The sequence below is a fragment of the Leucopleurus acutus genome, assembly GCF_964270905.1.
Source record: "Leucopleurus acutus genome assembly, chromosome: 5".
Lineage (NCBI taxonomy): Eukaryota > Metazoa > Chordata > Mammalia > Artiodactyla > Delphinidae > Leucopleurus > Leucopleurus acutus.
The window spans coordinates 49,268,252-49,412,430 of NC_139147.1; the positions used below are offsets into that span (position 1 = coordinate 49,268,252).

Consider the following 144,179-nt stretch of genomic DNA (forward strand, 5'->3'; position numbering starts at 1 on the left):
TGATTTGAATATTGTAATGACTGCTCAGTCTGGTAATGTCGACATATATTGTATTCTTTTAGCATATAGGTTCACTGCGTAATAAACATAATGCTTTGCCATCTAATTTGTTAACAAAATAATCTGCAGTTCACAGTATCTTAAAGATGGAATATTTTGGGCTTCCCTGGTGGCACAGTGGTTGAGAGTCTGCCTGCCGATGCAGGGGACACGGGTTCGTGCCCCGGTCCGGGAGCCCCGGTCCGGGAGGATCCCCCATGCCGCGGAGCGGCTGGGCCCGTGAGCCATGGCCGCTGAGCCTGAGCGTCCGGAGCCTGTGCTCGGCAGCGGGAGAGGCCACAGCAGTGAGAGGCCCGCGTACCGCAAAAAAAAGTGTTACTGTGATTTGTAGTGTGTAGCAGCACTAATAAGAGCTAAGAATGCTACATATGGTCTCAGTCATGAGGACTCCGTTATTGTAGTGTAAAAGCAGCTGTAGACAATAGGTAAATAAATATGACTGTATTCCAATGAAATTTTATTTATGGACACTGAAATATGAATTTCATATAATTTTGTGTCATAAAATGTTACTATTATTTTTTCCCCAGTCACTTAAAATGTAAAAACCATATTAGCTGTAGGCTGTACAAAATTAGGCACCAGGCTGGATTCAGCCCATAGTCTGTAGTTTGCCAACCTTTGCTAGAGAATATCTATGTAAAGTAGACGTTTGAGTTGATTATTTCATTTGAGTTTATTATTTCATGGAAGGAAATTTATATTTTATTTTTTAAAAATGTTATTGGAGTATAGTTGATTTATAATGTTGTATTAGTTTCAGGTGTACAACAAAGTGAATCACTTGTACATATACATATATCCATTCTTTTTTAGATTCTTTTCCCATATAGGTCATTACAGAATAGAGTTCCCTGTGCTATACAGTAGGTCATTATTGGTTATCTATTTTATATATAGTAGTGAAACAGGAGGGAAGGGGGTAGGGCACAACGTTTAAAACAATGATACAGCCATAGGACATGACAAAGACTGGTTAGAACCAACTGAGTCCAAGATGGCAGAAGATTTGACTTCCAGTAGACCTTGAGCCTCATTATATGCTCATTGTAATACATTAGCATGCTAAATGACACACCCACCGGCACCATGACAGTTCTGAGGCCAACCATAAGAGGTCAAAAAGTGGGCGGTGGCCCAATTCCTGGAAATTCCCACCCCTTCCCCGAAATAATTGGAATAATCCTCCCACTCATTAGCCTATGAAATTACCCAACCCATAAAAACTAACCACAGCATATTTCGAGGCTCATTCGCCTTCTGAGATGGTCCACACTTTGTCTGTGGAGTGTGTTTCTTTCTAAATAAATCCATTTCTTACCTATCACTTCATCTCTGAATTCTTTTGTGCTGAGGCAAGAAGAGTAGTGTGTATATGTCGATCCCAAGGGAATTTGTATTTTAGCTTAAAGAGATTATTAATATTCTTTCTGTATTATAGACTTTGTGTTGTAGTTAAATGTGAAAATCTTAGTGATTTCAAAGTTTTGAAAGTACAATTTCAGAAGAGAAAAAGTTAACACATATACTTGAATTCCTCAGTGTAGTAATATACTTTATATATTTCTGTTCGATAATATCCTGTCTTAACTGGAAAGGAAGAAAAGGTAAATTTCTTAAAAGTGCATGAGATAACCAAAAATAGGTCACAGGGAAATTTACAAACATATTACCTGAAAATAGCAGTCTCAAATCTATGTGCAGTATACATCCATTTTTGTTAAAAAAAAAATACGGGAGGCAGGGAATCTAGATATAGTCCCATAGATAAAAATAGATTAAAAGGAAACACAACATGTTAACAGTGACTATCTCTGCGTAGGGGAATTATGGAAGATCGTTATTTTTACTTTTTTGCTTGCCTGTATTTTCTAAGATTTTTACAGTAACATGTTTTTAAAGTTGGCGCATGCTACATTATTTTAAAATAGAAAATATATCCTGAAGGACAAAGAGAACATCTAAAGATATATTTAGACTCCTTTAGAGATTATTATTATTTTAAAATTTTATTTTATTTTTGGCTGAGTTGGGTCTTTGTTGCTGCGTTCAGGCTTTCTCTAGCTGCGGAGAGCGGGGGCTACTCTGTTGCCATGCGAGGGCTTATTGCGGTGGCTTTTCTTGTTGCGGAGCATGGGCTCTAGGCACTTGGGCTTCAGTAGATGCAGCACGTGGGCTCAATAGTTGCGGCACATGGGACCTAGAGCATGTGGGCCTCAGTAGTTGCTCTGAAGCATGTGGGATCTTCCCGGACCAGAGATCGAACCTGTGTCCCCTGCATTGGCAGGTGGATTCTTAACCACTGCATCACCAGGGCAGTCCCTGGAGATTATTTTTTGCAAATTAAATTAGGTTTGAAAACTTGTGTAACATTCTGTGTACAAGCAACTGTGTAGGAAAGCTATTCTGATAATTACTGTAGCTAGATCACTTATATCAGCTACACTGGTGTATGCCATATATGAGAGACACATAATTCACTGATACTCTGAATTTTCTTTCTCTTCAGAGAAATTTTTTTCAGAACTAAATTTTTCATACCTCTATCTGATGTCAATGGATCCCCAAATGAGGTGGACCATCACATATAATTACAAAATGAAGGCTTTAGTATTTAAAAGCTACTTGGAAGTTGGTTACCTCTCTGCCTCCTGTATTAGCCAGGGTTCTCCAGGGAAACAGAACCAATAGTATAGATAGATAGATAGATAGATAGATAGATAGATAGATAGATAGATAGATAGATATAGATATAGATATAGATATATAGATAGATATAGATAGATATAGATATAGATAGATATATAGATGAAGAGATTTATTTTAAGGAACTGGCTGACATGATTGTGAAGGCTGGGGTTTCCAAAATCTGCAGGGTGGACTGGCAGGTTGGAAACTCAGCAAGGAGCCAGTGTTGTGGTTCAAGTCCAAAGACTGCCTGAGAATTCCACGCTGTTCCAGGGAGGTCAGTCTATTGTTATATCTAGATCCTCAGCTGATTGGATGAGGCTGACCCACATTATAGAGGGCAATCTGCTTTACTCAAAGTCTACCAATTTAAATGTAAATCTTATCCGAAACACCCTCACAGAAGGCATTCAAAATAATGTTTGATGATATATCTGGGCACTGTGGCCCAGCCAAGTTGACACATGAAATTAACCATTATACCACTTTTTTCTCTTTTTTTTTTGGCTGCATTGGGTCTTAGTTGCAACACGTGGGATCTTCATTGAGGTGTGCGGGATCTTTCATTTTGGTGCGCGGGCTTCTCCAGTTGTGGTGCACGGGCTTCTCTGTAGCTGTGGTGTGTGGGTTTTCTCTCTAGTTGTGGTGTGCAGGCTCCAGGGCATGTGGGCTCTGTAGTTTGCAGCACGCGGGCTCTCTCGTTGAGGTGCATGAGCTCAGTAGTTGTGGCGTACGGGCATAGTTGCCCTGCGGCATATGGAATCTTAGTTCCCCGACCAGGGATCAAACCCAAGTCCCCTGCATTGGAAGGCAGATTCTTTACCACTGGACCACCAGAGAAGTCCCTACACCACTTATTTTTAAAAAATGAATCATGTTGGGGGGGTGGGGTAGAGAGTAAAACTACCACTCTTATAAAAATGAACTTTTTGAGCTTTTAAGCACTCATAGTGTTCCAAATATAAATTAAAATTACAATTTTTTATTTAAACATTCACTTAATTTTGAATTGGAAATATGATGAATCACTTATATAGGTTTCACTGCCTTTTAGAAGCACTTCAAAAGAGATGATGAAATAAAGCTGTCAAGGATTCCTTTATTATTCTTTTTTTAAAAAAATATTTATTTATTTGGTTGCACCGGGTCTTAGTTGTGGCTCCAGGGCTCCTTAGTTGCAGCACGTGGGCTCCTTAGTTGTGACGTGCGAACTCTTAGTTGCGGCATGCATGTGGGATCTAGTTCCCTGACCAGGGGTCGAACACCGGCCCCCCTGCACTCTTCACTACGCCACCAGGGAAGTCCCTCCTTTATTATTCTTTTAAACAAAAGTCATCTTCTTTCCAGTTAGTTAGGCAAAGTCACCTGAAAAGTATTTCACAGTGCCTTTATTCTCTTTTTTTTTTAATATCTTTATTGGAGTATAATTGCTTTACAATGGTGTGTTAGTTTTTGCTTTATAACAAAGTGAATCAGCTATACATATTCATATATCCCCATATCTCTTCCCTCTTGCATCTCCCTCCCTTCCACCCTCACTATCCCACCCCTCTAGGTGGTCACAAAGCACCGAGCTGATCTCCCTGTGCTATGTGGCTGCTTCCCACTAGCTATCAGTTTTACATTTGGTAGTGCATATATGTCCATGCCACTCTCTCAATTTGTCCCAGCTTACCCTTCCCCCTCCCCGTGTCCTCAAGTCCATTCTCTAGTAGGTCTACGTCTTTATTCCTGTCCTGCCCCTAGGTTCTTCGTCACCATTTTTTTTTTTTTTTAGATTCCATATATATGTGTTAGCATATGGTATTTGTTTTTCTCTTTGACTTACTTCACTCTGTATGACAGACTCTAGGTCCATCCACCTCACTGCAAATAACTCAATTTCGTTTCTTTTTATGGCTGAGTGATATTCCATTGTATATATGTGACAGTGGCTTTATTCTTGAAATTTGTTTTTACTTTCTCCTCTTCTTTTTCTCAGATATTAGCTGATATGTCATATGGGGGAAAATAAAATAAAATATTTAGTATCTCATCTTGAGATGGCTAACTCTTCTAAATTATTTTGGCCCTGACATTTCATGCTACTTGGGATCAATTCTGTAAGACTGTTCTGTTGGCCTTCCTGAAATCTCACTACTTTGGAGAATGGTGGGCTGGCAGTTTACATCCAGAGGGGTGGTGGAGACAATCATTCACTGGTTCCCCCAAACTTTCTTATTTTCCTCTCCCAGAGAGAGCTTCCTGTTTGTTCAGCACTAATCTCTAGACAGAAGCCCAGCTAGAACCTCCTTATAATAATAAAGCAGGGGCTTCCCTGGTGGTGCAGTGGTTAAGAATCTGCCTGCCAATGCAGGGGACAGGGGTTTGAGCCCTGCTCCGGGAAGATCCCACATGCAGCAGAGCAACTAAGCCCCTGTGCCACAACTACTGAGCCTGCGCTCTAGAGCCCACAAACCACAACTACTGAAGCCGGCGCGCCTAGAGCCCATGCTCCGCAAAAAGAGAAGCCACCACAATGAGAAGCCTGTGCCCCTCAATGAAGAGTAGCACCCTCTCGCTGCAACTAGAGAAAGCCCACGTGCAGCAACAAAGACCCAATGCAGCCAGAAATAAAAATAAAATAAAATAAAAAATAATAAGGCAGAGTAGTTAGCCCCTCCATCCAAATATTATTGTAGAATTTTATTACTGAAATTCTTTCACTGTGGTTCTGAACTTCTTTTTGATTTACAGACCACTTCGATAATTTGAAAGAGCTGCATCTCCTCTGCTAGATGAGTGCACAGACAAAACACTTGAAACTATGTGTATAACCTTGTGCACTGTTTGGTTTTTATTATTGTGTGTGTAACACCTATTAAATAATGATAACTAATAATGAGGAAAGTTAATGCTCATTTGGAGCTTCTAGATAACCCGTGATGAAATAAAATTCATATTTTATGGCATGACAAGAAATTTTAAACATAAAATTTTCACTGCCCGTTTGGGCCTCCTTTAGTGTGTATTGTGCATCTGCATTAACCAGACCTCCTTAGGAGATAACCTTCCTTCTTAATCTCACACAAGGTCACAACTCCTTAGAAGATAACCTTCTCTCTTAATCTTGTAAGGGGCCACGATGGCCCCCTGTGAGTACAAAGTACTCGCTTTGTACTGTAGATATGGACTGTGTAAACTGTCAATAATACCTAATTTGTCTCAAAAACTTATATAACTTTAGGGGAAACACTGGTTGACACCACCCACCCTGACCAGGCACCACAGTAACCATTTGAATGAGTTATCTTAAACAGGATGACCTGGTAAAGAACATGGAATTAACGAGCCACCACCAACTGGAAGAATTTGGGAAAGGTCAAAAGGAGACACAAGTCCACGTGTCCTACCGACCTCCCAGAATCCTCCTCGCTGGAATCCATCTTGGCTGAGTGATGCGTGCACCACCAGGAAGGACCCTGAGTCAGAATGATTGGCCAGAGACAACCTGGAAACTAATTCTATCACCATAAAACCCGAGATTAGGAGCCACATGGCAGAGTAGTTCTCCTGGGTTCCCTTACCCTCCTGCTCTCCACCTGGGTGCCCCTTCCCAATAAAGTCTCCTGCTTTGTCAACATGTGTGTCTCCTCGGACAATTCATTTCCAAGTGTTAGACAAGAGCCCTCTCTCAGGCCCAGGAAGAGGTCCCCCTTCCTGCAACATAACCATGCTTTGACCTCTAATGGACAGAAGAGTCCTCAGAGCTTTTTGGGTTACAATCATCAGGTTGACTGGAATAAAATTTTCCACTTCTTTCTTAGATCGACTGTTGATTAAGTTTTTCATTGACACCCATGAACTGTTTTTTCACAGTTGGTAGTCTCTCCTTCAATGTCACAGGTCATAGATAAGAGAGCAGGACCATAAACGTCTACCAATGAATACTAACCAGAGAAGAAAACTTTTGATTTTGTACACCTAAACCTTCATATAAATCACAAAAAAATCATGTAAAATACTTTTATTGTAAAAATAAGGCACATTTTCAAAATCTTTAGTGTCAAAATTCTTTAGATTAATAACTTCTTAGTTTTAAAACTTTAAAACTTCAAAGTTATTATTATATTTACTTCTTTCAAACATAAGATGTCATCCTAATTAGAAAAACTCCTTTATTTTGTCAAGATAAATTGCGCTATCCAAAATGTTGTTCCAGTTTTCTGTCTACCTAGTCACTTAACTTCATGTTACCTAAACTTGTACATAATACTCTCCTGAAACTGCTGTTTGTTAAAGGTTACCATCCCCTATTACAACAGTCTCCTTCCTGCCACTATTCTGCTTTTCAATTCATCCTTGTTTCATGAGCAGTTTAACCTTTCTAAAACACAAGTATCATTTTGTCATTCCCTCAATCAAAAGCGCCAAGTGAAAACTAGTGGAATGAATGGTGGGAAGTAGGGTGAGGCCAGATTATGGTTGCCCTGGAAAGTTGAATTTCAAGAGGGAAGTTTTTGAGGAGGGGATTAATATGATAAAAGGTGTTGTTTTACTTAGATCATGCCAGTAGCAGTGAGCAGATGAATTAGAGATGGGAAAGATGAGTCAGGGGGATCAGCTGTTGCAGAGATCAAGTACACTGTGCTGATAGGAGGGAAAGTCTTTCTTGTGGGGCCTAAGCCTGCCAAAAAATGCTACCTTGTTGAGAAGTTCATGGTGTTGGTTAGTAGACTGATTGGAAATTGATCAGAGTGTGCAGTGCAGGGTTTAACATATGCACAAAATGAAGCAATTTAGTTAAAGTGTAGCAATTTGATTTTAGATGCAAAAGCCGTATCTGAAGCACAAAAGTTTCCATGGTATGATTTTAAAGGGTTGCTGGCTTACTTGGGCATGTGCCCAGGATCTGTGGCCACTCTCTTTAAGAGCTATGACTATACTCAGTTAACCCCATGAAGAGAATCCTTTGGCCCTTTCCTCAGGATCCCAGGTCAGACAAACCAGACAAAACTCTGGTTCTGCTATTGATGTAAACTTGCAGGTAGCTCTGCTCCTCAGGTACCTTCTGGGCATCCAGTACCCCCCCTCCCAAGTCATTGCCCTGCAAAACTGGAGAGAACTGTAAACCCTTTCTCTCTCCCTGAGCTGGAGACTCGCCTCAGTCCTCACCAGGTGTTCCAGGGAACAAAGGTTAGTAGGAGACAGAATTCAGGCTTGCTATGTTCTTACACCTATATAGTAAGACTGTACTTTCTAGGTAAGGGGTCTCTTGGTTAGAAGAAAAAAATTCCTAGTCTTAATTCCCTGTTCAGAGTTAAGAAATTTGTCTTCAGACTAAAACAGTGGGAAACAGAGTTAAAAAAAAAAAAGAATTAAAGCAGGTGTAGTCAGAGAGATAGGAGGAGGACTCAGGAAGGAAGGAATGCTCACAGAATCAATTGCCTGGAAACCTAGAAGCGTGAGTTATGGGGATTTTGTTCAAACAAATTATCAGAGATTTTGGACACTGCTGTTTCAGAAAGAGGGGAATTCAGAATAAGAGGGAATGAAGGAGTGGGCAGTAGAAATTGGAAGCTCCCTCTCTACATTGTGTGGTGCTATCAGGTTAGTTTCATTACTACCTGCCTCCACCTGCAGCCTGTACTGTCTTTTCGTCTTCTATATACTCCTGAACTGTTTAGAGTCTACCCATCTTTTAAGCCTTAGCTCCGTTTCACTTCCTCCTTTAAGTCTTCTCTGAAGATTATAGTTTCTATTTCTTTCTCCATTTCCTGAAAGCTTATTGAGTTCATTGCTACAATCACACTAGTTAGAATGTAATAGTTGTGTCAAAAGTGTAAGCTTTTTGATATAGCTATATCCTCTCCAGCAAGGCAGTGTAATTTTTGAGTTTGGACACTGTATTGTAAACTTCTTTTGTATACTCTCTGGAAAAATTCTGGGCTTATACCTATTAAATATACTCCCAGGTCTAAAGTTCTGTTAACTATTCAAGAACAACCACTTAAAAATACTGTATAAAAGCTTCTATCTCAACATGCTTAAGCTAAATTTTCAAATAAAATGTATCTATTTTGACTAACTCACAAAATCGCCTATAGATGAGTTGAACACTCTCACTTATTCAGAATTGTCAAAAGAAGGGACAGCCCCCATTGCTAGAAGTCTCTAGCAATGAGTCCTCAAATTCGGTCTGTATTGAGTAGTGACTTTATAATCACCCCGATGGTAAAAGTGTCAAATTTCGAAAACACCTAGAAAAGAGAGTGAAATGATCATTTAACAATAGCCTGCTTCCCTGCCAAACAAGGAGAGTTGACCCGGTTTCCAAACTCACTTTGGCTCAGATTCTAACCCGGGTTTCGCATCGTTAGTTGTAGGCAGCCAATTGGGCCGTTTGGGTACCGTGCATCCTGGGATCTGTAGTCTCTGGCTTCTTCCTCCCGACTACGAGTTCCACCTAGCAGTCGGAGGACGGTTGCTTGGTATTATTAGCAAGCGGGAAGTATGGCGGTGGCGCGCGTCGACGCGGCTCTGCCTGTTGGAGAAGGTAAGGCGATCCCCACCCCTGGGTCCCCATGTTTACTCCATAGAACTGAATTATTGTTACCTGGTGGAGAGAAAAAGACTGGGTTTAGGGGTTCAGTTCTGGACCAGTTCTTCTGATGTGGGGTTGTGGGCATCGCGGAGGCGCGCTGCCCTCTGGGAGTTGAAGTCCCCTGGGCGCTGCCTGGCTCTCCGGCGTCGCAGCGAAGGCCAAGCGGGGGACTACAAGCCCCAAGAGACCTTCGCGCTGCCCCCGCGCTCCGGAGGATGCCTGGGCGGTGGGTTTCTGGCCGCCGCGGTAATCTTTCTTGGATGTTTACTTTGAGTTCTGGGTGCCCAAGTGAAAACTGCAGAATCTCCCCCTTTCCCGTGGATTCCTAGAAAGTTCAAGAAAACCCTGTCTCAAACACAGCTCTCTAGATTGACGTTGGGGGCTTCCCTGGTGGCGCAGTAGTTGAGAGTCCGCCTACCGATGCAGGGGACACGGGTTAGTGCCCCGGTCGGGGAAGATCCCACATGCCGCGGAGCGGTTAGGCCCGTGAGCCATGGCCGCTGAGCCTGCGCGTCTGGAGCCTGTGCTCCGCAACGGGAGAGGCCACAACAGTAAGAGGCCCGCTGACCGCAAAAAAAATAAAATAAAAAATCTAGATATAGATATAGATAGATAGAGATTGACGTTGGACCCTTTCTTGGAAGTGTCCGGTGGCCGTGATAAAATCTGGGGGTTATCCAGAGCCCACAGTTCTCCATGCCTTTTTCTGCAGACCGGGTCCTGAGGTATAGCTTGGTCTCTGCCCAGCGGAACGCGCGGCGTGGGTGCTTTTGTAGGTGCCGTGTGAGCGGAGCTCCTTTGTTTTGGTTACAGTTCGGAGGCTCTGGGTCAGGGTCAGGGCTGAAGGTGAATGCTCGTCTCCACCGCTTAGGTCTGGGGCTCATTAGAAGGGAGAGTCTAAGAGGTCTCTCGATCCCTTTGAATTGTGTGCAAAGGCTATGCATTTTCCTGGGACGGTATATATCTTTCACCAAATTCTCAGAATCGAATGACCCCCTCTCCCCGCCCCAAATGCTAGAAGCCATTAGACAATGGAAAAACGTTGGTTGAAACCCTTCAGGAGAGCAATTTCGCATAATTATTTCCCGCAGTAATCTTAATCTGGGTAGAAATATGAAATTGGCAGTTTCTCTGGCCCGCCCCCTGCACAATCTATTTGTGATAGATATCACAAATCTATCTGTAGCTCTTAAACTCCACCTCCCCAGCCCACCATGGCAATGTACTGATAATAATAGTTAACATTTATACAAGCACTTTTTATATGAGCAAGACTATGTTCTGAGTGCCTTTTTTAAAAAAATTATCTGATTTTCTTTGTAGAACAACATTATAAGGCAGGTATTATTATCATTCCCATCTTACAGAGTAGAAAAGTGAGCCCAAAAGAGATCAATAACTTGCCCAAGATACCACAGTGATTAGCTTAGTGGAGCCAGGATTTGAACGTCTGTTAAACATACCAAATTACTTTATTGAATTCTGTGTGCCAGGAATGGGACTAAGTGCTGTTCATATGGTTTCTCTTTTCATCCCCACATCAATTTAATGAATTAGGTATATTATTTCCATTTTGTAGATAAATTAACTATCCTTTGATTTTCAAAATAGTTTGGGCACTTTATGATATACTGATATTGTAAGCACATTGGTCTCTATCAAAAGATTAGTTACATTTAAAAAATACTGTCATTACTTAGGCACAAAATATTGAAGTAATAGTTTATATTTAAATGTGAAGAATTCCAAAGTATTATATCAAAGAAACTTGAGTAGATGGACTTCCGTAGTGGCACAGTGGTTAAGAACCTGCCTACCAATGCAGGGGACTTGGGTTTGAGCCCTGGGCCAGGGAGATGCCACATGCCATGGAGCAACTAAGCCCTATGCGCCACAACTACTGAGCCTGCACTCTAGAGCCTGCAAGCTACAACTACAGAGCCTGCGAATCACAACTACTGAAGCCCGGGCGCCCTAGAGCCTGTGCTCTGCAACAAGAGAAGCCACCGCAATGAGAAGCCTGCGCACCGCAACTAGAGAAAGCCCACGTGCAGCAACGAAGACCAACACAGCAAAAATAAATAAATAAATTAATTAATTAATTTAAAAAAAGAAAGAAAAGAAACTTGAGTAGAATATCACAAATCTAGGTATAATTTGATATTTCTAAAGGAAAATGAATAATTTCAATCAGTAGTCACTTAGAAATTGATTGCTTTAGTTTTTAAAGCTTGATGTTTATTATGCTCTAGTGTTTTCTAACTCTAAATGTATAAGATTTTATGAGTATAATTTTATCCCTATGCTCAGCTGTTGTAGTTGTGTTTTCTAACAGTTTCCCTTCTCTTTTCAAGGATCAGTGGTCAATTGGTCAGGACAGGGGCTACAGAAATTAAGTCCAAACTTACCCTATGAAGTTGATATTCATACTTTGATTCTGGATAAAAATCAGATTATTAAATTGGAAAATCTTGAGAAATGCAAACGTTTAATACAGGTAGGTATTGCTATGTGGGGGAAATAGTTATATAAGACCCGTTTATTATTATACAAAATAAAAGAGTAAGATAACAAAAAGTAACTCTGCAAGCCTAGAAAGCAGTAAATGTTGCCTTAAATTTTTAAAACTTTTAATAACAAATAAATTTATTTAATAAATGAATAAAATAATTTAAGAAAAAATTAAAAAAATTAATTTTTACATGATGATTATTAAGTGATGCTTTTTAAATTTCTACTGAAGATGAACACATTTTTGCTGCCTTTAGAGTAGACTAGAAAAAAGAGCACTTGTTAAAAAAGAAAACATTTTATGTTGGCAAAATATTGTGTTGTTAAGATAACCTTTTATTTCATGGTGGGGGTAAAGAGTTGATTAGTTCATTCCTTCAACAAATGTTTATTGGGCCCTTATGTGTCTGGTACTGTTCTAGATTTTGATGGAGATAGTGAAAGGACTCTGTTATTGTGGAGTTTACATTCTCAAGTAGTTGCTGTGTTAAAGATGTTTTCTTTTAGTAGTTGGAGGAGGTCTGATTGCTCAGCTTTATCTGTATTTTCCACTGCTTAAGAATGACAACAACAACTAATAGTTGCACTGCAGAATTTTTCGACAATATATGTGAAAAGTACAAATTGGGTTTGTATATTTGGGAATGTTGGGCCATATAAATAAATCTTTTTAACCACCCTAATGTGAAAGTAATATTTATATTTTACTCCTAAGAATAATGGTATGTTTTCTTTCCACAGTTGTCAGTGGCTAACAATCGGCTGGTGCGGATGATGGGTGTGGCCAAACTGACCCAACTCCGGGTATTAAATTTGCCTCATAATAGCATTGGCTATGTGGAAGGCCTAAAGGAACTAGTACATTTGGAATGGCTGAATTTGGCAGGAAATAATCTCAAGGTGAATTGTTTCTTTCTTTCTTTCTTTTTTTTTTTTAAGTAATTAGGTTTTTTTTTTTTACTTCACAAAAGTATTTGCTGTGAAAAAGAAATTTAAGCAGTATAGAAAAAAATAGAATAAAAAGTGAAAGTATCCACTCCCATTCCCCAGAGATAATTTCAGTTAACATAAACTGAAAAAAAAAATCTCATTTTGAAAATTCATGCTGAATTAAGTTTTATGTACATGTTTAATGGTACAGTGGAGAATATAATGTTTTAAAAGTCAGGAGATCTGGCTTCTAGTCCTGCTTCCACCACTTAGTAGCTCTATAATTTGGGGTAAGTTAATAAATATTTCTGTGTCTTATTTTTTGATATGCTAGGTAAGGGAACTGGATTAAATGATGATAACTGACTTCTATTGAGTATGTAATGTATGCTAAGTACTATTCTAACCACCTTAACAATTTTAACTTATTCAATCTCATGACAGCCAATAAGGTAGGTACAGTCTTTATGCTTATTATATAGATGAGGAAACTGAAGTACAGAGAAGTTGAGTAACTTGCCCAAGGTCACACAGTCAGGAAGTTGCAGAGCTAGGATTTGAATCCAGGCAGTTTGGCTCCATTGTTAAATTGTAAAGTCTGTGTTATACCAACTGTCACATGTCATCACTAAAAGTTTCTTTAAGCTATAAATATCTGACTCTACTCTTAGAGAGATAATGAAGGTAGAAACTAGCCATATAGCAGTATGCCAGATTCTGTTGGCACTGCCTCTTTTTTCTCTTGCTAAGCCCTGCTCCTCTGCTTCTGATAATGGGCAGAGGAGGCAAGAGGCTCAGCTACAGGAAATAGGGAAGAATTTCATTTTTTGATTTCATGTGCGTGAAATAATGTGATCCTTTTCTTGTAATAGGCCATGGAACAAATCAATAGCTGCACAGCTCTTCAACACCTCGATTTATCAGACAATAACATACCCCAGATAGGTGATCTATCTAAATTGGCATCACTGAAGGTAAATGTGTTTTCTATGTCATTTCTGAAATTTTATACTAAAATACCAAGAGAAAATAACCTAATTGATCTAAAATCAGCCTGCTGTTATGAAGAACAGATAGTGTTCATTATGATAAAAATTCTATTAGAGTACCAGAAATTAAGTATGGAACTTTTTATTGTTAATTTCTATAATTGATTTACTTTAACTAAAACTGGTTGTTGTAGTTAAGGTTAATTCTTATTTACCATCCAACAAACATGATGAAATTCCCTTCATGCCCAATCAGCCAACGTTAGCAGCTTCAGTTATATAGTACATAACATGTTGGTGGGCTTGAGAGTAAACATTCCTGAACTTTACTTTGTTTTTTGACACTCAAGATTGCTATTTTTTTAGTAATAGATATTACTAAATTATCAAAATTAACTTCACTTTAATTTAAAAAATCTGTGGCCTGTAGCACTTTTTATAGAGGGGAATGTAATCAAATAAGTCAGGGGTCCCCAAACCCTGGGCCATTAGGAATGGGCTGCATAGCAGGAGGTGAGCGGCAGGCGAGTGAGCAAAGCTTCATCTGTATTTACAGCTGCTCCCGATCGTTTGCATTACCACCTGAGCTCCGCCTCCTGACAGATCAGCAGTGGCATGAGATCCTCATAGGAGCGCGAACCCTACTGTGAACTGCTCAGGCGAGGGGTCTAGGTTGCACGCTCCTTGTGAGAATCTAATGCCTGATGATCTGAGGTGGAGCTGAGGCAGTGATGCTAGCACTGGGGAACAGCTGCAAATACAGATTATCATTAGCAGAGAGGTTTGACTGCACAGAGACCATAATAAATCAATTGCTTGTGGACTCATATCAAAACCCTATCAGTGAATGGCAAGTGAAAACAAGCTCAGGGCTCCTGATTCTGCATTATGGTGAGTTGTATAATTATTTCATTATATAATGCAACATAATAATAACAGAAATAAAGTGTGTAATAAATGTAATGCGCTTGAATCATCCCCAAACCATCCCCCCACACCCCCACCCCGCCCCTGCCCCGGTCTGTGGAAAAATTGTCTTCCACAAAACAGGTCCCTGGTGCCAAAAGGTTGGGGACTGCTGAAATAAGTAACAGTTGGCACCACAGCTTCAACATGTGTAGGCTTTTTCCATATTTTTCCTCCATTGGATATTATTAGCATCAGATGAATTCATTAACCTTAGAAACAGTATTATTAGCTCAAATTTCACTATATTGTTAGCAGAAATCATTTTTAGCAACAATTATTCTAAGCAATTTGATGTAGCCAGATACTAAGAGAATTCAAATGAACTAAAAATGATTGAACTTTTTTTTTTCTGGAATGGAGGCATGATTACCTTATCAGAATCCTGGGTGTTGGGACTTCCCTGGTGGCGCAGTGGTTAAGAATCTACCTGCCAGTGTAGGGGACATGGGTTTGATCCCTGGTCCAGGAAGATCCCACATGCCTCGGAGCAACTAAACCCTGTGCCACAACTACTGAGCCTGCGCTCTAGAGCCCGAGAGCCACAACTACTGAAGCCCGCGTGCCTGGAGCCCGTGCTCTGCAACAAGAGAAGCCACCGTCATGAGAAGCCTGTGCACCGCAACGAAAAGTAGCCTCCGCTCGCTGCAACTAGAGAAAGCCCACATGCAGCAATGAAGACCCAACGCAGCCAAAAAAAAAAAAAAAAAATCCTGGGTGTTGGGAGTGTTCGCTTTATTCTTCATTTTTGCTGACTTAATTTGAGTCAGCACCATCTCTAAGCACATTCAGCCTTCCTCAAGCTTTAAGTTACCAAGAGAATATAATTGCAAATTATGGTTTGTGGGTTATCTCTCTCTCTTGGAAAATTTGCTTTATACCTGATTGTTTTAATGAATGTTTTCTTTCACTTTTCTCACCCTCTGTTTTGATGTTTTAAAGGAAATGAACAAGTATGTTGGAAATTACTCAAGTTTTAATAACTTAAATCTCACAACATGCCTACACTAAGCATATGTTCTTGGACAAGTCTTTAAACTTTCTTGAGCTTAGAATGTGGATGTGAAAAAGGAGAGTTGGACCAGAAGACCACGTAGGACCCTTCCAGCATTAGCAGTCTTTGATTTGTGTGTGATGAGAAGTATAATAAAACAGATCACTTTATGTTTGTACACACCATTTTGGTTTTATCAAAATAGACCAATTTATTTGTAATCTTTTCATTTGTAATGCATTTTCTTTTTACTTTCAAGACCCTACTTTTACATGGAAATATCATCACCTCTCTTAGAATGGCACCTGCTTATCTACCCAGATGTCTTGCTATACTTTCTTTGGCAGAAAATGAAATCCGGGACTTAAATGAGGTAAAATTTGAGGGTATCTTATGGGATCTGGGAAGCTGGAAAGTCAGGAGAGATGCAGGAAAGGGTTGTGAGCTCACTTTAGACTGTGAGCATCTTGGAAGAAACTGCTGTCAGGATGAAACACTTGGCTCTAGAAGACCATTATTTTTCTTTCTACTTTTACTTAATGTCAGTGGGTTATTAAGGCTTAATTTCATTTGCAGTGCTGTACTTATCACTCCATTGGGAAGTAATTGTTGGTGGAGGGACATGTACATTAACAGGGTTAATAAGGCACACTCTGCACCTTTTTCTGGCTGCTGTTATATTTTCAAAATAGGGTTCTCTTTGCTAGGAAACAGTGCTTTCTAAGGGACTTTGTGCAGCAAGGACAGATGGCCATATTGTTGGAATTTTGGAAGTCAGTGGATAATATAAGAGTGTTACTTGTCACTTTTCAAAACGAGGGAAATTGTTACATTCTCAAACTGCCAAAGATGTGTAATCAGTGGAAGCCCTGCGCTTGACACTGAGTAGTCCGTTTCATTCAACAAAGCTGTCCTTTGTTCCAGATCTCTTTTCTGGCATCCTTAACTGAATTGGAACAGTTGTCGATCATGAACAATCCTTGTGTGATGGCAACACCTTCCATTCCAGGGTTCGACTATCGGCCATACATCGTCAGCTGGTGCTTAAACCTCAGAGTCCTAGATGGATATGTGATTTCGCAGAAGGAAAGGTGAACGTGACCTCTTTAACATCACATTTATCATGGAAGTTAACCGAAAAGCCCATTTCTAGCTTACTACAGATTAATAAACTGAATATTTCTTGAAATATGCATTTAGAAATTAAGATCATTTGTACCATCGTATAGCAGACTCTGTGCTGTTCATTTAGGATTTTTTATCCTTTCTAAAAAAAGATAAGAAATAAATATCAACCTTAGAGGTTGGGGCTAGTGAGTTTAACTTCTTGCCCAACATACAACAAATTGATTTCTAAAAATCCTTTTGTTAATCGATTGTTTGGGGCTTGGAGCATTTCTACATAGAAACCGTGTTATAGATGCTGTGTAGGATTTCATATCAATCCCACAAAAGCTTCTATCCATCATATTGTAAAGGCAGTATTAATAATACCTTAGTACCCAACTACTCTTTATAACAGTGACCTTGGGAAAATGCGTGCAGAGTTCCAATTTGGAACTGGTAGCAGACATGCTGATTGGTCCTCACCTTCTACCTGTGAAACAGCAGAAGTGGGAACTCCCCCTTCTCTAGATCTTTGATGATTTTTGCAGCTTGGAGCTGGGACCCCTGCATGATGGGGTCTTCTGGACGCTGGCACATGATCAGTAGAATCAGAGCTTCAGGGGAGGTAAGGAACTAGGTTGTGGACAAGAAGGGGTGGATTTAGAGAGGATAGTGAGAATCAGGATGACTTAATTCTCTTCACTCTGCCTCATTTCTCTTCTTCCTTTCACTGCATACACACCTGCATTCATGGACTCAACACATACATTCTTCCTCGCTGTTTTTGTCCTGTTCTACAGATTGAAAGTCGCTTGAGGGGTTTCCCGATGGGAGAAGGAATGGTAGATTACTGACAGGGTTTTCCTTTTCTTTCTCCCTCTCTTGCATCTAGTTGCTGTATAGGGTGTGGGGCAGTGAGGAATGGCAACCAGGAGCTACATAGTGGTGGTGCTGGTGTTGTAGGGTGCAGGACATATGTCAGCTCTGGTTTGCCTACAAAAAAGTGTGGCTTTTCCTTTTTCCTGCAGTGAGTGTTGCTGTGTATTCAGACACCTTATTTTATTTCAAACTGTGGGTAATTCTAAAGCTAGAATATGGGTTTACTTGGATTATCTTCTCTGGATCTTCCTTTAATAGAAAGAAAGACGTTATCAGATTTCTCTGTGGGAGTAGGACTGGCAACATTTTCATATGTGGCAGCAGCATGGTGAGATGGGCAGAGGTAAGGGTTTGGTATAAAGAGAGACCTGGGAAGAGAATGAGACCTGGTCAGGAGAGACAAGAGAAAGCTTCACATCTTTCCCTGCCGCCCATTAACAGTGTGGCCTGGACAAGTTCCATAACTTCTCTGAGCCTTAGTTTTCTCATCTGTAAAATGTGGCTAAAACTACCTAGCTTTCAAGGATGCTATGAGAACTAAAGATAATGGATATAACATAATACTGGTCAGACAGTAGATGCTTAATAAGTGATAATTGTCATTATTACTTAAGGATAGGGACTGGGGATTGAAGAGTTTTGTAGAAACTAAAGCTAGTGTTAAAAAGCAGAAGATATCTGTTGAATAGATGAATAATAATGCAAAGGCTATGTTTCTATACTGTGGAAATGGTTTTAATCCAAGTGACTTTAAGGTGAATTTGTATTTTTTTGGAACTTTCTCTATAATGTTTTGTAGTTGTTTAATTTCAGATTCTTCAGGAGGTAGGGAAGAGTGGACTTTTACTTGGGTAGCCTCTCTCTCTCTGTGGGGTTATTCTACACTAAAGTATGGGAGGAAGGAAGAGGTGGGAGTGTAGCATAATAGCAACCCTTTCTCAGACAGATTCTTCCCCCCCCACATTAAAAAAATTGCACAGTATCATATAATTCAGAAATAGTTCAAACGTACTATTTAAAAATACCCATATAATCATCACTAAAAATAAGACTAGAACAAAACCAGCACTCCAGAGATCTCCTTTGCCCCACTCTCATCATAACTCCCCTCCCCACTAGAGATAACCACTATGTTGATATTTTTGATAATTCAGAAAGATTATTTTTTTCCTCATTTATTATGGAGGCTTCAAATCAACCAGCTCCCACCAGAGTAGCTAAAATTAAAAGGACGGACAATACTAAGTATTGATGAGTATGTAGAACAATTGGAACTCTCATACACTGTTCTAGGAGTGTAAATGGTGCAGCCATTTTGAAAAACTGGCAGTATTTACTGAAGTTGGACTTATAAATACACTATGACCCAGCAGTTTGGTTTCTGGTATATACCCTAGAGAAATAGGTGCTTATGTCTACCAAAAAACATGTATATAAGCATGTTCGTAGCAGCCTTATTCGTAATAGCTCTAAACATTTGGGAGCTATGTGAGACATTTGGGAAACAACCCAAATGTCAGTGCATAGAAGAGTGGGTAAATAGAGTTCTATTCAAACCAAAGAACCTAGGTTGTTGAGAAAAATGCTGCTGCAGTTGATGTCTGAGACAACTGTGTAGTCTGTAAACAGTGCTCCCATGTTTTAAAACAACTCTGGAAGTATTTTGTCTTGGAGGGAGGAATTATTCTAAGGGAGAGCTATTGACTGAAAAATCAGTGGGTAGCCTGAGCAGTGTTCCAACATTTTCCTGGTCAGCCTTGGAATTGCCCTGAAGGATAGGCAGGAAGGAATTTCTAGTTTTTGTATCTACCCAGCCTGTTGTTTGCTAAGAACAACCAAGTTAAATTTTTTCTCCATGATGAAAAGTGTCCCAAGTTCCCTGATGACCTTGGGTAGCCAGATCTTAAGTGTGTGTGTCACCCAAAAAAGTAACTTGAGCAGTCACCCACCTCTGTGGTGCTTTGGCTGAGGGCTTTCTCAGAGAGAAGCACACCTGGGGAAGGACCTTTGTGTAACACCTCAGTATTTGGAGTTCTTTCTGAATTTGTTTTCAATCTCTGTTTTACTGTTTATAGGACCTAGTACCAAGCTACACCTCTGTTGCTTACAGATCAGAACTTACGGAGCAGAATTTTGGAGACGTTTCTTTTTTTGAAAGGATGTTTAAAATATATACAGAAGTAGAGTAACATAATGAACACCTAAATACCCACCATGTGGCTTCAACAGTTATCAACATTTTGCCAATCTTGTTTCATCTATCCCGCACTTTTTTTTTGGTTAGGATATTTTAAAAGCAAATACCAGATATCATTTCATCCATTATTCCTTTTTTTTTTTTAATTAGGTGAAAGAGCAGTTTTAAATTCTCTCAGTAGTTGCTATCCCTGTTATATAATGTAGACTGTTCCTTTAATTTCAAGAGAAAAGTCATATTCTAGTGATTTGAAATTAATATGTTAGAGCTGAATTAATTTTAATTTTGTCTTTGAATGGGCAGAGAGATTTTTTTTACCTAAGAAAATATCGTATGGATTAATAAACTTGTGTAATGGTGTGTTTATTGATGAATGTGAAGCAAAGGCAGAAAAACAGATCTTACAGTAGTTGATAATCCACAGTTCGTGGTTCACCTCACACACTTAAACTGTGGAATACCTGAGCCTCCTTCTGTATCCTTTTACTTTTGCTTTTCTTTCCTCCCAAACTACAAACCGTCTATAACCTGGAAGCGTCGCTTGCTAGCTATTATTAAAGTTGGGGATTGTCCTCTATTATGGACCTTTTTTAGGGACAGCCCTTCAACAAGCCATTTGCTTGGCAGGAGAACTTATGGAAACTGAGAGCAGAGTTCATGAAGATCCTGAATGAGCTTTATTTAATCCACAGGAATGTGTCTATGGAAGAAATACTTCTAATTATTTTTATTAAGTGTATTAAAATTTTTATTGTTACGTGACTTCAGTTAATCAGCTTGGCATACCTTATATCTCATTGTTAGAAAACAGTTTCACCTTTCTTGTGACACTGGCACATCATAGAAAACCAAACTCATTTTACTGCACCAAGACTCTTCTGCACTATTTAACCAGCTGTCAAAAGAACCAGTTTCTTTTCAGTCTATAATACATCTTGGGTGGCTTAACAGTTTTGGACTGTACAGTTTTTTGCATAATGTGGATACCTTAACGTGAAGGTTGAAGAAAAGGGTTGTGGATTGGAAGTGATTTTCAAACTATTTGCAATGCTGAGTTAAATGATGTACAGAGAAACAAAGTATGCCAAAATGATGCAACTTTAACTTCAAGTTGATGGGCAGATTTAAGAATGATAAAATTGAGGCAAAAGCATGTTAATTAAAAAATTCAGGGCTTCCCTGGTGGTGCAGTGGTTGAGAGTCCGCCTGCCGATGCAGGGGACACGGGTTCGTGCCCCGGTCCGGGAAGATCCCACGTGCCACGGATTGGCTGGGCCTGTGAGCCATGGCCGCTGGGCCTGTGCGTCTGGAGCCTGTGCTCCGCAACGGGAGAGGCCACAACAGTGAGAGGCCCACGTACTGCAAAAAAAAAAAAAAAAAAAAGAAATTCAAACATATTACAAAAGTAAACAGTAGTGTAATGACCTCCCCTGAATCTGTCACCCAACTTCAGCAGTTTTCAATTCATGGCCAACTTTGTTCATCTCTACCTTCACCTACGCCCCCTTTTCCTGTATGATTTTGAAACAAGTCTCAGATTATATGTAATTTCATCTCTAAAAGATAAGGACTCTTAAAGAAATAACTATAATACTGTTATCACTTATCAAAAAATTTAACAATAATTCCATAATAACACCAGATATTAGTTAAGTGCTTACATTTCCAGTAGTCCTCATAAATGCAGTTTTGTAATGGATTTTTGGAAACAGGATCGAAATAAGGCCATACATTGTAATTGGTTGATATATTAAAAAAATTTCTTTCCTGCTCTCTTTTTCAGTGTTTTAAAAATGTATTATCATTGCATGCTCCATGGGTTGGCTGTGCTGATTGGGTAGTTTTCACTTGGGATCTTGTAGTGAGATCACATGGGGCAGGAGTCGTTTGAAGGCTTGACTTGGCTGGAGGTCCAAGATGATGCTTTCAAATCTCTCCATGGGTTCCTCCTCTTCTTATTTTCTTTGCTTTCTTTTCTCTTTTTTTGGTTGTTGAAGAAATCAGATTATTTGTCCTATAGAGTTTCCCACTGTGCTTATTTTGCCAATTGCTATGTCTCTGTGTCCTTTGACATACTCCTCTCCTTCTGTATTTCCTGTAAATTGGTAGTTGAATGTGGAGGTTTGATCAGATTTTTGTTGGGAGAAGGACTACTTTGTGGGTTCTATTGAGAGGCACATGGTGTCTGGTTGTCTCTTGTGTTAGGAGTAGCTATTAATGATCAGTGCCTAAATCCATTAATTCATTGAGAGTTGCAAAATGGTGAAATTTTAATTCTATCATTAATTTTTTTATTAGCTGGAATACTTCTATGAAGTAACTGTTTGGTCATTGGTATAGTTTGTATAGGAAAGGTAGAACTAATAATATTTAATTTGTCTCCTTTAATTACCAGTTTTTAAAAATAATGAGTTGGTAGGTCACTGGCATCCTTCAGCTGTGACCAATTAGCTTTAAAAAAACTATCATGAACTAATGGATTAAAACACAATTTATGTATTTAGGTACTTCAGTTTGATAGTGAATGAAGGGACTATTCATTGCTTCTTTGAAAATAATTTTAAAATATTTGGAAAATATTTATTTTAAATAAATTTAAAATATTAGTAAAAATCCTTGGAAGTGCTCCTAAGCAAGAAAAAAGGTTTAAAACATTGTAATAGTAAGGAGAGTGAATCAGAAGGATAGATTTTCTTTTTAACTTGAGTGAATTTTATTTATGAAAAATATCCAATGATGCTATAAAGGTAAATTAAGAAGGAAGACTCATTATTGCTTAAAAATGTATCTTGTCTACCCTAGTGCCATCCCTTCTTCTTTATGTCCCTCAATTCCAGTTTGAAAGCTGAATGGCTGTATAGTCAAGGCAAGGGGAGAGCATATCGGCCTGGCCAGCACATCCAGCTTGTCCAGTATCTGGCTACAGTCTGTCCTCTCACTTCTACGCTGGGTCTTCAGACTGCAGAGGATGCCAAACTAGAGAAGATTCTGAGCAAGCAGAGGTGAGCCCATTTATCTGTAGCGGTAGATGAATTCACAAGTGAAAATACCTCTGACTCTTTCCTGCAGGGTTAGTAGGACTGAGGTGAGTGTTACGGCCCACATTTCTGGGCACTTGGGCCACTGGTCACTGTAGCAGTCCTGTAGGGGAACCGAACCTTGCAGTGCAGTCCAGTTTGCTCCCCAGCAACTGCATTGCTAATCATTTCTTCAGTGGGGAGAGCCAAGCAGCATGGGAGAGTGGGATTTTTAAAAACTGCATTTGTCCCTTAATGTGGGTGTTTCATATGGGTTTTAAAATACTAACATTAAGAAGTATAGCTTGGGGCTTCCCTGGTGGCACAGTGGTTGAGAGTCTGCCTGCTGATGCAGGGGACACGGGTTCGTGCCCCAGTCTGGGAGGATCCCACATGCCGCGGAGCGGCTGGACCCGTGAGCCATGGCCGCTGAGCCTGCGCGTCCGGAGCCTGTGCTCTGCAGCAGGAGAGGCCACAACAGTGAGAGGCCCACGTACCGCAAAATAAATAAATAAATAAAATAAAATAAAATAAAAGAAGTATAGCTTGGAGTCTTCCCTGGTGGCGCAGTGGTTAAGAATCCGCCTGCCAGTGCAGGGGATGTGGGTTCGATCCCTGGTCCGAGAAGATCCCACATGCCACAGAGCAACTAAGCCTGTGCGCCGCAGCAAGAGAAGCCACCACAATGAGAAGCCTGCGCACCGCAACGAGGAGTAGCCCCCGCTCGCTGCAACTAGAGAAAGCCCGCAAACGGCAGCAAAGACCCAACTCAGCCAAACATAAATAAAAATTAAAAAAAAAAAAAGAAAAGTATAGTTTGGGAATTGCCTGGTGGTCCAGTGGTTAAGACTCCACACTTTCACTGGGGAGGGCCCAGGTTCAGTCCCTGGTTGGGGAGCTAATATCCCACAAGCCGTGCAGTGCAGCCAAAAAAAAAAGTATAGCTAGAAGCATTTAGTAGTCATTTCTTTTATCAGAGATCCTGCCTTTGAAGGTTTGTGCGTGTATATGCATATGATGGTGTCTGACTATGTGATTTAAAAATAAGTTTCTTAACCTTTTCTATCCAGTGCTTTTAAATGAAACTTTGTAATTTGGGGGTTATTAAAGGTATATACATTCTGCTTTTTTTTAAAAAATTATTTTATTGAAGTAGAGTTGATTTACAATGTTGTGTCAATCTCTGCTGTATAGCACAGTGACTCAGTTATACACATATAGACATTCTTTTTTTATATTCTTTTCCATTATGGTTTATCCCAGGAGATTGGATGTAGTTCCCTGTGCTGTACAGTAGGACCTTGTTGTTTATCCATTCTAAATGTAATAGTTTGCATCTACCAACCCAGAACTCCCAGTCCATCTCTCTCCCTCCCCTCCTTCCTCTTGGCAACCACAAGTCTTTTCTCTATGTCTGTGAGTCTGTTTCTGTTTTGTAGATAGGTTCTTTTGTGCCATATTTTAGATTCCGCATACAAGCGATATCATATGTATTTGTCTTTCTCTTTCTGACATACTTCAGTATGATAATCTCTAGTTGCATCCATGTTGCTGCAAATGTCATTATTTCATTCTTTTTTATGGGTGAGTAGTATTCCATTGTGTATATGTACCCCATCTTCTTTATCCATTCATCTGTCAGTGGACATTCAGGTTGTTTCCATGTTTTGGCTATTGTAAATAGTGCTGCTATAAACAAGGAGTCCATGTGTCTTTTTGAATTATAGTTTTGTCTGGGTATATGCTCAGGAGCGGGATTGCTGGATCATATGGTAATTCTATTTTCAGTTTTCTGAGGAACTTCCATACTGTTTTCCATAGTGGCTGCACCAATTTACATTCCCACCAACAGTGTAGGAGGGTTCCCTTTTCTCCATACCCTCTCCAGCATTTGTATTTGTAGACTTCTAAAAAAAATTTAAAATATTTTAAAATTTAATTTTATTATTATTTAAAATTTTATTATTTGGCTGCATTGGGTCTTAGTTGCGGCACGCGATATCTTCGTTGTGGTGTGTGGGCTTCTCTAGTTGCAGTGCTTGGGCTTCTCTCTAGTTGTGGCACGCAGGCTGTAGAGCGCGAGGGCCCAGTAGTTGTGGCACATGGGCTTAGTTGCCCCGTGGCATGTGGGACCTTAGTTCCCCGACCAGGGATTGAACCCCTGTCCCCTGCATTGGATAGGATTCAATGGATTCTTAACCATGGACCACCAGGGAAGTCCTTGTTATTTGTAGACTTTTGATGATGGCCATTCTGACCCACGTGAGGTGGTACCTCATTGTAGGTTTGATTTGCATTTCTCCAATAATTAGTGATGTTGAGCATCTTTTCATGTGCCTACTGTCCATCTGTATGTCTTCTTTGGAGAAATGTCTGTTAAGGTCTTCTGCCCATTTTTCAATTGGGTTGGTTTTTTTGTTGTTGAGTTGTATGAACTGTTTGTATATTTTGGAGATTAGGCCCTTGTCAGCCGCATCGTTTGCAAATATTTTCTCCCAGTCTGTAGGTTGTCTTTTCTTTTGTTGTTGCTGTTTTTTTTTTTTTTTTTAATGGTTTCCTTTGCTGTGCAAAAGCTTGTAGGTTTGATTAGGTCCCTCTTTTTTTTTAATGGCTTTTAAAAATAATTAATTAATTAATTTTCAAATTTTTGGCTGTATTGGGTCTTTGTTGCTGTGAGCAGGCTTTCTCTAGTTGTGGTGAGCAGGGGCTACTCTTCGTTGCCGTACATGTGCTTCACATTGTTGTGATTTCTCTTGTTGCGGAGCACGAGCTCTAGGCGCAAAGTCTTCAGTAATTGTGGCACGTGGGCTCAGTAGTTGTGGCTTGCGGTCTCTAGAGCTCAGGTTCAGTAGTTGTGGTGCATGGGCTTAGTTGCTCCACGGCATGTGGGATCTTCCTGGGCCAGGGCTCGAACCCATGTCCCTTGCATTGGCAGGCAGATTCTTAACCACTGTGCCACCAGGGAAGCCCCCCATTTTTTAATTTTTGTTTTTATTTCTATTGCCTTGGGAGACTGACCTAAGAAAATATTGGTATGGTTTATGTCAGAGAATGTTTTGCCTATGCTTTCTTCTAGGAGTTTTATGGTGTCTTGTCTTATGTTTAAGTCTTTAAGCCATTTTGAGTTTATTTTTGTGCGTGGTGTGAGGGCGTGTTGTGTTTTTGTTTTTGTTTGTTTTTGTTTTTTGGCTGCACTGAGCAGCTTGTGGGATTTTAGTTTCCCGACCAGGGATCGAACCTGGGTGTTCGGCAGTGAGAGCATGGAGGGACCACTGGACCACCACTGGACCACCACCCTCCCCTGTGAGGGTGTGTTCTAACTTCATTGATTTACATGCAGCTGTCCAACTTTCCCAGCACCACTTGCTGAAGAGACTGTCTTTTTCCCATTTTATATTCTTGCCTTTCAAAGGTATATACTTTGAAAGCTTGTAAACGTCTACCTTTTTGACAGTGTTACCCTTCAAAGGGAGCAGAAAAAGCTTTCTTTTTTTGGTTTGCGTTAAATCACATCAGATGTTACTGATTTTTAGGTTTCACCAGAGGCAGTTGATGAACCAGAGCCAAAATGAAGAGTCGTCTTCTCTTGCTCCTGTTGAAACAAGGGCATCCCTTGTACCGGAGCAGTCCAGCCCCATTCAAGATTGCCAGGTAGTCCAGGAAAGTGGTAAGAAGTTAACTGATCTCTGATCCTTTTTCTCCAAGTTGTTTGATCTGTTTGGTATCATAAAACAAAAAAAGTACATGTTTTCATAATTTTGTACTTGTTAGCTTAAGTGAACATTTGGATCTTATATTTTATATATATGTATATACACAGATAGACATATATAACTACTATATGTCTAATTTTTGAAAACGTTCAGAGAACTGCTACCTTTTGAAGTGACCTGGTACTTTGATTATTCTTATGACCATTGCAAGAATTCATTTTCTTAAAAATATTTGGTTTGGTGTTTTAGGCATATTGGAGGAAATTACTGAAATCATTTCATTGCACTTTACTATATTTCAGGGATTAGAGTTCATTAAAAGGATCCAACTGAAAAAATACTTCTTTAAACATTTAATGTTTTAAATGATGTTCTGTTGATTCTCTTAGAACCCGTCATCCAGGTCAATTCTTGGGTTGGGATGAGCAGTAATGATGACCATTTATATGCTGTTAAGAATAACTTTCCAGCGTCTGTACACACTACAAGATATTCTCGAAATGACCTGCACCTGGAAGACATCCAGACAGATGAAGACAAGTTAAACTGTAGTCTTCTCTCTTCAGAGTCTACTTTTATGCCAGTTGCATCAGGACTCTCTCCAGTATCACCTACAGTTGAGCTGAGGCTGCAAGACATTAACTTGGGCCTAGAAAATGATGGTGCTGCAGATGAATCTGTGAAATGTCTGGAAAACAACGGCTTTGATAAGGAAGGGGAAAAGGCTTTTTGGGCTGCAAATGAGAATTCTGTTGAGATGACAAAAAGTGCTATCAGTACAGAGGTAAATGAGAAAGATGGGCTATTACCTTGTCGTGAGCCAACAGTAAACAATGCCATCATGAAGGATGACACCCACAGTCTTACATCTTTTCCTGAGTCAGTTGGACACAATGTCTTCCATACGCAGCCAGACAGTGAAGAAACCATGTCTCAAACAGCTTCAGAGAAACTTCCTTGCAGGGTTTTAACCCACAGATCTCTTACTTTGGGACAAAATAAAGTTGCCCTTCAGAAATTGAATGAAGCAGCCACCAAGCTTCAGGCCTATTGGCGGGGCTTTTATGCCAGAAACTACAACCCACAAGCTAAAGATGTACGCTATGAAATCCGGCTGCGCCGGATGCAGGAGCACATTGTCTGCCTAACTGATGAAATAAGGAGGTGGGTGAAAAGTCCCTTTTTAGGACTTTTACAGTTTGGATGCTGTTTGGTTGGTTTGGGGGTGTCAGATTCTTAGCATTGATTCAGAACACTGAATCACTGCTTTTGTGGCCAGGACACTTTCCATACCATGTTGCCACTCTTGGTTTGTCTCCTACAATATACTGAAAGCATCTTGAGTGCAGGGACTGCCATATGCATCTTCATCTGTGGTACAGCAATTGGAGCATAGATGCAGCATAGCAGTAAATTTTGAATGAATGCATGCCTTATGGACATCTATATACCTAAACACAGAAGGTACAGAGAATATAGAAAAACTGAATTTTAAGTATAAAAATGAGCAGATGAGAAAGTCTACATAGAACGCAGTAGGTGACGTAAGAATTAAAGAAAATAGCAGGGACTTAAAAGGGGCTAAAATTTGGGGGCTATGGTAGCACTTATTTGTTCATTCCATGGCTCACATGTTTTCATGACTGTCAACTCAGGAAAATTAGGATTTCATAGATTTATTCTGAGTATTAGTATTGTAACCAGCAGTATTTATTAATATTATCAGGTGGGAGAGGAGGAAGCAATAAGAGAGACTGGGGAGGGATAGCTAGAGTGGTAGGAGAACTGGGAGAGTGTGTGTCCCAGCTCCAGCAGGGAAGTGTTTCAGGAGAGAAGAGAGGCGCTGTAAGAGGACAGAGAACTGTGTGTTAGATTTAGCAGCTGGAGGTTATTGGTGACTGTGTTGAGGGTCCCCAAGACTATCCTCAGGTTTGATGATATGCAAAAAGGACTCACAGGACTCAAGAAAGCTATTCTTTTTTTTTTTTTTTTTTTTTTGCGGTACGCGGGCCTCTCACTGTTGTGGCTTCTCCCATCGTGGAGCACAGGCTCCGGACGCGCAGGCTCAGCGGCCATGGCTCACGGGCCCAGCTGCTCCATGGCGTGTGGGATCTTCCCGGACCGGGACACGAACCTGTGACCCCTGCATCGGCAGGCGGACTCCCAACCACTGCGCCACCAGGGAAGCCCAAGAAAGCTATTCTTTATGTTCAGGATTATGGTTTATTAGAGTGAAAGGATATAGATTACAATCAGCAAAGGAAAAAGACACACCGGGCAGAGTTCAGGAGAGACCAAGTACAAGCTTCTAGTTGTCTTCTTCCAGTGCAGTTGTACACATGGGGCTCGATTCTCCTGGCAACGATGTGTGACAACACATCTGAAGTATGTGAACCTCAAGGGAGGCTCACTCGAGTCTTGGCATCCAGGGTTTTTATTGGGGGTCAGTCACCTAGGCGTTGAGTGCCCCTGTGACTGACCTTAACTACTCAGACCTCAGCCCCCACCCAAGGTCAAACTGATGCATTGTGGCCCAGGGTCTCAGGTGAACAAAACAGGTATTCACCAGAAAATACACTGTTAGCATAAACCAAGGTCCCAGATGTACAAAGATACTCTTATCAGGCAGGATATTCCAAGGGCTTGAGGGTTATCTCTCAGGAGCTGGTCAAGGCTAGTCCTGTCTTTAGAATGTGCAGGGTTCAAACACCCCAGTCCTGTTAAGTTAACCTCTTCCTGCCCAATGAGCTTCTTCAGAGCAGCTTCAGTGGGTAGTGGGATGAAGGCTGTTTGGAAAGGATTGAGTAGTGAATGAGAGGTGAAGAGTGAGGGTAGCCAACTTTTGGGAAGTGTTGATGTGAGGAAGAGAAGAGAGTAGGTGGTTGACAGAGGAGAATCTGGACTTAGGAAGATTCTTTTTTAAAGATGGGAGATATAGAGCAGGTTTATGTGTTGATGGAAATGATTCTATAAGGAAGGAAGAACTGATGGTGCAGAGCAAAGAAAGAAGAAGTGCAGGATGGAAGTTCTTGAGAAGGTGAGAGAAGAAGAGGTCCAGTGCACAAGTAGAGGGAGTAGCCTGAAGTAGGAACAGGAGCAGGTAAGGTGGTAGGTTTGATGGTGGGATAGGGAAGTCCTGTCTGATGGTTGTTTCTCCTTTTCCAATAATATACAAGATGCGGTCAGCACTTGGAAGTGAGGAGAGGGGTGAGGATGTGGGAGGTTTAAGAGAGGTATGAGGTGTGGGTTCATCTTAAAAGTGAACTTATAAGCGGAATGGAGGAGGATAACTGGACAGGGTGAGGAAAAACTTAAAGTGCAAAACAATAGGTCAGACTGTATGATTTTCATCAACAACTCTCAGCTGTTCCATTCTGATTTTGGACATGGTTCAGCCAGGAGTGGGTTCTTTTCCAGGTGAACATGGTAGGGGAGAGAGGGAAGGGCAAGGGAGCTGACGACATTTGGGAGGGGAATGATTATAATGATGGATCTCAGAATTTAAAGGAGGTAGAAGGAAAGACAAGAGAAAGGGGTCATTTGTTTGGTGGTCATAGATGAAGATTGGTCGTCCAGGTTGTTGCAGATTATGGCAAGAACAAGTGAACTGGGAGGATTGGACGTAGTGGTTTGTGTTGGTGCTTGAAATCATTTTCGAAAATGGTGTAGTCAAAATGCTTGGGTCTAATACACTGCCAAATGTAGAATAGATAGCTAGTGGGAAGCAGCTGCATAGCACAAGGAGATCAGCTCGGTGCTTTGTGTCCACCTAGAGGGGTGGGTTAGGGAGGGTGGGAGGGAGGCGCAAGAGGGAGGAGATATGGGGATATATGTATATGTGTAGCTGATTCACTTTGTTATACAGCAGAAGCTAATACAACATTGTAAAGCAATTATGCTCCAATAAATATGTTAAAAAAAAATGCTTGCGTCTAGAGTGGGACTGAGGATGAGTGATCGGGGTGGATTATTGTTAGATAGAGCATCCATGTGAATGTCAAGAGCTCCAGAAATGACAAGGGGAACAGGGCAGAGAAAAAGACTAGTGCTGAGCCTTCAGTGAGTGGGGGTCGATAATGGGATGTCAGTACTTGAAAAAGAGTTTTGGGAAATTTAGCAGGATGGCTGGAGTTCTTGAAGGAGGAAGGTTAAGACTCTTTTGTAAACAGCAGTGAGAAGCAACGTTCTGACCCTGATGTATGAGTGAAAAAAGTAGCTGCCACTTGAGAGAGCTACAGAGGTTGAGTGTATATGGGGGTTTGCTGATTATAATTCAGGAATCCCACATGGCACAGTAGGAGGGCTTTGGGGGGGCTAGAGAAAGTAGATCAGAGGTTCAGAACAGAATGGGATGACAGTTTAAGAGATAATGGACAGCTAAGAGAACCTTAGGTTTCTGATTAGTTTAAGTACAGAGAGGGGGGCAGTGAGCGCAGAGTGAAAACTTTAATGAATGAGGGGAAGGTCTGTTGACAGCAAAGAGTATGTCAGGAGGCAAACAGGGATGTGAAATTTGATGTGATTAGTCCTACTGGTCTCTTATAAGAGGGTGTTTCAAGCTGTGGTCCTGATCCTTTCTGCAGCTCCTGCCCCTTTGGTGTGTTTGGCTGGGAAATTGAGGCCAGATAAAGAGCCATTTAATATTTTATTTTTCATTACTGGCAGTCCTTTGTAGAACCAGTATAATCTGAATTTCAATCACATCTTATTTGGCTTCTATGTTGAGTCATAGCTTAAAACTAAAGTTTCACTTAGATATTCTAAAAGTGGAAAGGACTGTTATTAGAATATTAATCTCTTTACAACGTATATGTTTATTCGTCATAACAAGAAGTACAATTCAAAGCACCCTTTCTTGTATCAGTAATGGATTTTGAATTATTTTAGATTACGAAAAGAAAGAGATGAAGAACGTATTAAAAAATTTGTACAAGAAGAGGCTGTCAGATTCCTTTGGAACCAGGTAAGCTCCCTCCTGCTGAATTACCTACTGTGTGAACAAAGAAAAATTCTAGATTTCCTGAGATAATCATAGAGTAGTTACAGGTAAAAAGTAAGCACCCTTTCTCAAGGTTAAGGATGTGGTTTGTGTTCCTTGCCACTAACTCTGAACTAGGGCAGTGAATTTTGTTACATTTTATTTAGTCTGAAGAAAAATATTTTCATAATTTTGACCAGAGAGATAAAGAACTATAACACTGAAGGAAAGTACTAAATTGAGGGATATTGTTATAATTTTCTAGTAGAAATAAAAAGCCCAATTTGAAGTTTCATATAACTATCTTGTTTTATCTTTTGAGACTATTTGAATGAAAAGTGATTGAAATAGTGTGTGATGGCTATAATATGCATGTCCTAAAAGGTACACATGACTTCCAGGGAGAGAGTTTGAATCCTGTAGTAGCACACTTTAGGGACAGTTCCCTAAAACATTGGTTTTACTATTATTGTATCCCAACAAATACTTCTTGATAATAATCCCTTGGAAGTATTTTTATAAACAAATCTGTTATAATAGGATTTTACCTATATTATATTTGAAAATACGTAGTAAAAGGTCTGGAAGGCTACATATTAACCTGCTATCAGTGATTACCTTGGAGGATGGTCAAAGGGAAACTAAAAAATTCTTATATTGCTTTCTTGTTGCAGATTTTACAGTAAAATTCTGAGATTTTAATTATACTTTAAAAGTGTAAAGCATATTATCAAGAACTTGGTGTATTTTTAGGTATTTTAGAGTTGTATATACTATATTGTTAGTTTTTAAAAACTCTTAATCCCAAATGGGTATCTAAAATGAGACTTTTATATTAGTGAATCTACTCATATTAATAGGCTCTAGTCTGTCTTATTTGATAGACTTAAGTGTATCTTATCGAGTACCTTATTTACCCCTTAGTCAGCTATACATGTGCTATTGTGCTTCTGATTATTTTTCCAGTAGTAGGAAGAGAATTGCTTTGGCCCATCCCTGCTCTGCTGGTAAGGACCTTTTATTACCAAGGACGTGAACCACTTGTGCCAGCCAGGTCTAGGCTGGGGGTGCTATGGAAAGGATAAGGGGAGTCAGGTCGTTTCTAACTCCAGTTATGCCATCTGCCATTTACCAACTTCATGAGTGTTGGGGAAGAAAGCTCAAAGGACAGTTGTAAAACAGGCATGATTTATATTTTGTAGTAAAACTATATCCTTTGGTTTATAGGTAAGGTCTCTGCAAGCTTGGCAGCAGACGGTGGACCAGCATCTAAGTTCCTGCCGTCCTGGTGTTCCTCCCATATCAAGTACTCTGGTGCCATCTAACCCTCCATTATTCACCCAAAGTCAGGAGCCCTCTTCTGATCAAAACTCTGATTGGTTCATTGCTCCTGATGAAGCTCCTCAAGAGAAATCCTTACCAGAATTCCCAGACTCTGGTTTTCATTCCTCCTTAACAGAACAAGTTCACTGTTTACAGGATCCTTTGGATTTTGAAAAAAGTTCCACAGAAGGTAGTGAAAGTTCCATAATGGGGAATTCCATTGACACAGTCAAATATGGCAAAGAGTCAGATATAGGGGATGTTAGTGAAGAGCATGGTGAATGGAGTAAGGAAAGCTCAAACAATGAGCAGGATAATAGTCTGCTTGAACAGTATCTAACTTCAGTTCAACAGCTAGATGATGCTGATGAGAGGACACATTTTGATGAAGGGACGGGAGATAGTAAGCTTCACATAGCTCGTTCCCCTGAAAAGTTAGATGTCTTGTCTGACAGTGCTTCTGTAGATGACACTCATGGCATATCTCCTACTTTGCAAGATGAAATCAATCAGACACCAGAGAATTGTGAATTAAATGCAGAAGTTCAAGGGCAGCAGTCAGAATGTAATTCTACATTTCAGGTATTGCACGTTGGTATTATTGTGTAGCATGTCTTGTTGTTTGGGAAGCAGAAGTCCACTTAATTTAAGAATATTTTCAGTTGGCTTTTTTTGGGAAAGAAGAATATTTCTCCCAATTTTGTTACTATTTATATGGAATTTATATTCTTGTCTCACATTTTCCACATCTTAGGTACTAAGCTGAATCTTCATTTTGACTTAGTTAGCTTTTTACTTAAGCTGTAATGTATCAAACAATATTCATATTGAAAGCCACATGCACTTTATTAACAACTAAATTGAATCAACAGTGTTCCTGTGTTTTTATGTATTCATTTCCTTTCAAAAATAAACTAGACCCAATAAAGATGTTAAAAAATAAACTAGAATACCTTAAAGAAGATAGAAAATTTTACCTTAAAGATATAATTAAGAGAATTTTAATTCTTCTGTATGTGAGGAAATTAATTATGTAGTGAGGAATGCAGTTGGTTACAGTGAACATAAATGACAAATGTAAGGATTGTGAACTACTGAAATTTGCCATCCTCCTTGGAGTAAGAACATGTGTTTTTAAGCCTTTTTCCTCCCTTATGAGTCAAGGGAAGCCTTCTTGTAAGAGAATAGGGAGAAGAGGTAAGATTATATGATTTTTCAGTGGGAATGATTAGATTGTCTCACGGAAAACTTTAGTTAATGCCATGTATCAGTTTTAACATATGAAGCAAAGTGTTCCATCCAGAATTAAAGTCAAGCTTATTTAAAGAGGCAACACAAGACTATTTCTCTTAGGTATAGGCTCCATTCGCTTGGAATAATGTCACAGCAAACATTTATTATCTTTTCATTTAGTGATTTTTTTTTACCCCATAGATAAGCACTTATGTGCCAATATATTGCCAGAAATTAATGTTCGTTTTCTTTGTTCCTGCTTTGTATTTGCTTATGTTTTTCAGCAGAGACCCATGATCATTTACTTCACTCTTGATCTCTGCCTCATAGAAAAGAACATTTAAAATAATACCAATGGTAGAATATGAAAGACATTTTTTTAAGGACTATTCTCTATCTAAATCTCCGAAAAAGTGCCACATTCAGAAGACAGTTTAATGGTGGTAAAGAAAAAATAAACCTCATTTATTTCTTTACTTATTAAAAGAATATATGTCTGTAACTCCAGGAAGAAATGATAATATTGTGTTTGAATGTTATAGATAGATGCATTCGCAAATCAAGGATAATTTTTGGAAGCTTGATGTTTTAATCTTTGAGAATGTTCTGATATCATTGAACAACACATATCTGACTTCCCCCCAATCTATGGATGTACAGTGATTTAAAACTATGGCAATACTTAACTGTTCTCTAAATTTAGGTGCTAAATATGTATTCATTATTCAGTTACAGTCACTAGGTCCCCTTCTTTGAAGTTATATAAAATAAAAGCTGGTCCTTCCAAGAATAAAGTCAGGGATCACATGTTATACTTTGTTGATGGTTAGAAACATTTCTCCAGTATGGGTAAGATGCATTTTTCTCGGTTTATAAATATGTAGCACTCAGGTTGAGAAGACTTGGATTTCATTCTCAGAAATCCAGAATCTCTTGCAAAGGAAATATTTTCTGTCTCATAAACAAAATAGCAGTCTTACATTCAAAGGATTTTCCCTAGCAAAGCATGTATAACATTGAATGCATGTTAAATAAAAGTAGAATTTTAAACTTTTTGAATAATGCTAATTACCTTTTATGAATGATTTTGAATTTTCTTCTTAAATCTACCCTATTTTTCTATTTTACAGTTAAGTGCCTCATTTGCTCCCCATACTTAGACAAAGGAAAACCAACTTGCACTGCACTAGTACCAAAGTGCTGCTTCATGGTACATTAATTTCTCATAAAAGCTTCTGAAATGTCGTGGTTCAGTATTACCTAAGTAGGTTTCTCCTGACATCTCCTCCCTCCTCTCTTTTTTTGAGAAATGGCAAAACACAACTGAATTCATTTGAACATCAGCATTTTTCAGCAAGATTTTCTTTTTTACCTTTGTGTTGTTTTTCTAGCCCATAAATGGTATTCAGCATACTTTTATTTTGAAATTGACAGAATATGATAATGACTAATACTCTGCTGTATTTAACTTCACTGGTTTTGAAGTGCAAGAATATTAAGTAGCCCCCCAACCTTAACTGTACAGATTATCTTGAATGTAAATAGGATGAAAATAATGTAAACTATACCCCCAACCTAGACCTGGCTGGCACACTGTAATTAAAATAATTTATTTAACTAAGATATTTGGTCTTAACTCTGGGCTATTCATTGGTCTGGCTGAAGAGGGAATGGGCCTAGTAAGGTCTGAGAAGTTGAGCTTTAACACAGTCTTTGTGTTTTTCTAATAGGAGAGGTTTAGTTCAGCTGTGCTATTTTAGTTCAGTTCTCTTGATTTTTGGACATTCAATATATCAATTAAATATTCCTTCAGAAGCACAGAATCATACCATGTGAGAATTGTAAGGAACCTTAGGGATTGTCTATTCTAATCTCTTTGTTTTAAAGATGAAACTAAAGCACAGAGAACTTAGATGACTTTTCTGAGGTTATAGCTAGTTTATAGAAAAAAAAACTGTGGAAACTTAAACGTTATTGTATTCCAAAATTTTATTATATACTTTCAATTATTCTTTACATTTAGTAAGTCAGTAAGAAAGTCTCTACATATTTTTCATTCTCTTTGAAAGACAAAAAATACTTCTAAGAGAGCTAGAACTCTACCACTCAAGGCAGAGTTGCTTGTAGAAAACAACGGATTCATTCAGAACCCTAAGTGAATTTTCTCCAAGAAATGTGATTTGATTAAAATGGTTCTTAAAGAGTAACGCAGTAGAAGCTAACATTTTGAAAGAATAACTGCATCTTGGAGTCTATTTTTTGATGACAAGAAGTATAACAGATTGCTGAGATATATAAAATTTTCTAGTGAAAAGCTAGTTTGATTATATTTCATCTTCAGTTTTACAGAATAACAGATTTAAAGTTTTAACTCTCCTGGTGTGCAGAAAGCTTCAATCATGACAGTTGATATATAAACAATACAGTTTGGTTTTTATAAATTCAATTATAAAAGGCCTTAAAATATGCATGTTTTTAGGAAAATATTTAGCCACACAGTTATTAATATGTATGCAGAATACTTTATTCTTGAATAATGTGGGTGTCATTCTTGAGTGTGGATTTTTCTTTTATTTTGTTTTAGATTATTTTAAATATACAAACACCATAATAGTGTATTTTTCTGTTATCTACTTAAGACAGGTCTAGTTCCACTTTTTTTTTTTTTTTTTTGTGGTACGCGGGCCTCTCACTGTTGTGGCCTCTCCCGTTGCAGAGCACAGGCTCTGGACGCGCAGGCTCAGCGGCCATGGCTCACGGGCCCAGTCGCTCCGGGGCATGCGGGATCTTCCCAAACCGGCGCACGAACCCGTGTCCCCTGCATCGGCAGGCGGACTCTCAACCACTGCGCCACTAGGGAAGCCCTAGTTCCACTTTTAATAAGTATTTTCAGAAACAACATGGACTGAAGATATCATACTATCTCCCTTGGTCGTTTTTTGGGCATCAATTCTTAGAGTTGGATTTATAACAATAACATAAAATATAAAAAAAATTTTTTTCTGGACAATTAAGACATAAAAAGGGAAAATATAAAATAAGTCTGATCAATTTCCCACTTGTAAATGAAAAGTAATTGTTTAATAATATATTTTTATTTTGCCACATACCTTATTGAGGAATATTTATTATAATATTTTAACTTAAATATATGACCCCCTCATTTATGAAATAAAGCAGAAAAGGTCTGTAAGGAATATTCTAAACATTTTTAGTGATACTGTTTTCATTGATCAAACCTATTGTGCCATATTAAATTTAAAAGTCAAGTAAACAGAGTAGTTCTCACAGCCTTGGAGAGAAACAGATAATTAACTGTCTTTTAAAAATAAAGTGCTTTTAATTTGTGTATGAGTATAAATCATACTATAATTTAATTCCTTAGTTCATTTTAGTGGATAGCAGGAATCACTCTATAGTGGCTTTGTTCATTTTCTAATTAAATTTCTTTGAATGTTTTGTAATAATTTTAATGTTGACAGTATGAGTTTAAAAATAATTTGATTTTTCACTATTTTTAGATTTCTCTTTAATTTTATTGTAGAAATAGTAGATGATTTAAAGTGGTTGTGGATTGTTTTATGAAGGCTTAATTTATATTATACTTATTTAATTTGTGTTTGAGTCTCTAATTCTAAATAAAAAGTTTGTACATTTGTTTGAGTGATTCATCTGTTTATTATAGTGATTAGTAGTAATGGTTATTATTCATTGTGCTTGTAATTATTGGGTAATTAAATAAAATTCAGAACATATTGCAGATAGAATTTTTTTTTTTTTTTTTTTGGCTGTACTGCGTGGCATGCGGGATCTTAGTTCCCTGACCAGGGATTGAACCCATGCCCCTTGCATTGGAAGCGTGGAGTCATAACCACTGGACAGCTAGATACAAATTCTAAGGAAGGTCCAGAGTATTGTTATATAAGTGAATTTACCGTAAAACAATCCTAGCCGTATGAAAGGAATGCTAATTTAGTTTGGTATAAATTTCATTATTTCCAGGATACTTACTGGAATTCTCTGGGTAGAGAAGAGCAGATATCCCTCAAAGAGCATAGGTGACACTGCCAGTTGCTGTTGAAACAGTGGGTGCTGAAAGTGTTAGGGAGGGAGGGAGTAAATATAGCAGAAGCCTTCTCATTTGACACAGTTAGGACTGTAGTTGGTTGGTGTTATGGACTGAATTGTATCCCCCTGCCCCAAATTCATATGTTGAAGCCCTAACCCCCCAAGTGATTGCATTTGGAGGTAAGGACTTTAAAGAGGTAATTAAGGTTAAATGAGGTCATAAGGATGGGGCCGTAATCCAATAGGACTGGTATCCCTGTAAGAAGAGGAAGAGGCACAAGAAATTGTCTGGGCATCATGCCCAGAAGAAAAGGCATTGGAGGATACAGCAAGAAGGCAGCCATCTGCAAGCCAGGAAGAGAGGTCTCATCAGACACCAAACCTGCTGGCACCTTGATCTTGGACTCCAGCCTCCAGAAATACGAGAAAACAAATTTATGTTGTTTAAGTCACTCAATCAGTGGAATTTTATTATGGCATCCTAAGCACAATAATACAGTTGTTTAGTTAAAAATTGATTAGAGCAGGAAATAAAAGATGATATATATACCTTAAAATTAAAAAAAATTCTTTATTGAAATATAATTGACATAAAATGAACTGCATATATTTAAAGTGGACACTGATACATTTGACACATGCCCATAACACCATCACAACAGTCAAGAAAATGAACATATTTATCACCCCTGAAAGATAAATCATTTCATAACCCTTCCTTCTGCTTTGGTTTCTTTTACTCATTATAATTATTTAGCGATTCACCTGATAGTTTATTCTTTTTTATTGAGTCGTATTCCATTGTATGTATTTGCTATGATTTGTTTTTGAGTTTTTTTCCAACTTTATTAAAATTTTTCTTCTAGTTTTATTGAGAAATACTTGACATACAACATTGTGTAAGTTTAAGGTGTACAATGTTTATCACAATAAGGTTAGCTAACATATCCATTATCTCACAGTTACAATTTTGTGTGTGTGTCTATGTGTTGAGAACTTCTAAGATCTATTCTCTTAGCAATTGTCAAAGAGTTTTATGGTATCATGTCTTATGTTTAAATCTCATTTTGAGTTAATTTTTGTGAGTGGCATAAGATAGGGGTCTGGTTTCATTCTTTGGCATATGGATATCCAGTTTTCCCAACATCATTTATTGAAGAGACTATCCTTTCCCTATTGAGTATTCTTGGCTATTGTCAAATATTAGTTGACTGTATATGCAAAGGTTTATTTCTGGGCTTTCAATTCTGTTCCATTGGTCTATGTGTCTGTTTTTATGCCAGTGCCATACTGTTTTGATTACTATCGCTTTGTAATCAGGAAGTGTGATGCCTCCTACTTTGTTCTTTTTTCTCAGTTTTGGCTTTTTGGGTTCTTTTGTCGTTCCATATGACTTTTAGGATTGTTTTTTCTACTTCTGTAAAATGATGCCATTGGAATCTCGTTAGGGATTGCAGTCTATAGATGGCTCTGGGTAATTTAGATGTTTAACAATATTAACCTTCTAATCTATGAACACAGGATATCTTTCCATTTATTTGTGTCTTCCTCAAGTTCTTTCATCAATGTCTTACAGTTTCTTTTTTTTTAAATTTTTTAAATTTCTGGCTGCATTGGGTCTTTGTTGCTGCTCATGGGCTTTCTCTAGTTGCGGCGAGTGGAAGCTACTCTTCGTTGTGGTGCATAGGCTTCTCGTTATGGTGGCTTCTCTTGTTGTGGAGCACAGGCTCTAGGCACACAGGCTTCAGTAGTTGTGGCATGTGGGCTTAGTAGTTGTGGATCACAGGCTCTAGAGTGCAGGCTCAGTAGTTGTGGCACACAGGCTTAGTTGCTCCACGGCATGTGGGATCTTCCCAGACCAGGGCTTGAACCTGTGTCCCCTGCATTGGCAGGCAGATTCTTAACCACTTTGCCACCAGGGAAGTCCTTACAGTTTCCAGTGTAAAGAAGTTCACCTCCTTGGTTAAATTTATTGCAAAGTGTATGTATGTGTGTAGTTGATTCACTTTGCTTTACAGCAAAAACTAACACACCATCGTATTTTTTTTTTTTTTTTTTTTGCGGTATGCAGGCCTCTCACTGTTGTGGCCTCTCCCGTTGCAGAGCACAGGCTCCGGCCATGGCTCACGGGCCCAGCTGCTCCGTGGCATGCGGGATCCTCCTGGACCGGGGCACGAACCCGTGTCCCCTGCATCGGCAGGCAGACTCCCAACCACTGCGCCACCAGGGGAGCCCCATTGTATTGTTTTTGATGCTATTGTGGTGGGATTGTTTTTTTCTTTTTCAGAGAGTTTGTTATTAGTGTATAGAAATGCAGCTGATTTTTGTATATTGATTTTGTATCCTGCAACTTTTCACTTGTATTCATTGATTAGTTCTAATGGCTTTTTGGTAGCATCTTTAGGGGGTTTTTTTGTATAGGATAATGTCATCTGCAAACAGACTGTTTTACTTTTTCCTGATTTGGATACTTTTTTTTTCCTTTTTCTTGCATGATTGCATTGGCTAGGACTTCAGTATTATGTTGAATAGGAGTGGTGAGAGTGGGCACCCTTATTCCTGATGTTAGAGGAAAAGCTTTGAGCTTTTCACTATTGAGTATGATGTTGGATGTGGGCTTGTCATACGTAGCATTTATTATGTTGAGGTATGTTCCTTTTTTTAAAAATAAATTTATTAATTTATTTAATTTTTGGCTGCATTGGGTCTTCCTTGCTGCACGTGGGCTTTCTTCAGTTGCGGTGAGCATGGGCTAATCTTCATTGCAGTGCGTGGGCTTCTCATCATGGTGGCTTCTCTTGTTGTGGAGCACAGGCTCTAGGCATGCAGCCTTCAGTAGTTACAGCACGTGGGCTCAGTAGTTGTGGCTCACAGGCTCTAGAGAGCAGGCTCAGCAGTTGTGGTGCACGGGCTTAGTTGCTCTGTGGCATGTGGGATCTTCCAGGACCAGAGCTCAAGCCCGAGTCCCTTGCATTGGCAGGCAGATTCTTAACCACTGCCCCACCAGGGAAGTCCTGAGGTATATTCCTTTTATACTCAGTTGGTTGAGAGTTTTTTGTCATGAATAGATGTTGATTTTGTCAACTGCTTTTTCTGCTTAAATGATCATCTGATTTTTGTCTATCATTCTATTAATGTGATGTATCACATTTATATTTTAAATTATATATTATATATGTTTATATATAATATATATTTGTATATATTTATATATAATTATTATGTATATCATATGTAATATATAATTATTATATACAGTTGACACTTGAACAACACAGGAGTTAGAGGTGCCAACCCCCCTGCAAAGGCAAAAATCCTGGTATAACTTTACAGTCAGCCCTTTGTATCCACAGTTCCACCTCGGAGGGTTCAACTAACTGAGGATTGCGTAATACTGCAGTATGTATTTATTGTAAAAATCCTGTGTATAAGTGGACGGACGTATGCAGTCTAAACGCGTGTTGTTCAAGGGTCAACTGTATATATAAATGTGAAGTATCATATTTGTATTTTATTCTATTCTATTCTATTTTTATGTTTTTGGCCGCGGTGTGCAGCATGCAGGATCTTAGTTCCCCGACCAGTGGTCAAACCCATGCCCCCTGCAGCGGAAGTGCAGAGTCTTAACCACTGGACCACCAGGGAAATCTCTTATATTTGTATTTTAAATTATATAGTATATGTAAATTATATATTTGCATATATCATGTAATTATATATTATACATTATATAATACATATAATTATTTAATAATATATAATTATAATAATGTCAGGTATATATACATACATATTATATATTTGTATGTTATATAATTATATTTATGTAATATTTATATAATATATAAATAAATATCTATTATATATAAGTTATATATATTTGTGTTTGTTGAAAGATCATCCTTGCATGGTGTATGATCCTCTTATTGTACTTTTGAATTAGTTTGCTGGTATTTTGTTGAGGAAATTTTTACCTATATTCATTAGGGATATTGGCCTGTAGTTTTCTTTGCTTGTATTCTTATCTGGATGTGGTATCAGCACAAAGCTGGCTTCATAAAGTGAGCTTAGGAGTGTCTTCTCTTCTTCAACTTTTTGGAAGAGTTTGAGAAGGATTGGAATTAATTATTTAAATGTTTGATAGAATTCACCAGTGAAACCATCTGGTCCTAGACTTTTCTTTGTTGGGAGGTTTTTGATTACTGATTCAATCTCCTTACTCATTTTTGGTCTTCTCAGATGTCTTCTTAATTCACTCCTGCTAGATTTTATGTTTCTAGGAATTTCTCCATTTCTTCTAGGTTGTCTAATTTGTTGGTGTATAATTGTTCATTTTAGTCTCTATGATCCTTTGTATTTGTGTGGTATCAGTTGTAATAAGTTTTGGTATTTTGCCTTTTCATTTTCATTTGTCTCAAGATATTTTTTAATGTACCTTTTCAGGAGTGTGTTGTTTAATTTCTATATATTTGTGAATTTTCCAGCTTTACTCCTGTGCTTGATTTCTAGTTTCATTTCACTGTGGTTGGAAAAAATACTTGATATAATTTCTATCTTATTTAATTTGTTGAGAATTGTTTTGTGACCTAACGTACTATCTATCCTAGAAAATGTTCCATGTGCACTTGAGAAGAACGTGTGTTCTGTCACTGTTGGATGGAATGTTCTCTATGTCTGTTAGATCTATTTGGTCTATAGTGTTGTTCAAATCTGCTGTTTCCTTATTGATTCTTTCCATGGATGATTTATCCATTGTTCAGAGTAGAGTATTAAAATTTCCAACTATTATTGTACTATTCTTTATTTCTCTTTTTAGTTCTGTTTGTATTTGCTTTATATATTTAGGTACCACGAAGTTAGATGCATAAATATTAATTACAGTTATGTCTCGGTGATGAATTGACCCTTTTATCATCATATAATGAACTTCTTTGTCTCTTTTGACCATTTTTATCTTAAAGTCTATTTTGTCTTAAGTATAGCTACTTGTGCTTTCTTTTGGTTACCATTTGCTTGAAATATCTTTTTCCATTCCTTCACACTGTGTGTGTCCTCAAAACTAAAGTGAGTCTCTTGTAGGCAGCATGTCATTGAATCTTGTTTTTTAATCCATTCAGCCATTCTTGGTCTTTTTTTTTTTTTGGCTGCACCTCGTGGCATGTGGAACTTCCCCGACCAGAGATTGAACCTGTGCCCCCTGCAGTGGAAGCATGGAGTCTTAACCACTGGACCACCAGGGAAGCCCCATTCTCTGTCTTTTGATTAGAGAATTAAACCATTTATATTTAAAGTAATTATTGATAGGTAAGGACTTATTATTGCCATTTTATTAATTGTTTTCTAACTGTTTTGTAGATTCTTTTTTCCTTGCTTCGTCTTTCTATCTTCCTTTGTGATTTGATGACTTTTTTTGTGGTGGTGTGCTTTAACTCCTTTATTGTAATCTTTTTTGTGTTTACTACAGTTTTTCTTTTGTGTGTGATTACTATGAAGCTTACATAAAGTGTCATATTTTTAACATTCTGTTGTAAGCTGATAACCATTTTGATAGCATATAGAAACTTTATACTTTTAGTATACTTTTAGGTAACCTCACATTTAGGTTATTGTTGATACATTTTTAACATTGTATATCCAATAAGAAATTTTGGTAGTTACGGTTTTTGTATTTTTTTTTTGTTACAAGGCATTTAATTTCTGGCACATTGTAAGAATTGACATTTAAAAATGAAATTATTACAACATTTTTCTAAATGTCTCATGAGAAATCAAATGCTATAATTTTATAACTACCATAATCCATTTAAAATACATTAATACACTCTTTCATAAGAATTAGAAAATTTCCATTGTTCCTTTTTTATTAACTCATATTTCTATTCCACTATACTCCCAAAGATATTTATCCTAGAATAATATATTTTGTGTTTGAAAATATTTTGTTGATCATCATATCATGCTTATCTGTAACAATATATGCATATAAGTTTAAATTTTAATTTTTAATTTTCTCTAACCATGAGAATTTAAATATTCTGAATTTTTTTCTGGATTAAGTTACCATTATCATTTTTAGTAATGCATTCTTTTTCATTTATTTATTTTTAAAATTTACTTAATTTTTTATTGATGTATAGTTGATATACAATATTATATAAGTTGCAGGTGTACAATATAGTGATTCACAATTTTTAAAGGTTATATTTCATTTATAGTTATTATAAAATATTTGCTATATTCCCCATGTTGTACAGTATCCTGTGGCTTATTTTATACCTAATAGTTTGTACCTCTTAATCCCCTACCCCTATATTGCCCCTCCCAACTTCCCTCTCCCCACTGGGAGCCACTAGTTTGTTCTCTGTGAATCTGCTTCTTTTTTGTTATATTCACTTAGTTTGTTATATTTTTTAGATTCCATATATAAGCGATATCATACAGTATATATCTTTCTTTGTCTGACTTATTTCACTTAACATAATGCCCTCCAAGTCCATCCATGTTGCTGTAAATGGCAAAATTTCATTTTTTATGGCTAAGTATTCCAGCGTGTGTGTGTGTGTGTGTGTGTGTGTGTATGTATGTATATATAAACTTCTTCTTTATCCATTTATCTGTTGATGGACACTTAGGTTGCTTCTATATCTTTGCAATTGTAAATAATGCTGCTATGAACATTGGGGTGCATGTATCTTTTTGAATTAGTGTTTTTGTTTTTTTCAGATATATACCCAGGAGTGGAATTGCTGGGTCATATGGTTGTTCTATTTTTAGTTTTTTGAGAAACCTCCGTACTGTTTTCCACAGTGGCTGCACCAATTTACATTCTCACCAACAGTGTAGGAGGGTTCCCTTTTCTCCATATCCTCACCAACATTTGTTGTTTGTGTTCTTTTTGATGATACCCATTCTGACAGCTGAGAGGTGATAATCTCATTGTGGTTTTATTTCTCTGATGATTAGTGACCTTGAGCATCTTTTTATATGCCTGTTGGCCATCTGCATCTCCTCTTTGGAAAAATGTCTATTCAGTTCTTCTGCCCATGTTTTAATTGGTTTATTTGTTTGTTTTTTGATGTTGAGTTGGATATTAATCCCTTATTGGTCATATCATTTGCAAATATTTTCTCCCATTCAGTGGATTGTCTTTTTGTTTTGTCATTATGGTCATTTTTAATACATTTCCTTTTTCACTTTTTTTTTTTTGGCTGCACCACTCAACTTGTGGGATCTTATTTCCCTGACCAGGGATTGAACCCAGGCCATGGCAGTGAATGTGCTGAGTCCTAAACACTGGACCACCAGGGAATTCCCTCCTTTTTAACTTTTAAACTACAGTTGTAAGTAAATTACACAGCAACATTGAAATATTAGAGAATCTTATTTTGACTATAGCATTACCAGTGAGTTTTACACATTCATGTTTTTATGATGTCAGCATCCTTTTGTTTCTGCTTGAAGAATACCCTTTACTATTTCTGGTAAGGCAGGTCTCGTGGGGATGAACTCACACACCTTTTGTTTGTCTGGAAAAATTTTTTTCCCAGTTTTATTGAAATATAATTGACATATAACACTGTATAAGTTTAAGGTATACAGCATAAGAATTTGACTTAACATTTATCGTGAAATGATTGTCACAATAAGTTTGGTGAACATCCATATAGATACAAACTTAAAGAAAAAAATTTTTTCCTGTGATAAGAACTCAAGATTTACTCCGTTAACCACTTTCGTACATAACATACAGCAGTGTTCACATTACCTCCCTGGTACTTATTTATTTTATAACTAGACCATCTTTATCCAACACCCCCTCCCCTGACCTCCCACCTCTGGTAACTGCAAATCTGATGTCCTTTTCCACGAGTTTGTTTTTAAAATATAACTAGATTCTATTCTGTTCCATTATTTATTTGTTTATATCAGTACTACACTATATTGATTACTATAGCTTTACACTAAGTCTTGAAACCAGGTTATTTATTTATTTATTGCCATCAGAATAAAGCTCTTTATTCATCTTCCTTGTTTCAAAGAGTCATGGTAGTTCTTACAGTACAGACATCATTTCTGGCACATGGTAGCACAGAGCCAAGGCACGCTCAAACACGCTGAGCCCCAGCATCTTCCTGGAGGCGGTCAGTTACAGAAAATCCAAATAGGGACAGAGGGGAAATGCCAGTGAAATGAGAACCCTAGGTCAAGACTCGGCTTTAGACTTGGGCTGTGATCCTGGGACATCCAGGCAGGACCAAGCTCAAGCCAGAGAGCAGCTCATTCCCAGGAAGTACTGTGACTGGCCTGGATACAGGCCCCCACAGAGAAGACTCATTTAGGAGTATTCAGCAGGCTGAGAGTGCAAGCCACAGAGGGACACAACTTGCTTCTCCCTTGGGGAAACTTGCTCTGGCCTCTCAGCTCCAGAAGGCCAAGGGCCTTTGACTCCTTTGTTCATTCAGCATAACTTTACTGCTGTCTACTCTGTGCCAGGCCCTGTGCCGGGTGCAGTGGACAAAGAGAGGAATCGGACACAGTCCTTACTTGCAGGGAATTCAGAATATAATAGAAAAATATATTTATAAATAAGTTGTCGTGATTCAAGGTAAAAAGGATGCAGAAAGGAGTCAGACAAACTTGGCCCTCAAGGAGTTCACAGCCTAGCAGAGGCCTAGGCTAGGTCAGAACATGGACAATAACACAGGGCAGCCTGTGATAAGGACCAAAGAGAGGCTCAGGCCATGTGCTCTGGCGGCACAGGGAAGGATGACACAACAGCCACTGGATGACGCAGTGGGGAAAATTCACAGTTTATCAGAGAAGACTGAGCAGCCTAATCTGGCCAAAGTGGAAGTAATGAATCCTACTGCCTTGGGGAGGGGATTGTGCAGCCTCAGGCTGACCTTTGTGTATCCCTTGGGCTACCCAACAGGCAGGGTGCAAGGTCTGTTATCTATGGATGCAGCTGCATGATATCCTGTGGATATCTGAGGCGAGACTGGTGACCAGGGGGAACAGGTCCAGATAACAAGGGCCCATGGTAAAAGTTAGGAGCCTAGGAATGAGTGAACCAGGAGGGCCTTGGGGGTCAGAGGACCGCAGCCTACACAGATCCCACATGTCATGGAGCAACTAAGCCCGTGCGCCACAACTACTGAGCCTGTGCACCACAACTACTGAAGCTCATGAGCCCTAGAGCCCGTGCACTGCAACTACTGAGCCCACACGCTGCAACTGCTGAAGCCCACGTGTCTAGAGCCTGTGCTCTGCAACAAGAGAAGCCACCACAATGAGAAGCCCATGCACTGCAGCAAAGAGTAGCCCCCGCTCACTATAACTAGAGAAAGCCCACATGCAGCAACGAAGAACCAGCACAGCCAAAGAAAAAAAAGAAAACAGAGGGGATTGAAAGCAAGTCAGCAGAATAACACGGCTTTCTGTGTACTTTCTCTTTTGTCTTTGAAGGAAAAGAAAATCTTTTTGCACCTCAAAAAAGATTCTTCTAGGGGCTTCCCTGGTGGTCCAGCGGTTAAGACTCCACACTTCAACTGCAGGGGGCACAGGTTCGATCTCTGGTTGGGGAACCAAGATCCTGCATGCCACATGGTACGGCCAAAAAAAAGATTCTTCCAAATTTAGATAATTTAACATACAGAGCTAAGAGAAGAGTCCTTTTAAAATGCTGTAAATTGAAGCTGACTCCCAATTTGGTGATTAGGTGGATATTGGTAATTGTTTTAGATATATCTGAATCAGCAAGAGTAATCGTTTCCAAACTTTTTGCTAATCAAAATATTGGGAGTACATATTGCATGATTCCATTTATATGACATTCTGGAAAAAGGCAACACTATAGGGAGAGAAAACAGGATTAGTGGTAGCCGGGCGTTGAGGGCAGGTGAGGCTGCTTGTGGGAATTTTTAGGTGATGAAACTATTCTATACAGTACTGTGGCTGTGGATACATGATTCTAGATATTTGTCAAAACCTATGCAACAGTGCACAAAGACTGAAGTTTTACTATATGCAAATTTTACCCCCCCATCTTAACTAGGATATCAGGGGATCTCAAGATGGAATGAGGACTATGACAAATGATTTTTTTTTTTTTTTTTTTTTTTTGCGGTACACGGTCCTCTCACTGTTGTGGCCTCTCCCGTTGCGGAGCACAGGCTCCGGACGCGCAGGCTCAGCGGCCATGGCTCACGGGCCCAGCCGCTCCGCGGCATGTAGGATCTTCCCGGACCGGGGCACGAACCCGTGTCCTCTGCATCGGCAGGCAGACTCTCAACCACTGCGCCACCAGGGAAGCCCCAAATGACTATGTTTTACAGATGTATGACATAAACTCACTGAAGGGGATAGGAAAAAGGGAGATGACCTAAGTAACTTTGGAAAATTGTTTTGACTGTATACTGTAAGTGTCAGTCCGTTTGGGCTGCTATAACAGAATACCATAGACTGGGTGGCTTATAAACAACAGAAATTTATTTTTCACAGTTCTGAAGGCTGGAAATCCAAGAACAAGGCATTCAGTGTCTGGTGAGGGCCAGCTTCCTGTTTCATAGATGGCCATTTTCTCACTGTGTCATCATATGGTGGAAGGGGTGAAGGAACCCTCTGGGGAGAGTGGAGCAAAGGAATACGCATTAAGTCTGAAACAGGGAAAAATATTCCCAAACAAGGCAACAAGCTCAGCACAAGCCACAAGCTTTTATCTCTTGGTCAGGAAGTGTTCCAAGCCAAAGCCTCGTGCCTGAAAGACTGCCTTTCCCAACAAGAGGCAATTAAGGTTAAATGAGATCATAAGGCTGTGGCCCTAACCTGATGAGAATGGTGTCTTTATAAGAGGAGGCAGAGACACCAGAGAGTTCTCATTCTCTCTGCCATGTAAGGACACATTGAGAAGGCTTATCTACAAGCCAGGAAGGGAACTCTCACCAGGAACGGAATCAGCTGGCATCTTGAACTGGGGCTTCCAGCCTCCAGAACTGTGAGAAAATAAATTTCTGTTGTTTAAGCCACTCAGCCCATGGCACCCTGAGCAGACTAATACAGGCACCAAATACCTCTTCTAGTCTCCACCCTTGGCAGCATCCTCTCACTGTCTGTGGTGTTTTGGAATAAGGTGGTTGGTATCCAATGTGACAGCAGTCACTTATTTTGAACAATGGCTTGATGGTTCTTCTGGCCCAAATTTCAGTCACTTGTTCAAAAAGAGGAAGCAAAGGAACTGAATCAGGAGCTGACATGGACTCAGGAGTGCTTATGCAGCAAGCTTCTGCCATCAGAGATGGAGCCAGACTTGCTGGTGAATACCCCTCAAGTTAGCTGCATCATAAGCAAGCTTAATTTGCTTTTGTTTATCTAAACTTAGGATCCATTCTTTGTTTTACTTAGAGAAATAAAATTTAGTAACATTAGCATCTAAACCATTTCTGCAGACAGGTCAGAAATGACCAGTTCCTTTGGTTTCATAACAAAATATACAAACCTATGTTCTCATTTTTTTCTCCCAGCTCAAAGTTAGGTTATCATAAATGCAACATTTAGAAATTCCTTATGCTATGTCATAACCTGAGATAGGGAATTCAAGAGGAAGAGATTTGGGACACTCTTTTAGGTACTTTTCATTTGTCTTCTCACTTATTCCTAAGTGCAGGTGGTGTTGCCCCTAATTTACAGTTGAGGAAATGAACTCAGAGAAGTTAAGTACTTTGTTTGGGATGGCACTGCTAATAAGAGACAAAGCTGTGAATTAGACTGAGTCAGGCTAGGATCCAAAGTGCATGTTTTTTTTGTACAGTAGTACTCTCCACTGGGAGTGTGGTGGCTTTGCAGTCAGAGATCTTTTAAGAATCTAGTAGTGATGGACAGGCATCTCTGGTCCCTGCCACTCTTGTTTGTGTCTGTAATAACTGTAAAATATAAGATCACTAACATGCCTTAGGGTTCTGAGTGCCTGTGTGAATGGGGGTTAATAAGGCTCACCAATGGTCCAAAATCATGACTAGGAGCCAGCATGTCCTATTTAAGTATTAGCCACTTGCCAGACAGCCAAACTGTGAAAGACAGGTGGCAGGGAGTCCACCTACTGGAAGATGGGACTTAGAGCAGAAGCCTATTATATGGGGCTGTTGATCATTAGGCACAGAGGCAATGGAAACCACCTTTTATGAGTCCAAAAGGCTGATCCTCGAGAAAGAAGAATGAAATGATTACTCCAGAAGAGACTGCCCCATGTAGAACCTCCTTTTATTCCAGTCATATGGGTCACCCATGCATGCAGGTCTGACATGAAAACTTCTGAATGAGCACATAGAGTCCATTGTGGTCAGTAAATGTCAAATATTTTGACCTTGGAATAGTCTTGGGCAGTCTACTTTTGGGGTTTTTTTGTTGTTTGTTTGTTTGTCTTTTTGGCTGTGTTGGGTCTTCGTTGCTGTGAGCAGGCTTTCTCTAGTTGCAGCGAGCGGGGGCTACTCTTCGTTGTGGTGTCGGGTTTCTTGCTGTGGTGCCTTCTCTTGTTGTGGACCATGGGCGCTAGGGCCAGGGCTTCAGTAGTTGCAGCACACCTGCTCAGCAGTTGGCAAGGGAAGGCCCTAGAGCGCATGGGTGGGGCAGTCTACTTTTAGAGGCTGCGTTTTGCTGGGATAAACTGGGGTTAACCCCACTGTGTTCCCAGCCCTGAGGAACACGGAGCACCCCTGCCATCTCTTCCGGTTTCCTGAGCAAGTGCTTCTGTCTTCGAAGGACTCTCAGTTCCTGAATTTCACATAGTTGCTACAGATGCTTTACTGCTTAGAAGAAAGTCCAAAATAGGATTACCTAGAATTCGGGTGTGTGTGGGGCGAGTATTCAGGTCTTTTTGCTGGAAGACCCATGTCACGTACAGGGCGAGTAAAAGCAAAAGGGTTGTTTTAAGGGCTAACAGAATACGTCCACTAATTTCAAGCAAGGAAAGATTCAAGGACCCAATGGCTCTCTGCTGGAGCTTGGCAAATCTTTTTTTTTTTTTAATTAATTAATTTTGGCTGCCTGGGGTCTTCATTGCGGTGCGCAGGCTTCTCATTGCAGTGGCTTCTCTTTGTTGTGGAGCATGGGCTCTAGGCACGCAGGCTTCAGTAGTTGCAGCACGCGGGCTCAGTAGTTGTGGCTCACAGGCTCTAGAGCGCAGGCTCAATAGTTGTGGTGCACGGGCTTAGCTGCTCTGTGGCATGTGGGATCTTCCCGGACCAGGGCTGGAACCGTTGTCCCCTGCATTGGCAGGTGGATTCTTAACCACTGCGCCACCAGTGAAGCCCCAGCTTGGCAAATCTTATTTCTCTGGTGCAGGGAACAAAACATTGCGCCACTGAGCGGAAAGACGGCCCAAGTAGGGGCATCTGGGGTTTGGTCACTTAGGCAGAGAAGACAAAAGCTTCGAAATGGATGCTCCCTGGGGAAACCCTGATGTCTGAGGGCGACAGGAGCTGGGGTCCTGATAGGGAACAGAGCTCAGACCACAGGGCGACAGCAGCAGGACACCCTCGCGCGTGAGCCCAGTGGTGCGGAGCTCGACAGGCGCCAACTCTGCGTCCTTGCTCCGGGGGACGCTTGCGCTCCAAGCCCGCGGCTGTCAGTCAGCGCCCTCGGTCCGCCCCTCCCAGAGCTTAACCAATCGCAGCCGGAAGTCGGGGGTGAGGCGACACAGCTGGTCCCGGAAGCCGGGGCCAGGCGGCCTGGTGCAGCTGCGGCGGGTGGTCGGGTACCCGGCAGCCGGAGAGCGCACGTCGGGAGGCCAGAGCGGAGGTGAGTGCCAGCCTGCGGCTTGTGCTGCAGGGCCGGGCCGGGCCGAACCTCTGCCGCCCGAGCGAACCATTGCCTGGCTCCTCCCGGGCGCCTCTCGGCTGCTTAAGCCCCTTCCTCCGCGCTTTGGCTCCCGAGCTCCCGGCCCGGTGCAGAGGAGCTGCAGCCCCGGGGTCATGGCTGGGGCATCTGAACCTGGAACGGGAGGCTCCGGCCCAAGGCGGGGCAGAGTTAAATCCACCGGCTGCCGCAGCCTTGGTCCGGAGTAGCCCGAGCTGTAGCCGGTCCCTGGGCGGGGCTGGGCGCGAGCATCTCCATCCTCAGCTTTCTCGACTTGCTGCAACACCCGCAGGAGCAGCCGCAGCGCGTTGGAGCCCAGACTTCCGGGCCGCTAAAGACCCCTTCCCCTAACACCTTTTCTTAGCGAGTGCGGGGCACTTGGAGACGCCTCCCTCCTCTGCCCGCATCTCCAGTCTCATCGCTGCTCCGAGACCCATCGCTGCTCCCAGACCCTTGGCTGGCGGTCCTCTAATGCGTTGGACTATTCTGGTTTTACTGAGCTGTCGTTTTGGGACATCAGATTGAGGTCACTTGGGTAAAGTGTGATTCTGCAAGGTGTGATGTGGAGACTCTGCCTGGCCTGTCGCTCACCTCCACTTGATCAAAGACCACTAGTGTGGTGGTAAGAGGGATTCACAGGATTTATACAAAATTTGTAATTGTCTGTAAAATTTTCCTTGCTTTCATTATTTATTCTAAAGGAGGATTGTTGCCACGTTTTCTAAAGAATAAAGGATCACGCTGCTCTGATGGATCTCTCCCCTTCTCACTGTGGTTAATTATCATTTGGAACATCAGCATGCTCTTGAAGCTGGCGGCACTCCCAGACCCTGGTAACTGTCTCAGTCCACGCAGTAGAACAGCACACTGTTCCTCCATAGTGTTTGGGCTCCGCTTTCCTTTGACTGTGTTTAACATCTTCTGTGTCTTTCATCCTCACAATTTCTCTGGGCCTGATACAGTGCAGTTATTTGTTATTGAGAAAGGAAACGAAGGGATAGATCCCTGAAGTAGGGTTGGCTATCCCCATTGACCCAGAATCAGATTGTCCTGGAGGGACAATGTAAGTTACAATTCAAGCATCATTTCTGAAAGGCCATCCCTGAGCAATTTGTACAAATAAGACCCTCTGGCCACTCTATACCATTGGTTCTCCTACCTGGCAGTGTATTATAATTATCTGCAGACCTTAAATAAAAACTGTTTCTCGGGCCCTACTCCTATGGATTCTGACCCAGTTGGTTGAGTGGAATGCAGGCATTGGTATTTTTATAAGCTTCTGGGATGATAATTAATGGGCATGCAAGGTTAAAGACCACCGCCTATCAACATGCCCTATTTTTTTCTTATAGCACTTATTGCTTTGTGACTTATTTAACTGATTTGTTTACTTCTCTACCCTACTGCCCCCGGGTATTATGAAAGCATTGGGGTGCTGCTTTGAAAGAAGAGAAGGCCTAGGTGAGTCAGCATTTTGGGCATGTGAGATGGGGGTACATGAAAGAGAAATGGAATGGAATATGGGGAAACAAGTCCTGTAGACTTCTGTCCCTGTGTAGACTCCTGTCCCTGCTTCATTTTTATCCAAGGATTGATCTTATTTGGTTGACCCATCATCATCATGGTCTTGGATGAGTCTCCAGTTCTTTCTCTAGACGTTCCCCTGTTAAGTTTCAAGGTTTTACTCAGCACCCTATGAAATACAGCTGATCTTTGGAAAGTTCGAGATATGAACATTTAAGTCGGGATACATTCCATGTAAATCTGTGCTTTTGTCTTTTATGTGTGGGGTCCTTGTATTCTGAATTAAAATTCCAGATACTTGCTCTGACAAGTACATCTATGTGGCTGGCAGGTCAGAGTATTTAGGATGGGGACTGTTCCAGAAACTGGGTGTGTGGTTGCTCAGTAATGTATTGTTTTTGTGTAGTGGTTGTCTAAGATCGTTAGCCCCCCCAGAGGGTGGGGTTGCTGCCTAATTTTTATTTATTTATTTTTGGCTGCGTTGGGTCTGTGTTGCTGCGCGTGGGCTTTCTCTAGTTGTGGCAAGCAGGCTTCAGTAGTTTAGCACGCGGGCTCTAGAGCGCAGGCTCAGTAATTGTGGCACACGGGCTTAATTGCTCCGTGGCATGTGGGATCTTCCCGGACCAGGGCTGGAACCCGTGTCCCCTGCATTGGCAGGCGGATTCTTAACCACTGCGCCACCTGGGAAGCCCCTAATTTTCTTTTTAGTACTGAACTCAAGTATTTCATTTATGTTACTGACAATTGTAATTCTAAGTGATATAAGCAATCACTTTGTAATTCTCTTGTGAGATGGGGGTAGGAGGTCAGGTACCTAATGGCAGTATAGGGTTGTTGCCACAGGCCATAAAGAATTTAGATTGGCTGGTAAATAGTCTTAATCAAAATTTGGCAAAACAGACCCAGCAGACCATGGATTTTACTTTTTGCTTGTCATTTGAACATAAATATGAAGCATGAATAAGTGGTGCTCTAACATTTCAGAAAGATTTGAAAACAAGACTGCTCAAGTTGAGATTCCTCATGGAGTGATCACAACTTTTAGATGTGTCCAGATACTTCTTGTTTTCTCTAGTGGTAGGATGGGTCATTGAACTACATGATTATTCTAGTCTATAAGAAAATAAGGACCTACTGTATAGCACAGGGAACTCTACTCAATACTCTGTAATGGCCTATATGGGAAAAGAATCTAAAAAGGAGTGGATATGTATATGTATAATTGATTCACTTTGCTGTACCCCTGAAATCAGCACAGCATTGTAAATCAACTATACTCCAATAAAAATTAAAAAAAAAAGAAAAATAACATATGGAGCTTTTATCTGTGGTTTATATTTTTTCCAGTTATGTTGCTATTTATAAGGTTTTGACCTTTAGCTCAGATCTGAGAATGATTTGCCCTATGTAAGTTCATGAATGTAAATAGCCACTTATTGTTGGTTTTTTTTTTTTATTACTAGGAAAGGAAATGTTCCTATCCTTATTCCGCCCACTACTTTGTACTGAAATCTATGTACATCTCTTTGCTATAAAATTGTGTTCTTGATTTCAAATATATTTTCCTTTGCTTCATTTTCAGTATCTTTAACCTGTATTTCATGTGCTTATCTCTGTTGCAGCAGGAAGAATGGTATAAAAATGAAAAACTTCAACATGTGCTTCGAATGTGACAAGAAAAGAATAAGGGCTCTCACAATTGCTTGAGTTCAGATTTTACACTGGAAGGAAAGTTAGATGTAAACCCTAATTTCTTAGTTCTAATAAGTATCTCTTCTTGGGAACTGGAAATTTCCAAAAAAAAAAAAAGGTAAATTAAATTCAATTATATTTTTTTATTTTTTGGTTGATCTAGGAAACTTTTTTTTAGAGTCATTCCTATCTAGCACCATTGTTCTTACTCAATTCTAAGGCAATTTGAGATACCAAATGATATTTTCCTGCTTTCTTTGCAAATAGATTTCTTGCTATAATGCCTAGGTTTTATATTTGTAGGAAAAACACAGAAATCTGTTACAGATTTCTTTTTTCACTTTGGAATCTTTCATTTTAAATTTGTTTTCTCATATCTGATTTAATGCCTTGTTTCTCCTTATAAGCTCATCTTTAATTATTACTTTTAGAAACCAGCTTTTTTCTTTATATTTGTGAGTTTTATTTCCTGGTGAAGATGAAGGAGAAAAACAAAAACCACCCAGAGGTGACAACCATCAACATTTTAGTATGTGTCTTTTCAAAGAGAGATCTGTCTAGTACACCTCAGGCTGTATCTACTTAGGTGTACAGATGGATCTCTCAATCTCAGTGTTCCACCTACTTGTAGCAGGAAGTCAGATCTTTTCCTGGCATTACCTTCCATAATGATTTTTATAAGAAGTCCCTGGCTGTGAGGGGCTTCTTGCATGTTTGCATTGCTGCCTATAAGGCCTTTCGTTCCTTTAGCTCTGAAGTCTGCTGCCCTTGTGCCGTCCTTCTGTGCCACTGACCATTGCTGTGCTGCTGCTGAACAGCTCTGAACCACACTGACGTCCTCTGAGCTGCTGGCCTTTCCACAGTACGTAGACCACGGCTATCGTGGTGCAGTGGAGTATTATCTTTGGTATATCATGTAAAGAGCTAAGTACTGGGAAGGAATCAAAAAGTATGATACATTGTTATCCTTAAGTTGCTTTTCTCTGATATATAGTTTCTGGTTTTCTTAAAATATAGTCTTAATTGGTATAGAGTAGTTGGGGAGATGAGAAATGAATAAAAATACAGAGATCAGCTGAGAAGTGAAAAATGTAAGTGTTGTGGGAATTCTGAGGATGGAAAGCATACTGGAATAGCTTAGCCTTGTCTCCTTTATGAAGCTGGGGTGAGGAAGTGTTGTTGTGTCCTTGTGGTATGGGACTTGTGGTATGGGAACGTATTAGACCAGAAGAGTGGAGGAGTGAGGGAAGAGGGGGCTTGCCAGGTCCAACACAAAACTGTAGGAGTATTGGTGCAGCTGAGGGAGTCTGAGGTCCTCTTCACTGTGGTTATGCACCCTTTTCACCTTTACCTCTCTATCCTGCCTTGCATGGAAAGCCTCACTGGGAACTAAACACTAACATTTTCACTGCTTACCTATATCATAAAAGCAGCTGGGGAGAGCATTTTAAAATAATTACGTGGAAGAACAGTTAGGAACCACATACTCTCAAGTCTTCTGCCTCTAGCAGGTGTGATGAAGGATTTCGGTGAGCTGTTACTCCTGAAGCTTAGCTTTCCTCTCCTACATCTTCAGGGAAGGTGTCTTTCCTCCTGTGCCTTGTTACTCAGCTGAGGGGGCATCTGAACCACATGTGTGGTGAGGGAGCCAGAAACCCAAAGGGTGTTTCCTGTCCCCTGCCATACAGAGGGATGGCATCCCTGTTTTCCAGAGGTTATCAGAATGGTTTGCACCTAATCCCAGATCTTCTCATAAAATCACAGGTTTTCTTACTGCTCTTTAAATATAATTACTCAAGTAATGTAATAAAACTTAAACTGTAAGGGAAGGGCAGTGGTTTTATTTACTTAGACCTCTTTAGAAAATTAACACTTGAATTTTGTAATTTCTAAGGATTTGAAGATATTCTTCTTTGCTCTCTTAAAAGTTAAAACCTAAATAGGTAGTAGGACAAATATCCCTGTATTTACACAGAAGCCTGGAACTGGGTTTAAGTAAATTGTCCAGATATGGAATAGATGTTACTGTGCTCTGTTTCTTTGCTTTCTCTTATGACTTTGGGTCTTCAGTAAGGTTAAGGAAGAGGAAATATAGTGTCTTTCCTTTTACTCCACTCTAAGCTGTTGTAATTGGTAATCTGTTTTCTCATCTCCCCTCTTCGAAGGAGTCCTTTGGAGAAAAATGTGCTTCTTAAATCAACCCCAGTTGCTCTTTTATACAAAGAACTCGTAAGTAAACTAGCAGAAAAGAAGCAAGTCAAACTGAAAGCTCATCTGCAGCTCAGAAAAACAAAGACATGGCATTTTAAGGAGTGAAGGGAGCATGGTGTCGGCCATGGGTGATCAAGACACAGCCAGACAATGTGGATCAGTTTCTTCAAACTACGTTTTTTCTGCTGTCTGCTTGCAGTATTGATGGTGGTGGTGCTGGTCATCAATGTCACTCAGGTGGAGGTGAGTACTCAGCATGCTGCTTCATAACTAAGGGAACCAAGTCGAGGGATTTGGGGCTAACTAGCCTGGAAAGTGTTGATCATCCGGAAACTTATCTCAGTCACAGTTCCTGTTTTCATTCATTCAATAAGTGTTTGAGTGCCTTCAATGGTTATATACTGTGCTAGTCACCAAAGGTGTGGCGGTTTCTTCACTATGGAGTTCGTATTCTAAATGTGCATGGGAGAAAATAAGAGTAATAAGTAATCATAGAATATAATAATAAATGATAATTAGAAATTGTGAGAAGTACTGTAGAGAAAAGAAAGTGGGTTCTCTAGAGTAGCTTTAGAGTGATGAAAGAGTCTTTTCAAGGAGGGGACCTTTTAGCTGACTTCTGGCAGAAAGCTGAAGGAGTATTTCAGGGGAGGGAGATGATGTCTGGTTTTTTTTTTTAAATTAATTAATTTATTTTTGGCTGCTTTGGGTCTTTGTTGCTGCGTGCAGGCTTTCTCTAGTTACGGCGAGCAGGGGCTACTCTTCCTTGCGGTATGCGGGCTTCTCATTGTGACGGCTTCTCTTGTTGCGGAGCATGGGCTCTAGGCGTGTGGGCTTCAGTAGTTGTGGCATGCAGGCTCAGTAGCTGTGGCTCGCAGGCTCTAGAGTGCAGGCTCAGTAGTGTGGTGCACGGGCTTAGTTGCCCTGTGGCATGTGGGATCTTCCCAGACCAGGGCTCGAACCTGTGTCCCCTGCACTGGCAGGCGAATTCTTAACCACTGTGCCAGCAGGGAAGTCCGATGAGTCTGTTTTGAAGACTGGGTGTGGTGCTCAGGACAGGGACCATGTCTTATTGAACCCTCACAAGTGCCTGGCAGCGAGAAGGTACTTAGTAGTAGTCGCCTCTCCCCCTCTCTTCCATTCCCTTCATGAACTCACATATCACCAAAATTTGTGGAGTACTTTTTATCTAAACTGATGCTGTACTTTTAATTTTGTTGGCTTGTGGTACTTCTCAGGTTATAGGTCGAACTTAATTACGGTATTTTTTTGGTTTTTGGATTTTGCTGTAGACTGAATGTTTGTGTCTCTCAAACATCCTGGCCCTGTGGGAGCTCAGGTTACTGTTTTCTCTCATGGTTTCGTGTGGTTCTTTCCCCAGCCTCCAGGAGTTTCCTTACACACATGTGCTCTTCAGTACTCTGCTGAATACTTAATTAGGACTCTCTGTAGATCTCCTGAGTTCTGTGTGCAGCTGTCTCCTACTGTAACTGTCCTGTGGATTCTAATCAGCTTGGTCTTTTAAGACTCTCAGCTCATCTCCTCAATTTAGGGGGTTCTCCAGGCTCCACCTGCATTCCCCTCTTGCTGCTGCAGCCTGGAGGTGCTCTCAAGGCTGTAAGCAAAGGGCAATCAGTCATAGGGATCACTTCCTGTATTTCCCATCTTTCAGGCATCATGTCTTTTGTTGTCTGATGTGCAGTGTCTGGAAAACCACTGTTTCAGGTGGAGGAGTGGATCTCACTGTTTCTGTATCTTGGCTGCAAGTGGAAGTCTGAGGGACTTGCATTTGAGGGGAAAGAGTTCATAGAGGAGCTGGAGAGAAGGATTAGTGGACCAAGGGGAGGAGGAGAGGATGGGACCTAGAGTACAGATGGAGCAATAACTATGTAGAATGAGGGACATGGTACATTGTGAGTGTTCTTGTTATCATTTTATTATTAATTATGTAGGAGGAGCCATGCTCCTTCCTCTGACCTAAGAGGGAAAAATGTCATAATGGTTGGCAATGTAGATACATTTGCTGCTGGAAGGTAAGACATTGAGGGAGTTCTTGCTTAGACAGGAGGCGGAAGGTGGAAGGAGGGTGGAGCCCAGGAGGTTGGTACGTAGGGGCTTGAAAGAATGGGGGTGGAAGATGGAGCTGACCCTGCACGATGATAGAGGGGCAATAACTTTCAAGATCATATGTGTGCATGGCGCTTACTTTCATTGGTTTTGTGAGTGTGTGTTTTGTTTTACCACGTTCAACAGCCTGGGTGTAAGAAAAGAGAGGATAGTTGTGTAGGTCTAGGATGGCCGAGGAGGTACGAGAAAGAGAGACTTGAGAGGTTAGGCCATAGTCCCACATCGTTATTGTCATTATACTCAGGAAGAAATGTTAGGAATTATTGTTAGGAATTCCCCTAATAGCTCTGCTGTAGTTCTTGGAAACTTCTGGAGAATGTCCGCTAACAGCTGTAGCTATCTGCACGAACACAAACTGAACAATAATGGAGAAGGGAGGTGCCAGTAATATAAATGATGTAGGACAATTTTAATATTGAAAATATAAATAGATCTTTTAGTGGAGTGTGGTGAGACACTTCCCCTCGTCTAAAGAGGTTATCTTGTCCAGGCTGAGAGTACTGTTATGACTTTTAAACTGTTCAATTTATGACTATGATGATAATTGTTAAAGAAGCTTGGGGTGGGGAGTGGGGAGTGGGAAAGGCTCTGAACCTTGGCCGTCTCCCGTACCTTAATCCCTGGTCTGTCCTAGGCTTCTGATCCTGATTGTACTCTCCTTGCAATTAGAGTATCTGAGTATTTTCTAAAAAGCACAGATTCAATTTTAATTAAAAATATCACGTAAGAAAATTAACCATCACAGGTGGTAAGGGGAGAAAAAGCATTTTCAAATATGCCAAATTCAGAGTTGGTTAAGATAAACAAACAAAACAAACAAACAACACTAAATGCAGCAAATATTCTTTCCATTGGTAACAGGTCTCTTTCATGTTTTTGTTTCCTCATCTCATGCTCAAGTTAGTCTCCCTTATATTGTATATGCGGAGTTTTTTGAAATTTAAGAAAAGAATATTTCCTTTGTCACGACTATTACATTTTTACTTAGTTTTCCAACATAAAATGTGGTTAGATACTTTAAATTCTTCAGCTTCTGAAACATTAATAAAGACTTATTGAATGAAAGTTGAATAAATTTGAAATAATTCATGGGTGTTTAAAAAATACAAATCCTGGGGCATCCCGTCTGCTCCATCTCAGATGTATCACACCAAAATCCCCACATTTCCTAAGATTTGGCCAAATTCAGTTAAACAAATAGAGGAACAAATAAGATCCACAAACTAGCAAAACCTCTCTAGTTAGGTGATTGTGAGTAGAGCAACTACTATAGTGAATTCACAGATTTCTGAATTTCTAGACATCTCTGAATGTAAAGGACTTATTATCATGTTGGTATATACGGTAGGCTGAATAAAGCCCCCAAAGATGTCAGTGTTTGAATTCTCAGAACCTGTGAATATGTTATCTGATAAAAGAGACTTTGCAGACAAGTTTAAGTTAAGAATCTTGAGATAAGGATATTATTCAGGATTATTTGGGTGGGCCCAATATGATTATATTGGGTCTTTATAAGAGAGTGGCAAGAAGGTGGCGGTGATATGATGATGGAAGTGGAGATTAGAATGATGCAGGTAGAAACCATGGGAGAAAAAAATATCACATATGAGAAGGAGATGTATATCAATATCTAGCAAAAGTTTGTAGGGAGAATTCTCTGTTAGTTCTCTTTTAACCTCTCATTGAGCATGGCCTGTATTTATTTGTTCTTTCCTTATTCATTTGATATTTTAAATATATATGTTTTCTGATTATGAAAACAATACCAGTGTATTAGGGCTTTTGGCTGCAAATAAAGCTGATTCAATCTGGCTTTAATATTAAGGAATAATATTCATTTAGAGTAGAAGTCAGGAGGTATAGTTGGGCATAATTCATTTTGCTATGTTGAGCATAGTTCAGGCTCCATTTCTCTGTAAGTCTCTCAGCTGTGCCCTCTGTGCATTAGCTTTGTCTATGGCATCCTCTTTCATGGTTGGATTTTAGGTTGCTGCCACAGCAACAGGTGGTTGCTTTCTTGTACATGTCCAGCTTGAGATACAATTTTTTCCCCAAAAATATTCTCAAGAGTTACTTGCATTTTTTTCATTGGCAAGTAAAATTCAGAGAGCTGTTCCCAGAGTACTGGTGGTGTCTGGATTCGGGTGCATGAATCCATCAGAAACATGCAGCAGCTTTTCATAGAACAGAATTGGGTCACAGGCCCATTCCTGAATCAGTCACTTGGGATTATTCGTTGATCAGTCAGGCCCGCCCCTGAGCTGACAGGTCAGTAAACAGCAGTGTTGTGTTTCAGTAGACAGGAGTAAAACAGGCCTGTGGAACAGGCAAGCATAGTGTTCATTCCAGTCCACACCTTACAGTGGCTCCAGGAGTGACCATTAGTGTTTCCTCTTGGCTCTGAATCTAAAAAGATGGCAGACCTTGAAGCTGCCCTTGTTACTGGCCTAGAATAGGGTTATCATTTGGGAAAATTAAGTAAATTGACATTTTTGCATTCTTTTTCATTTTTAAGTAAAATTCAGGTGACTTAGCACCAAGCATCTGGTGATTCTTGGATTGGGCTCTATGGGTCAGTTTGCTGCCCTTGAGTTGGTAGCTGGTGGCTACCCAAGGAACAAGAGTGACCATGGGAGAGGAAGAGAGGAAAAAGAAAGGAGAAGGAGGCATGCTGTGAGCGCACAGTGCATGGTTTGGTCCTTAGTGGTTTGTCATAGCCTCACAACAACTAAAAAGGAGAGGGAGGCTGGAATATTTCCTAAAACGTAATCAGTAGGTAAGGGAAATTTTTCTGTTTTTAAAAAATTGAGATATAATTTACATATAGCGTTGTGTAAGTTTAAGGTGTGTGATGTGTTGATTTGATACATTTATATATTGTAATATGATTACCACTATAGTGTTAGCTAGCACTTCTATCATGTCACATAATTATCATTTCTTTTTATGGTGAGAACAATTAAGATCTTGTTTGTTAGCAACTTTGAAGTTTGATACATAAACTTATTATATTTATATTAATACAATAATACACTATTGTTGACTACAGTCACTATGCTATGCGTTTGATCTCTAGGATTATTTATCTACTAGTTGCAAGCTTGTACCCTTAAACAATATCTCCCTAATTCCCCAATCCCCTAGCCCCTGATAATCATTTTATTCTTTGTTTTCACGAGTTCAGCTTTTTTTTTTTTAACACTTTATTCCTTTTTTTTTTGGCCGCACAACGTGGCTTGTGGGATCTTAGTTCCCTAACCAGGGATTGAACCCGGGCCCTTGGCAGTGAAAGCATGGAGTCCTAACCACTGGACTGCCAGGGAATTGCGGAGTTCAGTTTGTTTAGATTTCACATATAAGTGATATGGGGTATTTGTCTTTCTCTGTCTGACTCATCTCACTTAGCATAATATTCCATTGTGTGTGTGTGTGTGTGTGTGTATATATACACACACACTGCATTTTCTTTATTCATCCATCAGTGGACTTAGGTTCTTTCCATATCTTGGCTATTGTGAATAATGCTACAGTGAACATGGGTGTGCAGATATCTCTTTTTATACCTTTTTTCATTTCCTTAGGATATACACCCAGAAATGGGATTGCTGGATCATATGATAGTTCAATTTTTAATTTTTTGAGGAACCTTCATGCTGTTTTCTGTAGCAGCTGAACTAATTTACATTCCCAACAACAGTGTATAAGGGTTCCCTTCTCTCCCTATCTTCTTTATCTTCCTTATGGTAGCCATTCTAATAGGTGTGATGTGATATCTTATCATGGTATTGATTTGCATTTCCCTGATGATTAGTGATGTTGATCATCTTTTCATGTACCTGTTCACCATTTGGATGTCTTCTTTGGAAAAAATGTCTATTTAGTTCCTCTGCCCGTTTATTTATTTATGTATTTTTGGCTGTGTTGGGTTTTTGTTGCTGTGCACAGGCTTTCTCTAGTTGTGGCAAGTGGGGGCTACTCTTTGTTGCAGTGCATGGGCTTCTCATTGTGGTGGCTTCTCTTGTTGCAGAGCACGGGCTCTAGACACGTGAGCTCAGTAGTTGTGGCTCGTGGGCTCTAGAGCGCAGGCTCAGTAGTTGTGGTGCACGGGCTTAGTTGCTCCACGGCATGTGGAATCTTCCCGGACCAGGGCTTGAACCTGTGTCCCCTGCATTGGCAGGCGGATTCTTAACCACTCTGCCACCAGGGAAGTCACCCTCTGCCCATTTTTAAAATTGGATTTTGTTGTTATTCTTATTGATGTATGAGTTCTCTATATATTTTAGATAGTCACCCTTTATCTGATATATAGGTTGCAAATATTTCTCCCATTCCATAGGTTATCTTTTCATTTTATTGGAGCTATCTATTGCAGTGCAGAAGCTTTCTAGTTTGATATAATACCCCTTGTTGATTTTTGCTTTTGTTGCTTGTGCTTTTGGTGTCATATCTAAAAAAATCATTGCCAAGACCGATGCCAAGACACTTCTTCTTCTAGTATTTTACAGTATCAGATCTTATGTTTGTTTTTAATCCATTTTGAGTTCATTTTTGTGAGTGGTGTAAGATAGGGGTTCAGTTTCATTTGTTTATTTGTGGTTAACCCGTCTTCCCAGCACCATTTTTGAAGAGACTATGCTTTCCTCATTGAGTATTTGTTTGCTCCCTTATCAAATATTAGTTGACTGTTTATGTGGAGGTTTATTTCTGAACTCTTGATTGTATTCCATTGGTCTATATGTCTGTATTTATGCCAGTACCATACTGTTTTGATTACTATAGCTTTGTAGTGCAGTTTGAAACCAGGACGTGTGATACCTTTAGATTTGTTCTTTTTTCTCAGGATTGCTTTGGCTATTTGGGATCTTTTGTTGTTCCATATAAATTTTAGGATTGTTTTTTCTATTACTGTGGAAAATGCCATTGGAATTTTGATAGGGTTTTCACTGGATCTATAGATGACTCTGTTAGTATAGGTGTTTTAACAATATTAATTCTTCCAATCTATGAACATGGGCTCTCTTTCCATTTGTTTATGTCTACTTCAGTTTCTTTCATCAAAGTTTTCATTGTATAGATCTTTCACTTCCTTGGTTAAATTTATTCCTAATTATTTTACTGTTTTTGATGCTACTGTGAATGGGATAGTTTTCTTTATTTTTTTCCAGATGTTTTGTTGTTAGTGTATAGAAGTGCAATTTATTTCTGTATGTTGATTTTATATCCTGCAGCTTTACTGAATTTGTTGATTAGTTCCAACAGGTTTTTGATTGAGTCTTTAGGATTTTCTAAATACAGGTGACCCTTGAACAAGATGGGTTTAAACTGTATGGGTTCACTTATACATGGATTTTTTTCAGTAGTAAATACTACAGTACTACATAATCCACAGTTGGTTGAATCTATGGTTGTGGAACTGCAGATATGGAGACATTGTGTATAAGGAGGGCTGACTATAAGTTATATGCAGATTTTTGAGTGTGGGGAGGGTAAGTGCCCCTAACCTCTGCATTGTTCAAGGGTCAACTGTATGAGATGATATCATCTTCAAATAATGACAATTTTACTTCTTCATTTCTGATTTGGATGCCTTTTATTTCTTTGTCTTGCCTAATTACTCTAGCTGACACTTATAGTACTATGTTGAATCAGAGTGGTGACTGTGGACATCCTTGTTTTGTTCTTGATTTTAGAATAAAAGCTTTTAATCTTTCACCATTGAGTGTGACATTAGCTGTGGGTTTGTTGTAAATAGCCTTTATTAAATTTACCTTCTATACCCAGTTTGTTGCGATGTTTTTATCACGAAAGGATGTTGTATTTTATCAAATACATTTTCATTCTATTAATATGGTGTATCACATTTATTGTTTTGTGTATGCTGAATCATACTTGCATCCCAGGGATAAATCCCACTTGGCCATTCTACTTCCCTGAGGTGTAAAGTTAGGTTGCATGAGATAGATCTGTTTTCTTAATATATACATTTGTTGCTGTGAACATCCCTCTCAGAACTGCTTTTGTGGTAGGTTTTCCATAGGTTTTAGTATGTTATTTCCAGCTTCATTTGTTTTGAGATATTTAAAAATATTCTTTTTCAACTTATTCTTTGATCTATTGGTTGTTCAGGAGTATGTTGTTTAATTTCTACATATTTGTAGATTTTCCAGCTTTCCTCTTGTTGTTGATGTCTAGTTTCATACCACTGTGGTCAAAAAGGATAGTTGGTATGATTTCATTCTTCTTAAATTTGCTAAGACTTGCTTTGTGGCCTATCATGTGATCTAAAGTGGGGCATGTTCCATGTGCACTTGAGAAGAATGTGTATTCTACTGCTGTGATTGAATGTTCTATAAACGTCTCTTAGGTTCATTTGATCTAATATATGGTTCCAGTCCAATGCTTCTTTATTGATTATCTGTCTGGGGGATCCATCCATTGCTGAAACTGGGGTATTGAAACCCCCTACTATTACTATATTGATGTGTATTTTTCCCTTCAGTTTTGTTGGTATTTGTGTAATAGATTTAGGTGTTTTGGCATTGGGTAGGTATAGATTTATGATTGTTATATTTTCTTGATGTATTGACCCATTTATCATCATATAATGATCTTCTTTATCTCTTGTTACTGGTTTTGGCTTAAAGCCTATTTTGTCTCATATAAGTATAGATAACCCCCTTTCTTTTGGTTTCTATTTGCATGTAATGACTTTTTCCATCCCTTCATGTTGAGTCTTTTTGTGTCATGAAATCTAAAGTGAATCTAGGCTGCATGTAGTTGGGTCTTATTTTTTTATTCATCCAGCCACTCTGTGCCTTTTGGTGAATTCAATCCACTTACATCTAGAGTATTTATTGATACATAAGGACTTATTAATGCTGTCTTATTAATTGCTTTCTATTTGTTTTGCATTTTCATTGTTTCTTTTCCCCTCTGTTTGTGCCTTCCTTTTTTTGTAAATTAGTGATTTTCCATGGTGGTATGCTCTGTTTTCATTTCTTTCGCTTTTGTGAATTTTCTTTATGTTTTTGTTTCGTGGTTACATAAAACATTTCATAGATAAAGCAGACCATTTTAGGCTGATAACAGCATAACTTCAATTGCACACAAAGCTCCACCTTTTTATTCCCTCCCTTTTATATTTTTGATGTCACAGTTTACCTCTTTTTGTACTGTGTATTTGTTAACAAGTTATAGTAGCTGTAGTTATTTTCTTTAACCTTTATACTATAGTTAAGTGGTTAACACACCATCCTATTACAGAATTAGAGTTTTCTAAATCTGTATATTTATCTTCACCAGTGTGTTGTATACTTTTGTATGTTTTCATATCACTAGCATCTTTTCATTTCAGCTTGAAGAACTCCTTTCAGCATTTCTTGCAAGGCAGGTCTAGTGGTGATGAACTCCCTCAGCTTTTGTCTGTCAAGGAAAGTCTTTATTTTTCCTTCACATCTGAAGGATAACTTTTCTGGGTATTCTTGGCTGGCAATTTTTTTCTTTCAACACTTTGGATATGTCATCCACTCTCTCCTGGCCTGTAGGTTTTCTGCTTAGAAATCCACTGAGAGCTGAATGGGCATTCTTTTGTAGATTACAATAATTTTTCCTTTGGCTGCGTTTAGGATTCTCTCTTTATGCTTGTTTTTTGACAGTTTCATTATAATGTGTCTTGGAGAAGATCTTTTTGCATAGAGATAATAGGGTGATCTCTTCGCTTCTTGAACTTGGTTGTCCAAGTATATCCCTAGGTTTGGGAAGTTCTCAGCTATTATTTCTTGAAATAAACTCTGCCCCCTTTTCCCTCTCTCCTCTCTCTCAAACCCTGATTATTCTAATATTTGTACATTTGGTGGCATCGCATAGATCATGTAAGCTTTCTATGCTCTTTTTCATTCTTTTTTTCCTGCGTTCTCTTCTGATTGGTTTATTTCAAAGTTCCTGTCCTCTAGCTCCCTTATTCAGTCTTCCATTTGATCTCCTTTGCTATAGATGCTCTCTATTGCATTTTTTTCATTTTATTCATGGAATTTTTCAGCTCCAAAATTTCCATTTGCTTCTTCTTTATGATTTCTATCTCTTGGTAAGTTTCTGATTTTGTTCATGTATATTTTGACTTGTTTGTCTCTGTTTCATTGTAGCTCATTGAGTTTCCTCAAACAGCTATTTTGAATTCTTTATCTTCTAGGTTGTTAATTCTGTGCCTTTGAGCTTGGTTACTGGAGGATTATTGTTGTCTTTTGGTGATGACATGTTTCCTTGATTCTTTATAGTTCCTTGTACATTTGCATTGCTGCTTTCACACTTGAAATAGCAGATACCTCCTCCTGTCTTACTAGTTGCCTTTGGATGGGATAAAATGTTCATTAGTCCTGTTTTATCTGTGGTTTTTTCTGCCCTTGTACGGGTACACTTGCTTCCCATGTCTTGCTTCTTCTTGTGGCGCAGTTCTTAACCTTTTCTTACAATCCACCAGGCTAGCTGCTGTTAAGCTTTTGTTTTCCAGAAGGAGGCGCTATGGCTTAAGTTTGTATTTCTCCCTTGTCCACAGAGACTGATAGTGTCCTGTTTAGCAGAGTCTCGCTTACTGCCTCATTTGGGAGCATGCACAGGAGCTGCTGGTTCCAGAGTGTGGGGAGGTGTGGGTTTAGCACTCAGGGCATTGGGAGTGCCCGTGGGCTCTGTGGAAAGATTGTTGGGTGAGGGTCTCCCATGGGCTCGTGGGCGGACTCCCTGCTAAAGTCCTGAGCACAGTTAGCAGGAACTGCATCCCTTCAGTGCCCTTTGGTATTCTTATCTGCCTCTTTCCTGATCCCTTCCCTCCCTCCAGTCATGGAGATCCCACCTCAGTACTTGGGGTGCTGCTGAGTTAAGTGGGTTTCTCTCACAGTGGGGGTAGCTGGGCACTAACTTGCCACTCTCCTTTTCCCTCTTGGAAGAGAGCGCTCCTGGGTTGTTCAGCCCTGGGCTTGTTATGTGTGGGGAGGGGCAGTGCTGGCAAAGTTCCTCGTACCCTCTTAGTCACATCCAAACTTGTATTTTTTTTCTTTCTGGGATTTCCCCTTGGGAAGACTGGATTTCTACAAATTCTTTCTCATCTGTTGGTATCTGCCTGGGTCAGCACGCCCCAGGTTTTCCCTGACTGTGGCCAAGAGGGATTGGGACAAGTTCACTGGCTATGCTGTCTTCACTGAGGTTTATCTGCCTATTACCAGATACACATGTGGTCGAGACTCCTCCTAGGTCCCTTGGCATGTGGTACTGGATCCCTCAATTCCCACAGAGGCACTTTTGTCTTTTGGATGGGTGCCTAATTTGTTGTTAAAAAGGAGGACAAAAAAGGAGGAATGTCTTATGCCATGTCATGGCGCTGATGTCAACTCTGCCAGGGAAAAATTTTCAAAGTCATTATTACCCTTTTTAATGAACAAATAATACTGTGTGTTCCTTTAAAATGAAGGAGCCCAATGAAATTCTTCCAGTTGAGAGTGTCTGGATACAAGAGTAAAATGAAAGGGAAAAAATACAGACTCTAAGAAGATCATTAAAAATCCTTTTGTATTTTGGGATTATTTTTACCTTGTTTGGCATTACGTTTACCTCGTATAGGATTTTTTTTTTTTTTACATCTTTATTGGAGTATAATTGCTTTTCAATGGTGTGTTAGTTTCTGCTTCATAACAAAATGGATCAGTTATGCATATACATATGTTCCCATATCTCTTCCCTCTTGCGTCTCCCTCCCTCCCACCCTCCCTATCCCACCCCTCCAGGCGGTCATGGGGAGCCTGAGGCTTGTTTAAGTGGTTTATAACAGGTAATACTAGCTATTGAGGAGAGTGATTTTCAGTTTTGCTTTGCTGTTGTTGTTTTCCCTTGCAATTTAACTTATTGCATAATGTCAGATTCAGTTCCCTGGGTTAGGTACTAAAAAGGTCCTACACCCAATTTCCAATGTGGGTAGGGGGGATTTTTCCATACCACCAGGCAATTCTTGGACACCAGCAGGGTGACCTACAGTTCAAATCAATTCTGACACTGTAACTGAGCAGGACCCTATGGGCCCTTCCTGGACAGACCCCCTCCCCCAGGTCCTCTGCCTGCCTCTCCTTTGTAGAAAAGCTGTAGTTTCTCAGGCCTCCCGAGAGTCACAAAAGCCTGGCCCAAGAATTAATGATTGAAAGGACAATATAGTGACAAAAGTAGCAGTTGGGCCAGGAGAACTGGTAACAATTGAAACAGTAAATCAGCCACATGGCAGTCACAGTATCCATAGTTCCTCCCTGAAATACATAGATAACAGTATCTGATCCACATTCCTGAGTTGTTTTACAGATGCTAAAACCCCCACCAAATGGAAGAAGTTAACTATTTGATGATCATGAGCACATAGCCCCCAGACCATCTGGAACCTGAAGATTGGTAATGTTAACCCGTGACACCGCCTTGCTACCACACCATCAACCAGTCAGAGAATTGTGCACGAGCTGATCATATACTCTGTGACTCCCCTCCCTCACCTTCCCTTTAAAAATGCTTCCCTGAAACCCATTCGGGAGTTGGGGTGTTTCTGAGCACTAGCTGCCCTGGACTCCTAGTTGGGCGCTTTACGATAAACGCTGCACTTTACTTCCCCACAACCTGCTGTCAGTAGATTGGCTTTACTGTGAGCAGGCGAGTGGACCCAAGTTTGGTTTGGTAACAACACTGTCTATCTGGAGATGGCATCAAATCCCACAGGTTAAGGGCTCAGTCCTATAAGACTCTCCCCCGAGCCCAACTTCAGATGCCAGTCACAAGTCCAGGTTGTCACCTGTGCTTCTGACTGACTGTAGATCAGAAGTTCCAATGGTCTCTGCCTTGGCTTCAGTTGATTTGCTAGAGCAGCTCACAGAAATCAGAGAAACATTTTACTTACAAGATTACTGGTTTATTATAACCAATTATAACTCAGGAACAGCCAGGAGGAGGAGATGCATAGGGCAAGGTATATGGGAAGGACATAGAGCTTCCATGCTCTGAGTGCACCATTCTCCTTGAATCTCCATGTGTTCACCAACCCGGAAGCTCTCCAAACCCCATCCTTTTGGGTTTTTATGGAGGCTTTATTCCATAGGTGTTATTGATTCAGCCTCCAGGGGTGGAGGTCCAGGATGGGACTGAAGGTTCCAACCCTCTAATCATGGTTGGTTCTCCTGACAACCCAACCAGCCCCCATCCTCAGGTGCTTTCCAAAAGCCACCAAAGTAACATACACCCTGCTGTGGTGGAAAGGGGCTTGTAACGAAGAACAATTCCCCTTTATGAAGAACAATGAAGAACAATTCCCCATTTCCCCTTTATGACTCTGAAGTGTTTTCAGGAACTGAGGACACGAAACCAAATATTACAGCAAAAGATGCTCCCATTGCTCTTATCATGCCAAGGATTTTGGGAGCTGTGAGCCAGGAACTGTGGATGAAGACCAAATGTATATTTCTTACAAATCACAGTATTGCAGGTACATAGCTATTTTTCCCATCCATGTGTTCATCTGTCCTTCTGTCTGTTAAGAAAATAATTAATGAAAAGTATAAACCACTTGAAAAAATAGAGAGTGGTATTAAGTACATAGATGAATTCCCTCCCCAGTCGTCACTCTCAATGTTGTTTCTTGGATGTAACTGCTTGTTTTTAATTATTTGCTTAGTTAGTGCTAATTACACATTACACAGTTATATCTTGTTTTGTCAGCTTTACACTGTACCTTCTGACCTTTCCACATCAGGCAGTACAGCATGGATGGTTAAGTTAAAACACAGACCGAACTCAGACTGCTTGGGTTCTAGTCCAGGTTTGCTGCTTCTAACCTATGTGACCTTGGGCAAATTATCAAGCCATTCATTGCCTCAGTTTCCCTGTCTATCATATGGGATAATAATAGGACTTATCTCATGGGATAATTTAAACATTGTATTAAAAGATTTATGTAAAGTCTTCAAAAGAGTGTCCGGCACATAGGTGCTTAGTACATGTTGGTTGATACTGCTGTTCCTGTTAAGATAATGAAAGATGAGGTCTTCTGCTGACTCACACTTTCTGTCACTCTCTTTCTAAACTTTATAAAATTATTTTTATTTCTGTGCATTAGAATAATGTATTTAGACCTTTTCTTTCCCTAATAGCATTAGATAGCACATTTTAACTCCCTGCTGTAAGTGAGGAAGAAAATCACTTCTGCATTATTTTACATTTGACTTCCGTTAGCTAACATATAACTTTTGCATCATCAGGCTTTATAACCTGTAGTTGTGTTACTCTAACTATAATTAAGGCTAACGTGTAGCCTTAATTATATCAATCTTTATGGATTGATTCTTTTTTTTTTTAAAGTTATTTATTTAATTTATTTATTTTTGACTGCATTGGGTCTTTGTTGCTGCACACGGGCTTTCTCTAGTTGCGGCTAGCGGGGGCTACTCTTTGTTGTGATGCGCGGGCTTCTCATTACGGTGGCTTCTCTCATTGTGGAGCACGGGCTCTAGGCGCGCGGGCTTCAGTAGTTGTGGCACGCAGGCTCCGTAGCTGTGGTTCACGGGCTCTGGAGCACAGGCTCAGTAGTTGTGGCACATGGGCTTAGTTGCTCCGTGGCATGTGGGATCTTCCCAGACCAGGGATTGAACCTGTGTCCCCTGCATTGGCAGACAGATTCTCAACCACTGCACCACCAGGGAAGCCCTGGATTGATTCTTATACTTAAAAAAAATAACATTATGATAATCATGTAAATGTTAGTCAATATAGAACATGATCCTTTGAAACCAAATCTATATCTCTTGGTGGAGAATTTCCCAAACATCAAGGTCAAATGGATCTGTTTTATACACTACCTCAGTGGCTTAATCATGCTGCATTTTAATTTGCTTCATATTTTAATGATGACTTTCTTATACCTCTTCTTGTTTTCTTTTTTTCTGGAGTGCTAATTGCTTTTTTTTTCTGATGAGAGAGAATACCACCTTCTGTAACACGTCATGAGGATTTTCCTTCATATGATTTGTTGAATTGAATCCACTTGCTTCTTCTCCTTTTCTTTTTTTGCGGTACGCGGGCCTCTCCCTGTTGTGGCCTCTCCCGTTGCAGAGCACAGGCTCCGGACGCGCAGGCTCAGCGGCCATGGCTCACGGGCCTAGGCGCTCCGCGCCATGTGGGATCCTCCCGGACCGGGGCACGAACCCGCGTCCCCTGCATCGGCAGGCGGACTCTCAAACACTGTGCCACCAGGGAAGCCCCTGATGTGGACCATTTTTAAAGTCTTTATTGAATTTGCTACAATATTGCTTCTGTTTCATGTTTTGGATTTTTGGCCACTAGGCATGTGGGATCCCAGTTCCCTGACCAGGGATCAAACCCACACCCCCTGTATTGGAAGGCGAAGTCTTAACCACTGCACTGCCAGGGAAGTCCCTCCACTTGCTTCTTCAAGGCATTTTGGTTCTTTTTCCTCAGAGCCCTCTATCTTCCTGTTTCAGTGTTCACTGATTATTGTCTTGACCTGTTGCCCAGCTGTTATTCTGAGTTTGCTTTTCATTGAATTCCTGGGTTGGTTTCACTCTTGCTCATGTCTTTCACTTCCTTGGATTTTTCTTTCCATTTTACTGGGTTAAATCTTCAAATAATGTTTTTCTGAAAGGGCACATGGGAACAAAGCTTACATGTCTGAAACTGTCTTTATTTTGCCCTCATGTATGATTTGTATTTAGAATGCTGTATTCAAAATCCTTTTCCCTCAGAACCTTACAACTTTGCTCTACTGTCTTCTAGTGTCCAGTGTAGCAAAAGACAAGGCTAATGCGAATCTAATTCTTGCTTTTTTATTGGTAACATTGTTCTCCTTTCTGGAAGCTATTAGGACCTTTTCTTTACCTGTGAAATTTTACAAGGCTCTAAGGTGAGGTTTTTTTTTTTTTTTTGGTAGAAAACTTTATTGTCAAACAGGCAGATCTGCTCACTAATAAGAAAAGAGCTTAAACATCTGAAATTTAGAGATAGAGTATAAAATTTTGAGATACAAAATATTAGAAAGCCATTGTGTTGTACGATATATAGAGCAAAATGCCACAATATAAATAGCAATTAATGTCCAAACTAGAAAAGACTGAAGTCCTTATAAGGTTGTCTTCTAAGCAGAAAGGCCAAAGTGAAGATTAAGGACCAGTTCTAAGAGGGTGTAAGACATGGTCTTTGGGAAGCACTGGAGTTCTATTAAGGCACTTTCTTGCATACCTGGGATAAATCTCACTTGGTCATGGTGTATAATTCTTTTTACACATTGTTGGATTTGATTTGTTAATATTTTGTTGATGATTTCACATCTGTGTTTATGAGGGAAATTTGTAGTTTTCTTGTAATGTCGTCTAGTTTTGGTATTAGGGTAATGCTGGCTTTATAGAAAGAGTTGAAGTATTCCCTCTGCTTCTATATTCTGACAGAGAGTGTAGAGAATTGATACAATTTCTTCCTTAAATATTTGGTAGAATTCATCAGTGAATCCCACCTGGACCTGGTGGTGTCCATTTTGAAAGGTCATTAATTATTTATCCAGATTCTTTACTAGAGATTATAAGCCTATTCAGATGATCTGTTTCTTCTTGCATGAGTTTTGGCAGAGTGTATCTTTCAAGGAATTGGTGCATTTCATCTCAGTTATCAAATTTGTGGGTATAGAGTTGTTCGTGGTATTCCTTGATTACCTTTTTTAAAAAATTAATTTATTTATTTACCTATTTATTTTTGGCCGTGTTGGGTCTTTGTTGCTGCGCATGGGCTTTCTCTAGTTGTAGTGAGCGGGGACTACTCTTGGTTGCAGTGCGCGGGCTTCTCATTGCGGTGGCTTCTCTTGTTGCGAAGCATGGGCTCTAGACATGCAAGCTTCAGTAGTTGTGGCTCGCGGGCTCTAGAGTGCAGGCTCAGTAGTTGTGGCGCATGGGCTTAGTTGCTCCACAGCATGTGGGATCTTCTCTGACCAGGGCTTGAACCCATGTCCCCTGCATTGGGAGGCAGATTCTTAACTATTGCACCACCAGGGAAGTCCCTTGATTATCCTTTTAATGTCTATGGCATCTATAGTGATGTCTCTTCTTTCATTTCTGATAATGGTAATTTGTGTCCTGTCTGTTTTCCATAGTTAGCCTTGCTGCTGGCTTATTGATTTTATTGATATTTTCAAAGAACCAGCTTTTGGCCTCATTGTCTTTCCTCTGTTGATTTCCTGTTTTCAGTTTCATTGATTTCTGCTCTAATTTCTAATTTCTTTTCTTCTCCTTACTTTGGAGTTGATTTGCTTTTCTTTTTCTAGTTTCCTAAGGTTGGAGTTAAGATGATTGATTTTAGATCTTTCCTCTTTTCTAATAATGTGCATTCAGTGCTGTAAATTTCCCTCTACGACCTACTTTTATGGCATCCCATAAATTTTGATAAGTTGTGTTTTCATTTTCATTTAACTAAAAAGATTTAAATTTTCTATTGATATTTCTTCTTTGACCCTTGTTTTATTTAGAAGTGTGTTGTTTAGTTTGTTTTATTATTTATTTATTTATTTATTGGGCACCCCTCGTGGCTTGTTGGGTTTTTTAAGTTCCCCAACCAGAGATTGAACCTGGGCCCTCATCAGTGAGAGCGTGGAGTATTAAGCACTGGACCGCCAGGGAATTCCCAGAAGCGTGTTGTTTAATCTCCAGGTATTTTGGGATTTCCTAGCTATCGTTCTGTTATTAATTTCTCCTTTAATGCCATTGTAGTCTGAGAGCAGACATTGTATGGTTTCTGTTCTTTTCAATTTTTTATGGTATGTTTTATGGCCCAGAATATGATCTGTTTTTGTGCATCTTTCATGTGAGCTTGAGAAGAATGTGTATTCTGCTGTTGCTAGGTAAGTAGTTTATAGATGTCCATCATATCTAGTTAATTGGTGGTGCTGTTGAGTTCAACTGTGTCCTCACTGACTTTCTGCTTGCTGGATCCATCCATTTCTGATAGTGGGATATTGAAGTCTTTAACTACAATAGTGAATTTATCTATTTTTTTCTTGCAGTTCTATCAGTGTTTGCCTCACATATTTGACTTTCTGTTGTTAGGCACATACATGTTAAAGATTGTTATGTCTTCTTGGAGAATTGACCCTTTTATTATTATATAATATCCTTCTTTATCTCTGATGACTTTCCTCGCTCTGAAGTCTACTCTGCCTGAAGTTAATATAACTATTCCTGCTTTCTTTTGATTAGTGCTAGCCTGGTATATCTTTCTCCATCCACTTACTTTTAATCTATATAAGTCTTTATATTTAAAGTAAGTTTCTTAGAGACACCATATAATTGAGTCTGACAACCTCTGTCTTGTAACTGGTGTCTTTAGTCCATTGGTGTTCAAGGTGATTATTGATATAGTTGGATTAATATCTACCATAGTTGTTACTGTTTTCTATTCATTATCCTTGTTCTTTGTTCCTATTTTTGTCTTCTGCTCTATTTCTGACTCTTGTGGTTTTAATTGAGCATTTAAAAAAAATACTTATTTTATTTATTTATTTTTATTTTTGGTTGCGTGGGGTCTTAGTTGTGGCATGAGGGATCTTTCGTTGCTGCACGCAGGCTCTTCTTGCATCATGAGGGCTACTCTCTAGTTGTGGTGTGCGGGCTACTCTCTTGTGGCGTGCGTGCGGGCTTCTCTCTAGTTGTGGTGCACGGGCTTCTCTCTAGTTGTGGTGCGCAGGGTCCAGAGCGCGTGGGCTCTGTAGTTGTGGCCTGTGGGCTCTCTAGTTGAGGTGCTTGGGCTCAGTAGTTGTGGCCGTGGGCTTAGTTGCCCCGCAGCATGTGGGATCTTAGTTCCCCGACGAGGGATGGAACCTGTGTCCCCTGCATTGGAAGGCAGAATCTTAACCACTGGACCACCAGGGAAGTCCCTAATTGAACATTTTATAGATTCCATTTTGTCTCCTTTCTTAGTGTATCAGTTATACTTCTCATTTTGCTTTAAGTGGTTGCCCTAGAGTTTTCAGTATGCATTTACAAGCAACTCAAGTCCACTATCAAATAATACCATACTGCTTCATGGGTAGTGCAGGTACATTATTAATAACAAAATATTCCTAATTCCTCCCTCCTGTCCCTTGATAATTGCTGTATTTTTTTCCTTTTAGTATGTCTTGTAATTTTTGTTGAAAGCTGGACATGATGTACTGGGTAAAACGAACTCCAGTAAATAGGCTTTTAGTGGTGTGGGGGTGAGGTGTAAGGGAGGTGAAACATTTTATAGTCCTATGATCCTCAGTCCTTTAGTGAGTCTGTGAACTTCAGAATTGTTTTTTAGTCTTACCCCCAACCCTTAAATTGGATAGAATGGTTAGAGTGGGCTGGAGTTGGGTATGTTCCTTACCTCAGTTTGGTTAGGCTCTGATAAAACCTCAGTAGGTTAGGCTCTGGTAAAACCTCAGTAGGTTAGACTCTGGTAAAATAGTTTGGCTTGAGGGCAGGCCTTGTTAAGAAGAGTGGAATACTCTGGTATTCAGTACTCCCTCCATCCACTGTCTTGCTTTCTGTGGTGTCATTTACCCATGGTCAACCATGATCTGAAAATATTATATGGAAAATTCCAGAAATGAACAACTTACCAGTTTGAAGTTGTGCATTGTTCTGAGTAGCGTGATGAAATCTTGTGCCATCCTGCTGTTTCCCACCCAGGATCCTCAGCCACTGACATCACTGTAGCTCAATCCACGATCACCTGACACAGATGATCCTTCTTCTGACGTGTTGCCAGAAGGTCAGTAGTAGCCTAACACTACGTCACAATGCCTACATCATTCACCTCACTTCATCTCATCACGTAGGCCTTTTATCCTTTTACATCATCACAAGAAGAAGAAGGACAGTACACCAATAAGATATTTTGAGAGAGGGACTTCCCTGGTGGTCCAGTGGCTAAGACTCTGTGCTCCGAATGCAGGGGGCCCGGGTTCGATCCCTGATTGGGGAGCTAGATCCCACATGCATGCTGCAACGAAGACTTCGTGTGCTGCAACTAAGAGTTTACATGCTGCAACTGAAAAATCCTGCACACGGCAATGAGGACCCTGCACACGGCAACAAAGATCCTGCATGCCGCAACTAAGGCCCAGCGCTGCCAAATAAATTAAAAAAAAAGATATTTTGAGAGAGATCTCATTCACATAACTTTTATTCTAGTATATTATTATAATTGTTCTATTTTATTATTGTTAATTTCTTACTGTGCCTAATTTATAAATTAAACTTTATCATAGGTATATATGTATAGGAAAAAGCAGTATATATAGGGTTTGATGTGACGCAGTTTCAGGCATCCACTGGGGGTCTTGGAAATATCTCCTGTGGATAAAGGGGGACTACTGTCCTTCAAAATGATTCCTTTTCCCTTTCTCCTTCTGGAAGCACCAAAGGGATTTTTCTCTGATATTTGCTGTGGGAATCTGTAAAACTGGTGAGCTGTGGTTTTTGAAACAATGTCATCTCAAGTAAGTTTTATTAAAATTTAAGCTGAAGCAGGGATTTATTTGTTGACTATAAGGAGATTTATTGTAGCTGTGGTTTCTGTTGTTTGTGTCTTTCTCTTCAGTACTTGGACCATGAGACTGCATCAGCCACATTCATCGACAGTGGTGGACAGTTTGTTTTCTCCCAGGTGACAGGAATTAGCCGGAATCCTTACTGTGGCTATGAGCACCAGACTCTGTCCAGCCGGGAGCGCCTGGAGGAGGACTCCTTGTTGGCCGCCTTACAGTGGCAGGTGCCTGATGTGGGCCCAGTCCCCTTTTTGAAGAGCACTGACCCTTCTTCCAGCTACTTTGTCATCTTGAACTCTGCAGCCTTCTTCAAGGTGGGAAGCCAGCTAGAGGTGCTGGTTCATGTACAGGATTTTCAAGGAAAGCCCAAGAAGTATGGTGGAGACTACCTGCAGGCCAGAATCCACTCCCCTAAGCTGCAGGCAGGGGCCGTGGGTAGAGTGGTGGACTACCAGAATGGGTTTTACAAGGTCTTTTTTACTCTGCTCTGGCCAGGCAGAGTTAAAGTGTCCATCTCTCTGGTCCACCCCAGTGAAGGGATCAGAGTTCTTCAGAATCTACAGGAAGAGAAACCAGACAGGGTCTATTTCAAGAGCCTCTTCCGTTCAGGAAGAATTTCTGAAACTACAGAGTGTAATGTGTGTCTTCCTGGGAGTCTTCCCCTGTGCAACTTTACAGATCTCTATACTGGAGAACCCTGGTTCTGCTTCAAACCAAAGAAGCTCCCTTGCAGTAGCAGAATTAACCATTTCAAGGGCGGATACCTGAAGGGCCTCCTAACTGCTGCAGAGAATGCTTTCTTCCAGAGGTACGTGCTCCTTGCTCTAGGGGGTAATTTAAGAGGTCCCTTTTCATTGTCTTTGTCCTACTTAGGAGACTTTCTTGTTTTGGTTATGTGCTTCTTATATCTTTCTGAACTTGGCCCAATTCAAGAGAGGTGGTAAGAAAATAAATATATTTTGTGATTAGTGTGCTTATTTCAGTTCAAATTAATGACTTAAATTTTTGTTCTTTTACCCTAATATCTTTAACTTCAGAATTGCATAGTATATCTGTATAAGCAAGATCACTTATTCACAGAACAGATAAAAAAAATCATCCAAGAACAGGGCTGCTAGAGGTCTTATAGTCAGGGTAGTGTTTTAGCTTCATGTCTAATAAACTGAAAAAAGTTTTAAGTGACATATTATTAGTTGTTAAAATCATATAAACATTTATTGATAGGAAAAAGACTATGAATATGGTAACATTGCTGGACTGATATAATGATAAGCATGGGAAGCCAGGAATACCACAGCAAACTGTATTTTTGAAGGTTAATAGTTGTTGAAATTATTGCATTCCATATAGTTCTGAAATAAAATAACATTCTTAAGGAATAAAAAGAAAAATAACATATAAAGTACAATTACTTGAGAGAATGTAAAACATTTTTTATTTTTAAATGAAATCTGTACTTTAAAAATATTCCCTTGGGCTTCCCTGGTGGCACAGTGGTTAAGAATCTGCCTGCCAGTGCAGGGGACACAGGTTTGAGCCCTGGTCCGGGAAGATCCCACATGCCGCGGAGAAACTAAGCCCGTGTGCCACAACTACTGAGCCTGCTCTCTAGAGCCCATGCTGCACAAGAGAAGCCACCGCAAAGAGAAGCCGGCGCACTGCAATGAAGAGTAGCCCTCGCTTGCTGCAAGTAGAGAAAGCCCGCACGCAGCAGCAAAGACCTGACGCAGCCAAAAATAAAAATAAAAAATAAACAAATTTATATAAAAAATATTCCCTTGTAGAGAGGGATCACATAAGATGTGTGGTCTGTATGAGCTTCTAAAATAAAACTCTGATTTTTTACTTCCTGAGTCAGCTTTTGGTGGTAACAGTTTTAAGTACATATTTGATGCCATGCTTTCAGAAGGCCAGCAGAGGGAGCACTACTCCCAGTGTATTCACTGTACTCTTGAGGGGACTGCCTAGTTTTTTGTGGCTCAGTACAAAAGGACTTTAGGTTTATTCTTGGGTTCAGATCTTAGACACATTATTTATCAATGACTATGAGCAGATGATTTTATTTCTGTGTACCTTTTGCCTATATATGAAGACTTTTCAGTTACCCCCTTTTATTTTATTTTAAATAACTTTTTTTTAAAGTTTCTTTTTTTTTTATGTGGACCATTTTTTAAAGTCTTACTCCCTTTTAGAGTTGTGTTGTCAGTCTACTTAGTGGCTTAGCAAAGAGGAGGAAGCATAGCATGTAATTTACTGAAATTCCACGTGGAAAAAAGTGGGAAAAAGGTTAGAGAATTAAGTTCGTGCAAAATTTAAAATGTTCCTAACACTAAATCCTACCATTAAAACCAAAGAACACCTGTGAATCCAGAAGGATAAAATAATGTCTGCCCCTGCTTTTACTTGCATATCCTGGATGAGGCTGGCTGAGGGTACTTTGTAGTGGAATCATTAAAAAAGGTTCTACTTACCTGGAAGTTTTCCGGGAAAGCATTTGAGGTGGCATAAGTTTTTGGAAACCAAACATTTGACAGAGTCCTGATACAGATTTTTTTTTGCATTGTTTGCTCTGTTAAAAATCTGAAATTTTGCATTAGGCTAACTGAAAAGAAAAAGAGAAGGATTGAAATTGATCATATGAGGGATCTTTGAGTGTAGTATTTTGAGCTCATGGCCTGAATATGTTAAGCTATGCTCATTTTTACCTCTCTTCCTTGGTGGCTCGTAATGTTGTTTAATTCAGAAAGGATTAAGGAGCTTAGCCTTGGCCTTTGGTTCCCAAATGACAGTTGGACAATTAAGGTGATCTAATCTCTCAAGGAAAAAAAAAAAGTGTTGGTTTTAGAAAGAACCATAATACTTTGCTTAAAAGATTCTGATAATAAGAGGACGTCTTTTGAAAGAGTGAGCTTATCACATTAAAAGCTTCCCTTTTATTTTAGCATGATTTATACTTTTTTTTTCTTTCTAACCTTGTATTAAAAATGTTCAAATCTGTAGAAACCCTGCAGGAATAACAACAGTGAGCACCCATACACCTTTAACTTAGACTCACCATTGTTATGTTTTGCCGCATTTGCTTTCTCTCTTTCTATGTGTTTATATGTGTGTATTTGTGTATAATTCTTTCCCCTCAGACCATTTGAGAGTAAGGTGCAGACATCATGGCACTGCACCCCAGGCGTATGCATCTCTTAGGACCTTCTCCAACGTATAACCATGACACAGTGATCACACTTGGGCCTTTTATCATTGACACAACATTGTTATTTAATATGCAGTCTATATTCAAGTTTATCCAGTTGTCCCAATAATATCCTTTATTGCTATCTCTTTTATTTTAACTGAGTCTCTGATCACACACAGTCTTTTTAGTTGTCTCTTTAATCTTTTAGTCCAGAAGAGTTCTCTAACTTGTTTTGGTTTTTACGACATTGACAATTTTGATGTTGCTGTTTTTGTAGAATATTGCTTAAATTGGATTTGCTGCTTTATTGTTTCTGCGTGATTAGATTGAGAGTAAACATTTTTACAAGCAAATTACAGTGGTGAAGTTTTCTTCTTTTCCTTACCTTAAAGCTTTAAACTCATGAAAGTAGTTTATATGTGCTCCTTAAAGTCATGTATATTAATTGTCTCTTTTATAATCTATGAAATGCTGTTATTCTCTAACATAGCCCCCTATAATTCCTTCCTTCCTTGTCTGTCTCCCTCATTCATTAGAATGTCAGTGCCATGAAGGAGGAGATGCTGGTTTTTTTTTTGTTTGGCTGTGCCACTTGGCTTGTGGGATCTTAGTTCCCCAACCAGGGATCAAACCTGGGCCCTCGGCAGTGAAAGCCTAGAGTCCTAACCACTGGACCTCCAGGGAATTCCTGATGCTGTGTGTTTTGTTTACTGTTATATTCCTAGTAGCTAGGATAGTGCCTGGCACATAGTAGAAACTTAAGAATTATTTAAGAACAAACCTGTTTTGAATTGATTTTTGATGAAATGAAATATCATGACTGCAAGTTCCCATATCGAGTTTGGAAAGTTAACATTTTATTGTTTTGTTTGTTTTTGGTCTAAGTGCAAGAGGCCTAATTATTATGAGCCAGTATCTGGAATAGTTACACCATGTTTTCAGTATACTTCTCCTGGACTCCACTGTCCCCCACCTTTTCACACAGCCCTCTATCAGATATTTTCTGAGCATGGACTCTAGTCCAGGGCCTGTGCTAAGTACTGAAGATGAAAGATGAATGGGACATAATCCATGTCTTTGAGGAGTACATGTTTTATTAAGGGGAACAGACACTACAGAGCCATAGTAATGATGAACAGAGTACATGCATGAGCACGTATCTGGGGACACATGTCCCCAGGTAGGACTCAGCTCTGGGCAAGGCCTAAGGAATCTGATGTATGACTTAATTCTCCATAGTCTTGCAGCCTGAAAACTAAGTAGTGACAAAATAGACATTCTCATCAGTGTGAGCCATTCTCTGAGTCCAAGGGAAGTAAGTAATTCAAACAGAATTTGTCATTTTGGAGTTTGCACTCTAAGGGTGAAGCAGTGAAAAATTAAAAACTTGTTTAATTCTTATTCAGTTTATGTATCCATATAACCTGCTTATTATAATATACCTAGTTTATTAATTATCAATTTTATTGAGTAACATTTATAAGAATATTTCATCTTAGTAAAGCTTTGTGAAATCCTGTCCATTTAAAAATTTGAAAATAAAGATACATATTAGAAAATAAATGTTCCTGAATCTAAGTTTGTACTCTTTTTATTCCTCTTTCAAGTGGTGTCAATATCAAAATGCCAATCAACTCCAGTGGACCTGATTGGGTGACTGTGATTCCCAGCAGTATAAAAGGTAAAAAGGAATGAGCTTGATGATTTGTTGTTTTTCCTGCTAAGTGTGTTGAGGCTCTGTAGTTACACTGATGTTACAAAGCCCTTTTTTCTTTTCCTTTTTTAATATGTCCCGGTTACTGCTGGGCACGGTTTTAACTGTGTTTTAACAAACGTTCCAGGTGATTCTGATCCATTGTATAGGATACTATTAAGAGTAAAAGAATGAAATTTAGAAGAGTAAATGTATGTGTTTTGTTTTTGCATAATAGGTATAATGAGCTGTAGTGACTTGTAGAAAGAAAGGATGAACATTATGAAGGAGGTTATGCAGATGGAAGGTGATCACTCCTTGGCCTTTTGGCTAAGATCAAGTGCAGATGGCAGACGAGGTGCTTTTAGCTGTTGAAAGCATGTATGTAGTATCCTACAGAGCAGATAGTGCCAACACCAACGCCACAGGGATGAGGTATATAACACATATGAACCCACCAGTGTGGGTATTGACCCACACTGGAACTGCAGAGCAAGGACCATCTAAAGGGGGTGTCCCCTCAGTTCCTATGTTGCTATGCAAACATTGTTGCTATGCAAAAATGTAGACCCACCATAGCCAGATCTATAGATTTTTTTCCATGAAAAACCAGAAATCAATTTTTTTTTTCAGAAATCAATTTTTGAATGTTAATATCTCCAGATTTTAAAACATTGGCATCCAGTTAAAAACTTTAAAACTATTGTGTGGGCTAAATAAAATTTGAGGCCCAGATGCAGGCAGGACACTGTCAGTCTGTATCTCTGGTGTTCACTGTCATGTGCCACAAGAAATCCTGATCTTTTCCTAGTGAAGAGCTGTATTTGATTTACTTGAACCCAGTGAGTTACTAATTTTAGAGGGTACATATGCGAAACATCGTTAATAGAAATTGCTTACCTTTTATCTGCCTGGCCCTCAACCCCACAGCCGAGATATCAGTAAACATGGGATCACCCAGTAGTGCTCAACCCTTCATATCCTCACATCTGACACCTCCGGAGGCCCCGTCCCACTACCAGATCTATCCCCCTCTTCCACAGCCCTGGTTGTCTGGCTCACCCACCTTGTGATTCTCTGGCTGTCCAGTGGGAGGAGCTTTGGATGGTTTACTTGCACCTGACAGGTCTTGGGGTTCAGCCAGGAAGTGGTTGTGGGTTTGTGATGTACATTCTGTTTAGAGAGAAGAAAGATTCAGTAACTAGTGGGGCTTTTGATGGATTTTTAGAGGAAGAAAGAAACCATGAATCAGTAGGAGCAGGGTAGCCTGGCTTTGATAAAACTGTCTCAGAGCAGGTAAATAATCGGAAAGAAAAGAGAAGGACAATTACTTTATAAATCAACGAAGTCCAGCTTGGGGGAACTTCACCTAAATTCACCTTAGTGACCAGCAGGGGGCACTCAAAGATGCTAAACGAAGGGCTCACATTCTTCCTTCTTTAATTCCTTCCTTCTTCCCTCTCTCCCTGCCTTCCTCTCTTAATTCCTTCATTCCCTTTGTTCTCTTTTTAAAATCTTTTGTTTTCAGATAATTTTAGACTTAAGGAAGAGTTGTGGAAATAGTACAAAGTTCCCATATAGCCTTCACCAAGTTTCCCTTATGCTAATTTCTGATTAATCGATTGATTGCTTGGCTGTGCTGGGTCTTCATTGTGGCATGCGGGCTCTCTAGCTGAGGTATGTGGGATCTTAGTTCCTGACCAGGGATCGAACCCAGGCCCCCTGCACTGGGAGTGTGGAGTCTTAACCACTGGACCACCAGGGAAGTCCCCCCTTATGCTAACTTCTTAAGAAATCACAGAACACTTATCAAAACCAAGAATTTAACATCCATATAATGTTATTAACTAAACTATAGCGTTTATTTGGATTTCATCAGTTTTTCCACTAATGTCCTTTTCTGTTTCAGAATCCAGTGCAGATCTCACATTGCATTTAGTTGCATGTTTCCTCAGTCTTTCCTCTGTGACAGATCCTCAGGCTCTTATTGTCTTCCATGACTTTGACACTTTTGAAGAGCATTGGTCAGATAGTTTTTAGAATCTCTCTAAACTTGGGTTTGTCTAGTGTTTTCTTTTGATTGGAATGAGGTTATGCATTTTTGGAAAGAATAGGACAGAAATGATGTTGTATCCTTTTGAGGGGGTACATGATGTTGATATGTATTGCTAACAATGTTAACCTTGATCACTTGGTTAACGTGGTGTCTACCTCGGTTTTCCACTGTAAACTAATTATTTTTCTTTCTTTCTTTCTTTCCTTTTTTTTGGTTTTTTGGCTGTGCCTCTCGGCTTGTGGGATCTTAGTTCCCTGATGAGGGATCGAACCCAGGCCCTCAGCAGTGATAGCATGGAGTCCTAACTACTGGACTGCCAGGGAATTCCCTAAACGAATTATTTTTATCTTTGTATTTACTCAGTATTCTGGGGAGGTACTTTGAGACTGTGGTAGGCTGAATAATGGCCCCTAAATATATCCAGATCCTAATCCGTTGAATTTGTGAATGTTACCTTATATGGCAAAAGAAACTTTACAGATGTGGTTAAGTTAAGAGTTTTGAGCTGCGGGGGAGATTATCTGGATTATCTGAGTGGGCACTAAATGCAATCACAAGTGTCCTTTTAGGAGGGAGGCAGAGGGAGATTTCATACAGAAGACAGAAAGCCATGTGAAGATGGAAGCAGAGAGAGATTTGAGGATGCCATGACATTGGCTTTAGAAATGGAGAAAGGGGCCATGAGCCAAAGAATATAGCTCTAGAAAAGGCAAGGGATCAAATTCTTCCCTAGATCCTTCAGAGAGAGCGTGACTCTCCTAACACCTTGGTGTTGTCCCAGTGATACTGATTTTGGACTCCTGGCCTCAGAACTGTAAGAGAATAAAGTTGTGTTGTTTTAAGCCACTAAATTTGTGGTAATTTGTTACAGCAGCTACAGGAAACTAATACAGAGACTATGTAAACATTCTGTTTCTGCTTAAACTTTCATCTACTAATTTTAGCATTCATCATTCGATCTTCCCTGCAGCAGTTATTTCTGTGGTGTTCTAATCGTGACTTGCTCTGTCTCTCATTTTTAAGACATTTATTAATTGAAATTTTTCTGTAAGAAAGAGTTGTCCCTTCTTCACCATTAATTTAATTTTATCAGCATAGACTCCTGACTATTTCATTCTTTGGATTATAATCCAATTCAGTTGTTCAAATTGTTCCACTTTTGGTAGTTGAGAACTTTTTTAGTTTGGCTTCTGTGCCCTTTTGACATGCTCTCATTCTTTTTTTTTTTTTTCATTCACATATGTTTTAATTCAATGCAAATAACTTACATTTATCTATCATTTATAATTTTATTTTCAATGTGATAGGTAGGACAGGGATTGTTATTTCCATTTTATTTTATTTTTAGTTTCTGCTTTATAACAAAGTGAATCAGTTATATATATACATATGTTTGCATATCTCTTCCCTCTTGCGTCTCCCTCCCTCCCACCCTCCCTATCCCACCCCTCCAGGTGGTCACAAAGCACCGAGCTGATCTCCCTGTGCTATGCGGCTGGTTCCCACTAGCTATCTACCTTACATTTGGTAGTGTATATATGTCCATGCCTCTCTCTCGCTTTGTCACAGCTCACCCTTCCCCCTCCCCATGACATGCTCTCATTCTTTTAATTAATTAACTTATTTTTTTTGAGCACTTCCTTACTTTATGGTACCACAGGATATTTCAGGTCCATCTTATATTTTCTTTGCCCAGGCCTTGGAAGTGTTCATAATATTTACACTTATATTATTTCACTTATGAATCCTATATTTTGAAGGTTTTATTTTCCCTATGACACTTCATAATTTATATATTAGTTAATTGATTTTCGTACAAGGTAGAACTCTTCTCAGGTGCGTGTTTAGAGTCTGGTGGATTGCTTGAGGTTGCCAGTGCTACCCCCATGCACACATAATTCCAGTCAAAAGCAAAGAAACACAGCTTTCAATTAGACTAGACTATCTTATCAAGGGCAAGCATCTGGTTTCTGACAGGCTTTTCCAGTGTCAGAATTACTACTGAATTTTCATAAGCATCTGCACTGTGGTCCTCAGACCATTATAGCCTAATGGTGTGGGACCTTGATGGCTTCTAACCTCATCAGCAACTAAACTAGAGCTCATATTTTTGGGGGAGTTTACTGAAAGTTTAGGATAGGACTAGATTTAATAGCAATAGGATAAATATCAACATCTTTATAGCTTTTTACTATTTTCTCTGTTTATTGAACTTTATCTCATATGCAATAGAGCACACAGATCATAAGCATACAGTACGACGGAGTTTTACATGTGTACATATCTTTGTAGGGTGAATTCTAAGATGACTCCCAATGATCCATGCCCTTATATAAACCCGTCCCTTCAATTATATGACAAAGTTGACTTTAAAAAAAGATAGATTGGGCTTCCCTGGTGGCGCAGTGGTTGAGAGTCTGCCTGCTGATGCAGGGGACGCGGGTTTGTGCCCCGGTCCAGGAGGATCCCACATGCTGTGGAGCGGCTGGGCCCGTGAGCCATGGCCGCTGAGCCTGTGCGTCCGGAGCCTGTGCTCCGCAACGGGAGAGGCCACAACAGTGAGAGGCCCGCGTACCACAAAACAAAAAAAAAAAAAAAAGAGATTTTCGTGGGTGGATCTGACCTAACCAGATAAGTCCTTAACAGGGACCAGGTTCTTCCAGAAGAAAGAGATTGAAAGTGTGAAAAGGATTCCATGTGAGGGAGATACTTCATTGCTGGCTTTCAAGATGAAGGAGGCCATGGGGCAGGGAATGTAGGCAGCTTCTAGGAGCTGAAGGGCATTCCCTGGCTGACGACCAGCAAGGAAATGAGAAACTCAATCTTATAACCACAAGGAGCTGAATTTGGCTAACAACTTGAACAAACTTGGAAGCAGATTCTTCTCCAGAGCCTTCAGAAAGAAACACAGCCCTGCTAACATCCTGATTTCCACCTGTGAGATCCTGAGCAGAGAGCCTAGCCAGACCACGTGCAGATTCCTGACGTGCAGAACTGTGGGAAAATAAATGCCCCTTGTTTTTAAGCCGTTAAGTTTGTGGTAATTTGTTACACAGCAATAGAAAACTAATTAACTACCACCCAGATCAAGATATAGAATGTTTCCAGTGTATAGAATGTTTCCAGCGTTCCAGTATGGCCCCTTATTGTGACAGCTGCACTTTCACACTAATACAGTATCGAATTTTCACAACAGCCCTTCAGAATAACTAGTAGTTTGTCCGTTTTACAGATAATGAAACCAAGGTCCAGGTCCAGTTAACTTAGGAAATCAAAGGACTCACATCCTACACATAACATCCAGCAAACTGATATCATTTGGGGAAAGGAAGCCCACAGCCGTTTCAATAATAAATGTAGGTCTCTGTAAATGGTCCCATCTCTGCTACCTCCTGTCTCTTCAACTCTGAGAAACTTTGGCAAGTCACTCTGACTTGCTTTCTTTACCTCTGAAAGATATTTGGACTAGCTATTCTCTGAGGTCCCTTTCAACATTCTCTGAATCTACAGGTATTTCTACCTCACATAGCATTTTTATCTTTCCTTTGTAAAATGCATAGCTTTTAGGGGACTAAAATAGAATGGAAAAAAATCAATTTCCCAAGGTTTTGTGGGGGGAAACTCAAGCCAGTATGGTGGCTGAGTAGCTAGGACCTTCTCACGTTCCCAGCACTGGACGGGGCATGCCCAGAGCTTGGCACGCTATCCTCACTCCTTACCTCCCCGAGGTGGTGCCCGGGCACTCCTGTGCTCATGGTCCCTGGTCAGGGAATTGTTTGCCTCGATTTCTTCTCTGACTTGTCTTTCCTTCCCCTCATGAACCACGTTCTCCCTTTGGTCAGCCTTTCACTGTTCTTACTTCTAACTTCATGCCAGAAAATTAAGGGACCTGTGTTCACACCTCCAACCCTTAATTCACACAGTATCCCTCTCGTCCAGCTCTTTCTAGATCATTTAGGAAAATTTATCTCTGCCTTTTTCTCTCTTGTTTTGTCACATTTGTGGTCCAAGTAGCCCTTATTATGGCTAATGAATGATATGGGATGATGCCCTTTGGAGGAAAATGTAAGCTGTCGGCTTTTAAAGAGAAGCCAGGACATTTTATTTTATTTTATTTTATTTATTTATTTATTTTTAAGCCAGGACATTTTAGAGAAGCAGGGACCTTACTTGCAAATAATCAAAACTGTCCCTCCTGATTTTGCATAAAGATCTTTATATCTGCTCTTACAATCGCCTGCCTGTGAACTTCCTTCACCATCAATGTTCAAGACAACCATAAAATTGAGTAATAGGGCTTCCCTGGTGGCGCAGTGGTTGAGAGTCCGCCTGCCGATGCAGGGGACGGGGGTTCGTGCCCTGGTCCAGGAAGATCCCACATGCCGCGGAGCAGCTAGGCCCGTGAGCCATGGCCGCTGAGCCTGCGCATCCGGAGCCTGTGCTCCGCAACGGGAGAGGCCACAACAGTGAGAGGCCCACGTACCGCAAAAAAAAAAAAAATTGAGTAATAACTCATTTTTGTTTTTTAATTATTTTCATTCCACTTGTACAGTACATTAATAATTATATTATTGATTTAAGGGGCTTTCATATCTCAGATATCTTATGTGAAAATGCATTCTGAGCTCCAAGCAACACTGACTTTTTTTTTTTTTTTTTTTTTTTTTTGGGTTACGCGGGCCTCTCACTGCTGTGGCCTCTCCCGCTGCGGAGCACAGGCTCCGGACGCGCAGGCCCAGCGGCCACGGCCCACGGGCCCAGCCGCTCCGCTGCACGTGGGATCCTCCCGGACCAGGGCACGAACCCGCGCCCCCTGCATCGGCAGGCGGACTCCCAACCACTGCGCCACCAGGGAAGCCCCCCAAACACTGACTTTTTAAACAACTTCAGACTGCTTGAAATCCTATTAGTCAGGAAATGTTTTTGTCCCAGTTGACCATAAGAGGGCAATGTAGGTAAACACATTTCACTTTAAAAATATGTTCTGTTATCTAGCGCTGCATGTTTAAAGAATTAATGTCAGGTTCAGTAATTGATTTGCTTTGCTTGACTTAACTCTGATAGTAAATATAATTAACATTTGAATGGAAATGGTAATTGTTTCCTGTATGATATACCCGTTTCTTTATGACCCTTATTTGACAGTAGACTGAGCTACTGAGTCTACAGACTTAACTGTGTTAAATATTGTGACTTCAAAATCACTTTTAATTCCCATTCCAGTAAATGTTTTCTTTATGCCCCAGGTGTCTGCTCAGGAGCTCTCTGGCCTGTGCAGCCTTGATGTGATGATACAGTGAGGAACTTTGGGCAAGGTGTGGTGACATGGTAAAGCCACACTTGGTAGCATGTTGAGAAATTGCTTTTGAATAAGCCAAGCAAGTGTTTACCCTAACCCTCATTTTTCTTTGATAATCACATTGGCCAAAAGAGCATTTACAATTCTGTGTACTTTTCAATTTAGACCCTGAACCTGCAAAGCATTAGCAGATACCTAAGAAAAAAGAGTAAGTATGCACTGTCAAATAGGGCATCTTTGAAGGGAGTAAAACCAAAATAATTTTGTTTCTTTTTTTTTCTTTTTTAACACCTTTATTGGATTATAATTGCTTTACAACGGTGTGTTAGTTTCTGCTTTATAACAAAGTGAATTAGCTAAACATATACATATATCCGCATATCTCCTCCCTCTTGCATCTCCCTCCCACCCTCTCTATCCACCCCTCTAGGTGGTCACAAAGCACCGAGCTGATCTCCCTATTTCCCAATAGCTATCTGTTTTACATTTGGTAGTGTATATAAGTCCATGCCACTCTCTCACTTTGTCTCAGCTTACTCTTCCCCCTCCCAGTGTCCGCAAGGCCATTCTCTGCGTCTGTGTCTTTATTCCTGTCCTGCCCCTACATTCTTCAGAACCTTTATTTTTAGAATCCATATATATCTGTTATATATGCGGTATTTGTTTTTCTCTTTCTGACTTAATTCACTATGTACGACAGACTCTAGGCCCATCCACCTCACTACACATAACTCAATTTTGTTTCTTTATATGGCTGAGTAATACTCCATTGTATATATGTGCCACATCTTTTTTATCCATTCATCTGTCGATGGACACTTAGGTTGCTTCCATGTCCTGGCTATTGTAAATAGAGCTGCAATGAACATTGTGGTACATGACTCTTTGAATTATGGTTTTCTCAGGGTATATGCCCAGTAGTGGGATTGCTGGGTCATATGGTAGTTCAATTTTTAGTTTTTTAAGGAACCTCACTACTGTTCTCCATAGTGGCTGTATCAATTTACATTCCCACCAACAGTGCAAGAGGGTCCCCTTTTCTCCACACCCTCTCCAGCATTTATTGTTTGTAGATTTTTTGATGATGGCCATTCTCACTGGTGTGAGGTGATACCTCCTTGCAGTTTTGATTTGCATTTTTCTAATGATTAGTGATGTTGAGCATTCTTTCATGTGTTTGTTGGCAATCTGTATACCTTCTTTGGAAAAATGTCTATTTAGGTCTTCTGACAAATTTTTGATTGGGTTTTTTGTTTTTTTAATATTGAGCTGCATGAGCTGTTTATATATTTTGGAGATTAATCCTTTGTCAGTTGTTTCATTTGCAAATATTTTCTCCCATTCAGAGGGCTGTCTTTTCGTCTTGTTTATAGTTTCCTTTGCTGTGCAAAAGCTTTTAAGTTTCATTAGGTCCCACTTGTTTATTTTTGTTTTTATTTCCATTTCTCTAGGAGGTGGGTCAAAATGGATTTTGCTGTGATTTATGTCATAGAGTCTTCTGCCTATGTTTTCTTCTAAGAGTTTTATAGTGTCTGGCCTACATTTAGGTCTTTAATCCATTTTGAGTTTATTTTTGTGTATGGTGTTAGGGAGTGTTCTAGTTTCATTCTTTTACATATAGCTGTCCAGTTTTCCCAGCACCACTTATTGAAGAGGCTGTCTTTTCTCCTTTGTATATTTTTGCCTCATTTATCAAAGATAAAGTGACCATATGTGCATGGGTTTATTTCTGGGCTTTCTATCCTGTCCCATTGATCTATATTTCTGTTTTTGTGCCAGTACCATACTGTCTAGATTACTGTAGCTTTGTAGTATAGTCTGAAGTCCAGGAGCCTGATTCCTCCAGCTCCATTTTTCTTTGTCAAGATTGCTTTGGCTATTTGGGGTCTTTTGTGTTTCCATACAAATTGTGAAATTTGTTGTTCTAGTTCTGTGAAAAATGCCAATGGTAGTTTGATAGGGATTGCATTGAATCTGTAGATTGCTTTGGGTAGTAGAGTCATTTTCAAAATGTTGATTCTTCCAATCCAAGAACATGGTATATCTCTCCATCTATTTGTATCATCTTTAATTTCTTTCCTTAGTGTCTTATAGTTTTCTGCATACAGGTCTTGTCTCCTTAGGTAGGTTTATTCCTAAGTATTTTATTCTTTTTGTTGCAGTGGTAAATGGGAATGTTTCCTTAATTTCTCTGTCAGATTTTTCATCCTTAGTATATAGGAATGCAAGAGATTTCTGTACATTAATTTTGTATCCTGCTGCTTTACCAAATTCATTGATTAGCTCTAGTCATTTTCTGGTAGCATCTTTAGGATTCTCTATGAATAGTATCATGTCATCTGCAAATAGGGACAGCTTTACTTCTTCTTTTCCAATTTGGATTCCTTTTATTTCTTTTTCTTCTCTGATCGATGTGGCTAAAACTTCCAAAACTATGTTGAATAACAGTGGTGAGAGTGGACAGCCTTGTCTTGTTCCTGATCTTAGAGGAAATGGTTTCAGCTTTTCACCATTGAGAACAACGTTAGCTGTGGGTTCGTCATATATAGCCTTTATTATGTTGAGGTAAGTTCTCTCTATGCCTACTTTCTGGAGGATTTTTATCGTAAATGGGTGTTGATTTTTTTTTTTTTTTTAAGATGTTGGGGGAAGGAGTTTAGTAATTTATTTATTTATTTATTTTTGCTGTGTTGGGTCTTCGTTTCTGTGCGAGGGCTTTCTCTAATTGTGGCAAGTGGGGGCCCCTCTTCATCGTGGTGCGCAGGCCTTTCACTGTCGCGGCCTCTCTTGTTGTGGAGCACAGGCTCCAGATGCACAGGCTCAGTAGTTGTGACACACGGGCCTAGTTGCTCCGCGGCATGTGGGATCCTCCCAGAACAGGGCTTGAACCCGTGTCCCCTGCATTATCAGGCAGATTCTCAACCACTGCGCCAGCAGGGAAGCCCATGGGTGTTGAATTTTGTCCAAAGCTTTTTCTGCATCTGTTGAGATGATCATGTGGTTTTTCTCCTTCAATTTGTTAATATGGTTTATCTCATTGATTGATTGATTGATTGATTTTGGCTGCGTTGGATTTTCATTGCTGGGCATGGGCTTTCTCTAGTTGTGGTAAGCGGGGGCTACTCTTTGTTGTGGTGCACAGGCTTCTCATTGCAGCATTGGCTTCTCTTGTTGCAGAGCATGGGCTCTAGGTGTGTGGGCTTCAGTAGTTGTGGCACGTGGGCTCAGTAGTTGTGGCTCGCGGGCTCTAGAGTGCAGGCTCAGTAGTTGTGATGCACGGGCTTAGTTGCACCGCGGCATGTGGGATCTTCCTGGACCAGAGCTCAAACCTGTGTCCCCTGCATTGGCAGGCAGATTCTTAACCACTGCACCACCAGGAAAGTCCCTATCACATTGACTGATTTGCATATATTGAAGAATCCTTGCATTCCTGGGATAAACCCCACTTAGTCATGGTGTGTGATCCTTTTAATGTGCTGTTGGGTTCTGTTTGCTAGTATTTTGTTGAGGAGTTTTGCATCTATGTTCATCAGTGATATTGGCCTGTAGTTTTCTTACTTTGTGACATCTTTGTTTGGTTTTGGTATCAGGGTGATGGTGGCCTCATAGAATGAGTTTGGGAGTGTTCCTCCCTCTGCTATATTTTGGAAGAGTTTGAGAAGGATAGGTGTTAGCTCTTCTCTAAATGTTTGATAGAATTCGCCTGTGTAGCCATCTCATCATGGGCTTTTGTTTGTTGGAATATTTTAACCACAGTCTCAATTTCAGTGCTTGTGATTGGTCTGTTTATATTTTCTATTTCTTCCTGGTTCAGTCTCAGAAAGTTGTGCTTTTTTAAGAATTTGTCCATTTCTTCCAGGTTATCCATTTTATTGGCATATAGTTGCTTGTAGTTATCTCTCATGATCCTTTGTATTTCTGCAGTGTCAGTTGTTACTTCTCCTTTTTCAATCCTAATTCTGTTGCTTTGAGTCTTCTCCCTTTTTTTCTTGATGAGTCTGGCTAATGGTTTATCAATTTTGTTTATCTTTTCAAAGAACCAGCTTTTACTTTTACTGATCTTTGCTATTCTTTCCTTCATATCTTTTTCAGTTTTTTCTGATCTGACCTTTATGATTTCTTTCCTTCTGCTAACTTGGGTTTTTTGTTGTTGTTGTTGTTGTTCTGCTTTCTCTAATTGCTTTACGTGTAAAGTTAGGTTGTTTACTTGAGATGTTTCTTGTTTCTTGAGGTAGGATTGTATTGCTATAAACTTCCCTCTTAGAACTGGTTTTGCTGCATCCCATAGGTTTTGGGTCGTCATGTTTTGTCATTTGTTTCTAGGTATTTTTTGATTTCCTCTTTCATTTCTTCAGTGATCTCTTGGTTATTAAGTTGTGTACTGTTTAGGCTCCATGTGTTTGTACTTTTTACAGATTTTTTCCTGTAATTGATATGTAGTATGATAGTGTTGTGGTCAGAAAAGATACTTGGTACAATTTCAATTTTCTTAAATTTACCAAGGCTTGATTTGTGAGCCAGGATAGGAAATGTCCTGGAGAATGTTCCATTAGCACTTGAAAAGAAAGTGTATTCTGTTGTTTTTGGATGGAATGTCCTCAAAATATCAATTAAGTCCATCTTGTTTAATGTATCATTTAAAGCTTGTGTTTCCTTATTTATTTTCATTTTGGATAATCTGTCCATTCGTGAAAGTGGAGTGTTAAACTCCCCTAGTATGATTGTGTTACTGTCGCTTTCCCCTTTTATGGCTGTTAGCATTTGCCTTATGTATTGAGGTGCTCCTATGTCGGGTGCATGCATATTTACAATTGTTATATCTTCTTCTTGGTTTGACCCCTTGATTATTATGTAGTGTCCTTCTTTGTCTCTTGTAATAGTCTTTATTTTAAAGTCTCTTTTGTCTGATATGAGAATTGCTACTCCAACTTTCTTTTTATTTCCATTTACATGGAATATCTTTTTCCATCCCCTCACTTTCATTCTGTATGTGTCCCTAGGTCTGAAGTGAGTCTCTTGTAGATAGTGTATATATGGGTCTTGTTTCTGTATCCATTCAGCCACTTCTATGTGTTTTGCTTGGAATATTTAATCCATTTACATTTAAGGTAATTATCGATATATATATTCCTATTACCATTGTCTTAATTGTTTTGGGTTTCTTATTGTAGGTCTTTTCCTTCTCTTGTGTTTCCTGCCTAGAGAAGTTCCTTTAGCATTTGTTGTAAAGCTGGTTTGGTGGTGCTGAATTTTCTTAGCTTTTGCTTGTTTGTAAAGTTTTTAATTTCTCTGTCGAATCTGAATGAGATCCTTGCTGGGTAGAGTAATCTTGGTTGTAGGTTTTTCCCTTACATCACTTTAAGTATGTCCTGCCACTCCCTTCTGCCTTGTAGAGTTTCAGCTGAAAGATCAGCTGTTAACCTTATGGGGATTCCCTTGTATGTTATTTGTTGTTTTTTCCCTTGCTGCTTTTAATATTTTTTCTTTGTATTTAATTTTTGATAGTTTGATTAATATGTATCTTGGCATGTTTCTCCTTGGATTTATCCTGTATGGGACTCTCTATGCTTCCTGGAGTTGATCAACTATTTCCTTTCCCATATTAGGGAAGTTTTTAACTATAATCTCTTCAAATATTTTCTCAGTCCCTTTCTTTTTCTCTTCTTCTTCTGGGACCCCTATAATTCGAATGTTGGTGTGTTTACTGTTGTCCCAGAGGTCTCTGAGACTGTCCTCAATTCTTTTCATTGTTTTTTCTTTATTCTGCTCTGCAGTAGTTATTTACACTATTTTATCTTCCAGGTCACTTATCTGTTCTCCTGTGTCAGATATTCTGCTGTTGATTCCTTCTAGAGAATTTTTAATTTCATTTATTGTGTTGTTCATCATTGTTGTTTTGCTCTTTAGTTCTTCTAGGTCCTTGTTAAACCTTTCTTGAATTTTCTCCATTCTATTTCCAAGACTTTGGATCATCTTTACTATCATTACTCTCAATTCTTTTTCAGGGAGAGTGACTATTTCCTCTTTGTTTGTTTGGTCTGATGTGTTTTTAGCTTGCTCCTTCATCTGCTGTGTGTTTGTCTGTCTTCTCATTTTGCCTAACTTACTCTGTTTGGGGTCTCTTTTTCACAGGCTGCAAGTTCGTAGTTCCCGTTGTTTTTGGTGTTGGCCTGCCGTGGGTAAGATTGATTCCGTACATTGTGTAGGATTCCTGGTGGAGGGGACTAGTGCCTGTGTTCTGGTGGTTGAAGCTGGATCTTGTCTTTCTCATGGGCAGGACCGTGTCCGGTGGTGTGTTTTGGGGTGTCTGTGACCTTATTATGATTTTAGGCAGCCTCTCTGCTAATGGGTGGGGTTGTGTTCCTGTCTTGCTAGTTGTTTGGCATAGGGTGTCCAGCACTGTAGCTTGCTGGTCGTTGAGTGGAGCTGGGTCTTAGCGTTGAGATGGAGATCTCTGGGAGAGCTCTCAGTGACTGATGATATTATGTGGGGCTGGGTGGTCTCTGGTGGACCAATGTCGTGAACTCGGCTCTCCCACCTCAGAGGCTCAGGCCTGACACCCAGCCGGAGCAGTGAGAACCTGTGAGCTACACGGCTCAGAAGAAAAGGGAGAAAGAAAGAAAGAAAGAAAGAGAGAGAGAGAGAGAGGGAAAGGAAGGATGGACAGAAGAAAAAAGGAAGGAAGGAAGGAAGGGAGGAAGGAAGGAAGGAAGGAAGAATTAAAATAAAAAATTAAAAAGTAATTATTAAAAATAAAAAAATTAAAAAGTAATTAAAAAAACGAAAGAAAGAAGGGAGCAACCAAACCAAAAAACAAATCCACCAATGATGATAAGTGCTAAAAATTATACTAAAAAAAAAACAACAGAAAAATGGACAGAACTCTAGGACAAATGGTAAAAGCAAAGCTATACAGGCAGAATCACACAAAGAAGCATACACATACACACTCACAAAAAGAGAAAAAGGAAAAAAATATATATCTATATATTAAAAAAAAAAGAGGAAGAGAGCAATCAAATCAATCAATAAATCTACCAATAATAATAATCTCTAAATACTAAACTAAGATAAACATAAAGCCAGAAACAAATTAGATGCAGAAAGCAAACCCCTACTCTACAGTTGCTCCCGGAGTCCACCACCTCAATTTTGGGATGAATTGTTGTCTGTTCAGGTATTCCAGAGATGCAGGGTACATCACGTTGATTGTGGAGATTTAATCCGCTGCTCCTGAGGCTGCTGGGAGAGATTTCCGTTTCTCTTCTTTGTTCTCACAGCTCCTGGGGTCCAGCTTTGGATTTGGCTCCACCTGTGCGTGTACGTCACCTGAGGGCGTCTGTTCTTCGTTCAGACAGGACAGAGTTAAAGGAGCAGCTGATTAGGGGGCTCTGGCTCACTCAGGCCGGGGGAAGGGAGGGGTACAGAATGCGGGGTGAACCTGCGGCGGCAGAGGCTGGCGTGACATTGCACCAGCCTGAGGTGTGCCGTGCGTTCTCCCAGGGGAGTTGTCCCTGGATCCCGGGACCCTGGCAGTGATGGGCTGCACAGGCTCCCCGGAGGGGAGGTGTGGATAGTGACCTGTGCTCGCACACAGGCTTCTTGGTGGCGGCAGCAGCAGCCTTAGCATCTCATGCCCGTCTCTGGGGTCCGCGCTGAGAGCCGTGGCTCACGGCCATCTCTGGAGCTCGTTTAGGTGGTGCTCTGAATCCCCTCTCCTCGCGCACCCCAAACAATGGTCTCTTGCCCCTTAGGCAGTTTTAGACTTTTTCCTGGACTCCCTCCCAGCTAGCTGGGGTGCAGTAGGTCCCTTCAGGCTGTGTTCACGCAGCCAACCCCAGTCCTCTCCCTGGGATCCGACCTCCGAAGCCCAAGCCTCAGCTCCCAGCCCCCGCCCGCCGCGGCGGGGGAGCAGACAAGCCTCTCGGGCTGGTGAGTGCCGGTCGGCACCGATCCTCTGTGCGGGAATCTCTCCGCTTTGCCTTCCGCACCCCTGTTGCTGCGCTCTCCTCCGCGGTTCCGTAGCTCCCCCCTCCGCCTCCCGCAGTCTCCGCCCGCGAAAGGCCTTCCTAGTGTGTGGAAACCTTGCCTCCTTCACAGCTCCCTCCCACTGGTGCAGGTCCCGTCCCTGTTCTTTTGCCTCTGTTTTTTATTTTTTCTTTTGCCCTACCCAGGTACATGGGGAGTTTCTTGCCTTTTGGGAGGTCTGAGGTCTTCTGCCAGCGTTCAGTAGGTGTTCTGTAGGAGTGGTTCCACACGTAGATGTATTTCTGATGTATTTGTGGGGAGGAAGGTGATCTCCACGTCTTACTCCTCCGCCATCTTGAAGGTCTCCTTCCAAAATAATTTTTAGTATAGAGATAATATCAAGAAGTCAAAGAAGCTGAAAGTAGTCACAAATAGGAGACTCACTTAAATTTAAATTTCGGAGTCATATTTAAATTTAAATTTCTGAGCATTTGGATTTTAAATTGTGGTTTAACAGGTGAGACTCTAAAATTACTGGAATATGATCAAGATTTCAACTTTGGGCTGTGTAAGGGAGTGATATAAAATGATTGGTGGTTATTTGAAGATTGCAGGTTTGAATAATAAATGTTAGAAATGAATAAATGTACTCTTTCAGGAAAAAAGCCAAAAAGAAAGATATCTATTAACATCTCTTTTTGAGAGGCGATGTAACGCAGTGGTTAAGAGCAAGGGCTTGGGGGCTCACCGGCTTGGATTAGATCCTGGCTTTGCTACATACTATCTCTGGATCAAGTTGCTTAAATGTTTTGAAAGGTAGGGATAATAGGACCTACCTTAAAGGGTTATTGTGAGCATCCCGTGAGATAATAAATTTAATTGCTCAGAACAGTGTCTGGTGCAGAGTAAACCTGCAAGAAATATTAGGCATCCCTGTTGAAGCACGTAAAGCGTGCCATTTTTGCAGTGGCATTTCCTGAGGGAGGTGTTAGGGCAGAAAAGTGTTGAGTTTCTCTGTGAAAGGTATCCCGGCACTTGTGTTATCATGTGTAGCTAGGCTACAACCATGAGTACACACTGCTGATACAATTTTAATATTGTTCATTGTGCATAAAGACTTCTGAACCTTTTGTGTTGTGGGCAGTAAATCTTTAGAATGTGTGTCATTGGTTTGTTTTCTGTATTCAGTGGTGGTTTTCTGAGTTAATATTTGATTGTAGGACCCATGGATTGAAACATTTCTTTTTAATGGGCTGAGAAACAGTGTGGACTAATATTATTATGCATATGTAAAATATGAATTTAAATTTTTACTTGCCTCACAGGCATTTGGATGAGAAGTTCTTCTCCTGTTCTGGGATAATGCTGGACAATGCTTACATCTACACATTTCCTTGGTTTTGGCCTGCCTTTATTTTTGGCTTTGAGAAAAACATGCGTAATCAGAGGGAATGATCAACGTCCCCTTTCCCCTTTGAGCATGTCCACAAACACCCTCACACCCACTTCAGATCTTCCTATTTTTGTGCAAAGGAGAACTTTTTGTAGGAGGGGGGAAGTCTGGGATTTCTTTGAGATGTGATGGCAGGAAATGTTATCCGTAGCCAGCAAGCTAACAAACATAGGGGCATAATTGTGTTTCTTGGAACATTTTTTAGGTATGGTTTGTTGGAGGAGAATTTCAGAATATCTTTTTTTTTTTTTTTTTCCAGAAACCAACAACCTAGAACTATCTCAAGGCTTAGGAACTTTTCCTTCTGGCTATTATTACAAAAATCAGTGGAGGCCCAGAAAGTTTAAGATGCGCCAGTTTAATGACCCTGACAACGTTACAGAATGCTTACAGAGAAAAGTGGTGTATTTATTTGGTGACTCGACAATCAGGCAATGGTTTGAATACCTCACTACATTTGTTCCAGGTTGGTACTTTGCTTTTTGTTTCATAACTCTTTCCCACACATACAAAATTCAGCTTTGAAATAAGCAGACCCAGTCCGGTGCCTGAAGAAAGGCATCAGGTGAGGAAGCAGTTATTTCTCTGTAGGACTGAAGAGGTGTCCTAACCTTGGAGAGATGAGTGATAGTTTCTGATCAATGGTGGGGCTGTGATGCATCGATGAAAGCACTGGCTGCTTGTTGAAGTTCATACCACTCATGAGCTGTGTGACCCTGGACGAGTCTTCTACTTCTCAGGGCTTCACTTCTCCAAGTGTGAGCTGAGGCAGCAGGACACTATCACCTCACAGGTGTCTTTCACTTCTAGCATTCTGGGCTGTGAGATAGAAGTGAACATTTCCAGTTGTTTCTCTTCTAGTTCTGTTTGGTCCAACTCCAAGTCTATCATAGATTTAAGTGGAAGGAGGCAGCGGAACTGTCGCGCATTTTAATGCATCCATGCGGCAGAGCCATCCCTGCTCACCCCTTGGGCTGTCCATTGGTATGACTCTGAGGTGGAGCTGCCTCCCAGCAAGGGAGATTCTGGTCAGTCCCAGTCTTCTTAGCTTCTTGGTCTCCCTGCTGGGCTCTGGGGAAGCTCTCCAGACTTGGAATAAAACCCCACTCATGGGAGGGCCATCCCTTATTCACAGTGGGCCTTTTCCTCTTCCTGGAAGTGGTGTGGATGGAGTGAGGAGGGATGGATTTGGGGCAGCAGGACTAAAGGCCCCACTTAGAGTTTAGAGAGCTGATGAATAGTTCTGTGGGAACTGGGTATTTTTTGTTTGTTTGTGTGTTTAGAATTTTTTTTTTAAACTTTTTATTTTTGGAGTATAGGTGATTAACAATGTTGTGATAGTTTCAGGTGTACCGCAAAGCGACTCTGCCATACATATACATGTATCCATTCTCCCCCAAACTCCCTTCCCATCCAGGCTGCCACATAACATTGAGCAGAGGGAACTGTTTCTGATGGCTGTTTATGGACAGGGCTTTTCATAAAGCAACTTCCCACAGTTGGGAGTGGTTGTGTGTGATGTTTTTCTTTTTTATCTTTTATTTGTTACATCAACTTAGTTTCAAATTTAATTTTTAGAAGGAAGGAAAGGAGGAAGTAGATATGACCCCCCAAAATAGAAAGTTAATTCCGGTTTTGATTTGCTTGCTTTTTTTTTTATTGAAACAGACATAGCAGAGTTCTAGTTGATGAAGCGTAAGTTCAAAAGCAGGAGAAGGGAAATCATTTGTATGACATGATGCTAGGCACAGTTCGGTGTTGACCAGGCAGGGCCCTCCAGGAGCCTGCAGTTGCTTGATTCTTTTCTTTTTTTTTAATAGATTTATTTTATTTATTTTTTTTGGGTGTGTTGGGTCTTCCATTGCTGCATGTGGGCTTCCTCTAGTTGCGGTGAGTGGGGACTACTCTTTGTTGCGGTGCGAGGGCTTCTCATTGCGGTGGCTTGTCTTGTTGTAGAGCACAGGCTCTAGGCACACGGGCTTCAGTAGTTGTGGCACACGGGCTTCGGTAGTTGTGCTCGTGGCCTCTAGAGCGCAGGCTCAGTAGTTGTGGCGCACAGGCTTAGTTGCTCTGCGGCATGTGGGATCTTCCCGGACCAGGGCTCGAACCCGTGTCCCCTGCATCGGCAGGCGGATTCTTAACCACTCTGCCACCAGGGAAGCCCCAGTTGCTTGATTCTTAAGTTCTAATGACGTAACTTGGTATTTCCTTTCATAGCAATGATCACATTGCGTGTCTTGAGCATTTTCCACCCTACCCTTTGCAGACAGATCTTTACCCGATAAAGCCTTGTGTTGGGCTTGATCTTAATCAAAAGAAAGAATGGTTAATTGAGCTTCTATTCAATTTAAGTGGGGCCACATGCTAAGTAGTAATGAATTAGGTATGAGAATTTAGAAGAGGAGCCTGGGAACTCATGGAGAAAAAAGTGAAACCTTGACTTTAACCCTTAAGAGTAAATAATATGGGACAATTATAGTTTGATGGTACTTCTTCAGAATTGACTATAAACTCCTTGAGGGCAAGGACTGTGACTTACCCATCTGAGCATTGCTGGCTTTTTTTTTTTATAGCTGGGAAACTATTCTAATTTATTTTATTATTTTTTTATTCTATTTTTTTTTCTTTTTGGCCGTGCCATGAGGGATCTTAATTCCCTGACCAGGGATTGAACCCATGCCCCCTGCAGTGGAAGTGTGGAGTCTTAACCACTGGACCGCCAGCAAAGTCCTGCATTGCTGGCTTATAGCACAATAGTGCTGGCACGGAAGAGGTGCTTAGGAAATGTGAATTCAGTTTGGCTGCCAAGGGTCACTTAATCTGGTCTGTGTAAGGCACTTATAGGAATATTTAGGGATATGACACAGACCCTCTTTCCTAATGGGGTGAATGTTCAGTGATGAATTGTACAGCCTTTTTGAGGAGTAATAAGGGAGAATAATCATTGATTCCTGGGATCTTCAGAGGAGCAGGACTTGGAAACACAACCTAGATAAAGTAGAGGGAGAGAAGGGAATTCTAACTTGTGCTGCTGTGTTTGTTATGACAGAGAGAGAGAAGTTTTCTAAGACATAAACAGGGTTTTCCATCCATACAGTGAAATTGAAAGTCAAAAGAAGCGTGGTTGCTTCTTTCTTTTGCTTATTTCAAAAAGAGGTATTTGGTTACTATTATGTGTTTGTAAAAAAGCAGAAGTTATATAGTTCTTGACCTGGAAGAAATAATTTTGATCTGTTAGAACAGTAATGTGTAAATGCCAAATCGATGTTTAGATATTCAACAGTCAGTGCAAACAGGAAGATTTCTTGGCCTAATAATTAGAGGTAAACAGGTTATTTTGCTTCTCAGGTCTAGAATCAATTGCTGATGGTATTACTTGTAATGTCATGCTTATGGAGTGATTTAAGTAATAAATATGTTAAAATATAAAGGTCCATTGAAGCCAAGGGGGCCAAAGTGACGTGCAATAGGTGTTTCCTTTACATTTGTATTGTACCTTTTTGTTGTTTTATTTTAAAAAATTGTTCTTTGAAGCCACTAACTAAAGAATAATCAAAATATATCGCTTGGTTTAAACATTCTTACGAATCTGAGTTTCCCTTGTTTCAGATTTAGTGGAGTTTAACTTGGGTAGCCCGAAGAATGTGGGTCCCTTCCTTGCGGTGGACCAGAAGCACAACATCCTGCTCAAGTACCGCTGCCACGGTCCACCGATCCGCTTCACGACCGTCTTTAGCAATGACCTCCGTTATGTGGCGAATGAGCTGAATGGCATCGTGGGAGGGAAGAACACAGTCGTTGCGATAGCTGTGTGGTCTCATTTCAGCACCTTCCCCTTGGAAGTGTATATCCGGCGGCTCAGGAACATCCGTCGAGCCGTGGTCCAGCTCTTGGATCGAAGCCCTAAGACTGTGGTAGTCATCCGGACAGCCAACGCCCAAGAGCTGGGACCTGAAGTGAGCCTTTTCAACAGCGACTGGTATAACTTTCAGCTGGACACCATCCTTCGGAAGATGTTCTCAGGAGTTGGGGTATATCTCGTTGATGCCTGGGAGATGACCCTGGCCCATTATCTGCCCCACAAGCTACATCCAGATGAAGTTATTGTGAAGAACCAGCTGGACATGTTCTTGTCCTTTGTGTGCCCCTTGGAGAGCTAGTCTGCCCTTCAGGAGACTGGAGAAATCACATTCAGTGACCTTCTCTATCACCTGCACTACGGAAAGTTTATGGGTGGCCCTATGGAGAGATGGCTGCCATTGATATGTATTTAAAATTTTAAAAAAAGAGATGGACTTTATATAATGACTTGTAAGGAGCTTAGAAAATGCAGATTACATTTATACCTACCTATAGGATTTTTTCCCATCTTGACTTATCTATGGGGGAACGATTATTAACAGCATTTACACACTATATTGCCCTCGTAACCAAAGATACTAATGAGTGTGTTTGAACTAGCTTCTCCTGGGAGGGGAGGGGATACTGTGCTAAAAAGTGTGAAAAATGTTGTGACCTAAGTGGAAGGGACAAGTTTGGTTGGCAGTGGAGTGTTTGTATCTTGTCTGGTAAAGGAAATTGAGCACATCTACATGAATAGCATAATTGGTACATCTTCAGCGGGAAGTGAATTAACCCCAAGGCTTTTAGTCAGTGGCACCCGTAACACACTGAAGACTGCTGTGTCTTAGAAGTTTATCTTGATGATCCAGTTTTTTCTGGATTACTTGAAAAGGCCAGTGTCCTTGGTCAGAACTTTCTAATGAGAATATTTACAGTGTCTGGCTTTTATCTAGAAAAGAAGCAAAAGGGAAATATGAAAGCAGTATATATAAAATCTGTGCATTGAATTGATATTTGCATTGGGTAATTGCTACTTATCTGATTCAGCTAAATTTTACAGGATGAATACTTCTTCTAAAATAACCACTTTTGGAGCTGGAAGGGGAAAATCTATAAAGGAAAATTTATTTTTGTGTTCTGAAGTTTGAGGGTTTTAAGAATTGACTTTTATGTAAAGATTGGTATTGTTTGTTATAAAGTTGTAGAAATTATTTCCATCAATTTTGAGTATTTCTTTTTTGTTTGTTATTTTGAATTGCATACCCAAATTAGAAATTAAAATCTAATTAAAAATTAAATTTAGATATTGAAATCTGTGATGGGTTGATTTGGGCATAAGGTACACACATTCTGTCATGCTTGGAAGTAAAAGGTGCTGTTCCTATTGGCTCTCGTAAAATAATTGAATTATCAATTTTACTTGACTGTCTTTACCTTATTAATTTTAAATAAGTTTAAATTAATTTGTGCCATTTTAGTAAGTACTCTTTTCTTTTTGAGCTACAATATAGTTTTGTTTATCCCTAAGTGAACATGTGAAGAAACTGGGGAGGCTTTAGAGATGAAGACAGATGCCTAAAGCATGAAATGATACACCCTTAGAAGAATGGGTCAAAGAATCTGGGTTTTGGGCTTCTCTGGTGGCGCAGTGGTTGGGAGTCTGCCTGCCGATGCAGGGGATGCGGGTTCGTGCCCCAGTCCAGGAAGATCCCACATGCCGCAGAGTGGCTGGGCCCGTGAGCCGTGGCCGCTGAGCCTGCGCATCCGGAGCCTGTGCTCCGCAGTGGGAGAGGCCACAACAGTGAGAGGCCCGCGTACCGCAAAAAAAAAAAAAAAAAAAAAAAAAGAACCTGCGTTTTTAGTTTAAAACAGAGAGTTTAAGATCTTTCTTTCCTAGCCTTGAGGGCCACCTTCAAGTTTATAAAATAAATAAATATGATTTTAAATTATTTTCTGAGTCTGAAGTGGAGCAGGTAGTTAAATATATTAAGATGGCTTAATTTTAATGGCCTTTAACCTTTAGAATGTCTAAGGATCACTCTGAATATTTTTTTTTAAGTTTTTTTTTAAATTAGTTTTTTTTGGCTGCGTAAGGCCTTCATTGCTGCGTGCGAGTTTTCTCTCGTTGCGGTGAGTGGTGGCTACTCTTCGTTGCGGTGCATGGGCTTCTCACTGTGGTGGCTTCTCTTGTTGCTCAGCGTAGGCTCTGGGCGTGTGGGCTTCATTAGTTGTGGCACATAGGCTCAGTAGTTGTGGCTTGCGGGCTCTAGAGCGCAGGCTCTGTAGTTGTGGCGCATGGGCTTAGTTGCTCTGTGACACATGGGATCTTCCTGGACGAGGGCTCGAACCCGTGTCCCCTGCACTGACAGGCGGATTCTTAACCACTGCGCCACTAGGGAAGTCCCTCACTTGGAATATTTGATAAAAATGCAGAATTAGGGGCTATGCCTCTGGGAATTGTGGAATCAACCTTAGTGACAAATGCCCAGGAGTTCTGATGCAATGGTGGTGTTCTATGTTTTGAGAAACACAGAGGGAAGATAGAACTAAGGAAATAATATTTTTTGTCTATTATTTTAGGAGCTTTTCCCATAACATTTAATTCTGATCATGGTCTAATAGTGCGGATAATAGTTCCATTTTATAGATGAGGAACTTGAGTTTAGATTTGAACTAAGGTATGTGAGAGTCCATAGCCCTTTTCAACTAGAATTTTTTTTATTTTGTAAAGAGGTTTTATTTTTTATGAAAGAACTTTTGAGCATTTACTCAAGGATCATTGGAGGAGGCTGAGTCATGTCTTCCCAGGAGAGTTTCAATTTCTACTGCCTCTCCAGAGCTTCGGAGTGGTACTACTTGTTTGTACAAATGATTTCTCATGATCTCATCCCGTTAATTTTTTTTTTTTTTTTTTTTTTTTTTTTTTGCGGTACGCGGGACTCTCACTGTTGTGGCCTCTCCCGTTGCGGAGCACAGGCTCCGGACGCACAGGCTCAGTGACCGTGACTCACGGACCCAGCCGCTCCGCGGCATGTGGAATCTTCCCGGACCGGGGCACGAACCCGTGTCCCCTGCATCGGCAGGCAGACTCTTAACCACTGCGCCACCAGGGAAGCCTCATCCCATTAATTTTTGATTTAGTGACATGTCCTAAAGATCTGATGACACAGTTTCTTAAAGTATTCTCATTCACTCTGTCCTTCTAATGTGTCTTTCTATGCTCGTGTGGAAGTTAAAAAAAATGCCTTAGAGTTTGGAATATTACCTAAATCATTCTCAGAACAATTTTAATTTCTTCTGAAAAGTTTATTTTAAGCCAATACCACAGAGTTGTGTTTCCATTATAAATGTAAAGGATATTAAATAAACATATTGTAAAATCTAGAAAAAGAAAATCTATGGATAGAATCCATAATTCTATCATCTGTGATGAGCATTAGCAGTTTGGTTTATTTTCTTCTAGGTTTTTTAAATCACACAGCTGTAATCACACAGAACATGTAATTTTTATCTGTGTTTTTAAATTTAACATACAAATATTTTTCTATGTTTTCATGACTTAATTATAAAAGTCTGCCTAACAGTTTAGCTAAATGATATCATTATTTACATAGGTTGGCCATTTAGATTTATAATAAAATATTAAAATGGTGATTAATATATAATTTCATTAGGTTAAAATATCGATTTTTATTTTGGAATGACAGCATTAACTTCATTTAGTGGATCTCCTCATATTCTAGAACTCAAATGATTGATTTGATGCTACTTGTGAAAGGGAGAATCCATAATAAGGCTCTTCTGTGAAAATTATATTTTATAAAAGTTAAGAGTAACTTTTCTTTAGCAAATATAAGTTTGTTGTTCCAATATGATCCATTTTACCTTTCTGAACAACCATCATTTTGTTAAATACCAACTGACTGATACTTCCCAGCTTCAGGTATTAAGTTTCAGATTGATCCATCTGGGCACTTGCCAAGAATGTGTATGGTAAGCCTTTATATCCGTGTGTTGCAAGCCAGAGGTGAGTCTGCTTCTGGGCCCTATTAAAGGAAATAGCAGTTACCCAGAAAGTACTAGGAAATAAATCTCCAAGGGAAACAACAGAAATAAGACCTCCCCACTCCGTTCCCATCCCCCTCCCTTCCCCCCTGAAAAAAAAGGTGCTCAGCATTATCTTTGTAGATCTGGGTAAATTCAGCTTTTAAAGATTAGCTAGTCGCTCATGCCAGAAATCCAAGTGTATTCATTCTCTAGTGTTAAACATTATTCTCTCCAGGTTTTATGTCTTCAGTGGAGTGCATTTGCCTGACTCCTCAGTGTGCAATAAATAAATAAGTTCTGGAAAGTGTTCTTTTCCTCTCTGAAAGTGAGACCACAGTCCCAGAGTGCTAGGGGCACCTAGGAATCCTGGGGGAGGGCGGGGGTGAGGGTGGAAAATCAGAGGGTTGTTGAGGGCATCAGTTTATAGGACGCAGGAGGTAGAAGGGCACAGAATGCACTTCAAGTTCACTTTGTCTCAGAAGTGCAGTTACAGCTTTTTAGAAAACTTGTGAACTTAAGTGTGTTACATTTTGCTTTTCAGTATTCTGCGTGAAATGAGAGGAAGTCAGGCTTCTTATAAGAAGGACGGTCTGCTGTCTTAAAGTTTTAAGGATCTTCTGGTGTTTAGATCTAGATGCCCATTCCTATTGGAGAAGCAGGTATTTCCTGTCTAATTCTAAAGCTGGATTGTAAGACTGCCTTGGGGGGGCGGGGGAGCGGGAAGCAGTACAGAGATGACAGTCGAAAGTGTCCTAAAAGAAAAAGAAGCCACAGTGAAACCTAATGTCGTAGAAGATATCCTTTCACTGTTGCGCAATGGTTCATTCTCTGTTTAAATTCACCCCACATGAAAATAATGTAATCTTCATGTTACGGGACCACTGCTTTACTTACATCGCAGATTCCTTGTCCTTTAGTTTGTCAGTGAAGGCACACGATGGGGACACTACTTTCTGATTGCCATATTTGAAAAGCCTTGCTGTAGAAAGCATCCCCCTCCTCAGCCCCCGCACTTAAAGGCTGTACAGAAAAAGCGAAAGAAGCAGAGAAGGTGAATCTAAGGAGGGGGCAAGGCCAATGCAGGCAGTAAGTTCACTGAGACGTTTAAAAAAGGCATCCCTAAAAAAAAAAGTTTTGCTTACAGATTTGCTTCTGATTCCTCTGCGCGGTTCCAGTCCAGGTCTTGGAGCCGACCCTTGAGGGGAATGTCCGGGACTAGGGTCGGTACCTTTCTGGCCTGGGAATTTCCAGGGTGCAGAAAAAAAAGTCCACGAACAAAGTCCTTGCTGCTCCCTTCCCGCCGTCTCCGCCCCTCCTCTGTGCCCACGCAGCCCCTTTCGAGTGAGAGTTGGACCGTATTCTGTATTTTAGGAAACAGGTCCTTAGCGTCCCCCGCCCCCATCCCTTTCTAGAACGGTGAGCAGCAAGCGAACGCTATAAAGGGGGCCAGGGAGAGGGCCTGGCCTTCTCTTGCCAAGAGGTCAGACGCCGGCGAGTTCTTAGAGAAAAAGGCTGCTTAACTGTCGCTGCTGCTTATCATGTAACCTCAAAAGGAAACTGATCATCTTTCTCGTGCTCTCACGTACTTGGGTTATTATCGCTGATTACAGCTGGAAACAGTTTGATTTGCCTTTACGTATTTGTATGACTTGACTCTTCAAACACAAAGGTATATTTTTATTATTTTATATTTAGTATGAAAAAGTATCTTAAAAGCTTTTTTATTTCTTTTCCCATATTCAGATTCTTTACTTTGGAGTCACTTTCTGATATTTGGGTGATCATACTTGTTTTGGGGCAAAATATTAGGGGGCAGTATTTTGGGGAAGGAAAATTTGGGATGTTTTTATAGTTTGGTAATGACTATGAATTGTTTCTGTTCGCCTTGAAGGCCCAGGAAAGACTAAGATGCTGATGGAAGAGGTTGGTAGGATGGGTGATGAAAGTATCATAAATCTAATGTAAAAACTTTTATTTAGCCAGTGAAGTAGGCTTTGATACTCCTAGTTGGAAATCTCCCAGGAAGTTTGAGTGTGGGCTTAGAGGTATACGTTCTCACCAAGGGTAGGCATAGAACTATATCTTTATGGAAAAATATATCTGAGTAGATCAAAATGTTGTATAGCATGTAGTTCTCATATTACCTTTGTAAAATGAAAGACATGTATTACAAGACCATTGTATGAACAAAGGAAATCTTGAAGTTTGATGACTTGGCTGAACCCCCAGATCTATTACAATCTGGGATTTTGTGTGAATAAAAGTGCATTTCTAGGTAGGATGGATTGAGATTGTCTCCAGGAGGATTAGGGAACTGATGTATGGGGTGGAGGTGTCTCAGAGGATGACATTTATTATGTAAATTTTAAGCACTTTGTAATATATATTCCCTCACTTTAAATCTGGCATCTAAAGAAACACATTATTGATCAGGTGGAATAATTTTTTTTTTTTGGCCTCTCCTGTCAGTAGGTTGTTTAGACAATAAAAGAAGAGAAAAATTTCAAAGGCTTATTCATTCCCCTCAACAATCCCTGATAGAGATCAACCACACAGATCACCTAGACATTCAGATAACCCTAAAGTCTTTTTATTTGGCTTCAGAGTACAATGTATGATCTACCACCTCTCTTCATTATAACATCAATTTGCTTTGGTTAAAGACACAGTTGGATAGGGTACAGAGGCTATAAGAGAGACAGTCTGGGAAGAGTTAGCACAAGAGCTGGGTGCACGGGAGTCCCCTGGTAGCCTAGTGGTTAGGATTCCAGGCTTTTAATGCTGGGGTCTGGGTTCAATCCCTGGTCAGGGAACTGAAATCCGGCAAGGCATGCAGCGTGGCCAAAAAAAAAAAAAAAAAGTGGGCGCACAACAAACCTCGTGTTAAACGTTTAGCGCTGTCCTTCCCAGCATGGAGGTGATGACCATGCTCAGTATAATTTAGTTGTCCAGCTACAGACTTTTCCTCATTGAGGAAGTTGAGGCAAACCTCTCTCATTTCTACTTTGTCCTGAAAGAAGTCTGGAACCAAAGGAAACCCTCTCAGAAGTTAAAGCGCTGTGGAGAGCACTACTGAGAGGGAAGATTTTCTAATTATTCTGAGATGCACAGTGAACTGCTCCTGAGAAAACCATTTACTTTTGGCTCTTAGCTGACATTGATCTGGTGGCCTCTTGATTTTCCCCCCCAGGTTAATAGGAAGATCAGGAGGCTGACTTCACCTTTTGGCTTTCTTGGCCTGATGCTGAACTCCTGATGGTGTGAAAGGTGGATATTCCTAATTCCAGATGTTACCTGCGCCTTGACTGATGTAGTCAAAGTGGGCAGTGGGATGTTTCTAAAATTTCTATGGTTCTTGGATCCCTTAATCAATTTTTGAAGTTGCCTCAAAGTTACTATGAACTTTATAGGCATTGTACTGTGATTTCTTGTGAACTAAGATTTTTTTGATGGTTTAGCATCTTTTTAACCATTTTGAATTTCCACTATTTTCCATGAGAAGAGGACACATGCATACATCTAAGAGGGGAATTCAGCTCTCTGCTGACTGGCAGTTTCGGGGTTATGTAATCTCTAACAGGCTCAGAGAGCATCATGCTCTCTACGGTTTTGGTGAAGCCCGTCATTAAAGCTTGCATACGTGGTTTCTGATTAAAGCACTTCCTGTTCCTTTAATTTGGGACTGTCTGTGAGGTAAAACAATTTCTTTCCAAACTAAGTGGATGAAAATACGCTACTGCTTCCTGGGGGAGTTAGTGGATAGGGAATTAACATTTATTAAACACTTGTTTTGCGAGTTGACCAGCAAGATCTCATTCAGCCCTCATAATGGCATCTGAGGCAGGCATAATTAGTCTTATTTTATAGGTGAGGAAATTGAGGCTCAGAGGGATTGACAGCTGGTTCAAGATCCCCCAGATCGTAAGTGGCAGAGCTTGGATTTGAATCTGAGGGGCCGTGTCCCCACAGCCAGTGCCCTTGCCACCAGGCCACTGGGATATTAGCGGAGGTACAATGGGGAGAGGTCAACCTCTTTCCAGGGCTCTGATTTCCCTAGGGTCCTTCCTTTTCCCTAGCTCATACCTGGCTACCATCTACTCCCTGTTCAGTCTTAACTGGTAGTTAGTTAGGGTAGTTAATAACCACCATAACCCTTCATATTTTAAGAAGACCACAGGGAAAATCTTTCAGACCAAAGAGTGAAGCTATATGGTGGAATTAATGGGAGTGGTTGAGCTAATGTTTGGGGAGAGGCAGCCTCTTAGTTATTGAGTCAGTTTTGGACACAACAGCTGGGATTATAAAGAAAGGGGAATCCTGCTGCTTGCTCACATTACTCCTCGCAGGATGTTTTCTTCCATGCTGAAAAGCTAAGGCTTGAAAGAGCATTCCTAATCACACCTCTGGTGAAGGGCCGTCTGGTGCTGCTTCTGAAGAGAGGAGCTACGGGCATGCTGCGGGCATCTGGCAAACCCGTTCACCTGCTCTCAACCATCCCTGCTATTTTTTTTTTTTTTTTTTTGCTGTACGCGGGCCTCTCACTGTTGTGGCCTCTCCCGTTGCGGAGCACAGGCTCTGGACGCGCAGGCTCAGCGGCCATGGCTCACGGGCCCAGCCGCTCTGCGGCATGTGGGCTCTTCCCGGACCGGGGTACGAACCCGTGTCCCCTGCGTCGGCAGGTGGACTCTCAACCACTGCACCACTAGGGAAGCCCCATCCCTGCTATTGCAGAGTGAGTTAACTACCTGAACTAACTTCTTTGAGAGGGTGGGCCCCAGGATAGAAATTTGCGTGTTTTGTATCTGGTGATTTTTAAAAATTTTTGCATGATTCTTTTCCAGTTTGCACTTCCTAAAGGCTCCGTAGTATAGGATGAGTGGAGTAATAAATAAATCTACTTGGATGGTATTTGTCTTTTAAGGCAGTGTTTCTCAAACTTTAACGTGCATAAGAATTACCTGGCGATCTCATTGAACCACAGATTCTGTTTCAGTCAATCTGGGGTGGAGCTTGTAATTCTGCATTTATTTATTTATTTTTTTTGTGGTACGCGGGCCTCTCACTGTTGTGGCCTCTCCCGTTGCGGAGCGCAGGCTCCGGACGTGCAGGCTCAGTGGCCATGGCTCATGGGCCTAGCCACTCCGCGGCATGTGGGATCTTCCCGGACCGGGGCACGAACCCCCGTCCCCTGCATCGGCAAGTGGACTCTCAAACACTGCGCCACCAGGGAAGCCCTAATTCTGCACTTTTAATAAACTTCCATGTGATGCTGATGTTGCAAGTTCCACACTCTGAGTAGCAAAATTATAAGGCTCCTTAAATTCCAGGTAATAAGAAAAATTATGGAGTTTTTCTATAAAATCTGCATATGTCATTTTACCAGGTAGAAAAATAAACTAAGTCATGGTTATGTTACCATTCCAATGGTAATGCTACATTCTCTATACATGATATCAAATATCTGAATTAAACTTCTCAAAAACCTGTTAATCAATTAGATGTTATATCATCTCTACAATGGCAATTTCTGGATACTTGGAGACACTAAAAATGAATTTCTCACTTTTTGTTCAGATGTTTAGTAGTGTGCAGATACTTTTAACATTGGTGATAGACTTTTGGACACATTTTAGTGTTGGTTAGTATGTGTGCATTCCCAGCTCTCTATTTCAGTCAGATTTGCTATTTGTCATGGCACCCATTTTTTGGAGTGGCTAATACTGCAAGTCATGCCTTCTCAGAGAGGGTGATATTGCATACAAGAGGGCAAAATTGGTTCTTGGGGGGCAATATCTCAGCTATCACAATGGTTTGTGGTCCTCTAAAGGACCATTGTACATAAACAGATATATAGTGTGTCTGTGGTTTTATTTATTTATTTTTTTGGCTGCGTTGTGTCTTCATTGCGGCGCGTGGGCTTTCTCTAGTTGCTGTGAGTGGGGGCTACTCTTGGTTTTGGTGCGTGGGCTTCTCATTGCAGTGGCTTCTCTTGCTGTGGAGCACGGGCTCTAGGGGCATGGGCTTCAGTAGTTGGGGCACGCGGGATCAGTTGTTGTGACTCACAGGCTCTAGAGTGAAGGCTCAGTAGTTGTGGTGCATGGGCTTAGTTGCTCCGCGGCATGTGGGATCTTCCCGGACCAGGGATCGAACCCGTGTCCCCTGCATTGGCAGGCGGATTCTTAAGGACTGCGCTACCAGGGAAGTCCCTATCTGTGGTTTTAAACTTTCATCAGGAGACAATTAGGGAAAAAAAAATCTACAAACTTCCTTAGTGGGTATGATAATGAAAGAAAGGTTGAAACACACAGCTGTAAATGCTCTTACACATACTTATTCAATTGAGGTCAAAAAGATTTTCCCCTGGCCTGTTGTCTCTTTGTGTTTTGCTTTGTGTCTGCATTATTGCCATGGATTTTTAAAGCACCTGCTTCTAGAAGAGGGATGATTCCTTTTTTTTCATATTTCTTTATTTCAGGAACATTTTCTTCTATTATATCCTTAAATGTTTTTAATATTTTAAGAAATTGTGATAAAGTATACATAACATGAAATTTACCATCTTAACCATTTTTTATTTTTGCGGTACACGGGCCTCTCACTGTTGTGGCTTCTCCTGCTGCGGAGCACAGGTTCTGGACGCGCAGGCTCCGCGGCCATGGCTCACGGTCCCAGCCGCTCTGCGGCATGTGGGATCTTCCCGGACCGGGGCACGAACCCGTGATCCCTACATCGGCAGGCGGACGCTCAACCACTGTGCCACCAGGGAAGCCCCATCTTAACCATTTTTAAGTATACAGTTCAATGGCATTAAGTACATTCACATTGTTGTGCAATCATCATTACTATTCATCTTTAGACATTTTTCATCTTCTCAAACTGAAGCTTCACATCCATCGAAAAATGACTCTCCATTCATCCCTTCCCCGGCCCTTGGCAACCACTGTTCTACTTTCTTTCTCTAGGAAGTTGACAACTCTACGTACTTTATATAAGTGGAATCATATAATATTTGTCCTTTTGTGACTTGCTAATTTCACTTAGCATAATATCCTCAGGTTTCATCCAAGTTGTAGCATGTGTCAGAAATTCCTTCTAAGGCTGAATGATGTTCCATTTTATGTACATACCCTGTTCTGTGTATCCATTCTTCCCTCGATGGACACTTGGGTTGCTTCCACCTTTTGGCTACTGTGAATAATGCTGCAGTGAACATAGGTGTATAAATAATCTGTTTTTAGTCTCTGCTTTCAATTCTTTTGGGTGTATACCCAGAAGTGGAGTTAGATCATCTGGTAATTCGATGTTTAATATTACCATTTTCTATAGCAGCAGTACCAGGTTGATTTCTTTTTAATACATTTTGTGCAGTGTTTGGCCGAGTGCAGTGAATATATGACAGAAAGTGATATGAAGTTCAGGGTAAATAATCTGCTGAATGATTCAGCACCATGACTATTAAATCAGCCTCTCCTACACATTCACCCTTGCATACCCACGTATTACAATGTATGCACTTTTCAAACAAGTTCATGGCTGGGGATTTAGAAAATATGGGTCAGATCCTTTTGAAAATGTGGACTATTTACCATGGAATCCCACATTTAAAAGAAACCTAGAAAGGCTTGTGGGAGATTTAAAGGGGTTAGAGCTACAAAGGTGATCCACAGATGTGAGTGAAGATTAACCGAACCGAGAACATGTTGAGGGTAGGAATTACAGGAGTTTGGATTTTCATCCTCCTTTCTTTTCTTCCATATCTTTCCCTCACCTCTGCAGTGTATGTGCATGGTCACTCCATGAATTTTGGTTGAACAAATAACCCAGAGTGGAAAAAAGAAGTGAAAGGATTGTTTGTTTTCTAATCTGTGAAAAGCTATTTTGAAGACTGTAAGAAATTTCTATTTTATACCTCTGTCCAGGGGAAAGGAGTTGGGTTTAATTAGCGGTGGAAGACAAGGTTTGGAGAGATGGAAAACGAGCACTGGGCAAGGCTGCTGAATTTACCTTTGGCATCTCTAGTGTCAGGGTAGAAGAACTGGAACTATCTGAAGGATGGCTGATGCTGATGTATCATGGACCTTCCCAGCCCTGCTGTTCTGTGCTGATGTGTCTCAGCTTTTAAACAGCCAACGAAAACAATTTTGTTTTTTTGCAGTGTTGAACAGCATCCAGCATTAAGATAAGAAAGTGGTTCTTAAACACAACACTAATGTCAAAATCTAGGGATGGCACCAGATTGCAGCCAAAGTGTTCGTAGCAGCAGGAGGTGGAATGTGTAATGATAACATTTGCTAAAGGACATGCTGTCTCCATCCCATACCTCACTTACGTTTGTCAATTATCCACGTTTCTTGTTGTTCATCTTTGGAGCAGGGGCTTTCTTAAAATGAAGATTAGCCCTTAAGAAAGGTTACAGTTTATATCTTTGTGTAAATTAATTTTGAAATCCCTTCTTGCAGTTTTACTGGAAAAGAAGGGCACCTGATCAGACTGCAGATATGGGGTGAGATGCAGTGGCAGGAGCAGCACAGGGAATGAAATGTGAGGGTTAAAATCAAGCTTGATGCCTCCCCTGTGCTCCTGCATCTTCACCCAGCCTCCATGTTTCTGTTCATGGTGCTAGCACTCAAGCAATCTCAAGGCCTTCCTTGGGGAGACCTCTGACTCTGTCCTCCCTTTCAGTGTTCAGTCTTGTAGACTACATGTCTGAAATATTTCTCTAAACAATTCTCCCCTCTTTACGTTCCTATAAGCACCACTCAAGTTTAGTTCTTTATGACCTGTCACCTCTAGTATTGCATGGTGTCTGTCCTGATCATTTACACGCAGCTGTCACTTTATCCTTCCTAAAGCATGGCTTTGATCATGCTTTTCCTCGGTTCAAAAACCCTGACTGGCTCCCTGTGGCTTATCACATTAACTCCAATGTTCTCAGGTGGCATCAGGCCCTGTAGGGTAGGGCTCCAAGCTTCTCTCCATGATTCTCCTCTTCTATATTCTCTTCAGGTTGGGCTGGTGGTCCAAAGAGGCCAGAATGCTTAACAATCTGGTATTAAATGGAGCTTTGAAAAATGAATATCAACTACAACTATCACCATTGAATGTATGCTGTGTACCAGGTGTTGTGTTGGGCATGTCATGTACACTACCTCATTTAAACTACATACTGACTGAATTTGAATTCAGTGATGTACCCATTTTATGGATGAGAAAACAGAATCTTAGAGAAGTTAATTAAAGCCACATGGCTGTTAAGTGAATGAAGCTGGGATTTGAATCTAGTTTGTTTGACTTCAAAACCCTGTGCTTTTAAGAAGGGATGAAGAATATTACAGGCAAGAGTTCTAGCTTGGATAGAAGTTTGGGACAAGAATTAGTGTAGTGTTTTCCAGGATCGTTTGTAAGACTGCATGTTGAGTAGTAGATAGAACTATGAAGGGATAGTACATTAGTCTGCTAGGGCTGCCATGACAATATTACAGACTGGGTGGCTTAAATAACAGAAATTTGTTTTCTCACAGTTCTGGAGGCTGGAAGTCCAAGATCAAAGGGCCAGCAGGTTTCTCCTGAAGCCTCTCTCCTTAGCTGGCAGATGGCTGCCTTCCCACGTGTGCACATATGGCCTTTCCTCTGCACATATGTCCCTGGTGTCTCTCTTTTAATAAGGACATAAGTCAGATTGGATTATGGCACATCCTAATGGCCTCATTTTAACTTAATTATTTCTTTAAAGGCCCTTATCTCCAAATACAATCACACTCTGAGATACTGGGGACCAGGGCTTCAACATATGAATTTTGGGGGTACACAATTCAGCCCATAACAGATCTGAGGCACCTGGATCTTGAAGGGTATGAAAACGAGGCATAGAGATTTAGTTTTGATATGGGAGGTCATAGGGTCCAATTGTGGTCGAGCAGGGCTTTCCCAAACAAACTTCCAGCTGTTCTTAAATGTGATGCTTTTGAGAATGAGGACTACAGGATATGTGGGAAGCATTTTGGAGAAGGAACTTTTAGTACTTTTTTTTTTTTTACAGTGGAATAAAGGAGCAGAAAGAGACAAAACCTTAAGTCCTCTAGACAGTTCTAGAAAAATGAAGATAGTCTTTTGGTGGGGGGTAAAGGAGCCAAGGGGGAGCTAGTTTGGTTTTAGTTCTGTCTATTATACTCTTGGCATCATGGAATTAGAACTCAGAGGAAAGGTCAGAGCTGGAGATAGGAATTTGGAGTTTTTAATACAGGTCAGAGTTGAACCTGTGGGAGTGGGGAAGCTTGCTCAGAGTTCAAAACAGACAGGAGACAAGAACACTCAGGTCTCAAACTGCTTTGCCATCACATAGGTTTGGAAGATAATACAGCAGTTTTCCAGGACCTCTTTGGCTAAAATAGAATCTCTGGCTGTCTCCCTTTGCCTTGCTTTGTTTTTCTTCACAGCACATTATCACAACCTGGCTTTATATATATATTTTTAAATTTTAAATGTTCTTTTTCTTTTTCTTTATTTTGTTTTTGGCCGTGCCATGTGGCTTGTGGGATCTTAGTTCCCTGACCAGAGATAGAACCCTGGCCACCGGCAGTGGAAGCGTGGAGTCCTAACCACTGGACCACCAGGGAATTCCCGTTTATATTTGTATAGCTATTTTATTATTGTCTGTCTTTCCAAGTAGAATGTAAGCTCCATGAGGGCATAGACTGTTTTTGTTCAATAGTTGTGGCACATGGGCTTAGTTGCACTGTGGCATGTGGGTTCTTCTTGGAACAGGGCTCAAACCCGTGTCCCCTGCATTTGCAGGCAGATTCTTAACCACTGTGCCACCAGGGAAGTGCTGTCCAATAGAATTTAAACTGATGATAGATTGCTGGATATTGCATTTTTATCTTCTCTTATAATAAAATTTTTTTCCTTAACAAATATCTTTAGATAAATGAACACACAGATACATGTATTTGAGACTCTTGAAATATACAGGCTAAAAACTTAGTTTTGTTTCTGTTTTTCCTTAAATTCTGCTTTCCACAAATCATGATCACATAGTCCCTTCTCTGCAGTAGAATCTCGTTATGAGAAAGTAGGTGTGACTTTCTTTAAAAATCCAGGTGTTTTAGCAGTCTGGTTACTCTTATCGGATTATCTGTTTGCATCTACTCTTTTTGTTGTAATTTTCATTAAGGTTACTTGTCGAGTCCTTGGTTTCTGTCAGATCTCTCTTCCTTTTCCTCATCACACCTGTATTTAAAAATTCACCTCTCATTGTACCTATGTGGGTGCTAACAGTCCATTCAAACATAAGCCTATCGCCTTTCTCTATAATTTTCTCCAGGAGGGCTGCTGGTTATGGTATGGTGTCTCATAAAATACAACTATAGGTAGGCTAGGCATTGAAACCAAATCCACCCTCCTTCTATTTTCTAAGGAATCATAATCAAAGGTAAACCTGAATCTGCTTGTATTTCATACAGGCGAAGACTCTTGTTAGATCTAGTCCCTCTTTTTCAAGTAGTCTGAGTGGTATAAATGGCACTAGAATTTTTTTTTAAACATCTTTATTGGAGTATAATTGCTTTACAATGGTGTGTTAGTTTCTGCTTTATAACAAAGTGAATCAGTTATACATATACATATGTCCCCATATCTCTTCACTCTTTTTTTTTTAAAAAAATTATTTATTTTTTTCTGCATTGGGTCTTCGTTGCTGTGTGCGGGCTTTCTCTAGTTGCAGTGAGCAGGGGCTACTCTTCGTTGCACAGGCTTCTTATTGTGGTGGCTTCTTGTTGCGGAGCATGGGCTCTAGGCACACAGGGTTCAGTAGTTGTGGCTCGTGGGCTCAGTAGTTGTGGCACGTGGGCTGTAGAGTGCAGGCTCAGTAGTTGTGGCACATGGGTGTAGTTGCTCTGTGGCATGTGGGATCTTCCAGACCAAGGCTCGAACCCGTGTCCCCTGCATTGGCAGGCAGGTTCTTAACCACTGGGCCACCAGGGAAGCCCTCTCTTCCCTCTTGCGTCTCCCTCCCTCCCACCCTCCCTATCCCACCCCTCTACGTGGTCACAAACCACCGAGCTGATCTCCCTGTGCTATGCGGCTGCTTCCCACTAGCTATCTGTTTTACGTTTGGTAGTGTATATATGTCCATGCCACTCTCTCACTTCGTCCCAGCTTACCCTTCTCCCTCCCCGTATCCTCAAGTCCATTCTCTAGTAGGTCTGTGTCTTTATTCCCATCTTGCCCCTAGGTTCTTCATGACCACTTTTTTTTTTTAGATTCCATATATATGTGTTAGCATATGTTTTTTGTTTTTCTCTTTCTGACTTACTTCACTCTGTATGACAGACTCTAGGTCCATCCACCTCACTACAAATAACTCAATTTCGTTTCGTTTTATGGCTGAATAATATTCCATTGTATATATGTGCCACATCTTCTTTATCCATTCATCTGTTAATGGACACTTAGGTTGCTTCCATGCCCTGGCTATTGTAAATAGAGCTGCAATGAATATTGTGGTACATGACTCTTTCTGAATTATGGTTTTCTCAGGGTATATGCCCAGTAGTGGGATTGCTGGGTCATATGGTGGTTCTATTTGTAGTTTTATGAGGAACCTCCATACTGTTCTCCATAGTGGCTGTATCAATTTACATTCCCACCAACAGTGCAGGAAGGTTCCCTTTTCTCCACACCCTCTCCAGCATTTATTGTTTGTAGATTTTTTGATGATGGCCATTCTGACCGGTGTGAGATGATACCTCATTGTAGTTTTGACTTACATTTCTCTAATGATTAGTGATGTTGAGCATTCTTTCATGTGTTTGTTGGCCCTCTGTATATCTTCTTTGGAGAAATGTCTATTTAGGTCTTCTGCCCATTTTTGGATTGGGTTTCTTATTTTTTTGATATTGAGCTGCGTGAGCTGCTTGTAAATTTTGGAGATTAATCCTTTGTCAGTTGCTTCAATTGAAAATATTTTCTCCCATTCTGAGGCTTGTCTTTTGGTCTTGTTTATGGTTTCCTTTGCTGTGCAAAAGCTTTTAAGTTTCATTAGGTCCCATTTGTTTGCTTTTATTTCCATTTCTCTAGAAGGTGGGTCAAAAATGATCCTGCTGTGATTTATGTCATAGAGTGTTCTATGGCACTAGAATTATTGGGTAAAGTAATTTAAAGCAATAGTTGTCCAACAGATCCGGAATTCCTCCTTAATGGTCTATCCCAATCACTGGGGAGGTGTTTTCAAGGGCCATACAACCCCATTTTGAAGATCGTAGTGGCCAGAGAAAACCTTACTGGTGGGAGTGTATCATACCTCTCAGGTGTGCTGGGGGAAGAAAGGGGTTGAGAATCACTGGTCAAAGATTCTGAGAGTTAGAACAGAACACATGAAACTAAAAGATGACTTTGTTTCTATCTATTCTCTACTCTTTATCACAGGTTGGTCTTTTGGTCCCCAAGACCCTGTTTGCTAGCATTTATGGAATGTTTAAACTGTATAGGATGATGTAGGCTGATGGGAAGAGGAAACTCTGCAGGGCAACATGTAATCCAGAATGAGGTTAAGAGATGAAATTTGAGCATGGTTGTTGGAAATAGAGAAAAGTGGAAGGATGTTAACAGGAGAATCTGTCTACTGAACCTCATGTCTAATTTAGTGCATCTTTGTTCATTATAATAGTTTTCTCACCTACAACTTCTACAGTTATGATTTAAAAAAAAATACATTGAGTTTCTTCCTAACAGTTGGATTGCACAAGTGGGAAAGTGCTCTAGGGGGGAAATGTTATGCAGACAAAAGGTATGAAAAGTTTTTGTTCAATATGTAATCTATTCTCCCTGCTTCTCTCAGCCACACACATACAAGTAGGTTGGAGATTCACTCAATGGTCAAAATAATTTATGGGAACTGGAAGGGAACTAACATGAAGTGTCTAGGATGTGTCAGATAATTTACACACATTGTACATTACCTCATGTGGTCTTAGCAATTTGATTTAGATACTAATAGCCCACTTTATATGTGAGTAAACTGAGGCTCAGAGATGAAGGACTTGCCCCAAAACACATAGCTGGTCAGTGCTAGAGCTGAGTTTGCAGGCTTCAAAGCCATGACATTGCAGTGCTTCTGAGCACTTTTGCTTAAAGCAAGGGTTCGTAAACTTTTTCTGTAATGAGCCAAATAGTAAATATTTTAGGTTTTGTGGACTAAGAGACAAGATAGAGGATATTATGTAAGCACTTATATAACCATTTAAAATGTAACTTTTAAAAAATGTAGAAACCATTCTTAAGAGACAGGCTGTGCAATAGGCCAGATTTGTCCTGCAGGCCATAGTAGTAAGCAAAATCAATTTTGGGGGAGGTGAGGTGATTGTTTGAATGAATAATTGTCATTAATGTTATATGAAATTTGCATAGTCTTTTAGTAACTGAGAGTTCAGATTTCCTCATTAATGAATTCCAATGTTAAATTCTCCTTTCAATTCACAACAATCCATGTTTGACCTAAGTGCCCATCATCGGATGAATGGATAAAGAAGATGTGGCACATATATACAATGGAATATTACTCAGCCATAAAAAGAAACGAAATTGAGCTATTTGTAATGAGGTGGATAGACCTAGAGTCTGTCATACAGAGTGAAGTAAGTCAGAAAGAGAAAGACAAATACCGTATGCTAACACATATATATGGAATTTAAGAAAAAAAAATGTCATGAAGAACCTAGGGGTAAGACAGGAATAAAGACATAGACCTACTGGAGAACAGACTTGAGGATATGGGGAGGGGGAAGGGTGAGCTGTGACAGGGCGAGAGAGAGGCATGGACATATATACACTACCAAACGTAAAATAGATAGCTAGTGGGAAGCAGCCGCATAGCACAGGGAGATCAGCTCGGTGCTTTGTGACCACCTGGAGGGGTGGGATAGGGAGAGTGGGAGGGAGGGAGACGCAAGAGGGAAGAGATATGGGAACATGTGTATACGTATAACTGATTCACTTTGTTTTAAAGCAGAAACTAACACACCATTGTAAAGCAATTATATCCCAATAAAGATGTTAAAACAAACAAACAAACAAACAAAAAAACAAGTGATGACCCACTGCATTCATATGTGAGCTCCAGCTATGGGATCCTGGACAAGTGGTGCTATCTGTTTTAGCTTTCATATCTTCACCTATCAAATGTAGGGAACAATTCCCACATCATAGAATCATGGTGAGAATGAAATGAAATAAATGATTTGCATGTGTTAAAAAAAAAAAAACCCAAAAACTGACAAATACCCAAATCTGAATAACCAGTTTGTCAGTCAAGTAAAATTGGTATTCCATAAAAAATAGAGACTAGTTCAGCTCACAACTCAAACAGTATTTGATTAGAACAAATGGCATTGTCATATCATATCATTCAACCTAGTAGACCAAATGCCTTTCCAGACAATTGTCATAAAATATTAAAGATATATATATTTCAAGGGTCAAGTCTTAATAAAGTTAGTAATTATTACTGTTTCATCTATGACTTTCTTAAGTGAAACTGGCTTCTCTTTCTTTTTTTTCCTTTTTTCTGCAAATGGGTAGTGGTAAAGAATACAATGATGACTAGTTCATTTTGTTGCCATTGCCTTCACTTGTTGTAAGGCACCAGCAATTTTACCCACCATTGCTTTAGTACCATCAGTGCAAATGTCAACACAACTGTTCCAGGATAAATGATGAGATTCAAAAAAATTATTGTATACTTCAAATGATTCAGCACCTCTTTTTTAAAAAATGTATTTTATTTTATTTATTTTTGGCTGCGTTGGGTCTTTGTAGCTGGAAGCGGGCTTTTTCTAGTTGCAGCGAGCAGGGGCTACTCTTTGTTGTGGTGTGCGGGCTTCTCATTGCTGTGGCTTCTCGTTGCGGAGCACGGGCTCTAGGTGCACAGGCTTCAGTAGTTGTGGCTCGCGGGCTCTAGAGCGTGGGCTCAGTAGTTGTGGCACACGGGCTTAGATGCTCCGCGGCATGTGGGATCTTCCCGGACCAGGGCTCGAACCCGTATCCCCTGCATCGGCAGGCGGATCCCTAACCACTGCGCCACCAGGGAAGCCCCGATTCAGCACCTCTATGTTTCTTGTCAAACATTCATATGAAAGATCTTTGATAATTAGTTGGTGCTGATACCTGATGAATACAACCAGAATAGCAAGTCCAGACAGTCAGCAGATCTATCCATTTCTAAGGCAAAAGTGCGGTTCTGCAGAAAAGATCAGTTTTAAAGTTTGCAGTCAAATCTTTAATTTGATGAGTTACTATAACATTGAAAAGTGGCAGTGCCATGGTTTCTTTTGCTGACTTTTCCTCTAGAAGGCATTCAGCAAGATAAACTCTGTCAGGCTTTACTGTTCTCTCACCTATGATGTTAACTTCTTCAGCCAGTTATGCTGTAAGATACTTCACTGGATTTTTCTCCTCAGGTTTGAAAAGCTGCACCAAATAATTTTTGGCTTCTCAAAAGTTCATTACATCTTCATTTAAAACGTCAGTTCCTTTTTAAAAACTCTGAATGACTGGTCTCAAAATGGTGTTGCAACTTAACTGGCATCATATTACTATGCAGAAATGTTCTATTGCATAAGACACAATAAGGTAAATTATTAACATCTATAAAGCCAAGGAAAAGAGCATCATCGTATTTTTATTTTATACTTACAGTTCCTTCCAATTGCTTTGGAATAGTTTTCTTCCTTTCATGAGTCAGGGAACTCTCTGATCTGTCATTTTCATCGTTTTCTATATCTTTAGATGTAGACCATGCATCTGAGCCTTGAGGAAATGAGTCTTCTGATCTCCCTTTCTAAAGCAAAAGATTGGGCTCCAGACTCAGACAGATAAGGATTTTAATCTCTTCTCCACCTATGATGAGCAGTGTAAACTGTGTAAATTCTCAAAGGCTCATTTTTCAAATACTGTTTCTGTGGTCAGGAATCTGGGAGTGGCTTTGAAAGGGGTTTCTAACTCAAGGTTACTCATACGACTACCTTCAAGATGCTGGTCAGTGCTGCAGCCATCTGAAGGCCAGATGTGGAGCTGGAGGATCTGCTTTTGGAATGGCTTACTCACATGGCTAGCAAGTTAGTGCTAACTGTTGGCCTCAGTGGACTTTTCCAGAGAGTCCTCATAACATGGTTAGCTATCTCCACAGAGTGAATGGTACACAATGTTTGATTAGAACAGTGGCAGTGTCATATCACTCAACCTAATAGACCACACTGAGTTTATATTTCAACATTGAAATGAGCATTTAAAGTTAATTTTTGTAGTGATATTAACAAATAACCATTCTTGACTGTGTGTTGTGGTCTTTTTTTTTTTTTTTTTCGTGATACACGGGCCTCTCACTGCTGTGGCCTCTCCCGTTGCGGAGCACAGGCTACAGACACGCAGGCTCAGCGGCCATGGCTCACGGCCCCAGCCACTCCGCAGCATGTGGAATCCTCCTGCACTGGGACATGAACCCGTGTCCCCAGCATCGGCAGGCAGACTCCCAACCACTGCGCCACCAGGGAAGCCCAAGGGGGGGTGGTTTGTGGTCTTTTAAAACAGTATGATTGCTTTGATATTTCATAGAAAACTTTATTTTGAAACATTAGTCTACTGACCGTATTTATCTATATTAAGTTCTCCAGAAGCCATGATTTTGAAGTTTGAATTTTTATATACCAAGTGAAACAGGAAATAATTTTAGGGGGAGAATTAATTTTTTTTTTTTTTTGCGGTACGCGGGCCTCGCACTCACTGTTGTGGCCTCTCCCGTTGCGGAGCACAGGCTCCGGACGCACAGGCTCAGCGGCCATGGCTCATGGGCCCAGCCGCTCTGCGGCATGTGGGAATCTTCCCGGACCGGGGCACGAACCCGTGTCCCCTGCATCGGCAGGCGGACTCTCAACCACTGCACCACCAGGGAAGCCCAAGAATTAATTTTGTAAAAAAAATATCGGCCGTGAATTTATTTGGATGGCCATTTAAGTCCTTTATTATACATAAAATGTTAGTGGGAAGGAAAAAAAATCCAAATAGATTTTATTGAGAAAGCCTAGTATCTCATTTGGAGCATCTTTTAAGTGATTTTGGTTTCGGAGGAACTGCAATTACTGGAGCCTTGTTTTCTGCAGATACATCAAGGGAGCTGTTTTCTTTTTATTTTTAAAACAGTTTACCAAAACTCAAAAACTGGCAGGAGGGAAAGGCAGCAAGAAGTTCCTGGGGCAATACAACATTTGTGAGAAACAAGGAAATATTTACTTTAGCACCTGCACCAGGGTCTTGTACCACCTATCAATACTGAATAACAATTCAAGCTCTTTGTCTCCCTCCTCCCCTGCCTCCCTCATTTCTTCCTCTTGGGACCCTAACAGTCTACTTTCCCTGATTCCCCTGTGATCTGAAGTTGGCATCCCTATTCACATGGTCATCCAGCCCCAAACCATAGCCTGGTTGGGGACCCCTTCATTGCTGCCCACCTCCAACCCGGTGCGACCTGCGCATTCTGCTTTAGCAATGCTGCGCAGGCCTGTTTTCTTTCTGCTTACTTTCTTCTTTCCCACTGCCTCTGCCTCAGGGTCACGTCAGTTCTCTCTTGGGCCATTACAGTGGTTTCTCTCCTCCTTTGAGCTGCTTCCGGATTAATTTTGCCTGCCCCAAATTCTTTCATGTTCACTCAATGTTTATTAAAGACCAGTGTGTCAGCCTGTTACTGGAGGTGCTCCACCCAAAAACACCAAGTTACCTTTCACATTTAATGTTATGGTCTTCCCTTGACTATCCTAGAAGGGACTGTAAGCTTTTATCTGACACCTTTTCTTTAATTCTTTGCTCATTGTTGTTCCCTCTTCCTATAAATGCTGTGGATTGAAACCTCATCCATTCTTTGGGGCCAACCTCAGATGTCACCTTCTTTGCAAAGATTTTCCTCATGACCTCATCTTGCCCTTCACTAGACGTTCTTTTTAGGACACCCACTGAACTTTGTATCCCTCATGATATTTAATCATAATTGGTTTCTTTTAATATAGCATGTGTGTACTTACCTTATCATTCTTAAAAGATTATAATGTACTTGAAAGGACAGACATAATCATTCATCTTTAGTTCCTGCTAACTCCTAGCCACGGTTTTAGCAAGTAATTGGACTTCACTACAAAAATTGTGTGACTCCATTAAAGTATTTAAGATAGGAAAGAGCAAAATTCCTGTGCTTATCCGACACAATGGACAGTTGTGCAGCATAAAGAAATTACATATATGTAAATAGGCACATACATGTATGTATACTTGTCATTTTGCTAAGACGTATTTGTTTCAGTATGGAAGTTTACAGGACACCAATTTTTATTCCTGGGCTGCATCCAAAAAAAAAAAAAATTGTTGCCCGTATTATAATTTGAGGACAGAAAAAAATGGCTTCAACATCTCTTTCAGTTTGGGATTTGGCCAAAAGGTACGTTGGCAAACTTTTACTACACTGAGAGGAGACGGGCCTTTAAGAACCTCCCGGAGACTCCTTGGCTGGGAGACGCCTTGGCTGGGGCTGGCGAGAAGCTCGGCGCAGGGCGGCGGGAGGGCTGCGCGGCGCGCACCTTCCAGCACTTTCCTACGCCACGGAACCAGGCCAACCTGTTCCCACCGCCGCCTCCCGCCTCCTCGCCGCCCAATGAGGGCGAGGCCGACGCCACGCGCCGTCTTCCCGGGCGCCTAGGCCAGGCTGGGAGCGCGCCGAGGCTGCGCCGGCCCCGACATCCGTCGGCTGGCGGCCGGGTCGGCGGTCCGAGGGCCAGGAGGCCGCGTTCCATCGGGGTTTCTAGGTGAAGGGCAGGAAAACAACCGGTCGGTCTGGGCGGGGCCGGGAGGGCGGAGCGAGGGCGGAGCGAGGGCGGAGGGCACATTGCCTCATCCTGTACATTTTACTGGAAACGGGGCGCATCCGGAGGAGGGGCCGGGAGGCTACCCCGACGCCGCCAATGGCCCGGCCGGGCGCGGGGGAGGCTGGCAAGGCGGTGGCCTCTTTTCTCCGCCCCTGGCCTCGAAGGCCGGTTAAATAGTCGGGCAGCCCGGGGCCACGCCCGTGCCCGCGCAGTCCTCCAGCCGATAAGTCCCGGAACCCATCACAGCCACAGCCGCAGTCGGGAGGCAGCCGCGCGCAGCGAACCGGTGGCGCAGGTGTCTGGGGTCCCCGAGCACCGATCCCGGGAGTATGATCGTGGACAAGCTGCTGGACGACAGCCGCGGCGGAGAGGGGTTGCTGGACGCGGCCGGCGACTGCCGCCTTATGACCAGCCCACTCAACCTGGCCTACTTCTACGGGGCGTCGCCACCCGCCGCCGCCCCCGGCGCCTGCGACGCCGGCTGCTCGTCGTCTGGGCCCTCGGCGCCCGGCTCGCCCGGCTCTGACTCGTCCGACTTCTCTTCTGCCTCGTCCGTGTCCTCCTGCGGGGCGGTAGAGTCCCGGCCGAGAGGCGGCGCCCGTGCCGAGCGGCTGCAAGGTACCCACCGGCCCCGACGGGGCGGCCCCAGGACCCCTGTTTGCGGGCGGCCCACCCGCGGGGAGGGGGGGGTCTGGGCCGCCCAGAAGCGAAGTACCTCGGCCAGGTGTTAGGTGGCCTCGGCGCCTGCTTTAGAGGAGGTACATAATCACACTGGCCGTTATTATTAGGCCACTACTGGATGCCTTGCCCCGTGCTGGGCGTTGAATATCACTCGATGCCCTTTGGCCGTCTGTGAAATCTGGGCGCCTTCTAGCTGGCCTGGTAACTTGAAACACAGAGCTCTGACTTCGGGTGGGGGGAATGGACCACGTTGGGTTTTCTCTTTTTTTAAAAAAAAACTTTTCTTAAGGTATAATTCACATGCTATGGCGAGATTTTGGGTCTGATGTAGGTGTACCTTTTTCTTGTGGCTGTTTTAGTGAAAGGCTGTAGCCGGCGATAAGGGTTTGGGTACTGGGTTGAAGGTCGTGATTTCTTTCTTTCTTTCTAAGTACGTATTTGTGGAAATTTTAAGTAAAAGGACTTTATAAAGAAAAGAAACCGATATTATTAAGATGTAAGGTGAAGCTGGACTGAAAACCGGTTTATACCTTGAGTCTGTGATTTTCCGAAGTCTGCCCAGAATTTCTTCGGTTTTTGTTTTGTGTGCTTTAGAATGGTTGAACCGTCTGTAGCAGAGAAAGGCGTAACGTTTCCGTTCTGCGGCTGTGAATTGTTAGCTTCTTTTCTTAATGAACGGAGTTGCATAATTTGGGGGAAAACAGGATGTCGCTGTAGGTGAACCAAAGAACGTCTAGATAATCTCAAATTTTGGAAAATCTATTCAGCATGATTTTAAAGAGCGTTCTCTTTCAGGTATTCCCCACGGCTGGCCACTCCTGTTTTTTGCTTGTGTTTTAGTTTAAAATGTGATTTGTCATTTTTATTTTAAAAAGTGATTTAAACCACTCGGTTGTATAACATGCTCCCTGTATGTTAAGTGTGTAGCAAATGCCAAAATTGTGTGTGTATTTAGACCCTTTTTCTCCTCCACATTTGGCCTTCATCTGGCTGAAACTATTTTGTTAGTTCTTTGGTTTACCATAGGGGATTTCTGAAACTGAATTTTTCTCCCTGTGACGCTGAGTTATTAACTACTGTCATTCCAGAGAAATGCCGTGTTAGATTCTGGCAAGATATTCTTAGACTTAAACATAAAACTAACTAGTGTTTAGTTTGCTCTATCATTGAGTTGTTTCTCTCATGTATTTGATTATATATATATATATGTGTATATATCTATATATTTAAAATTATGCCTTGATTTTTGTCCCATCTTATTTTTTTCCATTCTCAATGGGGTTGCTGAATTATTCATTTCCTGACTCTTTGTGTGTTTACTTTGTGTTCAGCTCATCCCAAGAGGTTGTGACATAGTAGTGGTCAGTGTACTCATGTACTGTATTTTTTTTTTTTTTTTTTTGTGATACACGGGCCTCTCACTGTTGTGGCCTCTCCCATTGCGGAGCACAGGCTCCAGACGCGCAGGCTCAGCGGCCATGGCTCATGGGCCCAGCCGCTCCGTGGCATGTGGGATCCTCCCAGACCGGGGCACGAACCCGTGTCCCCTGCATCGGCAGGCGGACTCTCAACCACTGCGCCACCAAGGAAGCCCTCATGTACTGCATTTTAAAGTGTATTTTAAAGCTTAAATATGAAATGAGATTATTTCCTTTCTACTTAGAAGGCCTATGTGATCAAAAACAGTCGGTGAGGGGAAATCCTGTGTGCATATGTGGAAGTGCGTTTAAGCTCAGTGAATTTAGGTAGCTTTCTTGGCGTAGCTGAACAGAGGGAAATAATAAACTGAGACATTGTTAAATGTTAGGCTTTGGTACATTGAGATCTTTGGGAGAAGTTTGTTTTGTACCTTCTTAGGGGAGTGGAATTGATAGACTTTAAAATTTCTATGTGGACATAAAGCCTTTGGTTTGAAAAGCTAAAAATTCATCATTTATTCCTTGCTCCCCCAAGGTTTTTCAAAAGTCTAGAATAGTTACAGAGTTATGAGAGTCAGGGTGGCAAAATCTGTGATCCTGTCTCATGGGTGGATAGGGCTGAGAGACAGAGAATTAATTTGGGTTTATCTCTCGGCTCTGGGGTTCCCTGAAACAATATTTTTATGAGCTTTAATTCATTAGGCTTCCTGGTGGGGAAAGGTATGAGGCAAGCGAGTTGAAGAGGCTTTGCGGTCTGTTAGTTGGGAACTTTATCACGTTGGATAGCTATGCTTTTGAGATTATTAATATTCATGTCTGTGAAGACACTTAATTGGGATATGTTTTGTTTTGTTTTGTTTTTTGAACAGTTGAGCCCCATATGGGGGTTGGAAGGCAGCAGAGAGGACCCTTTCAAGGTGTTCGCGTGAAGAACTCGGTGAAGGAACTCCTGTTGCACATCCGAAGTCATAAACAGAAGGCTTCTGGACAAGCCGTCGATGATTTTAAGGTGGCACGTAATTTATTTGTTTTGGGTTGGGGGATAGGGAGGTTAGCCTGTCAGTGTTATTACTCTCTGCTAACCTAGGTTGGGCAAGTCTTTTGTAGACCACGAAGTCCATAGTACAGAGAACATATTTGTCCTGCTGTCTGCTATATTGCTGTCACTTGGCCCACTGCTAGGTACTTGGCAAGTGTGCAAGAGAAATTTAATGAATAAATAAATGAAGGCAAGTTGGGGGCAAGGAAATTAATGTGGTTCAGTTAAAATGGAACATTTTGACTAGAAAGGGAAAACTCAAGTGGCCTTATTAATTTTATCTTAACCTGAGTTGAACTAAGGTGAAAGTGCAAATGGGGGAAGTTGCAAGATAGGATGGAAATTAACATAGAAAATAAATATTGCTAAAATAGCTATGTCAAAGGTTTATGGTGAACTGTAAAGAGGGGTAGAGATAAGTCTGTTTGTTGATGTATGTTAATCAGGAAACCATTTATCACACACTAAATTGGAAACTTTTTTTCCTTATAGACACAAGGTGTGAACAGAGAGCAATTCACAGGTAAGAGTTACCTCTATTTATAATATCACGGGGACTGTAGGGTAAAACAGTGTAGTGTGATTATGGGTAAAAATCTGTGAAATAAAATTATCACAGATTCCATATTCCTTTCTTGGGTATAGAATTGAAGAACACAGTATCATATAGTGGGAAAAGGAAAGGCCCTGATTTATCATCTGATGGACCAGCTTGCAAAAGACCAGCTTTGTTACATACCCAGTTTTTGGTACGTATCTCACTATTTTCCTCTGAATACCCATTGGAAATTATTCCTGGAATAATTTTGGAAGGAAGTGCGCAACTTATTTTTTCTCCCTTTCCAGACGCCACCTCAAACACCCACACCCGCGGAAAGCATGGAAGATGTCCATCACAATGAATCCAAACAGGACAGCAGTGCTGATCTGCTTCAGAGCATTATCAACATTAAGAATGAATGCAGCCTGGTTTCCCTGAACACTGTCCAAGTTAGCTGGATGCGCCCTGGGGTCCCTCCAAGCTCCCCCCACGAGCAGTGTCAGGACTTCCACGGAGGGCAGGTCTTCTCTCCACCTCAGAAATACCAACCCTTCCAAGTCAGCAGCTCCCCACACATGATGGATCAGGCTTCCATGTACCAGTATTCTTCACAGAACCAGAACGTGCAGCAGCTGCCGCCACAGCACTACACCCACAACCCGGCTCTGGAATACAGTCCTTATTCCAGAACTTCCCAGTCCCCCAGCTATGAACCAAACATCTTTGATGGTCAAGAACCACAGTTCTGCCTGAACCAAAGTTTTGCATCCCTTCTAAGTGGTCCCAGGGAATCTGAGAATATTGCTGTTCCCCCACAGACTGCCCCCAGTGTTCAGCAGCAAAGTGATGCCCACGTGCAGGACTTCAACATGATGTCACACAGTGCCTGTGAGGCCCTGGCGAGGCATGATGCAGGCTCTGCCCCTTTAAACACACCACTGCCCTTCCCGAACATCGTCGGAAATCCAATGAACACCACACAGTTAGGGAAGTCATTTTTTCAGTGGCAAGTAGAGCAGGAAGAAAGCAAATTGGCACATATCTCCCAAGACCAGTTTCTTTCAAAGGATGCAGATGGTGACACGTGAGTATGTCCCTTTATCTCATTGAGCTGATTTGGTAAGCCATGCTTGCTGGACATAGTGGGCACAGAATTTCTCTAAGGGATGCCAGCTTAGATCTGAGTAAGTGGTTGGCTAAACAAGATGACTAGTGGGCGTAGAATGATAGCTCATATTTCAAGCGAGAGTTTTCCTTTCTTTTTTTTTCTGGCTGAACAAATTACCTGTTCTAAATTAATAAAAATGTACATGTCTTTGAATAATTGGTTTTGAAAGATTAGCATAGATTGTGTCTGTAGAGCAAAATCAGTTAGATCATGGTTAGTTGGTCATGATCAACTGTGAGTTGATTTGTAGATTGAATACTGATCTGTCCTGACATCTTTGTGGTGTTGGGCAAGTTGTTTTTGTTTTTGTATTTGTTTCTGTTTTTTGCGGTACGCGGGCCTCTCACTGTTGTGGCCTCTCCCGTTGCGGAGCACAGGCTCTGGACATGCAGGCTCAGCGGCCATGGCTCACGGGCCCAGCTGCTCTGCGGCATGTGAGATCTTCCCGGACCGGGGCACGAACCCGTGTCCCCTGCATCGGCAGGCAGACTCTCAACCACTGCGCCACCAGGGAAGCCCTGGGCAAGTTGTTTAACCTCTCTATGCCTCAGTTTCTGGGCATGTAAAATGATAATACCTCCCTCAGTGGGTTTTTATGAACATTAAGAATAATGGACTTAAAGCAATCAGCATGGTGCCTGGCGTACTTATTTTTTCTGGTAACCTAATTCATCTTGTTGCAACTCAGATGTATTGTCAGCATAGCAGAAAAGACAAATTATGCTCTGTACTGTTTGATTTGAGTACACCAACATATCAAGAAAGGGGCTAAAGGAAGAAATTTTTTTAAAAAAGGATGAACTTAGTGAAATAAATAATTCACTTCTTTTCTTTTCCTTTTGTTTTTCCCCAGGTTCCTCCATATTGCTGTTGCCCAGGGGAGAAGGGCACTTTCCTATGTCCTTGCAAGAAAGATGAATGCGCTTCACATGCTGGATATTAAAGAGCACAATGGACAGGTGAGGATCTTGACAGAGGGAAATGGCAAAGTGTGGTCATGGGGACAAGATGACGGCCGGTCTCATATTTATGTGTAGATCATTTCAGAGTTCCAGACCAAGAGAGTTTAGTTAATATTAACTTCTGGATGTTGACTCTTTGTCACTGCCAACCTTGAAGTTATTAACTTTAACTTTGTAGTTATTTGACCAAAGACTAACTGGGTATAATAAAGCTGCACCCTAAGCTTATTTTAGTTTCCTTGTGTTACAGTATCTTATTGCTTATTAACAGGATTTATTCTCTCTATGTGGGGTTTTCTCCCCTCAGTCTTAGTTTAGGTTCATATTCTTTGTTACTATAGTGTTATGGGTTTTAAAAAATATTTTTTTCCTCTGAATGTCCACAGAGTGCCTTTCAGGTGGCAGTGGCTGCCAATCAGCACCTCATCGTGCAGGATCTGGTGAACCTCGGGGCCCAGGTGAATACGACTGACTGCTGGGGAAGAACCCCCCTGCATGTTTGTGCTGAGAAGGGCCACTCCCAGGTGCTTCAGGTAAGAGGCAGCGAGCCAGGCTCCCATTACCATAGGGCCAAAGGGGTACGGCTTGGATATTAGGAGTTGGATGTAGATTGCCTGTTGCAATGCTCTCTTTTGAGTTGACTTACTCCTTTCTTGGAACACTAGTAGATAAGTATTTGTGTAGTTTGTCTTTTGCTGATAGATGTCTGTTTTTAAATTCTACAGGCAATTCAGAAGGGAGCAGCGGGGAGCAATCAGTTTGTGGATCTGGAGTCAACTAACTATGATGGTAAGTGATTGATGCATTATTGGGTGAAGAAACATTCAGAGAGGGGGCCCATTAATTCTAAGGGTATTAAGTTCAATACCAATAAGGAAGGGAGGTGTAATTAAAGCTAAAATATTCTATAGATAAAATTAGCACTAAGACCCAATGGAGGGATTACTCAGATTACCTTACTAGTTCTTGTGGAGCCCATATGTAGGTCATGTGAGAGGCCACCCTCAAGGTTTGTAATTATAGAACAACTAAAAGAATTGATGGGATGCTTGACCACTGCTTTCTTATGCTTTTTTCTAGGCCTGACCCCTCTACACTGTGCAGTTGTGGCCCACAATGCTGTGGTTCACGAACTCCAGAGAAATCAACAGCCCCATTCACCTGAAGTTCAGGAGCTTTTGCTGAAGAATAAGAGTCTAGTTGATACAATTAAGTGTCTGATTCAAATGGGAGCCACAGTGGAAGCTAAGGTAAAATTCACAGAGGAGTTTGGAAATGGGATGTGGGAGAGACGTGGTTATAGCCGAAGACCTTCTTCCCAAGTGTAGATGAAAACTTCTCCCCCTTTTTATTTTATTTCTGCCATCTTTTTAAATTAATGGAGTAGCAATGTATGGATAGTTAAGCTTAGATTTTAAAAGATCACCTCATCTGCTTTCTTGATTTGCTTTTAATCTATGGATTATTATTCAAAAGATCATTTAGCTGTGAAACGAATGTCTTTATTTGAAAGGAAAAGAAAATGCTTGAAATTGATATTTTCATTTTGCTTCCATTGTTATACACAGATACTAAAGGTAGTGCATTTTGTAAGGGTTTCTTCATTGTTGTTGGCTCTGGACTTAATCTTCTGTTTTTTAAACTGGAAAATGTTTTATTATCTTTAAATTTGAGGTTTATTTGCTGAGTATTTGCTGTGTACAAGGCTGAGGTACTGAGTTAGGGGCCCTAGGGGAAAATACCTAAATCATAAGCCACTTGGGTCCTTGGGAAGCTTACTGTCTAGTAGAAATGGTGACAGATATAGCTAATTTTAAGTCCACAGGGTGGCCACCAAGTCTGGAAACATAGGCGAATACACAGTAAATGATTTCTTATATTACAGCACATGATAAAACAGCATAGTCTATGTTTCTATATTTTATGGCCACCCGGTATACAAGGGTAGATGTGATAAAAGGGAATTAGGAGGAATGAGAGATTCCATGGAGCTTGGGTTGCAGTAAGGGTTTGTGGAGAAGGGGGCACTCCGAGTGAGTCTCCAAGGGTGAACCAGACATACGAGAGACCGGGTGAGAAGCATATCCAGGGCATGGTTTCTGGATGTTCATTTTTTTCCCCCTCTTGCCTTTGACAAGGATCGTAAAAGTGGCCGCACAGCCCTGCATTTGGCAGCTGAAGAAGCAAATCTGGAACTCATTCGCCTCTTTTTGGAACTGCCCAGTTGCCTGTCTTTTGTGAATGCAAAGGTACTTTTAGAAGTGTTCAAGAACTGCACAAGATTTGGAATAACCTTCTTTATACCTTCTTCAAGCTTTTGAGCTGCTTTCATGAAAGTCTCCCTTCCTGATGGGTGTCGTTTTGTCTCTTTGTCTTTAGGCTTACAATGGAAACACCGCCCTCCATGTTGCTGCCAGCCTGCAATATCGGGTGACACAGTTGGATGCAGTCCGCCTGTTGATGAGGAAGGGAGCAGACCCAAGTACTCGGAACTTGGAGAATGAACAGCCAGTACATTTGGTTCCTGATGGCCCTGTGGGAGAACAGGTGAGGGCCACAGAAGGGAGAAGAAATACTTTGAGGCATTGTTCCGAAACATAAGGGGCAGGGGCCAGCTGGCACTCTTCAGGTGGGCTTTATCAACATCTGTGTCTCAACAGTGGTCACTGTAGCCCTTTAGAGTCAGTTGCTTTGTCTCCAAAGGAAAAGTAAGAAATTTGAGGGTTTATCCATGGACCCCAAATGGTCAGAAGTCAGGTAGTCTTTCTTTTTCTTCCAAGACACAAACTTGGATTTGGGCTAAGTCAGAATGGTTTGACATTTGGAAGTTGATGAAAGAGGAGGAACCAAGGTTCCTGCACACACTAAAGAAAGAGAATCTTAGTTTTGTGAGTAAGTGATGATCCTTCAAATATTGTGCATATTAAATGGGTCAGTATTTATAGAGTATTCAGAATAGTCCCAGGCACATAAGTGGGTGCTGCTCAGTAAACATTAGCTGTTAACAATGATTTCTATCTACTAACTGATCCTAAATAAAAAATGGGAAGGTTATTTATATAATTTAGAACCTAGAAATATTTTACACTTTAAATAAAATTATGCTTTTCTCATCATATGGTTCTACTGGATTGGCCAGAAAGTTCGTTCAGTTTTCGCTGTAAGCTGTTATGAAAAAGTTGAATGAACTTTTTGGCCAACCCAATATATTATATTTGGGGATTGAACAGTTTCATATGACTAAACTTTTCTTGATAACAAGAACTGACTCTTTTTAAGAACTTACATATTTTTAATTTATTTTTTTAAGCAGCAGGTTCTTATTAGTTATCCATTTTATGCTTATTAGTGTATATATGTCAATCCCGATCTCCCAATTCATCCCACCACCACCAACCCCCCACCGCCAGTTTCCCCCTTGGTGTCCGTACGTTTGGAAGAACTTAAAATATTTTTGATGAAACTCTTTCCCTGGAGGAAACAAGAGATTGTGGCTGTGGGTCATTACATACTTTAATAATCACAAAATAAAATATATGGAATGCAATTTAGCCTTGCCTTTGATTTACAGCCCTCGCTATGACCATAATATTATAGTAACTCATATTTGTGGAGCTCTTTATAGCTTAAAACGAATCACTTGATGATTTGTAGAGTTTTCCTGTATATTATACCACTTAATTGTTAGGAAAACTTTGCAGGGTGAAGGTTCACCTGGGAAGACTGAGACTCAGAGTGGGTCCAGCCATAGGGACCATCATTAAATAGTAAATGGTAGAGTCCTAAGCGCACTGTTCACTTCTGGTTTGCTGTTTGTGGTGTGCAGTCATAGAGTGATGTTCTCAGGGAGTATTGAGCATGGAGAGCTGCTTGACTCTTTGCTAAATGTTCTTGGATTACTCTCCTTCCTGCTTTTGTATTTTTTGTGTCTCTGTGTGTGGAGGGAGGGTCTTTTCCTTTGCTTTTATTGTCAGACCATGGTCATTGTGTCTCCTAGCAGCTGTCAATTACATCCCCTACTCCAGTCTTCTTTCTTCTAATTTGTTGCTTCTTATCTGCTGTGGTCTGAGAGACAGATCATAAAATTTGTCAGGCTGGGGTATAAAATCAATTACTAGACTCTGAATGAGCCTGGGGGTTTCCTGTGATCCATATAGTCATGCACAGATGCTGTAATTCTTGGATGTCACAGCTATCTTGACTCGAAGGGCATTATAATTTACTTGTGTGTGTAACGTGGGCTCTCGGTTCTTGGTTGAGGCTGACATCAAGGTAGGTGAGATATTATAATAACCATGATTACTGCATTATATTAAATGTTCTCACAAATAACAGGAGTAAAGATTAGGAAAAGAATATAGGTCTTAGTTAAACTTTTGGAGATTTTCAACCTCAGATTATTATTTTATTTTTTATTTTTTTGCCGTATGCGGGCCTCTCACTGTTGTGGCCTCTCCCGTTGTGGAGCACAGGCTCCGGACGCGCAGGCTCAGTGGCCATGGCTCACGGGCCTAGCCGCTCCGCGGCATGTGGGATCTTCCTGGACCAGGGCACGAACCCGTGTCCCCTGCATCGGCAGGTGGACTCTCAACCACTGCGCCACCAGGGAAGCCCGGCCTCAGATAATTTTTAATGGAGATGCTTTACTTTCTTGTACTCAAAGATCATTATAGCAGGTCTGTAGTAAACTTTAAAAGGAGTTGTAGTATTTTTATTTGTCCCCTTAAAATCTTGACACATACTGTTGCATATTTCTTCATATACTTACTTACAAAGAAACTGAAGGAGATGTGGTACTTTGATCGTAGAAAAAAAAATACCCTTACAAATCCTATTGGTTTCCTTTCCAGATCCGACGTATCCTGAAGGGAAAGTCCATTCAGCAGAGAGCTCCACCGTATTAGCTCCATTGGCTGGGAGCCTGGTCAGCAATACTCACTGTCAGTTAGGCAGTCCTAATGTATCTGTACATAGACCATTTGCTCTGTATTGGCAAATGTAAGTTGTTTCTATGAAACAAACATATTTAGTTCACTATTATATAGTGGGTTATGTTAAAAGAAAAGAAGAAAAATATCTAATTCCTCTTGGCAGATTTTAATATTTCATACCCAGGTATCTGGAATCTAGACATCTGAATTTAATCTGAGTGGTAAAATTGACTTCAATTTAACAGTAGCTTTTGGGTAGGAGAAGGCTTTGATTTGTGGCATAAGGCATTGCTTATGTAGCTATTGCCAGTTTAAAAGGAGGTGAATTGTAAACTTTTTCTTTAAAGAAAAATGAAAGCATTTGGAAGTTAAAAAATAAATCTGGACGTAGTGTTGAGGCTTCGTTTGGCCTGATGCAGTACCTGATAATTATTGGTGTTGGAAAGTCTCTAGTCGTTGGACTAGATGGAGGGTACCATGGTTAAAGTTTGATCTTTGCAAACTGTATATAATTGTTATTTTTGTCTTTTAAAATATTTATACAAATATTTGTACATTGGTCATTAACATGGCCACATTTGAAATGTGTAAATCAATAAACTAGAAAAGAACAAGTGGATTTTCACTATTTTTAAAAATCATATGCATTCAGAGGAGCTGTGTAATCACCATCTCTGTAGATGAAACAGGTGGAGAGTTGTTCCTTTAGTAGCTGGCAGAGCTTTGTTTGAATTGTAAATATGCTTTGAGATGAGATACATTATTTGTAGGGAATTGCATGCTGTTAAAGAGAACACCTTTTTATGACTCACTTTCTAGAGTTTATGATTTACTTGCTCTGTTGGAATGTTTGTTTTACCTTTATAAGAACAACAAAAAGTCAATATTGAAACATGTTTTACTGGTTTTCTGTTGTCAAATAATGATAACGTACCATGATGTTTCATATTACCATTCAGAAAAGAAATGCCTAATTTTTTAGTAACTTTAATTCTAATAATATTATTTTGCTTATTTCTGGCATACCCCGAGGAATGTATTTGGCTTTGATTGTACATTAATTCTTTGTAATAAATTTGATTCATGAAAAACCCTTCTTTATTTCTTTTCTTTAAAAAATTTTTTTTAACATCTTTATTGGAGTATAATTGCTTTACAATGGTGTGTTAATTTCTGCTTTATAACAAAGTGAATCAGTTATACATATACATATGTTCCCATATCTCTTCCCTCTTGTGTCTCCCTCCCACCCTCCCTATCCCACCCCTATAGATGGTCACAAACCACTGAGCTGATCTCCCTGTGCTATGTGGCTGCTTCCCACTAGCTATCTATTTTACGTTTGGTAGTGTATATATGACCATGCCACTCTCTCACTTTGTCACAGCTTACCCTTCCCCCTCCCCATATCCTCAAGTCCATTCTCTAGTAGGTCTGTGTCTTTATTCCCATCTTGCCCCTAGGTTCTTCATGATCATTTTTTTTTTTTTTTAGATTCCATATATATGTGTTAGCATACGTTATTTGTTTTTCTCTTTCTGACTTACTTCACTCTGTATGACAGACTCTAGGTCCATCCACGTCACTACAAATAACTCAATTTCATTTCTTTTTATGGCTGAGTAATATTCCATTGTATATATGTGCCACATCTTCTTTATCCATTCATCCGTTGATAGACACTTAGGTTGCTTCCATGTCCTGGCTCTTGTAAATAGAGCTGCAATGAACATTTTGGTACATGACTCTTTTTGAATTATGGTTTTCTCAGGGTATATGCCCAGTAGTGGGATTGCTGGGTCATATGGTAGTTCTATTTTTAGTTTTTTAAGGAACCTCCATACTGTTCTCCATAGTGGCTATACCAATTCACATTCCCACCAGCAGTGCAAGAGTGTTCCCTTTTCTTCACAACCTCTCCAGCATTTATTGTTTCTAGATTTTTTTTTTAACATCTTTATTGGAGTATAATTGCTTTACAATGGTGTGTTACTTTCTGCTTTATAACAAAGTGAATCACCCATACATATACATATATTCCCATATCTCCTCCCTCCTGCATCTCCCTCCCTCCCACCCTCCCTATCCCACCCCTCCAGGTGGTCACAAAGCACCGAGCTGATATCCCTGTGCTATGCGGCTGCTTCCCACTAGCTATCTACCTTACGTTTGGTAGTGTATATATGTCCATGACTCTCTCTCGCTTTGTCACAGCTCACCCTTCTCCCTCCCCATATCCTCAGGTCCGTTCTCCAGTAGGTCTGTGTCTTTATTCCTATCTTACTGCTAGGTTCTTCATGACATTTTTTTTCTTAAATTCCATATATATGTGTTAGCATACGGTATTTGTCTTTCTCTTTCTGACTTACTTCACTCTGTATGAGACTTTAGGTCTATCCACCTCATTACAAATAACTCAATTTCGTTTCTATTTATGGCTGAGTAATATTTCATTGTATATATGTGCCAATCTTCTTTATCCATTTATTGTTTCTAGATTTTTTGATGATGGCCATTCTGACTGGTGTGAGATGATATCTCATTGTAGTTTTGACTTGCATTTCTCTAATGATTAATGATGTTGAGCATTCTTTCATGTGTTTGTTGGCAGTCTATATCTTCTTTGGAGAAATGTCTATTTAGGTCTTCTGCCCATTTTTGAATTGGGTTGTTTGTTTCTTTGTTATTGAGGTGCATGAGCTGCTTGTAAATTTTGGAGATTAATCCTTTCAGTTACTTCATTTGAAAATATTTTCTCCCATTCTGAGGTTGTCTTTTGGTCTTGTTTATGGTTTCCTTTGCTGTGAAAAAGATTTAAGTTTCATTTAGTCCCATTTGTTTACTTTTGTTTTTATTTCCATTTCTCTAGGAGGTGGGTCAAAAAGGATCTTGCTGTGATTTATGTCATAGAGTGTTCTGCCTATGTTTTCCTCTAAGAGTTTGATAGTGTCTGGCCTTACATTTAGGTCTTTAATCCATTTTGAGTTTATTTTTGTGTATGGTGTTAGGGAGTGTTCTAATTTCATACTTTTACATGTACCTGTCCAGTTTTCCCAGCACCACTTATTGAAGAGGCTGTCTTTTCTCCACTGTATATTCTTGCCTCCTTTATCAAAGATAAGGTGACCATATGTGTGTGGGTTTATCTCTGGGGTTTCTTTCCTGTTCCATTGATCTATATTTCTGTTTTTGTGCCAGTACTATACTGTCTTGATTACTGTAGCTTTGTAGTATAGTCTGAAGACAGGGAGCCTGATTCCTCCAGCTCCATTTTTCGTTCTCAAGCTTGCTTTGGCTATTCGGGGTCTTTTGTGTTTCCATACAAATTGTGAAATTTGTTGTTCTAGTTCTGTGAAAAATGCCCTTGGTAGTTTGATAGGGATTTCATTGAATCTGTAGATTGCTTTGGGTAGTAGAGTCATTTTCACAATGTTGATTCTTCCAATCCAAGAATATGGTATATGTCTCCCATCTATCTGTATCATCTTTAATTTCTTTCATCAGTGTCTTATAATTTTCTGCATACAGGTCTTTTGTCTCCTTAGGTAGGTTTATTCCTAGATATTTTATTCTTTTTGTTGCAATGGTAAATGGGAGTGTTTTCTTAATTTCACTTTCAGATTTTTCATCATTAGTGTATAAGAATACCAGAGATTTCTGTGCATTAATTTTGTATCCTGCTACTTTACCAAATTCATTGATTAGCTCTAGTAGTTTTCTGGTAGCATCTTTAGGATTCTATATGTAGAATATCATGTCATCTGCACACAGTGACAGCTTTACTTCTTCTTTTCTGATCTGGATTCCTTTTATTTCTTTTTCTTCTCTGATTGAACTCACCTGTGAAGCCATCTGGTCCTGGGCTTTTGTTTGTTGGAAGATTTTTAATCACAGTTTCAATTTCAGTGCTTGTGATTTGTCGGTTCATATATTCTATTTCTTCCTCATTCAGTCTCAGCAGGTTGTGCATTTCTAAGAATTTGTCCATTTTTTCCAGGTTGTCAATTTTATTGGCATAGAGTTGCTTGTAGTAATCTCTCATGTTCCTTTGTATTTCTGCAGTGTCAGTTGTTACTTCTCCTTTTTCATTTCTAATTCTATTGATTTTAGTTTTCTTCCTTTTTTTCTTGATGAGTCTGGCTAATGGTTTATCAATTTTGTTTATCTTCTCAAAGAACCAGCTTTTAGTTTTATTGATCTTTGCTATCGTTTCCTTCATTTCTTTTTCATTTATTTCTGATCTGATCTTTATGATTTCTTTCCTTCTGCTAACTTTGGGGATTTTTGGTTCTTCTTTCTCTAATTGCTTTAGGTGCAAGGTTAGGTTGTCTATTTGAAATGTGTCCTGTTTCTTAAGGTATGATTGTATTGCTATAAACTTCCCTCTTAGAACTGCTTTTGCTGCATCCCATAGGTTTTGGGTCATCGTGTCCCCATTGTCATTTGTTTTTAGGCATTTTTTGATTTCCTCTTTGATTTCTTCAGTGATCATTTGGTTATTAAGTAGTGTATTGTTTAGCCTCCATGTGTTTGTATTTTTTACAGATCTTTTCCTATAATTGGTATCTAGTCTCATAGCATTGTGGTCGGAAAAGATACTTGATACGATTTCAATTTTCTTAAATTTACCAAGGCTTGATTTGTGAGCCAAGATAGGATACGTCCTGCAGAATGTTCCATGAGCACTTGAGAAGAAAGTATATTCTGTTGTTTTTGGATGGAATGTCCTATAAATATCAATTAAGTCCATATTGTTTAATGTATCATTTAAAGCTTGTGTTTCCTTATTTATTTTCATTTTGGATGATCTGTCCATTGGTGAAAGTGGGGTGTTAAAGTCGCGTACTATGACTGTGTTACTGTCGATTTCCCTTTTTATGACTGTTAGCATTTGCCTTATGTATTGAGGTGCTCCTATGTTGGGCGCATAAATATTTACAATTGTTATATCTTCTTCTTGGATTGATCCCTTGATCATTATGTAGTGTCCTTCTTTGTCTCTTGTAATAGTCTTTATTTTAAAGTCTATTGTGTCTTATATGAGAATTGCTACTCCAGCTTTCTTTTGATTTTCATTTGCATGGAATATCTTTTTCCATCCCCTCACTTTCAGTCTGTATGTGTCCCTAGGGCTGAAGTGGGTCTCTTGTAGATAGCATATATGTGGGTCTTGTTTTTGTATCCATTCAGCCAGTCTGTGTCTTTTGGTGGGAGCATTTAATCCATTTACATTTAAGATAGTTATCAATATGTATGTTCCTATTTCCATTTTCTTAATTGTTTTGGGTTTGTTATTGTAGATCTTTTCCTTCTCTTGTGTTTCTTGCCTAGAGAATTTCCTTTAGCATTTGTTGTAAAGCTGGTTTGGTGGTGCTGAACTCTCTCAGCTTTTGCCTGTCTGTAATAGTTTTAATTTCTTCATTAAATCTGAATGAGATCCTTGCTGGGTAAAGTAATCTTGGTTGTAGGTGTTTCTCCTTTATCACTTTAAATATGTCCTGCCACTCCCTTCTGGCTTGCAGAGTTTCTGCTGAAAGATCAGCTGTTAACCTTATGGGGATTCCCTTGTGTGTTATTTGTTGTTTTTCCCTTGCTGCTTTTAATATGTTTTCTTTGTATTTAATTTTTGACAGTTTGATTAATATGTATCATGGTGTGTTTCTCCTTGGATTTATCCTGTATGGGACTCTCTGTGCTTCCTGGACTTGATTAACTATTTCCTTTCCCATATTAGGGAAGTTTTCAACTATAATCTCTTCAAATATTTTCTCAGT

The 144,179-nt window shown here is 40.4% G+C and overlaps 3 protein-coding genes and 1 long non-coding RNA gene across 7 annotated transcripts; all 4 read left to right on the plus strand.

The window, feature by feature from the left end:
• Nucleotides 1-9,182: 9,182 nt before the first annotated feature.
• Nucleotides 9,183-36,679, plus strand: CEP97 (centrosomal protein 97). Of its 3 annotated transcripts, none has more exons than XM_082839152.1 (11): nt 9,183-9,283; nt 11,686-11,828; nt 12,584-12,742; nt 13,645-13,746; nt 15,981-16,094; nt 16,646-16,812; nt 22,742-22,906; nt 26,455-26,588; nt 27,024-27,798; nt 31,522-31,597; nt 32,840-36,679. In XM_082839152.1, exons 1-11 carry the CDS (start codon nt 9,241-9,243, stop codon nt 33,542-33,544), a joined length of 2,583 nt encoding a protein of 860 aa, XP_082695278.1. In that variant the 5' UTR covers nt 9,183-9,240; the 3' UTR covers nt 33,545-36,679. The 3 variants fall into 3 exon arrangements, with proteins under 3 accessions (XP_082695278.1, XP_082695279.1, XP_082695280.1); XM_082839153.1 differs by having other exon boundaries at nt 27,201-27,798; XM_082839154.1 differs by lacking the exons at nt 26,455-26,588; nt 27,024-27,798.
• Nucleotides 36,680-52,793: 16,114 nt separating this feature from the next.
• Nucleotides 52,794-57,505, plus strand: LOC309961890. The gene is made up of 4 exons (XR_014326209.1): nt 52,794-52,917; nt 55,231-55,418; nt 56,051-56,162; nt 57,466-57,505. It is a non-coding gene; the product is annotated as an uncharacterized lncRNA (long non-coding RNA).
• Nucleotides 57,506-57,661: 156 nt separating this feature from the next.
• NXPE3 (neurexophilin and PC-esterase domain family member 3) lies at nt 57,662-104,139 on the plus strand (the record flags this gene model as incomplete). Of its 2 annotated transcripts, XM_082839385.1 has the most annotated exons (5): nt 57,662-57,754; nt 78,272-79,026; nt 83,013-83,086; nt 100,134-100,340; nt 103,484-104,139. In XM_082839385.1, 5 exons carry the CDS (start codon nt 57,662-57,664, stop codon nt 104,032-104,034), a joined length of 1,680 nt encoding a protein of 559 aa, XP_082695511.1. In that variant the 3' UTR covers nt 104,035-104,139. The 2 variants fall into 2 exon arrangements, with proteins under 2 accessions (XP_082695511.1, XP_082695512.1); XM_082839386.1 differs by lacking the exon at nt 100,134-100,340.
• A 23,739-nt stretch (nt 104,140-127,878) lies between these two features.
• Nucleotides 127,879-139,478, plus strand: NFKBIZ (NFKB inhibitor zeta). Its single transcript, XM_082839695.1, has 12 exons — nt 127,879-128,283; nt 130,634-130,773; nt 131,296-131,326; nt 131,449-131,552; nt 131,650-132,428; nt 133,366-133,471; nt 133,861-134,007; nt 134,200-134,263; nt 134,555-134,724; nt 135,613-135,723; nt 135,854-136,021; nt 138,325-139,478. Exons 1-12 carry the CDS (start codon nt 127,995-127,997, stop codon nt 138,376-138,378), a joined length of 2,163 nt encoding a protein of 720 aa, XP_082695821.1. The 5' UTR covers nt 127,879-127,994; the 3' UTR covers nt 138,379-139,478.
• The last annotated feature ends 4,701 nt before the right edge of the window (nt 139,479-144,179 follow it).

Excerpts from the sequence above, each read along its gene's own strand:
- CEP97 (XM_082839152.1), top strand. The coding sequence starts at position 9,241 with ATGGCGGTGGCGCGCGTCGACGCGGCTCTGCCTGTTGGAGAAG. Across the intron at positions 16,813-22,741 it reads GTGATTTCGCAGAAGGAAAG|TTTGAAAGCTGAATGGCTGT; the intron begins GTGAACGTGACC and ends CCTCAATTCCAG. Across the intron at positions 31,598-32,839 it reads TCAGATTCCTTTGGAACCAG|GTAAGGTCTCTGCAAGCTTG; the intron begins GTAAGCTCCCTC and ends TTTGGTTTATAG.
- NFKBIZ (XM_082839695.1), top strand. The coding sequence starts at position 127,995 with ATGATCGTGGACAAGCTGCTGGACGACAGCCGCGGCGGAGAGGGGTTG. Across the intron at positions 128,284-130,633 it reads CCGTGCCGAGCGGCTGCAAG|TTGAGCCCCATATGGGGGTT; the intron begins GTACCCACCGGC and ends TTTTTTGAACAG. Across the intron at positions 133,472-133,860 it reads TTAAAGAGCACAATGGACAG|AGTGCCTTTCAGGTGGCAGT; the intron begins GTGAGGATCTTG and ends GAATGTCCACAG.